A 144,179-nucleotide genomic window follows, 5' to 3' on the forward strand; every position below is an offset into this window, starting at 1 on the left:
ACGCCACTGAGTGAGCAGTGTATTGTGTGGCCGTCACATTCAAAATGACTGAGTGAGTAGAGCAATGAATCTGCATCAAATTTTGCATTAAGCTGGAACATTTCTCTGCGGAAGCTATTTGGATGATTCAGAAGGCCGCAGCTATGGGCAACTGGTGATTGGCAGCTTCATCACGACAATGTGCCCACTAGTGCATCACGTCTGGTGCAGAGTTTTCTGGCAAAACATCAAATCATCCAGATTACTCAGCCCCCCTACAGTCCATATTTGGTTCCCTGCAACTTCTGGCTTTTCTTAAAACTGAAATCACCTTTTTAAAAGAAGAGATTTCATTCCATTCAGACCACCAATGAGATTCAGGAAAATATGACAGGGCAGCTGATGATGATTGGGAGAACTGTGTGAGGTACCAAGGCGCATACTTTGAAGGGAACTGAGGCATTATTGTCCTATGTACAATATTTCTGGTATCTACTTCAATAAATGTCTCTACCTTCCATATCACTGGCTAGATACTTTCTGGACAGACCTTGTATGTTGAAGCAGAGTTTAGCTATAAAGCAAGGATGTGATAGTTAATTTTATGTCAACTTGACTGGGCCAGGTGCCCAGATATTTGGTCAAACATTATTCTGGGTGTTCCTGTAAGGGTATTTTTGAATGAGATTAATATTAAGTCAGTAGACTGAGTAAAGCAGATTGCCCTCCCTAATGTAACAGGCCTCATCCAGTTAACTAAAGGCCTGAATAGGACAAAAATACTGATTGTCCACAGAGCAAGAGAAAATCACTCTTGCCCGACGGCCTTTAAACTGGGACACAGGCTTTTTCCGTCAGATTCAAACTTAAACAACAACTCTCCCTGGGTCGTGAGCCTACTGGCCTTTGGACTTGACTATACCACCATCAACTCTCCTGAGTCTTCAGCTTGCCAACTCATCCTACAGATCTTGAGACTCATCAGTCTCCACAATCACACAAGGTAATTTCTTATGACAAATCTCTTCACATATATACAGAGAAAGGAGGGGGAGAGAATGTGTATGTGTGTAGTGCATACACAAACACCCATTTTATTGGTTCTCTTTTTATGGAGAACCTTAACTGATATAGAGGGGAAGAGTCTGAATGGGCTGGAAGAGTCTTACTAAAGAATAGTGATTATGTACTTGGACACTGGGGTTCAAATTCCAGCTATACAATATATTAGCCATGCTCTTGGTTAGGTTACTTAACCTCTCTAATTCTCTATTCCCTCTTCTGTTTTACCTAAATTCCAGTATATTCCAGTGATGAGCTTATGGCAGTTATTAGATATTGAGTAAATGAATGAATTAAAACAGATACAGAAACCAAAGGCTCAGAGCCATTAAATGATACATATCTAGTTATTAGCTAATAAAAAAATTAACCCTCTATATTAAAGCAGGCACATGTTATTACTTAAAGAAAGTTAAAATTCTCATCAAATTGATATAGTTATTTTATTTAACCAATACTTCATAATGCCAGACATGATGATTCGAAGTACTTCACAATTGCCTAGTGAGTTGGTTATAATTATTGTCTCAATTTTGTCTATGAGATAACTGAGGTATAGAGAGGATACAGAGCTAATAATATTCTTAAAAGACTTACTGAAGGAATACTGTGATACCTTACACAGAACCCTTTTGAGGTTTGCTAATTTGGCTACTATTTTCTCCCTCCCTCTATCCCTAATTGTCGCAGGGTTCTTCCTCCCTTCTTGACCACAGGCCTGTTTCAGAATCAGGTAGGTCTTAAGATGCATTCATGTATAGAGGAGAGCCTATAATTTTGACGCATTAAGGAGCAGGAATGAGGAAGCACCCAGCCTCTGGCTGCTGCGTACTCTCTTCCTTCCTTCCTTCCTACAATGCTGTTCTTTGTAAATTACAAAATGTTATTTAAAATTCTGGGTGTGCAGTCTTATTTTTTTCCTCAATGTAGCAAGCCAGAAACAGAAACAAATATTCCTGGTTCTTTTTCTACAATTCATGAGATATGTCCCTACCTCATAAGCTTCAGGGAACAGGGACAGCCTGAGCAGTTTTGATCTAAAGCAAAGCTTTTGACAAATACTATTAGGTCACTATCTGTAAATGGGGTGGGGGTTCAGGTAAAAGATGAAAGAACTATAAAAAGAATGTGGCAAAAAAAAAGCCACGTGGAAAGCAAACCAAGGAAACAAAACAGTTGATCTGTCAGATTTTATATTCTTGTGTCCAACACTTGTGCCGGAGACTTGTGGCCTCACAGTGTTTTGAAATACTGTCACAGGGTACCAGGCATATCCCAAAGGGGGACCTTGGAGAGGGAAGTTCTGAGCTGGGCTCCTTCTAAACTACTTGCAAATTGATTTTGGAAACATCGTATGATATTTCACAAAAGCTTTTATTATTATTCTTTATGAAGTAGTTATTGATTCAATCATGAATCTTGCACATTACCTGGGAGATACAAGCTAAATATCTTGTATCTAGAGCTATAATACTTTGGGGCATGGTGTACCAGAGGAAGCTTTCAAAGACTGAATTAGTATAGTGTAAATCTCCATCCAGCAGAGCTGGTAATTTTCTCATTACTCATCAAATGAGTTCCTAAGCATTAGTTACTCCACATGTTGGTTCTTTGTAGAAATAACTGATAGGCAGATAAATCATTTCAGAGTAAATTTTTCATCACTCTCCTTCTCCTTGGGATTTAAGGCTTTATAGACCATGAATAACATGAATCTGCTGGTTCTCTATTGGCAAGGATGACTATGGATTTTTTAAGAACAAGCATTGAGAAAACCCTATGTGAAAAATCTCATTATCATATTAAAAATGTATTTAGGGCTATCTGGTCATTTTTAGTAGACATAGTTATCCAATGCTTGTATTTCTCAAATTAGACTGCTACTTTTCCCAGAACAAGATAAAGAATCCCTCAAAGAGCATTATTTTTAACACACGCACAGGAGAATGAAAATGCTGCTGCCACCATGAGATAATCCTTTAGGGCCTGTAGTGGTTTCCGCGATGCTTTGAATCGGCCTCTTTCTTATTACCTGCAGTTTTTAAAGATGTCAGTGTGGAGCATCAGCAGTTGAAAACTCAGAACTCCAAGCCAACCTCCCCTGTGACTGTCACATAGCTCTTGCTTGCAGGATGAGAATACATCACGAAGTAGTTATTTATTTATTTTTAATTCTGGAAAATCCCCCACCTCCTCCATTTCTTCACAAAACTTTCTACTAAATGACTTTCAATCTGAGGGCCATAAAAATGTTTTATTTCTCCCCACTGCAGGCTTACTCGCCTGAAGGTTCCACATGCTAAAAAGGTGGCACATTTTAGGGAAAAAATCCCAACTACAAAGGATGTTGTACTGACTTTGCATTCGTGGCCACGTCTCCCAGCCCACTCCACTTTGCTTTATAATGAAAGTAAGAACCATAACTAGGAGTTTTATTGACAAATAAGTGTCTAAGGACTTTGCAGATTTTGTTCTTTATTGTATAAGAATCTCAAATGTTTAATAAATATTTAAGCAAACAAATTTCAGCAACATGCCTTGCTTTAGGAATCCAGTTTTAATAAAAATTCAAACACTACTTGTTAGTTATTATTGAAAACATTAATATTTCAAAATACCTTTTGGGTCAGGGAATCTTTGATAAACAATGACTTCTACTTACATACTCAATTAAAGGCATCCTTTATTAAATTCTTACAGTTTGCTGGCTCTACCTCCCTCCCCCCTTTACAACTCTGCTTTCCTGGGATTCTTTCTAGTTGTCTCTGCCTTCCCTTTCCCTCCCTCTCTCTCTTTTACTCCCTCCTCTATCCTATAATGTGCACACTATAGTGGCTCAGGCCGGCGAGCACGTGTGTGCGTGTGTGGTGGGAGTGTGTGTGTTGGGGTGGGAAAGGGAGGAGTGCGTTGTTTTCCTGGACCGGAGACAAGGATTTTCCATTGCCTAAAAGAGGCCATCAAGTTTCAACATTGGAAGGCACGACTCCTAATCACATCCTTTCCGGAAAAGTACAAACAGTTCCTCAGCCGAGGTCCCCCACCTCCCACGCGCTTCCCAGCTCGCCCTCCCCTCGGAGAACCCCGCCACAGCCTACCAAACACCTGTGAATCATCCGAAAGGCTGCCACTGCGGAACATTTGCATACCACCCCCCACGCCAGCACCTAAAGCACAACAAAGAAGGGCAATTAGGATTATTGCTTTATGATTATTATTTTTAACCTGTTATAGGACCACGCAGGTAGCCTTTCTTGCCTTCGCCCTGTTTTGAGCATCAGAGGGCCCCCAAGCCAGCCTAGACTTGTACCAGGTTTGCGCACTGAAGGATCCACCAGAATTTCCTAGCCTCCCAGCGCTCCTTGAACCCGCAGCCCTCTGCTTTTCACCCACCCAGGAAGTCTGGGCGGTTTTTTAAGGTGTACGCGCCTCTGTGGACTATGCATAAGAAACTCAACATAAAAGCCCAGGATCGGACTGCAAATTCAACCGAAAACAGCGTCATCTAATTTGCCTTCTGCAAACAAGTCTCAACTCTTAAGCCTTGAACTGCAGCAAACTCACCCTGTCTGGGTTAACTACCCTTCCCCCTCCCCCTCCCCTCCCCCACCCCTCCCCCCACCCCTCTCCCCCTTGATATCGCTCGGCGATTATTGCTCTGACGTACTTTAAAATAACGTGTGAGAGTCTTTCTCTCCACTGACCACATTAATGCCAACTCCAAGCCCTCGATGCTGCTTTGAAAAAAGGACGAAATCACTCATAAAAATAGCAACCAACGTAGCCTGTCCGTATATGGAGCTAGTGAGGGTTGACAGGGATGCCCCTTCAGGCCCTTTTCTTAAAAAAAAAAAAAGAAAGAAAGAAATAGCAGTTGAAATCTGCGCACCCTCATCCCCCGCCTTCTACTCCTCCTCTACCTATCCCCCCCATGACTCAACCAAAGAGTCAACTCACTAGGGGAAATTCTTTAAATATATAATTGAATATATATATCATATACATACATACATATCACACACACGTACACATACATGCATAACACATATCCAAACAATATCAGAAAACCAATCGCGAGTTAAAAGTGTCCGAGACCGGGTGTTAAAATGGAGTTATAAGAATCGTCCCGTTCGGGTGTTTATAAAACACTGAAACACAACGGTTTGCAGTAAAGCGTGCAGAGAGCTGAGTCAAGCGCGGGGCACCTCGCGGCTCCTCTCCTCACACCCCCCGCCTCTGCCCTCCCTCCGCGCTCCCCGAACACACTCCCCCCGCCCCGCCCGGAGGTGGCTATTAAAAGCTGCTGACGTCAAAAGGGACGGCCATCTTTGATGAGGGCAGAGCTCGAGTTGCATTGAAGACGAAACCTTAGCGAGGTCAGGCGCCGTCTTTCCTTCGCTCCCTGCTCGGCGGCTCTTCCACACTTGCAACCTGCAGGGGCCGGACGAACACTACCCTCCGGAGAAGCCAAGGTAAGGAGCCCGCTCCCCGGGTCGTGGAGCGGGCTGGATGGCTGCATACCGGAGGGGACCGCAGCTGGGCAGAGCAAGCGAACTTGGGCAAATCCAAGTATTCGGGCACCCAGGGCGCGGTATTCCGTGTGTGCGCGTTGGCTAGACTCCCGCCTGGGGCTTTATAAAGTGTTTTCGAGGTGAGCTGCTTGGGGAAGGGATGAATGGGGACATTGCAGATGCAGCGATTGGGAGGAAGCGCAAGGATACGTACTGAATTAATAACTTACTCTTTTGAAACAGTCGTGGGATCCTCTCTTCCATTTTGCGATGCAGTCTTCAGAGATGTTTAGGCTGGTCTTTTTTCCTCCGTAGACCAAAATAAACAAACCCTGGCATTCCGACTCTGTCACTACGACCGTTGACGTTAGAGCGCTATTACCCAGGGAAGAATTAGGGAAAAGGCAGGGTGTGGGCGCTGGAGAGGCGAAAAGAGGAGCGGGAGTTCCCGCCCCGGGCAAGCTGAGCTGCAGCAGCCACAGCAGCTTCCAAGCCCCATGGACTTGATTTATGCCGACTGCTCCTCGTCGACTGCGGGGTGGCGGGAGGCGGGCTGGTCGTGCTGGGTGGGAGGGCTCTGTGGAGAGCAGGCGAGGGTGGGCTCGCCTTGGGGGCTGCGGCGGACCGCACTCAGCACCCTGGACAGCAATACCGGGGGACGGCGCCGGCACCCTCGACCTTTCAGCACCGCGGACAGCGGTCCGGCCGCAGTGTTGCCTCTGCGGCAGAGACGTCCGGCCGGGGCTAGACGTTCCAGGGCTGCAGGCCAGATTGCCTGTCTGAGACGCGGGTCTTACAGAGACCCCTAAATGAAGAAGACATAGTAAATTTAAAAAGGTAAGAAAGAAAAAATAAATCCTGCCCACAGGGACTACTTTGCAAGCAATTACCTGCTGTCAGCTCCTCAGCTCCTGCTGAGGAAATTTTATGTTGCCCTCTTCCCCCATTTTTAAGTAAGCAATAAACACATTTTGGGAAAAAATATCTTCACTTATCCTCCCTCTAGATATCAAGGGTTTTGTTTGTTTTTGTTTTTATCACAGAGTAGATCTGTCTATAAATCTTGGGGGGGGGTATATAGAAAGATGCTGGTAAGATCTGTCTATAGGAGAGCTATATCTCCATATATATTTCTATTTGATAACAATATAGGGCCAGTTGAACTAAGCAGAATCAACTTGAAGAATGAACCCCTTTTTCTCTTCCTTCTCCCCATCCTCATACTTAGGCATAAAACCAATCACGCAGCCAAAAAAAAAAAAATTAGGGTATCCTATAGGGGGTCCTATAGGGTATAGAGTTAACCTCTTGGGCCATGGTTTCAGAGTGAGTGAAAGTATGTCCTATGGACATTAGTTATCTCAGGTGATAGTTTCTGATTGTGAGAACATAAGGACTGGCTTTCCTTGGGACAATCCAACTGTGTCCTTCAGGGTTATGTGGTGAAATGACCATAGTATTAGAATGAAATTGGACTCTGACCTGAAGATCCACTGCAATTTCTATTACAGCACTGCGGGATTTTGCTAAGGTGATGATAAATACTTTAACCATTTTCTACTCTGAGACTTGGAGCCTCTGAGTGAATGCAAATCATCAACAGGGATATTTCCAGCTGTTTGCTATAGATAAAATTTGCATAAAAAGACCAGGAGCAAAATTGGACTATTTGAGTAGTTGTTAAATAAGAGTAACAGTGTATTATGTAAGGATACATACAACGCACTAAAGAAATGCTACCGTGATCCCTTGAAAAGCCTCAAAATGAGGTCTTGGATTGTGTTTAGTTAGTTATAACTCCAGCCGTTTATATACTACAGATGCTAAAATTCCCTGTCCAAATAGAGAAGGTATGTTTTTCTCAGCTATTTTTTTCTAGGATTTTTTTTATTTTTATGGAAACCATGTGTTTTCATATAAACATATATTGATTTGTTATTGTATATGGACATAAAATTATTTTCAACAGTAACTGCATGGAATAGTTTCATAACTCTTCAATAGGCAGATAAAATAAACAGCTGTGTTTTAGTGATGGGAGGATGGGAGAAAAGATGGGTAGGAGTTATCAAAAGGCTTTGACTTTATGCTGCATGTCCAGACAGCTCTCTGCGTAGTTGCGTCAAATGAAAAAGCCTAGCGGTACCGGAATTACGTGCTTGGACATTAGTAATTACTGCTGGGTTTGTTTTCTAGTGGAGGACTGGGGTGGGGGTGGTGCGGAGGTAAAAGACTGCAGTGAAGCTGGCAAAGGGCACAGATCTGGGAGGAAGTGGCGACGTGCACAATTATGGAGCTAATTCTAGAATAGCTTACTGAGAAATTGAAGAAAAACATAATTGGAGCATGATTTTACCATTTATGTTATTGATAAGCTTCAGGGAAAAAAACCAAGAGATTTCCTGTTTTAAGTTTTAAATTTTAAAAATTCAGGGCAATACCAAGAGAAGAGGCAGGAGCAGATGGACATAAGAATGAGCCAGGAAACATTCACGCACACACTCCGATGGTACCTGCCTGTTTGTTCATTGGCATTTTTGGCATTACCACCTTGGTACTCAGGATACAAAACAATCTTCTCCTTAACCTCCTCATAGGAAAATCTCCCCCAAATTCATAATTTTATTTTTGTTTTCTTAAACATGCACAACTACACATGCACAAACACAATACAAACTGTCCTTTAATTAGCTTTCCTTAAGACATTCCTAAGCTCTGAGAATTAACCCTGAAGTGATGGTTATCAACCAGAAGATTGATGTTTCTGCCAGTAGCACTTCTTCCCATAGCAACTGGCCTTCGACAGAGCACGTAGGTTTGGATGACTAGTAGAAATGAGAGGTAATTTGAGAAATAAGTTGAGAGAGGAGACATGAAGGATAAAATAGATAAATCTGCTTTTTGGATGATGTGCTATGAATGAACTATTTTTCCCACATTATGGAACTGCTTTACAATGTTATAGAGATAAGGAAATTGGTGTTTACAGCCTCAGTGCTAGATATGTTTCTGCAATGTCATCCCTTGTCAGCAGGGACCAACCTGATAGGAAGATATTGATCAATCAGTGAGCACCAGATACATAAATGAACCCCATGGAGAATATAAAGTCTTATGACTATGTGGTCTTTGATTTCAATACATTTAGCACTCGTAATCTTAATGAAACAATGAATAATAAAAATTAATAAATAATATTATGCAGAATGAAAATGCATTAAAACAGTAGAATAAAAATCATGAGGGAGTATATAATTACTTTCCAAGTAAGTGTGACCAAAACTAAAGAATGTAAATTCTGAGGAGAGTAGACACATATGATTTGAGAGAAGAGGAAGGACTTAAGCTGGCTTTTGGAGATCAGAGAGAGGAGGGAGGTCTGCTAAGTAAAAGTTATAGCATAGGCAGAACTAAAGTTAGGTAAGTCCAAGTTAGGATCATCAGACCCTAAAAGTGCCCATCCATTTGGGTGGAATGTGAAGCTAGTGTAGGGGGATATGCTGGAATGAAGAGTTGAGGCCTTCTGTCATAGGCCTTGAATACCAAACTGAGCACATGGTACTTTATTCTCTAAAGTTGATTTCTGAGCAGAAGCTGATATAGGTCCTTTTTAATATCTAGGAGTTGTTATTGACAAAGTGGATGACATTTGCATTCTTCCAGAAATAGAGGGAAACAATAGGTATCATAAAGGATGATTAATTTTAAAAAAGAATCAGTCCTCACTTAGGCATATTTTAGGATCACTTTTCAGGATACAGATAGATTTATAAGTCCTACCCATAAGTTAATTGTAATTTCAACTTTTTCATTAAAAGCGCATTAGGAATTTGGTGATGCAAGGTACTCAGAAGGTACACTTGAATAATAATTATGCATAACACTCTCTTATACCTTCTGAGCATTCTACATCATCAGATACACTGACTGGATGGATTAAAAATATGCCAGTTTTTCTGTGCATGTTTCAGGCAACATGATACATAGAAGAGCCCTAAGTGGCTAAAACTGAAAAAAAAAAAGTTATGGTAAAATTTTGGAAAACTGAGGTGAAATGGGCATTATATCCTATTTCTTTCCCTACCGCCCTTGCTGGCTTTTGTTAGGGCAAGCTTGAGGTCTGAACTATATCCACTTCCTTTCTCATCTTTTACTCTCACAGCAGAGCTTCAAAATTCAAATGCTGACAGAAATGCTGAACCGAAATAGTCAATGGCTTCCTGTAGATGAAGAAATGGCAATTGCAGACATAAATCTTGTTGCTATTTCAATTCAGGCTCTGAAGTGTCAAGGGACTATTCTCATCTGCTCTTTACCAAAACGCTGGCAGAAGAGACATCCTTAGGTTAACGTTTTTATTTTCAGGCTAACTCCCTGGGGTAAATGTGGAGGTAGTGCCATTTGATGCTGTAGAAGGAGGTCAGACTGATAGGTAGTATACTGAGTGCAGAGGGCTTTCCAAATATCAATTGAGAGAGATGGAGGAGATGTTATATAGCAATGAAGAAGGAGGACATGATGAGTGGAAAAAGAGTTTCTTAAAAATCAGTCTTATAGAAGGAAAGAGACTTAAGAGAAATTTCCAGTGAACTCGGGCCTACAGTATGGACTCTTCAAAATTGCTATTATTGCTGTATGATTGGAACTACTCATTTCTACACAATTTTTTTTACGAGGATCTCAAAGCACTTTACCTGATACAAAAATCTAAGAAGTTTCTGATTTCTAAATGAATGATGCCAACCTTAGTTGTATGAATTTATGTATATATAATATCAGATAATATTTAGGGAGCCATAAATCTGATTTAGAAAAACAAAGATATCCAAAGCTGTGATTAATCAGAATAGGCCTGTGGGGGAGAAGAGAGAGCCCTAATTCTGAAAGTTTTACCTGTACTAGCTCACTAAATATTCATAACAACCTTGCAGCCACAGCACTATTATTATTTTCATTTTATGAATAGGGAAACTGAGGCAGAGAAAAGCTAAACAACTTGCCTAACATCTTAGAGCAGAGCCAGGATTTAAATGTGATCACTCTCACTCCAGAGGCTAAGCTCTTAACTACATATTATGCTACCTCTTGCATCATCCACAATTTTCATATTGGCCAAAGGAGGCACAGAGGATGTACCTAATTTTTTTGCAATATCTTTTTCCCCTCAGTTGGGCAGCAGGGAGTGATGGCAAAGGAGGCTGATCAGGAGTCAGGAGACCTCATTTTAGCTCTGAAGCAACTGCTTGTAATTTCCTGTTTTGGAATCACACCATCTTTAAATAAGTCACTCAACCACTGTTGAACGCATTTTCTTCATCTGTGGAATGACAGAACTGGACTAATGTTTCCCAGTACTCCTACCATTCAGAAGTTCATGATATCAGTGCTGAAAACCATGGGTAAGAGGTCTGGGTCCAGTGACCTGATGGTCTCACCTGGCACTGACTGCCTTAATACTTCATTAGTGACTTACCAGACCCCCTCTCCCATCGTAAGATTAATTACATTCACAGCTTCCCTCTTCTTCAATCTCTCTTTCTCTCTTTTTCCCTCAATAACTGCTTTGCCATCATCTTTCTGAAGCTTTTCTGGTCAGACGTAAGTCCTGTTTTTTCCCCCAAATCCCTGATCTAAGTCATCATGGCTTTGGGAATCTCCCAGCCTTACCAATCAGATTTGGCTGCTGTCTAGCACTGGCTATTTTCCGCAAACTGCCTAAACATTTTTTCATTCTTTTTTCAATTAATTAACTGTTTTTATTCATTTCTAGACCCCCTTTTGATCATCTCCTATAGCTACTTTAAGTCAGAATTAAAGTAGTTTATTAGGCGCTATTTCCTCGCTCCTTTTTCTTCCTCTGTTGCTTTAGGAAAAATGATCTTATAGAATCTGTAAGCTCTTAAGTATATTTTCATATGACCTGAATCACATGACAGTAGCCAGCTTAAAAGCTAATCAAATCTGGAGTATGGAGTGTATGCGGAAAAATAACATTTTAAAACACCTTTAAGGACAAAGGATGAGGAGAGAAGGAAGTTCTAAAGCCTATGATTATCAAAGTTCAGAGGCTAGCAACTGGCGGTATGATATTAATTTAATTCACAGTCACATGTGAATTAATACATTTCTTTCAGAAAAGCCATATTTCTGTTGCTACAACCCCATTTCTACTGCAAACTTTAGTATCTTTCCCAAAATAAATCATGATATTACAATCAGAGATACTAATGTTTTCTTACTGCTGACTCACAGAGGTTAGCCATCACTAGTGATTAACTGATCCTAAGAACAAGTCTGTATCCCCAAAATGGTGGAGGGAAATCCTTTTTAAAGGGGTTTCCTTTAATGTTTCCTTTGAAATGCTTAACAACCATTCTAGGGAAACTCAAAGTGAATTACCGTGCCTGCACTGGGTTCATGCTGAATGACAGCTGCGCTAGCTTTATGGATTGCTCTCTTTGGTCTGGATAAAATACATTTGACCCTCTAAGCTAATTAAAGCTGAGTGCTGAAATAGTGAAGGGGAAACTAAAACAATTCACCTATCTTTTCTTTTGTGTTTGTGTTTTGTTGTTGAACTGATTTGGTTTCTACTACCCAAAGATGCCCAATTCCCATGTCTTAAATTGAGACTTTTTGCACTTTCTGCTGACTCATCTCAACTTGTCTTCCAAGATGGTCCATTTTATACTTGAAGAATAAGGTTATTTTCCTGCTAAAATGGTAGGCTCTGTAAAATGGCCATCTGGTCTCAGCTTCCCCATCACTTCCTATGTCCAAGCTAGTCATAGATTTTGAATTTGGGAGATGACTTTTCAGGTCTGTAGGCTTGAATTAGTGCTTCTGTCCTTTACTGATGACAGCATGTAAGGAAATGAAAGTCTCTTAGGTGTCCTCTGAGGCTGGAGTCACCCTGCTCTCCTACTTCATTCTTATTTTAGAGAATTCTCTCAGTTGAGAGTTGAAAGTCTCGCAAGTTAGACAGAATTCTTTTTCCATGGCAAATCTCACACTGAGTTGCTAATCTCCTTTATTCTATACATCTTTTGTACATTTTCAAAGCATATTGACTGACAAATTACAAGACAGTATTTCTTATATTTCCCTGCAGTTAGTCTGAGGTTGGTCTGATAGCTAGCTATAGGTAAATCACACTGTGACTTCTCCATTGATAAACAGAAAGTAGAGAAAAATACCAATAAGCCTGCTAGAAAAAGAAAAAAACACTGACAAATGATTTCAAGAGACAATAGTGCCATAGAGTGAATTTTTTTCCTTTTAACAGGAAAGTTTATTATAACTTCACTGTAACACTAGAAATAAGGCAGTGTTCCTGATTTAAGCCTGAGGAATTGTTAAATATATCCAGTTTTTCTAATTCCGAGATGACTGTCCTTGTATTTCTCAAACATAAATCATTTATTATTAGAGCACTCTTCATTAATTAATTAATTCAACAAATATTGAGCATCTGCCACATACCAGGAAGACATTATACTGGTTATTGGAGATAGAGGAGTAAATAAAATAGGCATGTTTCTGCCCTCAATGCATTTGCTGGGCATCCCCTTTGGAGGTATTATTATTTTAGAAGACATGCTCCACGTGGGGTCCTTTTTAGTATCTAAGACAGTAATTCAAATTTAAAAAGGATTTGGTTCTCTATCCAAAATATGCAATTTATTGAAGTTTCTACTGAATGGTTAGTATTCACAGATTGCTACATCATAAACAGAATATATATGAAGAAACAGCCTTAGCCATCAAGGAACTTAGTAAACATTTCAGTTAAGCCTTTGTGTAAATATGTCTCTTCACATGACAGTTAACTAGGACTTCATTAAAAATTTCCTCCAATACATGTTTCTATTTCAGTACCGCAGTCTATTGGGACCTCTTCCTATTCAGACCATATCCCACCACTCATAGGGAAAACAGGTCAAGCTTCGAGAAACATGGTGCTTCCTAGACCAGAAAACCTAGTCCAACTCAAATTCATGAGCAAGAACAGGTTAACAGAGAAAGAAGCAGCAGTTTGTTTTGCATGGCAGTACCTTCCAAGCCAATCCACTTCCTACCATTAAACAGGGTTCAAAGATTTAGGATCAGTCCTTCCAATGTTAGTTCCCCCACTTCTTATGAATGAACAATGCTCTCATCTTCCTTGTAAGATTTATCATATTGCTTTGCAATTATGTACTTATGCATTTCTCTTCCCTAATGGATCATGGAAGTCTTTGAGAGTGAGGCCAGTATCTTCACTGTCTTCCAACCCTCAATATCTCTAACAATGCTTGTCACACACCAGGCATACAGGGAATGAATGAGTGATTGGGGATATCAGCTACCACTTTGCAGAGAAAAGAACTCTACCACTGTAATCACTCCTTTTATTGATCAAAAGTTATGATAAGAACAACTCACCTAAATGTTGACATAAGATTCTGTCCCAAGGAATCACTTTGGTTCAACCCAACTAGCTGCCAAATTTTGACAAATAATTTATTTTTCTGACCTACTGCTGAATCAGCTGTGAGTCAGGGGTGAAATGCTAATGAAGAATTAGAAGATACTCCAAAAAAGCATTGCTAAAAGTAGGTTTATATTCAGAGATCATAAACCATTGCCTTTAAGGGATAAGTAAATTTCACATTAAAAACCAAGCTATTTAGCATATATGAAACACACAGTTAAAATTCTTTATTTTTCACTAAGATGTAAAATTATATTTTTGATACATCCATTGAGACATATATGATAGTCACCAGGGTGACAGATGGGTGGCTTAGGCCAACTCTTGCTTTCAGGGTCACATATTTGCTACTTCTCTGTTAGAATTGGTGGCATGGTATGTACAAGCTTTCCATGGTGATTTGGCTTCCTAGAAAGTGTCCTCCAAGCACTTCAGTCTCTAGCTTTGTTTTAAAACATCCAATGCCTCTTGCTTAGGAGAGAAAAACAAACCAGCTATGATATGGTAAATCATTCCCATTTATTTTTTTTAAAAAGTATACTTAACAGTTCCTTTACAGACCTATTTATCCTTAAGAAAAAGCCATCGCCAACTGAACATTGAATTTCTCATTTCTTTTTCCCAGTCCTTCTCTTGAACCAAGTCTAAAACCACTGGTCAGTTATTCTGTACCCTACTTTCTCACCTGAGAATGAAGGTATTACTTAATGACCATGAGAAAAACAATCACTAGTTTGTTGAATACTTGGTGCCCCACTAGACCCTTGGCATACATTATCTCATTTAATTTTCATAGCAACCTTTAAACAGTTGGAATTCTTGTCTTTCTGACTACAAAGTCCATGTTTTTTCCCCACCACCCCATGAGTTTTTCAGTGAGTTGTACATGATCCATTAAGATCTTCTAACAGAAAACATGCTCCTAGCATGTAAAACATGAGATGGCAAAATTCAAAGAACTCAGTCTTCTGGGCGGAACAGTCAGGTCAGATAGGATAGTATGAATGACCAGGAGAAACTAAGTATCCAGACAAGCTCATTGAGCCCTAGATCGAGAGTCAGATTCCTGCATGCTTCACCCATCTTTGCCACTTCAACCACATGACCCTGACCGACTTACATAACCTGGACTGAGCCTCAGTTTTCACATCTGTAAAAAGAAAGCAATAACGGCCATGCATATGTCACATGGTTGTCATGAGACCTAAATGAACTAATGCTAGTGAAGTAGTGTTACCTCCACCATTCTGAGAGAAAAGAAGGGACTGTTGTCATGTTTCATCATCTGCCATTTGCCATGCCACATTTCCAGTGTTCTTTATTGCAGGTTATGTGAGGGCCCTATACTTCATTTTCTCTTTATTTTCTTAAGTTTGCTCTAAGAAACAACAAGTCTTGGTATCACATTACTTTTTTTTCTTGTGCAGCATACATGTTGAAATGGGAAAATGTGTCAATAGTCTGATTTATCTGTTTGAGGGAGGATTTTAAAAATACCTGTGAATAGCATCACTGAAGGTGTCCTTGTGGCTCTCAGGATAACATTTAGAAACCAAAGAGGTTTGGCTATTGTTTAACTAAACTCTGGCCCCCTCTTGCTTAAGGGTTTTTAAGGCCTCTAAGGAGTTCAAAGAGATAATATGCAAAATTTCCTGCTATTCTTTAGCTTAAGAAAAAGAAATTTGTTGTAAGCTATTTAGTTAATCATTATTAAAACTACATCTATTGGCTTTATTTTGTATTCAGCTTTGTGTTAAGGATTTTTGTTGCCAGGCTTAGGTTTCTTATTAAATATTGTGTGTGTGCATGTGTGTTCTTGTACATGCACACAATATGAAGGCAGAGAGGTACAAACACATACTTTCTCACAGCCAGCCTCAGGTACAAGATTCCTAGATGCATCACCTCATTAAAAACCTTTAGCTTTATTTATAAACCAATAAATATAAAACCTGTATCAGATAGCTATATGAACTGGAAAATGTGTGCTCCTAAGCTATGTACAGAATGATTTCCCACTTACAGTTGGAAAAGCTTCCAGAGCAACCCTGTATGCAGCAGTGACCTCAGATTCTTGCTTTTGGGAGATTTCCTGCAAATCCAGGACTACAAGACAAGAGAGCACTTTCAAGCATCTACTATGTGCTAGTTATTATATCACTGTCTATTGTGGTTAGTGTTATATATAATTTGTGCAGCAACCTCCTAAGTGGTGGGTGTTATTTTCCATACTTGACTAGAGATGATACTATTTGGTCAAGGTTCCACCAAAGATCCAAGAAGCTAATTGCCATGACTACCTCCTCTATGAACCAAATGATATATGGACAGGGGTTAGTGATGAAAATATCAGGCTTTTTCTCAAAGTCTGATTGGAAAAAAAATGGTTAGGACCAGCAGTGAGAATCAGCCTACTCTTCCTCCTCCTAATCCTACTCCAAGTCTAGATATTGGGACCCACCAAAGGAGAAAGGGCTGCAGAGATATGTGTAGTCTCACAGAACAGCTAGAACACCTTAGGTCCTACCTCCCTTTCCACCATCCTTCCTGAGGTGCAGTACCTGCCTCAGAACACGTGCAACTTGAAAGAACAGCAAATGTCAGCTTCTGTGGGCAGGCACATTCCAGAGAAAAAAGCCAGGTGGGGGGCTTCCTCATTGCCTATTCTCTTCTCACAGGGCATTTAAGTTGGGGTGGGAGGGGCAGATAAAGGAAGGAGTAAAGGGGATGGTGGAAGCTATCTTCCCGATACTGGTCTTCCCAAAGAGCAGCAGTTCCCATCTTAAGGTACAAGGCAAAAACTGATGAGTCTTTGAAAGGGACAAAATTGTTCCTTATACTTTCACACAGCTAAGAAGAGAGAGAACTTGAGTTTGAATTTAAGATCCCAAGTGCAATACTACTGACCCTCCACAATCAGTGGCACATTATTCTAGGACACATTCTCAAATGTGGTGTTTGAACCCCCAGCATCAGCATCACCCAAGAGTTTGTTAGAAATGCATTTCTCACGCCCTACCCCAACACACCTTCTGAATCTGAAACTCCAGGGATGGGGCCAGAGTGTTCTGTGTTTTCATCACCTCTAGGTGATTCTCACACATGCTGAAGTTCAAGAACCAGCGTCCTAGAGATTTTAGTAGCTCCCTCATGTGTTCACATTGATCTTAAACTGGGTCTGATGAGGATGTGATGTTTCCACTGTTCTTCACCTTACAAAAGCTGTGAGTAGGTACTTGGAGAGAGGAAAGCTGTCCTGGGCCACTGGATGGAAGCCCCTATTCACCTTTCTGAGTTAGTAATAAAGATGCTATTGTTTATCGGAATGAGTTGAAGGATGAAGGAAGTGAGAGTAGAGGGTGGGGGTTTCAGGAGGGGCTCAGGCAGCTCCTTTGTTATGCTTTTTCAAGATTTAAAATCTCACCAAGTGATACAACAACCCTTCTTCCTTTCTAAAGTCCCAGCCTGCAGCCTCTGAAGGATACCAGAGAGGAAAAGTATCCATTGTGTGTTTCTCCTCTGGGCCTCTCAGTAAACTGTCTCAGGTGCAAAGAAAGGGCCTGGACCTTTTCCATTCATCTCTGCAATTTCTTGTTTTCTTCCCTGGATTGGAGCACCAACTGACCTTGATAGCTCATATCACCCTTCTTTTCTGCCTACTTCTCGTGCTGAATCAGATTTGGGTTGCTTGACTAGACCTTCCAAATGGCATTTTTAAAAAATATAAATAAGTAGACCCAGAAATAAATTACTTGCTAAAGCCGCAGGATGAGCATTGCAGCCAGGGCTGCTGACTCACACAGTTCAGTGCTCTCTCTGCTGCCCTGTGCTGCCTTGCCACTTCTGCCTCTGTGTCTTCCAAATTTTCTCTCCAGCACTGGTCCACACTCCAATCAGGAAACCTCTCAGTTTGTCGTTATCCTCAGAAGTCTTTGGCCTCAAATGGTGACCCAATATCTATAAAAGTAGGGTACAAACATTCCTATAATTCTGAGCTGCCAGGCAAAACTTCCTGAGAAAGTTAGCTGTATTGTTTATGTTATCTGTATTGTGTACATGACAAAAACCCCAATATAAGTGGTTTAAGCAAAAATGAAGATTGATTGGCTCAAAAATCTGAATAGTGTTGAACAGACAAGCCAATAGAAGGACGGAGAGGTAGCTGGGATTCAGAAACAACTCAAGCCCAGCGTTGAAACTGCCGAGGCTTTCTCTCTGCCACTTGAACACTATTTCTTTCATCGCACCGACTTCACTTCTCTTGTTAAAAAGTCAGTTCCTCCCTCCACATACCAGAAACATGAACACCCAATTTGTACTTTCAACACCTTTATTATGGAAAAAGGACTGCCAATTGTTGTCCATACCCCATGCTCAAAAATCTCAGAGAAGGACTTTGATTGGTCCAGCTGGGCTGGGTGTCCAGTTTACACCAATAAATACTGGGTGTGGAGTGTTCAGGAAGAGTATATTTTACATGATGGAACCACACAATTCTATTGAGGGAAGGTCCAGTTTCAAAGCAGACATAGTAAGTCATCCTTCTTTTTTTGTTTTAAAAGTTTGGGATGAATAACAAACCATAGGCAAAATGCTGCTTTAGAAAAGGAAACTGACTTGCCCTCAAGAACATAGAAAAACTGAACCAAAGTGAATGATGGGTGTATCACATCTTTCTGGGCTCAGACTTTACTGATTTTGTAGGATGTTCCCTCCTTATTATAATTTATTCATTAATTAAATATTTATTTTCCTCTACTATAAGCTAGGCACTGTTCTAAGCAATGGAAATAAGCAGAGAACAAAATAAAGTCCTGCTATCATAGAGCTTACATTTCAGTGGAAATGACAGACTATACTATAACTAAAATAATGCAGGACAGGGGGATGGAGTGATGACTTCAAGAAGGTAGTGTGCTGATTTAGAGAGGGCCACGGGAGAAGACTTCTCTGAAAAATGGCATTTCAGCAGAAACCAAATCACCTGAAGGCCCAATGATTTTTATTTCCCACTTACTCTATACCTTTATTAGAACTTCAGCACTTGATTTTATCATTTTTCAGCCATAAAAATAAATTGGACCTTGGTATGAATAATATAGATATGCTTTCCCATTATCTTTTCATTTGTCTCTCAGATTTCAAAACCTGGAGCACTTATAGCTTCAGGGTACAGTGAGAGAAAGTGACTCCATGAAATTCAAACAGTCCACAGTGGCAGAAATGAAGGATTCTGGTCTGCTGGTCCAAGTTTTTCCTATTTTGGTTCACTTTGCCTCTTAGTATGACCTTGTCATATGCAAAGATATCCTGATGAGCTGGGGCACTTATGGCCTCTGCAAGGCTGATAAACTAAAGAAATTAGGGCCAAACTAAAGATACTAGAACAGGAATGTTAATTAGTTGGTGTATTTCTCTTTAAGCTTACAACTCATACTTTTAGTTCCTTCTATAGCTATATAGGCTGTGTCCCATGTGTACTTCATAAGAATATATGTGGTCCAGTGGGAGAAAATATGAGTGTAAGCCCTTGCCCCAGCCAGTACTGAATTTGCCAGATATTTTTTTGGACACAATAAAGGGTAGGGAAAGGAATAAGGTAAGGAAGGAGGAAGAAAGGGAGAACCTTCTGCCTCTAAATTCATTGACTAGAGTCCCTCTTTCCATCAGTCACCAAAAAGACCTGAAAGAAAGCTGTCATCTCTGATCCAGTGAGAAGGTAAACATGAAGAGTTGGCATCTGATTGAATGATGGAATGCAAGAAGGCACACAAACCTTAAGAGAGGAAGTGAAACCAAAGATATTGTTAGGCTACAAGATCTTATTTTCTGGACCAGAGAATTCAGGTTCAAGGTCATATTCTCATTCCATTTGCTTTAGTCCCATTTCTCTCTAGCACTTCAGAGGTCTGATTTTGTTTGTTTGTTTTATTTATTTGAGCTTGTTTTCAACTTTCATTTCCTGAATAAAGCTTTTTGCATTATTAAATTAGAAATTAGTCTCCCTCATTAGAGCTTGAGTCTCACATGAGTGTTTCCTTTATGTTTTTTCTCTTCCTAGCTCTACTAACAATTATAACCAAATGGATCAGAGTTGGCCTTTGGGTGAAGCAGAAAAGATGCCTTGATCGTTGTTGAGGTGCCTCTTTTGGATGCAACAAGCTGGTGACTTGAAAAAAAAAAACATGTCTTATATACAGAGACTGAATTTTTATCAGGTCACTTACCAAACAATTGTAATGATTCACCCTTGCATCTGTTTAATGACACTTTTTTTTTCCAATTTGTTTTTCCCACTATGATCTAATTTTTAAACTTTAAGACAGCTCTGGACAGGAAGATGGTAAAGAAACCATAACCATTTTTGCAGATATAAAAACTGGGGCATAAGAAATTTGACTGTCCTGGAAAAGAGTGCCTCCTTATTCAATGGCAGAAGCAGCTCAAGGATGAAAGGTGACCAGATGTCCAATTTTCTTCCTAATTCATGGATAAAAGCATGGCTTCTAGGCTTAATACTATCCACAAACTTGTTTTATTTGGCCAGTGCAAGGGTCTTAAATCTGAATGTTTTAAGGCAGGGTATTTCCTTTCCAGTTTGCCCCAGAGCTTAACACTGTATGTCTTTATGTATGTGGTCTAATCTACACAGTTCTATTATCTTTATAGCCTTTATAGGTATTTGAGTTCATTTCCATTGCCTACCAAAGTGATGGCAATCTTGGTGATCTGCCATAATCAGATATGACTAGAAGTTTTCTGAGTTATTTTGCCACAATTTTTTCCTACAGTTGTCTTCACAAGCTATGTCACTATTTTGAGAGACAGAATTAGGCAAATAAGCACTAAATAGATCAACCAAGTTAATTTTTTAATCTGAATATAATTAACTTTTTAGTTTTTCCACTGATCCTACTGGAAGTTTGGTAAAGACTATGGATTCCTTTTCAGAGTGATATTTTTAATGTGTAAAGTAAAAACATAGGAGTTCATAGGAAACCAATTATATTGAAGTACAGCTATCAAATTTTTTTTAATTTGTGATGTAGTAATATATCATCTTTTTAATTAAAGCATTAAATAACAGTATTTGATGGGGAGTTTAATAACTACCATAATTTCAAAGTGGTGATGAGAATATACAATATTTTGAGATATCTGCAATAATTGTGAAGTGTTACGAAGACCTCTGAGGTTTCTACTGGTAATACATCAGGGTTTGAGTCCTCCTTCAGCCCTCCCGAGGGTCGGGTCGGAGGAAGTCAGTGGGATGGAGGAGAGAGTGCATCCACATGTCATCTCAACAGCAGGAAAAGCTGGGAAACACTGATGCAGGTATTTTTGGTTGTACAACAACTGAATAGTTTGTAGCAACTATTCAAATTTCTTACTGCTCATGGATCTATGGATTAACTAGGTGGTTCTTCAGTCAGTTAGTAGATTGGCTAGGCAGGTCTCCTTGGTCCATGAATGGTGGTTGGTGCTTGCTTTTGGCTGGTATAACAGGGGTGATTAGACCACATGTCTCTCGTCATTCTAAAACAGCAAGACGGGGCAAGCCCCTGTGCATAAGCACATTTTGAGTCCATTTAGGCTACATTTGCTATTGTTCCATTGGCCAAAGTAAGTCACATGGCCGACCACATAGTCAGTGTGGGAGGGACCACCCAAAATTTTTGAATACTGACAGAAGAATTATTACGGCAATTTTTGAAAAAGAGAGAAAGGGAGGGAGGGAGAGAAGGAGGGAGGGAGAGAAGGAAGGAAGGAAGGGGGGAGGGAGAGAGGGAGGAAGGAAGGGCAGAAGAAAAAGGATGAAGTCTTCCAGAGCCTGTGCCAATCTTGGGAGCTTAAGTTGGAGAAAGCCCCTCCACGTACCACAGGGTCAGGACTAGGCACTGGATCTGGGGCAACCTAACTTCCGCTAAGTTCCACAACCCAGGGGACTTAGGCATGGGTTTTTATTACCCTGCCGTCATAGGCCTTCAAATATCTTTTCCAGCCAAACTTGGAACCTGAAGGTTTAAGTTTAAGGTATCCTTGGGTCAAGAGGAACATCTCACTGCATCTCTCCAAGCTAAGCAATCACAGACCCAAATGTCTGGCAAATTCAGGGTAGAGTTAAGGGCAAGTTTTTTTCTTTGAATTTTGAGGGCAAGTAAGCCTTTCTGGATTCAGACTGGGGAAAAAAAGCATTAGCTTCCTATTGTTTTGTGATGATGTTTCTTTATATGAAATTTCACTTGGTCTTGTCTTGGTCGGGGCAAATGTATTTGAAGTTTTTTCTCTGTCCTTCCAGAAATGCCCACTGTTTAAGCAAACCCTGCTTTATCCTCTAATTGCAAGCGCTCCCTGTAATGGCAGAAACAATTCTCTGCCAGCCCTCTGCCCAATGAGCGCTTTGGAAATGGTAACCCAAGGGAGGAGGCAGTGGAAAAAACCCTGAAGGCTTTTCAATTGTGCTGCTGCGTCACGGAAAACAAGCCAGGCACCTGCATTGGGGCCTCACAGCAGGCCCACCAGAGCCTTCGTCTTAGCTATTCCATAGATTAGCAGAGGGTATCTGACTCACCCAGTTGTCTAGTCAGGCACTTCCAAAGGGAATTCTGAGTCCTGGTTGTATATTTTTCTCAACCCACTTCAATATCAGAGTGCAACTATTGATATTGAAGTGCACCTTGAGACCCCTCAAGGTCAAACCCTGTGCAGAATTGTACACTCTGTCACCAGCTTCAGCTTACTGAGCTCCCAAAGCACAGAAAGAAAGAAAGAAAGAAAGAAAGAAAGAAAGAAAGAAAGAAAGAAAGAAAGAAAGAAAGAAAGAAAGAGAGAGAGAGAGAGAGAGAGAGAGAGAGGGAGGGAGGGAGGGAGGGAGGGAGGGAGGGAGGGAGGGAGGAAGGAAGGAAGGAAGGAAGGAAGGAAGGAAGGAAGGAAGGGGAAGAAAGGAGGGAGGGAGGAAGGGAAGCTTCTAAATTCTTTAGTCAGAATACTGTCTTAGGTTGGGTCTTCCCAGAAACAGCCCTGAAAGAATGATGAAAGCACATGTTTTACCTGAGAGATCATCCTAGGAAGCACTGGTAGGGAAGCTAGATGGGATGGGAAGGAAGCCAGTACAGGGAGCGTTAGTGAGCAGGTAACTACCTGCTGGAACTCAGTCCTGAATTGCCTCACTCCAAGGGCAGGGAGTCCAGGCTATTTTTGCACCAACTCCCACCCACTCTTAAGTGGCTAAGAGGTGTAAACTTGTACCCAGCCCTGTGTAAGACCAAGCCTATTCCTGAGACTGGAGAAGTCCCCAATCCCTAAGTGAGTGGTAGGCACTTGCAGTAGAGGCCCTCAAGGTACGGAAAAGGTCAGTGTCAAGGAGATGTAGGTAAAGCTTCAAGAATGGCTGCTACATTTTGCAAACTATCATCTCCAGGTACCCCAAGCATCACAACGGCTGTCTCCAGCTTTGGTGTATTCATATGTCAGCATATGTTCAACACATATTCATTGGGCTCCTGCTGGGTAGTACTTATTCAGCACCCATGTGCCAGGCAATAAGCTAAGGGTTTTGCATAGATCATCTCATTTGATTCCTATGAAAACCTGCAAGATTTTGTTAGTTTCATTATATAGCTGAGAAAACTAAGATGCAGTGAGGTTAAGTAAATTACCTTAAGTCCCTGAGCTTAGAAATGACAGAGATGAGATTCTGATACAGATCCATCATCAAGACTGCTTTCCATCCCCTGTAATTGCCATCCCTGTACCACCATTTCTCCAAAATCTTCCTCTTCTTTTTCTCTTGTCCCTTTATCTGGTGTTCTCAAGTTGGTTCCAGGGAATTAACTTCTGTCCCTTTGGTGTTCCAAACACTCTTTCAGGGCAGTGCGTTGTCCCTCACATCCTCCAGGCCCCTGTACTCTGGACACTGTGACCACTTTCCCCAAGCTCATTACATCTTTGAATCTCTGGGTCCCAACATCCTCCAACTCACACCCACCTGTGATCTCTGCTCCTTCAGCCAGCACCTGTCAGTGGCTTTAGCGGGTCCTGCTGCCTCTGGTTTCCTACTAAAGGAATCAGAAAACCATCTCTTTGTGGCATCTTGTGACTTTAGGACTAATTTCACCTGTGAACCCTAAGCAAATGGAACCCAAGGGTTTGTTTTTAAGCATCAGACCAAAATATGAGTCCAAATTTACTGTTGTTAATGTTTAAAAAATAAAACAGCACAGGGTAAGGACCAAGAGAAGGCATGATTAGTTCCAGCCTGTCAGTGGAAGAGTGGGAGGGAGGGAGGCGGTAGCACACATAGTCTCAGAGGACGCCCCAGCAGTAAACACTGAACTTCAGCTTCCAGGTGGCAAAAACACGTACATAAAAAGGAGTAGGTGGGACACATCACAATGCCGTACAGCTCCATTTTAGAGACAGTACACCTGACTCCAGGGGAATCATACTATCATTTTGAATAAACAGGATCAAAAGAGCATCAGTGCTGGTACCACCACCTCTGAAGCCATTGGTGAGATGCTGATTCTGTCCAGCCCTCCCAGGACAAAACAGAAAATAAAGCTGGAATTGAAAGAACTAAAAGAATGGGCCCATGTCTTTGATGGAAAATGCCCTGGTAAAGCTCAGTGAGTGTGAGTTTTATATCATGGGACCAAATAGACCATTGACAAAATCTTAAGTGTTTTAATGGAGAAAAAAAGAGTAGGGGCCTTCTCTCATTCAGAACTAGTTTTGAATCCCATCCTGGACCCCAGCTCTAGGTGCTTTGATCTATTCAACATGCCACGCCTTCCCTGTGCCCCCATGTGTGGGGCTGCATCCTGGAACCATGCAATGTCATGCTGCAAGGAATGTTGAGAAGCCTCCAACTCAACCCCCTCATGCACAAGTAAGGACACTGTGTGACTTTGTTAAATTAGTCCTTGTCGAGTAGAGCCCCATGCTCTAGCCCACAATGCCCATAAATAGAAGAGAAGAGGGACAGAAGGCAGACAGAAGCCCTGATTTCAGAGAGGAAGCACTGGGAACCCACAGGGGCCTTTCTGGAACCCAGGTGTATTCCCTATCTATTGTTACACAACAATATTATACCAAGTCTTGTGGCTTTAAGCAGCACATATTTATTATCTCCCAATTCCCTTGTGTCATGAGCGTGGGCACAGCATGGCAGAGCTCTGCTCAGGGTCTCACAGGCTGCCCTCCAGGCACCAGCTGGGGCTGCTTTCTCATCTGGAGCCTGAGGTCCATTTCCAAGCTCGTTCAGATTGTTGGCAGAGTTCATCTCCTTGCACTGAAGGACTGAGGGCCATTCTCTGGCTGACTATCAACCAGGGACCACCTTTTGTTCCTTGCCACGTAGCCTCTCTCTTTTTTTTTTTGCAGGAAGTGCCAGGTCCCTCTTGTCAGACCTTTCACCTGATTAGGTCAGGCCCACCCCAGGTAACCGCCCGTTTGATGCCTCAAAATCTACTAACTTACACATTACACACGTAGAATTTCATAACCTTTTCACATAACGTAAACTCAGCACCAAGTAACATCTTTTCATATTTGTAGGTGTTGCCCACCCTGCAGGGGAGGAGATTACACATGGAGCTTGGGTACCAAGGGTGGGAAGCTTGAGAGCCATCTTAGAATTCTGCCACCCACATGGGGAAAGCCAAGTTGTGCTTCCCTCTGCTGCCTGCATGTTCTGGCCCTGGTGGGCACCTGGATCCACAGCACACTGTCAGAAGCCTCCCAAATGACCATTCCCAGCAGCCAGGCCTCCTCCTGAACTGCGTAATTGTGATGTTTGCAGGCCCGCCTGCCAGCCTGAGTTGGAGCCTGCAGGCAGTTTTCTGACCTGATTGCCTCAATCCACAATCATCGTTCAAGAAGAGCTGAGGCCCGCAGAGCCCTGGAAGAGCAGGCAGGGGCCTCTAGGGCATTCAGCTTTCAGTGTTTGCATTTAGTATCCCCAGGAGTGAGGCGAATGGCTTCATCACTGTGTGGAGCCAGCAATCACTGTGGGCTTGGGGGTCCCTGACATGAGCTATAGAAACAAAGCTGGGAAGAAGCTGCCAGGGGTAATGGAGGTGCCCTAAGGCCTCACTGAGCTTTCACAGAGCTGAGCAAGGGAGCTGGGGCTACCCACCAAGCTCAAGGGAGACCAGCGTGGGCTCTGGGGCCATCAGCATCCCGAGCCTTGCCAAAGCTGTGCTGTCTTGAGGCAAAAAGAGCGGCAAAGGCCTTGGCCAGAAAGACAGCGTTTGGGACAACTCGAGAGAACAGGTTGGCAATGGGGAGCAATGAGCAGGCAAGGATGGCATCTTTGTTCTGTGAGTTACAGGCAGCCTGGCAACAGATAAAGGACATCAGGTAGGTTCAACACTGTGGACCCTCATCATGCAGAGTTGGAGCCCATAGCACTCGTTGATTCTCCCTCCTCCTTCTCTCATTCACCATGGATTTATTGAGCATCTATTATATGCTTAGTGCCGCTCTAGGCACTGGAGAAACTTGTTGGCAGGGATTCCTCTTGTGGAGATTACATTTTAGTGGGAGGAGACAGACATCAAACAAACCAACAGACAGACAAGAACAGTATCAGATGAGGATGAGGCTAAGACGGAAATTAAAATAAGGTGAGATGGTAACAAGAGACAGGGGTCAGAGAAGGCCTCTGAGGAGCTGGCAGGCAGGCCCTTGATGAGAAGGGACCAAGGGAGTGTGGTTCGCAGAACCACAGTGGGACAAGATGTTGGGGGGAAGTGGGCGAAAGAAAGGTGGCGTGCAATGAGGCCAAAGGTTAGGGAGGACCAGGTCAGCCATGGCCTGCAGAGTCTGACTTTTGTTTGAAGAGCACGGGGCGGAATGTTTTAAGAAGGGGATTGACGTGATCTACTTTTATCATTTTACAAGGTCACTTGGGATGGTGGTGAAGCAGAAAGAGTGGAAACAGGAGCCCAGTAAGACATAATTGCAGTTCCCAAATTTGGCTATGAATGAAGAAATTCAGACCAGGAGAGATGACATGACTTACTTAGGGGCTCCAGCTAGACACAGGTGGCCAGCAGGTGAGCAGCATCTGGCGAGGCCACGGGAGAACCCTAAGCTGCTGTAAGTCAGGTGCTCTGGTTGCAGCAGAATTCATGTGAAAAGGATTCTGTGAGGAAGTATTCCCAGGTCAGCCTATAAGAATGTGACCATGGCAGGAAGAGGCAGAGGAAAAGCTTGGCAAGGATGTGGTCTCAGCTGGGGCTCAGCCTCAGCCTGATCCCGCAGGGAGCTCCAGAATATAAATTGCATCACGGTTTGTCCTGCCTTGACACAAGGAGGTAGCCCTGTATCAGTCTGTCACCGGCCGGCCTGCAGTGCACAGGCTTGTAAACTCCCCACGCAGCTCAGAGGAGGTGGCCCCTCTCGACCAAGGGCAGGTCTCAGGAGAAGTCACAGGTATAAACTGTGAGCCATAGGAAACTCAGCCTCTGGGGACCTGGTGTACAGTGTACAGTGTAACAGGGGTCTGGGACGGGCACCCCCCGTATCTGTTATAGAAGTCATGACCTTCCTAAGTGAGGGAAGGGGAATGATTAGACTAGTAAATGTCCTGTTGCAAGAAAACGTTGGGCCTAAATTTTTAAAAATAAATTAAATGAGCTAACACGGGAAGCCTGTTACAGGAGGAACCTCTCATTGCCCACAGGTTCTTTTCAAAACACCTTTAAATAGACAGCTCCCACTACACACTGAGAATACGAATTTATTTATGGGTGTTCAATTCACAAAGCTTCTCAGGAATAAATTCATTGCCTGCTGAAAGGTGTCAAAACCCAAGCTCTGCATACTGAATAAAACAAAGCGGAAAAAATGAGTTCATTGCAAGGTGTTCCATTTGCAAGTCAGGAAACTCAAGGCTATGGGAGCAATGAGTTCCGAATTGCTTACAGACTAAGGGAATTTTTAATGTGATAAATACAGAAGTTATTTGGGTTTTTCATCTGATTAGTTGCCTAGTGGTCTTCTTCCCTATTTGGATCAGAGTACCTGAGTCAGGGGAACAAGGAAGTTCAGAAGTGACGTGAACAAACTTGGAGTTTGGGGATTGGATGCTGTTCTCTGCTAATTTCTGAGAAAAAGCTGTAAATTCCCATGAGATTAGGTTAAGTTTCTTTTATGTGCCTGTGTTGACTGTCTCCATTTTGTCACTGTCGTTAGCGACTCCATTTTAGTTTGGTTCTACAAAGGTTACATTTGAATATCCATTTAGCCAATGTAAAAGGAGATTAGGATTAGGTCCACCTAATCGCTGTATTAGAATCCTCCACCAAAGAGATCTAAGTCTGATTCTGAGAGTAAATGTGAGAGTAAGCGTGGCCTTTTGCCAGGAGAGCTGTTCCAGAAAGAACCATTGCCCCTGTCCCCGCCCCCCCACCCCCATCACAGAGAGGGAACCCTAGCTCAGGAGTAGACCACTTGATCGCAGCGGCCTCTTGTGGCTTTCTCAATTGTGTGGCTCTTAAGAATGTAGATCAGTGGTTTCCAAAATTCATCAGCACACCAGAATCCCCTAGGATCTTATACAAATTCCCAAGCCCCGGGTATATCCTAAACCAGTCAAATCACTATTTCTGGGGGCGTTTGTTACTAAAATTTTTATTTTTTAAATAATTTTAGATTTGCATCAAAGTTGCAAAGATGATATACCTTACATCCAAAGACAGTATGCCTCTCATCCCATTTCCCCCATTGTAAACACCGGACCTTATCATGGCACATTTGTCATAACTAGGAAACCAACATTAGTTCATTACTATTAATCAAAGTCCAGATTTCATTTGGATTCCACCAGATTTTCCATTAGTGTTTCTTCCTGTTTCTGGATCCAGTTCAGGTACCACATTTCATTCAGTTGCTATGTATCCCCTGTCTCCTTTGCTCTGTGACGGTTTCTCCATCTTTCCTTTTCATGACCTTGATAGTCTTCAGGAGCTTTGGCTGGGTTCCAGTATAGAATGTCCCCCAATCAGGGTTTGTCTTTTGTTATCCTCATCATAGACTGCGGTGGTGGGCTTTTGGAAAGACGATGGCAAAAGCGAAGTGGCCTTTCTCGTTACCTCGTGTCCGTGGGTAAAGGCAAAGTCACGTGACATCACTGGTGATGTCATAGTTTCCTATTCGCCCAGAATAGTGTTTGCCTCATCTCTCTTCTGTAAAGTTTCTTTTTATTTCCATACTCTCATCTTTGGAGGTGTGTCACTGAGTCTAGCCTACCATCAGTGTGTGTGTGTGCACACGCGCGTGCGCCCGCACGCACGCACGCACACATGCGTAAGGAGATAGTAATTAAGCTCTACTTAGCAGCAAAAATCTGAGGGACACATTTGTATGGTCACCATACCGTCCCAATCTCTTTGCCTTAGTTCCCAGTTACTATTGTGCAAACTTTCTCAAATGATCCAGAACTTCGAATACTCCTCAGATCCCCTGGGTCTGAATGAGCACATCCTGGCTATGTTTCCTTGGGCAGGTTACATGGTCCCTGCTGAGCCTCAGTTTCCTCATCTGAGAAATGGGCATCAATAGAGTACCTATTTCTAAGAGTTATTGCAAAGATTGAATTAGACAATGCCTACCATGTTTTGACGACAGTGCCAGAGAAAAAACATTCTATAAATGTTAACCACCAATAGCAGAAATAATAGCAATAGTAATACCTTCCTTACTCCATCCTTGTATATCAGATATCTACTGCCACAATAGTGCACCTTAATGACATAAAACAGTAAGTTGGAACTTACATTTGAGAGAGACATATTAAACAACTCATTCCACAACATTTATTTATTAAATGAACACTTATTTAGCACTAACTGTATGCAAAGCACTGTTAGTGACTTTCATAAATACTTATTTACTCTTCACTAAAAGCCTATGAGGCAAGGATCTATTATTATCCCAATTCTACTGATGAGAAAACTGAAGCATAGTAGCTTGCCTAAAGGAACACAGCCAGTGAGGTGGCACAGCCAGGATTCAAACCAAGGCAGTCTGAATTCAGAGTCCATGCTCATAACTACTACACTACACCACACCAAGTGTGGCAGGTGTCCAGCGTTGTGATGCTGTTTGAAGGGAGACTTAGCCGGTAAGGGCAGGGAAGCCCAGTAGGACAAACATCTGTGAAATCTTGGGTAAGCTTATACACAGCAAGTTGGGGGCAGATGTAGGGGAAAGAGAACTAGAGTGTCTGGAAAAATTAGGAACCTCTTTGTTTCCCCCAAAAGCCAGAAGATATTAAGTACCCTTGCCATAGGAAGTCTTCTTCTCTCTCACTTTGTTCCTTGTTTTTTCAATTTCTGGACATGCCCTTGGGAAAATTCAGCTTGTCTTTGACTTTAGGGAAACCAGAGGGAGTAGGGCACCTCTTTCAATTACTGGAACCAAAGGTCAGCATAAAAGAATCTGGACTAAATACATTCTCATGCTTTGTCTTTCACACCTAAGAAAAGCAATTTACATTACTTCATTTTTATGTCAGGGGTTAGTAATGCAAAGGAAATTTCTGATTGTGAGAATTTAGATTATATCCAATTATGTTGCATGAGAAAGAATGTTCACTGGGATGTAGGAGTCTGAAATAAATACTTTATCTGACAGTCTGTGTTTCAAAAAGTGCTTCCTTTAGTTTCTCAGCCTGGGTATGTCCTAGCTCCACATTCTTACACCTGAACTCAACTACAAACGTCTTGACAGGAGTGCTATCTCATCCATCTTTTTACATATACACACACTGAAATTCCCACACAGTAGGTGCTCCATATATTTTTAAGTGAACTTATAATTAGACTCATGATAGTGTGTTGTGACTTACTTATTATGTATTTGAAACTGCATCCAAATTTGAAACCTCAAGAACACATGTAAATTATCAGTTGTGTCCTTCCCTTTGTTCCATCTTGTCCTCATATAAAATCATGTTTCTGCTTCCAAACTTGGCAAGGAATAAAAGTATGTTAATTCACATCATGACTGACATTTTAAACATACCTTTACCGACCTCTGAGACTTCAAAGCTCCAACCCAGGTAACAAGTGTCCTGGAGGGTTGGTGTGTTCAGTGAAGCTCACTGGAATTCATCTTCCCCTCGAATATGTTGACTCCACTTCTGTCTGGAACCTGCTGGGAAAACTCAGAATGACAGCAGTTTCACTGGGGATGTATGGTTCTGAGATGATTCTGACCCATTATAATTCAGAGTGTGACACTGAATTTTCCTGGTTTAGGGCAAATGGAAGGATAGTGGGCATATGTGTTCTGTGCACACTTGTATACAGCAGGGGGCGGGGTGGGGTTAGGACATGAAGGAAAGAGATGGAAAGGGCTGACCTATTTAGAGAGAAGCAGAGCAAATTGCACGTGTAAGATTCTCCTTAGCAATGAAGACTGAATGAACACACAGAATGTTGATGTTTGGCTAACACATCTTGTATAGAAGAAAGAAAAGAGGCAAGCCACCTTGACAATGGCAGGTGAGGGGTGGATGTGATTTTGCTACCCGTCATTCCCAGAATCTCCATCAATACGTCAGACATCTGCCACCCACAGAACCTGGGTGAAAACTGCATGCTTTCTGGGAAAACTCACTTTCCAGGCAAGCCTCCTAAACTTTCTATCGAATTGCCACTTTTAAACCATACAGAAGGTTATGGTCCCCTTGAACTCCAGGAAAAGTGGCCCTTTAAGGGGAAAGATAGGTATAGAAGATGAGAATGCATAAATACCCATCACTAACATTCATTCTCTAGGACTGTTCACAACCCCCCAGGTACAATGTCCTTTTTAGGGCTCACGTGGTCAGTCAGACACAGTATTTATGGACCATCCACCATGGCCCAGGCGCTATGCTTATATCTGGTCAAGTTCTAACATAAAGGTGATGGCAGATACTCTGGCCTCAGACCTAGGAAGGAAGTATTTCACCTTCCCATTTCTCAGTTTGTTCATGTGTAAAACAGGGGTGACAATAATAAGGTTGTTGTGGAGATGAGCACACACAGAGAGGTTAGACACTGTCTGTATCCAAAGAGTGAGCTATGTATAAACTATGGTGCTTCTCGGCACTCGAGATGGACTAACTTATCTAATTTAAACCAGTATATTCCAAAAGTTAGAAAAGAACAGGCAATTTCTCAAGGGCTAAGGCATGGCCTTTCTTACTCTGTACATTTTCAGAGAATACAGTTTTGCATCTGGGCTCTCATTAACTGATGGCCATTAGCAGAGTGAAAAAGAGGGACATACCATCAATAATCACTTGGTCAGATCAGTGGGTCCAGCCCTACATCAGTTTTTCTCAGGCTCCTTAAATGAAATGGGGGTAATAACACTTTCTTTTTACCAACTACGTTCTCCTGTCCTGGCCCATGTCTTCAGCATTTCCTTTCAGATCAAGATAGATGTTAAACTGGAAATAAATTTCAGCTTCAGTGGAGGAAAAGACTAAGAATAGAATTGCTGGTTGTTCCTAAGATGACATATGAAAAATTTATATCAAGGCACACTTTTTTCCTTTTGGCCTATTTTCTTTTATTAAAGAATGTGAAGGCAGTACCTTTCATTACCGATGTGCCTTTCAAGCATGCTCATTTCTGCTCTACTTGCTGCCTGCTGCTTACTCATACTGATAGTCCAACTGTCTGTACAATGCTTAACATAAAAGAGTGAAAAGAAATTTCACTCCTGGATGTGGAGAAAAGAATAGGATAATGGCACTGTAGCACCCTTGAGGGTTATCCAGTATATCAGTTAGCTTTTGCTGGGAAACAAACAACCCCCCTTAGTAGCGTCAAATGACTTTCATGTATTAAGCTCTTGATTCTGCAAGTCAGCACTTTGGGCTGAGCTCAGCTGGGTCGTTTTTCCAGTCCTATTTAAGTTCACTCTGTAGTCAGTTGGTGGGTCAGGTGGAAACTAGTTGGTCTAGAGTGACCTTAACTAAGATGACTTATTTCTGTTCCATATTGTCTGTCTCAGGATCAACTAGGTTTGCTTGGATTTGTTTACCTAGTGGTTCCTGAGATTGAAGGAGGGATGGAGAACACCTCAATTCAATCAATTCTGAGCCCATGCCATGAGTAATGAGGTCTAAAAAGTTGTTCTTCCTGATTGATTGCATGCAAATGATCAAACATAGATATATACAGAAGCCAATAAAAGGTATGCTTGGCTCTAAGCATAAAGGCATGGGTGCAGGGAGCCCCATGAGTATCCAAAAATATTCCATAGTCAACCCCAACACCTTGTCTAACTCAGTTAATACCTTCCCTTTTTCAACACAAATCATTTAATAATGTTTCTCCTGGTTATTAAAGCAATTTATGTTAATTGCAAATAGTGTGTAAAGTATAAAAAATAAATAAACAACCATGATCTCATGGTTCAGAGGCAGTAATTATAAATGAGTATTATATATACAGTATAACATTGGCCTTGTTTCTACCTATATCTAAGTAACCAGTAATACCATTTATTGAGCTCTACATGTCAGACCTGCTAACTGCTTTACGTGAATTAACTCATTTAATCCGTACAATAACAACCATTTTTGAGATGAGGAAAATGAGGCACAAATAAGGTAAACATTATACCTGAGATCACTCACCCAGCAAGTAAGTAGTAGGGCCAGCATTAGAAACAGTGCAACCTCACTCCTTAAACTATTCTTAACTATGAGAATTTACTGTCAGTTTTTGTATCCAGTGTTATTCAAACTTTAGTGTTTGTCAGAATCCCCAGAAGACTTATTCAAACAGATTGCTGAGCCTCACCTCCTAATATTATGATTCAGTTGGTCTGGGGTGGGGCCTAAGAATCTGCATTTCTAACAGACCCCCGGGTGCTGCTGATGCTGTTGATCCATGAACCACACTGAGTAGCTCTGTTCACAGCAGCAGTTAGGTATGTATTGTTAATTCTGCTTCACGAATGGAAGAACAGACATTCAAAGAGCTTCATTTAGTAGGCCATGGACACACAGCTGGCCAATTTTGTCTTATATCCCTTTTCCAGTTTACTCTCGTGGAAAATAATGAACACGAATAATTTCCACCTCATTTTACAACCCATGTCTTTCTTCCAGTGAGGCTACAGTGCTTAAGAAGACAGTTCAGAACACAGATGCAGCCTTTCTGAGAGTCAGGCATTACTGTGAGATGCAGAGATTACAGCCATTCATTCCTCATCCATCCATTCATTTATTCATTGCCTTGGTGAGGGGCTCCCACGGGGAAGCCCTTGGATGGGCAGTGTTAGGAGCTCTGCGCCCAACAGCCTCTACATATTGCTCCATAAATGATTGTCCTCATCAAAAAAAGATCTGAAAGAAGAAAATACAGAGATTTTGCCTTTTAAAGCTACAGAAAAGAAGCCTGCTCTTTAAGGCTCCTGTGCTATTTTTAAACAGCGAAGAGCCTGGTAATATATCACTGGGTTTTGTGCAAGGAAAAAGTAAACCTCCTTGCGATCACTAGGCCTCCATGATGATCTGACTAGCTGGAGTGTAGCTTTTGTAGCCACGTACGATTAGCTCACAGCTCTCTAGGTATCTGTCCTTGTTACTCAAAATGCGTCCGAGGACCAATGCAGCTTGATAGGAATGCAGATTCTTAAACCATGCTTCACACCGACTGGATTAGAATCTCTAAGGTTGGAGCTCAAGAATCTGTGTTTTAACAAGACCTCCTGGTGACTTTTACTCCACTAAATTTTTAGAAGCCTGGTCTACTGAGAACTCTGTGGAAGTAATTATTTTGCTTTCCAAGGAGGATCTTGACCCTCTGGGAAGTTTGAAGTCTGCATGTCTCAAACTAGTGACAATCAGGATCATATGGAAAGCTTGTTAAAACATAAATTACTGGGTCTCACCCTCAGAGACTCTAGTTCAGCAGATCTAGGGTGGGGCTTATGACAGGCGCCCTGGGGAAACCTATGGATGCTGCCAGTCCTGAGCCACACTCCAACTAGCCCTCCTTTAGCCTACATTCTTCTTAAAGAAAGCAAAACAAAACACTGACTTCCACTTATAAGACATTTTCAAGATCTCTGAGCCTATAGTTATATTTTAAAATGATAGTTTCATAATTAAGGAATTCATTTTCTTCAGAAAACCACTTACTTTTAAAACTTATTTTACAACCAAAGTCTACAAACTGCTTTGAGAGAGAGTTGGTTTGGGCCCAGGTCATGAAAGAACTAGTTGAGACTAAAAAGGTCGAAGAGTTTGTGATAAGTTTCATGATTTCATGTTCAGGAGACTTTGATCACCTTCCGTCTGCTTAGAGCCAGAGCTCTCGTGTAAACGTTGCATGGGGCTACATTCTGGGTGCATCAGTCAGGCCCACAAACATGACATCTAAACGGGCAAGAGTGGTCTCCAGATTCTCTGTAAAGGGAGCCTTAACGTATTTCTCCAACACTTGCCTCCACTCTTTAGCCTAAGTACTTCACCTCCTTGCCACTGGGGCCAGTGATTAAGTGTGTGAGTACGTGCCTGTGATTTCTCAAATTGCTTATTCAAATTAATTGAGAACATTTTGTCTTAAGTGGTCAAAGGAAGATTGAAACCAAAAACTGCAGGAAATAATTAAGCACCATATATGTGAGTGCTTACTCAAGCTGGAGAACCAAGCATCAAGTTAAACAAAAAATGTTACAAAGGAGTGTAATTTATGATTCTTGTCTTCAGAAATATTTACTCAACATTTCTCTGTACTAGAAACTGGGACCAAAAGGTACCCTGGGAGGACCTGTCATAGGATGAGGTAGAAAGAGGATATACATACATAAAGAGGCCAATGTAGCATGAGGCAAGAAATGCACTAGGACAAGATATTTGAGAGCATACTGGAGTCCAGAGGGGAAGTTGGCCTAGGCCACCAGCCTCCTCCATGAGATGCTATTTGTGCTGAATTTGAAGGCTAGGTGGAAGCTGGTCAGGAAAAAAAGGCAGGGTAGAGTTGAGAGGCGATATTATGGCAACGAAATAACAGGGATTTGGAGGATTACAGTAAAAGTAAGTAAATAAGCAATTTCATCAAGTTTGCTCCTGAGGCAGCAATGATTAATAGGCATGAGATCTGATTCCTTGGAAAATGTTAAATAAACCTGCTGCTACCCCTAAAGAGGAACACATAAATCTATTTGAAGGAGCCATGTTTGCACTTGTGATTAAAGCAATCTAACCTTTTCTGGGTGCCTTTGTCTTTCCATTTTGTTATTCATGAAATCTTTCCTTTTCATCACATTCCTTTGAGGTTCTAGCTTAAGTGAACTTCAAACCCAGAAAAGCTTGTTTGCTTATAATACCTGCCCCTTAGAAAGTGAATTTATGGAAATTTTAGATATTTGTGCAGCTAGAAAAAAAAGGAAATCTCAAGTCTGCAAGAATGGAAACAACAAGAACCTGGAGAGACTCAAGGCACAAATCTGTATGCTCTTGTTTGCACGCACACTCCACAAGTACATGCCAAATGAGAAAGAATAATCACAAACTTTCTTTTAACATGGCTACCATGACCTTCTAGAACTATTTAGAGCTCTGCCATCCTTAGGTGGGTAAGACAGTATGTGCCCTGATTTGCTTTCTGGAAGAGTCTGGGGACATAGGGATATATCAACACATTCTTAGACACACACAAACTCTGTAGTGGCCAAGTTTAATTACCAAAGAGTTAAATCATTATTCTCCTATCAACACATAGAGAGTATTCAAAATTCATTTATGTTGTTAGTGAGGAAGCCAGTAAGCTGATAGAGTTCATTCACAGAATATTTGAAGAACAAAGATTCATATAGACAATCAGGAAAAGAATGTTAAAATAAAGTTCAGTTAAGTATGAAATTGATTAATGTTTTATAAGGCCATAAAACTATAACACTTGTGATTATGTTTTCTACCAAAGAGAATCATTTGCACGTCTAATGGACAAAAATCTTTTGCCAATATTTTATAAAGTAAAATCTAACTTGACAATCTGGTCTCTAATTAAAAATAAATAGTAAAAATTTGGGGGGCAGTGGTGGATATATTTATTACCTTGATGATCATGGTGGTGGTTCCATAATGATGTACATATGACAAAATGTGTCAGATTGTACACTTTAAATATGTTCATTTACTGTATATCAATTATGCCTCAATAAAGCTGATGAGAGAGAAAGGAAAATTAGTAAGCCAAACAAAGCACATTCCTCTAGAAAATTAGATAGTCAGTGGATAAGCCAATCAGACAATGTCCCAATAAGGTATAAAAGGATGCTTTTGCTTTATTTAGTTCCCCGTTTTGGATAATTTTTTTTGACACTAATTAAAACAATTGAATCCAGAATCAAAGAGATTTAGATTTTGGCTACTTGCTAATTGCATAATCTCAGGCAGACTATTTAAATATCCCTAAAGCTCAGATTTTCCATTTGCAAAAAAAAAAGTGAAGGTAACAATAGACTCCTATGTCATAGGCATATTATGAAGATTAAATAAATAATACATGTGGGGTGCTTAGCAAAGCACCTGTTGCATATTATATGAAGAACCTAATATTCAATAAGTGTTAACTGTTCTTCATTTGTTTCTAAGGAAGAAGATAACTAAGGAGACTGAATGAGACAATATGGATAGAAAGACCATAGACCAAGAATGAGGTGCTGAGGATACTAAGAACTGTGTGATCTTGACACAATCTCTTTTCTTCACCTTATCTTTCATTCCTCACCTGTAAACTGTGAGAAGAGTAAATGAGGGCTACAGTGGGATCTAACTTTCAAAGTGGGATTCATTCACCAGGACTGAACCAAATCCTGGTGGAAGTCTGGCCTCTTCACATCCAGAATCCATTCATAAGCTCTTAGGGCTGTATGCCCACCACCCTGTAATTTCATGGTCAGTGACAAAGAGTCTGGAATCTGGCTCTCTGGCTTCAAATTCTAACTCTGCAACCTACTGTCTATGAAACTCTGGGCCATTTACTTAACCCTCTGTGCTCTGGTTTCCCATCTGTGAAAAAGAAATAATAAAGGTACGCATTTCACAGAGTTGGTGGGACTGTTGCAGTGAGTTACCACATACAAAGATCTAAGCATAGCTTTGCAGACACTAAATGCTCAGTGATCAATTTGTTATTGTTAGAGCCTTTGAATGAGTGGCTGAGCAGCCAAGGGTCTTGGACATAGAGCAATGCTGAGTACTGTTGTTAAACTTTGCTGAGTGATGAGGGTTAAAAATATAATCATATATGCAGAACAATTCCTCTTTGGGTGTCATTCAATAGTAACTGTAAAAGTATATTTGAGGTAGTAAGACAAGTTGTCTGATAGCTGCATATAAAGCGTATGACAAAAATATTCTGTGATCAACATGTTAAGACTGGAGAAGAGGTGCTAGTGCCAGCCAGGAGCCTGGCCAGGCAGGTTTCAGGGTGACCTGGCCAGGCCTTCTACCCTGCTGACTGGCAGTGTTCCCTAAGCAGGATGTGCCCTCATGTTCCCACAGAGCCACAGATGGCTTACCACCTGCTTTTGGCAAGATGCCTCCTCTCTAGATCTGGGGTATGCTCAGCCCAGAGCTACAAGAAAATCTATCCCCAGGAGGTTTCTATACAAGGCACTGTGGGTCCCGCATGAGGTCCCCTTGGGTCTCTTTTATCAGCCTACTACGCAGCTTCTGCAGGTTTTGCTGCTAATGGCAGCCTTCGACTCCACCCACACAGAGGGCTGTCTGTGTGTAACAGGCAAGGATTGCCTCACCCACCTGTACAGACAGCCAGAAATGCCTGGGAGTTTGTGTGCCCTTGGCCCAGGCAGTGGCTTTTGACAGTAACTGACTGATATGGAAGGGAGTTCAAAAGCCCAGCTCCCTGGCCTTAAGGTGGGAGATGCTCTAAGGCGTGTTTTACACTTCAGGGCTCCACTCAGGGCAAGGGTGGCTTACTCGGTTTCTTCTCCTACCTGGACCTACTTTCTCCACCCCTTCCCTGGTCTCTGGTCTTCTCAGGAGCATTCCCCAATAATCTCTTGCACACAGATTCTTGGTTCAGGGTTAGCTCCTGGGAGAGGTCAGCCTAGGACCACAACCTTTTCTCTTCATTCTCACGGCCAGGAGAGAAGTGTGTCTCTGCCAAGACCTGGCGGAAACCAAAGGAGAAGTTCCTACAAAGCCAGTGCTTGCTTTGAGCAATTGTCCCCATCTTGAACTACTTGTTTTGTAAGCTCTGTAGGGGCAGGATAAGCAGGACAGGAAGCCCAGGCTCTTGGCAGGGGGTGGAGAAAGGAGCATTCAAAATCCTACAAGGAAAAAACTCATGGCCCCAAGGTGAGGTGTGATTAATCAGGTGTACCTCAAGTCTGGAACATTTTATCGAAGCACTGGGTGGTCCCAAAGCTTCAGGAACTTCTCAAAAAGTAGAGACAGCCTGCTTTGTGTTTCACTGACCTCAGGAAAGTTCCTTCAGCTTTCTTCTCCAGTTCAGCCATAGCGGGGACTGACGCTTCTGCCATTTCTTCATTTGAAGTAAAAAAGGTTTCTGAGACACAATAGGATTCCTCAGCACTGCTGTCTACTAGCTAAGGTACTTGAAATGACATTGAGGCATCACTTCACTAGAAGATGTCAGGGCATCCCAGAGCCTGGCCTGTGAGAAAGGTAAGAAAAAGGCCTGAAAGTTTGCCTACTTGAGTTTGCCAGATTTCAAAGTCCCTTCAAGTGGGCCCTTCAGTGAGTGTAATGACTGTGACCACCAACTGGCCAGGTTGTCAGAAGTCAGGATGGTCTTACATGAACTCACTGGTTCTGGAAAGCACTTAGAGTTTGTAGAGCCATCAAGCGATGCCTGCTCCTCTGAACATGGATGACACCCTTCATTCTTGTTCACCACCTTGAATATGTCCTTCAAATGAGGAGTTAACTTTTTAATCAAGACAGAGGCTGGGCAGGAGAGGGTGAAGTCACGGTAAGCTGTCCCCAGAGGCACAGTAACAGTTTCTCAGACTCAACAAAGCTAATAAAGAATAGTAGTGCTAATGGAGTATAACTCATTAAAAAACTTAGTAGGAGGGAGAACAATTGAGTTCTGTGTTCATTGAAAATGTTTGTTTTCTTGAGCATAATTAAAATTTCTGGCCTCCTTTTCCTTTGTGTAATATGACTTTGATAACTTCGGACTTCATTTAATTATTTTAAATAGGGCAATGAAGCACAGATCAATGAGAGTTTAATTATATATATATATATATATATATATATATATATATATATATATATATATATAAAAATGGATCCCACTCAATTCAGAATTAGTAGTAAGTCTATCTGGGACACTATGTAGAAAAGTCTTCCCTCATAGTAATGCACGGGTAAAACCAATATTATGGAAGGTGAATATTTAAAGCAGAACAGATGGATTTAGGAAGACCTGTTATTGGCAAAGGTGCAAGCTGCTTGAGGACAGATTAAAGCCATCTTAGAGAGAATGAGCTTTGAGCTGTTTTTAACACTTAAGAGTTCTTTAAGTAAGTGAGAGTTAAAACCAGAACTAGGTAGTTCTAAGAAATGATAATGGTTAAAATTGAGACAAGAATATACTCAATATAGTTTGCACAAGAGTGTCAACTTTTTTCATGTGCTTCTGTGAGTCTCTTCACTATTACAAAGTACACTTAATTAACGTACATATTACACTGTAAATTCCTTTAAATCATAAGCTAATGGAGAAGATATAAACTATTTCACAAATGATGTTGAAAAAAGGGACTGTTTGGAAAAAATATCAAATTAGAGTTTTTACTCTTTATATACACTAAAATAAATTTTAGTTGGATTAAAAAGTTAAATTAAAAATGACCTGTGAGCCCTGGCTGGTGCAGCTGAGTGGACTGAGTCCTAGCCTGCAAACCAAAGGGTCCCTGGTTCAATTCCCAGTCAGGGCACATGCCTGGGTTGTGGGCCAGGTCCCCAGTGAGGGGCATGCAAGAGGCAACCACACATTGATGTTTCTCTCCCTCTCTTTGTCTCTTCCTCCCCCTGTTTCTAAAAATAAATAAATTAAATCTTTACAAAAAGTTAAAACAAATGACCAATGAGAAAGACTAAAAAGAAATTTTTAACTGTTCTTGGAATGTACAAATATCTTATAAATAAAAACACTGGGGAAATCATCAATTAAGAAAGTAAACATTTATAAACCTTTGTAGAGAGCATTTTGGTAATATGTCTCAGACGTCTTTAAAACATTTATTTTCTATGACTTGTAAATCCACTTCCATAAATTCATTGTAAAGAAACAATCCAAGATGTAGATAAAGTTTTTGTATAAATATGTTCATTGTAGTCTAACTTATAATGGCAAAAAAGAAAGAGAGAGAATGAGAAAAAAGAGAACAGAATTAAATGTCCATGTATTAGCCAAATAAATCATAATACATTTATATGATCAAACACAATGGTCTTTAAAAATGACATTTGAGCAATGTTTAATGATTAATACAAATTTTAAAATATAATTAATAATAAAAGAAAAACAGTATATCTATATTAATACCATCTCAATTTAAAAATAAATTTATGTGTACACACACAGACATAAATGCACACATATACTGATTCAAAGTAGTACAGTGATTCTCAGTCTTCATACTTATTAGAATCACCTGAAACCAGATGGGGGTGTGTGAGGAAATGGGTGAAGAGCTGAGGGGATTAAAAAGTGCAGATAAGTGGTTACAGAATAGCCATGGGGATGTAAAGTACAATATAGGAAATGGAGGAGTCAAAGAATCTATACACATGACCCATGGACATAACAATGGTGTGGGGATTGCCTGAGGGAGTGGGGGTGCTGGGTGGAGGGGGGCAAAGGAGGAAAAATTGGAACAACTGTAATAGCATAATCAATAAAATATAATTTAAAAAAAAGAATCACCTGAAGAACTTTAAAATATATTGCTGCCTGGGACCAATTCTCAAAGATTCTCATTGATTTGGTCTGGGATGTTGCCTGGGCATCTGGATTTTTTTAAAAGTTTCCCAAGAGACTTTAATGTGCCTCCATCCCCAGATTTGAAAACCATGGGAATGAAGTTTTTTTAAAACTCATCTTCAGTAAGCGCACTAGGAAAAGCATGACTATCCACTCAGCTTTCCAAAGCAAAAGCTCACCTCGTGGCTGTCACCAAATTTCATGGTGTAGTGTCCTAGGAAAAGCTCACCTATTTCTGTTATTAAGGAAAATTATCCAAAACTTGGAAATAGAGCAAAAAGCCTGGATACACGTCTAAGGGATCCATCCAAGCATTACATAATTGTTTTCGTTTTACAGCTGTTCATTTTTTTAATCAGGCTCCAGACTCTGTGAAGTTACATGTTTGTTAACTTGGAGATTTTTGTGTGCTAAAAATTTTAATGTTTCCTGTTTTGTAGAAAAGATAACTATAAAAGTTACAGGGTTAGCTTTTTTTTCTCCCCCAGAATATATTAACCAGCTTTGTATCTACTCTAGCAATCTCATTCCAGCATTATTATATATGAATCTTCTTCGAACCAGCTTAATTATTTGTTGGCTTCCTATATAATGAGTTAAATAAATCTTCGACATGTAGTCACTGTATATTTTTACAAGTCATGTGTTTAACTTTTTGAAATGGTACCTTGAATCTATCCATGATCAGACACATTCAATGATAGAAGTGAACACAGGACATTCAACAATGAGTAGAGATTTATCCAGCATGAACATTTCACTATTTGGCCAGAAAGCTTTCTTCTTTCTGATGTTCTCACTACATGCTCTCTGTGTGGTTTGTAAAGTTCCCCAGGCCCTCTGTGCACAAAGTTTAATACAAAGTGCTTTTTAAATCCACTCCATATTAATGACAGTGAATGCCAAATTGAGTAACTGAAGAAGTCAAATTTATACACTGAGGTTGTTGCAGTCACACTAGTTACTCATCTTAAGCAAGTAGCGATTGCTTGGGTAAATCTAATTTTACAAATCAGTCTTCTATTCCCGTTGACTTACACAATCACTTCAGAGGCACTTTAACATCAATTGAAGCTCTTCTGCCATCAGCTGGGACTCCTGACACATTGCCTAGACTTTTTAATTTTTTTTGTTCTCAGTCTCTTTGTCAATTATTTAATGATCTATAAAATGCTAGGTTGTAGGCTAGGAGCTTTGCTATTTAAGAAACCCTGCAGGGAATTCATTTTTTAGAGCAAACAATTTCCTGTGAGTTTCCCCCCTTAACTACTTAGCAAGTTGGTGTATGGTGATTTGTTTGGAGTGGAATTGTGTTTATAGGTCCTGGTTGCTTCAATGAGAGACCTCACAGAACAGTTATCTAATGCCAAAAATTATCAATTATCTCCATCAAAAGTGGAAAGTAATTTCAGGATGAATGCCAGTGTTGTTTGATATGAGATTAATAGATTAATCTGAGAAATGATGTTAGGTTGGCGTTTTTTGCTTCTCTCACCTCTATGAAGCAGAGTTTTCAAGTGAGTCACCAAGTTCCTGGGAGTTTGTCCACTTAGGAAATATTCTTCTTGTGTCCAAACACAATGGAACCTTTAATATCAAGAAGCAGATGGTGTTGCTTCCCACATAGCAAACCTTTCCCAAAATGGAAAAAAGGGTATAATTAGCTCCATCAAAATTTTCACCTCTATGTCTGCCTGTGGAAGAGATGGATATTGAGGAGACATGTTAAAGGATTTGCCCCAGCCACTCAGGAAATCACAATTCCCATGGCTCCAAAGAGCCCATTCTTATGTGGGGACCTTGGCTTGTTGCATCAACACCATAAACACCTTCACTTCCTTCACAGAGCCAGAGACCTCGGGTTTGGAAAGCAATGTACACCTTGCATGATCCAGTGTCCCTTCTCTTCACTGCATCTCAACACCAGAGGCCACTAGCCATTCCTTGGATATTTCCAAGAACAGGAACTTACTTCATCTAAGGTTTCCCACCCAGACTTGGACAGATCTTGTCAAGGTTCTTTATTGAACCAAGCTCTTGATTTCTTAAAACTTCCTCCCCATGTTGTTGGTTTTGTTCCATGGAGTCTACTGCAAATTGTTCTCTGCCAATTTGGTGATTCTCAGTAATTACTTAGCAGATATCTACAGCCTCTAGAAGTTAAAGTAGGTGACATTTGTAGGTTTCCTCTCCCATGACTTTGAAATTAGGTTTTTTTTTTTAATAAGGAAAAGAAGCTTCAGGATGAATTCTTCCTTCCATGCCATATTTATTACAAATAATAAATTTTTTTATTACACAATCCTAGTTGGACAAACTGTTCTACCAACACAAAGCTATCCCAGCTTTCTGTTCCTTTGGGCACTTGAGGAAGCAACTTACATAAAAGGCTTATCCATTAAATATACAATTATTATAGTGGCAGAATAAAGGTGATCTAGCAGTTGGAGCAGGTAAGAATAGAGATTCTTAAAGTGTGTTCCCTGAATCAGCAGCAGGGGTATCACTTGAGAATTTCTTCAAAATGCAAACTATCAGACCCCACTCCAGAATCACTTACTGCATCAGCAATCTGAGTTTTAACAAGCCCTCCAGGTGAGAATAAGTGGTCAAGAGAATTCCCTAACCATAACAGAACGAAGGGCCAAATTTAAGCCTTAGGCCAATGACCTAGTTCTGGACCAACTATACACACACACACTTACACACACACTCTCACACACAGACCCTTAGTGGTTCACCGAATGAATTTAAGAGGATCATAAAGTTTGTTTTTTTCAAATTTTAATAGTTGTGTGTTTATTTTAATGTATATTGAGAAAACATAACACACAAAAATTCTTACTTTGTAGATAGTATTAGAACGAGGTTAAGTTTGAAACATGAGTTCATTTAAATCAATTTTTTAAATGATTAAGTAAATTAATAATCTAATGTGCATTTATGCCTAAATTGTAAAGAAGGCACAAGAACCCTAGGGTTTTGGATAAACTATTCACAAAGATAACAGGTCTAGGATATGAGAGACCTCGCCTTGGGTATCTTCACCATGAGTGCCTTTCCTAGGAGAACAGAAGTCATGGTTATTGGTATCATTTATCTGCCAACCTGTTCATCATGTCTCCAGAAGAGAGTAAAAAATAACAGAAAATGCCAAAATTCAATTAGTTTAGCAAACTACTCATTCTTTGATAAACCTCATAGAGCTCATATGCCTCCTTTTAATCCAGGAAAGAAGCCCTGACTGATGTGGTTCAGTTGGTTGGGCGTCTTTCACAAAGTGAAGTGTTGCCGGTTCAATTCCCAGTTAGGACACGCGCCTGGGTTGTGGGTTCTGTCCCCAGTCAGGACACCTACAAAAGGCAACCAGGTCAATGTTTCTGTCCCACATCGATGTTTCTCCCCCTCTCTTTCTCCCTCCCTTCCTCTTTCTTTAAAAGTAAAAAAATAAAACCTTTAAAAATAATAATAATTCAGGGAAGAAAACATTCTAAACTAAGACCTATACTCACCAGAAAAGATCAAAGAAGAAACTAGAGTTTTGGTTTGTTAGTGGAGGGATGATATTATTGCAGTTAAATAGAGTAATAGCCTCAAGTTAACAGTAGAAAAAGAGCACTGGCCATATTGGCTCTAGTCGTATTATTTTTATACATTCCAGAAAAATTCAATGAGCACAAACAAGACAAATCCCTCCCAAGTTTTCTGATGTTTGCTGTTTCAAGGAAACCTTAAAATGAGCTCTGGATTAGAAGTTAAATGATTGGGGTTCATGACATCCCCTCCAACAAACTACTCTACATCTCTGAGCTTCCCTTCCTCCTGTGAGGAGGGTGCTCCAATGATACTCAGGTCCTCACCATTCTGTGATATTTTAGCCATGGAGTCTTCAAATCCCATCAAGTTCAGCCAAGAATTCCCATATTCTTTGTCACATATGGAAATACAGGGAATCCCACTCAACCTTTTTTTCCTGATGTAATGTTTGTGGATTCCTTTCAGTACATGGTTTACAGTTATCCATATTTTATTAAATATCGCTCACAAGCCAGTGGAAAGTTGTCTTAGGAGGGGTTCCTTTGAAGCAGACCCTTACGCAAAGATTTGTATGCAAGTGACTTACTAAGGATATGCTCCCAGGAAAAACCAGGAGGGAGGGGGGAAAACAGGAGAGGGAGATGGAGAGGAAGCCAGGCACCAGAGCAATGGCAAATGAGTTCCTAGCTTTGGCATGACTCCAAGAGAACCTTTGGAGTGAATGTTACATCTCAAAGGTGTGTCTCACCTTAAGTCAAAAAAAAAAATTTTGACTTCTGTACTCCTGTGCCAGTCAGCTGCCAGCTATGGGCCTACCCTGGGGAGACTGAGGTTCTCGCAACTCTCAGTGGATTGGATGAAGCAGCTGTAGGATGGTCTTACAAAGAGAATCACAGGTGTAAGTCAGGAGTGAAATAAGCAGAAATGGGATGACCACATGAAACAGTGAGGGAGATATCAGGGGGACTGAGCAAAGTACAACAGAAGCTACTACTGATGGGCGACAAGACTATGTATAAGCCTGGATATATATCAGCTTCCTTCTCACTGTTGACCTGGTCATGTGGGCACAGAAAGCATTTGTTTCAATGAAAATGAGGGTCTTTCTTCTTGGTCTTGGATTCTGTGTGTTCATGCATTCCTGAGTGGAATCATTTTATTTAGCGCATAACAAGACTTGTTTTCATGTGGCCAAGTGTTAGTCCAACATGGATGTCACTTCTCTCCCAGGAACCAGCCAGGTACTTTAGATAGAATACAAACATTTTCATCAGTTTCCTACTAGGCAAGATGGAGGAGGAGACCTGAAAGCAAAAGGCTTCTAGCCAAAGCCCCTACAGCCTATAGGCAGCCATTCCACTCAGACAGCCATTCCACTCCAACAGCCAGCCAGGTGTGGCTGCCCTCTCAGTAAATACTAGCTAAATGTATGAACGGACTACTGTGGTTTGCTCTAACTAGGGTAAATGGGAGGAGGTTTGGTTCTGCCCTTCCCTCTCTGCCGGTCAGCGAGCCTTCCTTGCTTCTGCTCCAAGTAAACAATCAGGAACTGTTGCATAATACAGACCTCAGTGCTACATACCCATTTGGCCATATTTGCAAAATAGACAAAGGAAACATTGGCATTTTTGAAAAGGGGGTATTTAGGCATAATCAGTGTTGGTTGTGGCTGGCTGCCCTGTTGTAATTACAAGATGCCAAAGCTAGCTGCATTGAAATGCCAGGCCACCCCAAACCCAGGTCCCTAAAAAAACAAACTCCAAGCCAAAGCTGCCTGTCAGCTATGCTGTCATCAATCCCAGAATAGCCCAGGGAAGGATCTTTTTGGAGAATTCAGATTTCTCTTCTCAAAAGAAACGAGATCAGGACTGTATCTGCTTATATATCCAAATGTACAGACACATAGTCCCATTTAAGAATGAGATGAGGTGTGGTGGTTTGGAAAATAAATAAATCAAGCTTGAAAGGAATTAGGTTCTAATGGTGGTCGGTGCCTCCCCTCAGGCACACCGAAGGTGATGATGAAACTTCTGTGAGCTGGTTGAAATATCTGTCATTTGAGTTTGTTCTTAAGCCAATTTTCTTACAAAGAATGTATTCATGGTGTTTTTTAACATAATACACTCTATGACATCAAATATTGAGAAGAGCATGGTGGTGACAAAAGAAGGTTGCTACCTCAGATCAAGGTGGCCTCCCAAGTGCTACAGAACCCTGTGCTTGCATGTCTAGATGGCTTTATCATAAGATTATCACTTACCCATCGGATACTTGGGAAGCCCTTCAGTCCTACATGATGCACACAAATCCTCCCATTCTGGGGGCATAAGAAGGACCTGTTGTTGTTTTTGTTGTTGTCATTAGAAATGCAAATTTCAGCCTCATCATCATATATCTCTTCATATATGAAGGCTGAAATGCATATATATCCATAGGTAGGTTGACTGTGTGTATGCATTTTAGTGAGCAATTAAAAAAGTTTTGACACAAGGAGACCTCAGACCATACTGCTGAGAAGCTCTGTTATCAGCACTTGTGATTTATCCATGAACCAGATAATGGGCATAAAATGGATCTAAGGAAGTAAATCAGTCATTCATGAGCCATTTATTTTTCATATTTGAAAGATAATCTTTTGATTCAACCATGAAAGTTATTAAAGCCAATAGCTCCCACTATGAAAATAGAAGGAGGTTGAATTTCATGCATAAGAATGTTCAAAATAGAAGAGCAGAGAGCCAAGTCCAGCCCACACTTTAAAGATCTTATACAACCACAAACAGCAGATTTAAGAAATGGCCATTTTTAACAATAGAAGCATAAATAGAACCTTGCTATCTGTTATCTGCTAAAATTATTCTTTGCTCTGGACCTTAGTTTAGCAGTAAGACATGTATTCTCAGACTCAGAGGAAGAAGAAAATTAGTAGGACAAACTGCAGGGTCTCCAATACTCAAAGTCCTCAGTATTTTCTCCCTTTTGAGCGCTAATGATCTTAAACAATTGGTCTTATCCTTCACAAACTGTTATTTGGGAAAGATGGAAAATCTCCAGGGTGCTTTTTCTGATAAGCATCTTCCTTTGTTTTCTGAATGAAAGACTTTGTCTCATGGAAATCGGCGAATGTGTCCACAGTCAGAGTGCAGGACACTATTGTACAACATTCAGAGCTCATGGCCCATGGAGCTTTCAGTGTGTGCTTGCGAGGCAAATGCTGGTGGCAGTCTGCAGGTTGTGTTGAATGGGCAAAGTGAACTAATGGCTGGCGGTGCAGCAGCAGATGTTATAGGCACAGAGTCAGGGTTTCCAAGGTGGGACACTCAGCCTCTTCCACTGACCAGCTCTGTGATCTTGGTTGGTTATCAGATGAAGTTGTGCTTCATTCTTTTCATGCTTATTATGGAGATAATGTAGTTTAGAGAAGCACTTAAACTTCTGATGCTTGGTGATCTTGTGCAGTAGGTGATCTCACCCAGTAGGTGTGCAGTGGAGCCTAAGCTTCCAGGTGAGGCTAATGCTGCTGACTTGGTTTTGAGTAACAAAGGTTTGGTGTTTTATATAAACCCCCTAATTTTATATAAAGTTCCTTGTTTGATTCCTATCACATGGTGAGTTCTCAATAAATGACTATTATTGTGCATAATATTTTGACAAGAGTTATGTGACATAGACTGTTGGAACAAATGCAGCTGATTTTTCTTAGTTGAGAAAGGCTGCTACAAACCTGGGGTGAATTCTTATTATTCAGAATAGAAAATGCTCCCAATGCACTTGAGGATTCTTCGGGACTTGTCTCAGCAGCTGTCACTGTGCTTCACTATTCCCTTTGAATAGGCACTTTGAGCTTTATAGTTCCATTAACTTCAAGGAGAGATTTATTCAGTGAAAATGAAGTATTAGGCGCATCCTTAGCCACATACCATTACGGTCAGGGAAAGTGATGATTAGCTCCCCTCCAAATATCCAAGTGCTGGCTCTTTTTAGAAGGTAAGGATGAAAACCCAGAGAAAGCAAGTGACTGTCCTACTGTTGGATTCTGAGTCATGAAGCAAATGAGAGCTCCCACAGTGTAGGTGAGTAATACTGGTTTGTTGTTGTTGTTTTGGCTTGTTTTTACGAAGATCGAAGGGATGGGTCTAAGATGTATATTTCTGTTCCTTGAGTTTGACTAAAGTTGAGTAACATAATAATATAGTGAAATGGGGTATATCAATACTAATCTTTAATATTGATAAAAGTTACAACCCACCATGAAAAAGTAGCAATCATGGGCGCATACACACACACACACACACACACACACATATGTATATATACACACACACACATATGTGTGTGTGTGTGTGTGTATATATATAAATATGATGTTGCAGCTACAAAGTGTAAAAAGCAAAAATAGGCTGAAATATAAAAAGAAAGTGACAAAACTACAGTTGTTATGGGAGACTAGAATACACAGAAATCAATAGATCAAGTTGATTCAAGATTTAATTGAACTTGAACAACAGACTCTCCTTTTAAGCCTGATTTGAGGTAGGGAGGTAGCTAGATAGAGTCAAAGACAGAATAGACTTTCTTTTCAAATACATATTAAACATTTTCAGAAATTAGTCATGTGTTAGGGTACAAAGGAAATCTCACCACTTTCAAATAGCAAAAATCATGTGGACCACCTTCACTGACCATAACAAAAATAAAGTTAGAAATTATAAAAAACCATGTATTATTTAAATTTTAAAATTATACATTCAAATAACTCTTGAATTACAGGGAAAATAAAAAATGAAATTTAAAGCTACTTAGAAATAAATAGCAAAAGCCATATTATATTCCAAAACCTATGGGATAGGGCCACAGTAACACAGAGGATAATGTATAGCAGTAAGTATACTGTACCCAAAACAAGAAAAATGCAAAATAAATGAACCTTTTGTTAATTGAAGAAGATATAAAAAAAGAACAACACAACGGTACATCTTAGGAAGAAAACAGAAGTGAAAATAAAAATACAGGCAAGGGGAAAACGAACTGGAGATTAGAAGCATAGATGGAGATGATAAATAATATCAAAAGCTGGGATATACTGAGATTTGCCTGTCAAAACATTCCATGTTGTCTTCCAATATGTAAATGAAATTAAAACTAAAATATTTCTAGTTTTTAATTAAAAGGCAAAATATCCACACGATATGCTTTGAGAAAAATATGCTTTGAAAATGACCCAAATTTCTGGTCTGAGATTCATCTGTGTCAATAGTTACCTCTAACCTTGTTTCCTAATCTACAAAGTGGGACTGGTAATAATATATACACCATATGTCATATGAGGTTTATGTATGTTATTATATGAAAAGCTCTTAAAACAGTGCTCTGCAAAGAGTAAGCCCTTGATAAGTATTGGTATAATTTTTATTAATAATTAAGAAGATTTGTCCTACATAAAAAGTTCCTTTGTTCTTCTTTGGACTTTGTTAAATATAGTGATTCTTTAATAAACTTTTGTCAAATTCTACCACAAGACCAGCAGCATGGACAGGAGGAGAGATCTACCTTGAGAATGCTTTGTTTGAATAGTTAGTGGTGTGGGGAGACATCAATGTGTAGGTTTCAGCTCTCTGTGATAATTCAGCCAATAGGTGTTGAAATATATAGGTTTGTTGGTTTGTTTTATTAATTAAAAGGTGAAACATGGAGAAAAGTACACCTTCCTCAAGACGTTCCTGCCCTGTGGCGCTTGGACTAATGGCCAATGTTCCCAGCAAAGTAGCTATCTAGGTCTACATCCCCGCCGTCTATCAAAAACTCATGCTCCTTAGAGCCACCCTCACCTCTTCCTAGGTCTTGACCTCATATTTGGGTTCAGAGTCTGCATTGAGAAAGCAGTCTTCACCTAATGTATGTAAATGAGTAAGCCTCTTGACAAGGGAGAAAGGGTCATCTCTGGAGTCCATCTGCCCTGTGTCCATTGTGGGTCTCAGATAGATTTGCGTGTCAAATTACCTTTGACATCAAGGAGTAACTGAAGCCTGCTCATTTTATACTACGTACCCCAACATGACAGATTCTCTGAGGATTCTGTGTCTGACACAAACAGTCCAGTGCTGCTTCTGGGGCTGAGAACTGGGGTCTGCTGCTGGTCACGGAAATTAGGAATCTTTGTGAGAGCTGTGTGAGCACCCAAGAACTCTGTGATTAATCACATGGGTTAAATATGATTTACAGTCCTAAAACCCTGTAGAGCTAGTCAATCAAAGGAAAATTCATGTTTATATTTTACTCCTTGCATCATTTCTTGTTTTACAATATGGTCCAAACCCCGTCACAGGAAGCCTCATGAAAAGGGAATTCTGCAGTCAAATATAGACAGAAAATAAAACTGTCTACACATTGTGTCTGTCTATAGGAAATATACAGTGCTTTGTGGATATGAAATACTGATAAGAAATGCTTTAAGGATACCTGTTTAAATTTATTTAGCCTAGGGTTCAGCAAATGTTTTCTGTATAGAACCAGAGAGTAAATATTTTCAGCTTTGAGGGTCATGTTGATGTTTTGTAACCACTCAATTCTGCCATTAGGTACTAGACTTATCAGGATGATCACCTTGTAAGTTATATAAATGTCTGATTACTGTGTTGTACACCTGAAACTAATATATTAGATGTCAACTAATTGACATCTATAATTGAAAAACTAAATCAATAATCCAAAAAAAGAGTCATAGACAATAGAGAAGCCAATGGGCATGTGCATGTTCCAATTAAATTTTATTTATGGACCCTGAAACTGGATTTTGGCATAATTTTTACATGTATGAAGTATTCTTCTTGAGTGTTTTTAAGCATTTAAAAAGGTAAAACTCACCTTTTGCTCATGGCCAGCACAAAAACAGGCAGTGACCTGGATTTGGCCCTTTCCTGGAGCACCCCTAGTTGAGCCCACTGTTTCCCCACTCTAACTGCGGAACCTTGTCCCGACCTCAGCTGGTAACACTTATTAACGTTCCAGGAGATAGAACCTACTATGGATTGGAGCCTCTCAAAGTGCAGCCTGGTACCGGCAGCACCAGCTTCAGTGGAGAGCTTGTTAGAAATGCAGATTTGAACCCCACATCAGAGCAACTGACTAAGAATCTCTGAGAGTGGGGCGTAGCAATCTGTTTTAACAAGGTTTCCAGTAATCCTGATGCCTGTTCACGTTTTAGAAGTACTGCCTAGACCACACGAGGAAAACTGCTAACTTGGGAACATTAAATGCCACCTGGGGGTGTTAGAACAGTTCATTCAGTCATTCATTCAATGAGTCAATTAACATAAATTGAACACCTACTAGGGGTCAGACCCCTAAACATTGGTGACTTAAAATAATTAATAGAATACTGTTGGGCCCTTAATGGACAGGAAATTGTCTTTCATCAGAGCCCCAGGGAATAGTTTTGAGTGGCTCTGCTTCTTATTTCCTCATTTACTCAGCAGGCTTTGCTGGCTGAGGCCACACTCCCAGCTCAGGCAACACACAGGATGTAGGTTTAATGCGCTGATATGAGTGAAGTGTTCGACGTTGCCTAGATAATAAATGCCATCTCACTATTAACATCCTTTCAGCTACCGAAATTACCATTAAGTGCTGTCTCTCAGAATGTTAATATGCTGGGTTTGGGTTCATGGGACAAGTTATCCAATACTAGCATTAGACATCCCAGCAGAGGATCTGTATGTGTTACCCATGCCTGCTGTCCCTCCATTCTTATTAGGAGAGGGGATATTGCTTTTAAAGTTTTGAAAGGCTGTGCATTTGCAATCTGTCAGACTCATCAGCCTTCCTCCAAAATCTTAGATATGCCCCCCACACTTTAGAGCAGAACACAGATGTGGGAGCTTCTGGGAGAACCATGACAACAAGGATATTCACCACATGGCTTCCCTGCCACCTCCCCAGCTGCCCATCAGCCAGCTCCTCATAGGATGCTGTGAGCTTGAAACCAAGGGGCCCAATAGCTGAGAATAGCAACTATGAAAGGAAATTACCAAGGAAACAAATGAGACCAGGGAGCGTGTGAGCAAGTGAGAGCATCCATCAGCAAATAGACCTGGAGGAGTGGGAAATTGCAACAGTATTACAGGTCTGAAAGCACACAGACTCCTGCCTTCTAAAACTCTGACCTATTAAATGGAAAGGTTAGCTGCTTGCTTAGACTGAAGGAAGAAGTTCCACTAAGGAAACTGGCAGCAAAATACAAAGATGGAGAACAGGATGAGAAGGTGTTCTTGTTTGTCACTATGCGGTAATCCCATGAGAGGTGCTCTTTAGGGACTGGAAGCTCAGACACTCTGCTGGTTTCCCTGGCTTCAGGCTTCCATGGGTGCTCAGCATGCCTCCTGCCCAGGAGTTAGTCAAGGAAAGCTAATTAACAAACGTTGGATTTGTTCCACTCTTAGCAAAGGGTATATGCTTATCCAGAATGAGCAAGGCTTTATCAATATTAAGCCCTCACATCCTTACAAACAAGGTATATCCAAGCTTTTTATAACATTCCCCTCAAAAAGCTTATGAGACTGGTACTATTTGCCCTGTTGAGAAAACTGAAGCTCAGAGACAGTGATAAACTTGCCTAGTCATCCAGCATCTGCATGCCAGAGCTCATGGTCCAACTAGGTTTTCTGACATCCAAGCCCTTTTCCACTCTGCTGAGTTCCAGCCCAGAATCTACTCATTGCTTCCATGACTCACCATTTTATTCTGGAGGGTAGATCCCTGTCACTCAGGGAACATGGGAATTGTGCTTCTGCTCATCTTAAGGTTCAGGAGTGACTTGGTATAAATTTATTCCCATTTCTGTTTCCTAGATCCCTAATTTCTAAAGTGGAGACCTGTATTTAAGGAAAACAAACAAAACATTTAAACCTCTACGTGACATTATGCGTACATATACTGGTAGCCAGTGTAGGTGGGCAAAGATTATCAGGCTCTTGGCATGATGCCCCATTGGTATTTTAAATGACTGCCCATAAAACTAACCTATGTTAAGCTTACTATCTTTCTTTTTAATGCCACTGGTAGAATGCAGCCCTGAAGCTTTTTTCTTCTTTTTTACTATGATTTCATATTTGATGTGTCACCCAAGAGTCACTGAGAACAAAAGAACTGTGAAATCTATTACCTCCAAAGAAATTTTACTTTAGGATTCCTCCTACGTAGGAACTCTGAATAGTCTGTGTTACTTCATAAGTGTGATAAATGTGAAATATTCTAATAATATGCACTAAATTAAAATACCAGAGAAATTCAACCTTAGCTGTCAAGAAAACACTGTAGCTAGTTGTGGGCCTGAGAGACGGGGTCATAGACCTGCCCCCTGCAGGCTCACAGTGAGGGCCTGCCTCTGTGAACTTTGGCTCCCTTGCCTCCCAACGGGTATGTTCCTGATTACTTTCATTTTATTTCTGCAAAAAGTGTTTCTCATACAAATTATAATAGCAAGAGTAATAATAAGAAAAAGTAATAATAAAAACATGGTATTGCCCCAAAGCCCTAAATCTAATTTCTTCTCCCAGCTTCAGTTTTTAATGGAAGGGCAAACATAATTGTGTTTTCCAGTTAGGAACTTAGGCTTCTGTGCAATGCCATTATTCCATTTTAAGTTTCCTCAGGCTTTTATTAGTTAGTGGAACACCAGCTCCTATAACAAAACAAACCCTCACATTCCAGCAGTGTAGCCCAATAGGAGTGCATTACCACCTCATATGAAGGCTCAGGTCTTTCTGGCCAACTGTCAAGTTCTTTTCAGGCATGGATTTGGAGGGTCCAAGTTCCTGTGGTGTCAGGGCATGGCCATCCTCCAGGGCCCTATTTTTGCTGGCAAAAGGGGAAAAGAGAGGGTGGTAAAGAGATTCTTCCTTTTGAATTGCTTTAGTCTGGTAGGTACACACAGACTTTTGACTGCAACTCATAAACCATCTCTAGCCATGTGGCACCACCTCCTTGCAATGGGGAATAGAAGTGTAACTCCCAACTGGGCAGCCATTCCCCAGAGACTGTGCCCTAACTTAGAGGGGGAGGGGTGAATTCTGGTGCCTGGCTGGCCATCTCAGCCACAAGACATGCCTTCTACATTTGTGTGACTCACAGAGAAGTTTTTAATCATTATCAAATAGTTATTATCTCGAACTCCTGATGGCTTCTTTAGGGAGGCCTGCTGTGACCCATATGCACCCATGGTATGTCCCCAAATATAATTAGCTTCACACAGAATCATCTAATTTCCTTATTTCTTTCCCTCCTGTCTACCCGATTACACTGTAGTTCTGTGACAGCAATGAATTTTCTTGTCCCATTCATCACCATATTTTTAGTGCCTAACACTATCCTGGCATGTGACAGGTATTCAGGAAATATTTGAAGGAAGGAAGCATAGGAGGAAAAAGGATGGAAAGGAGAAGAAAGGAAGGGATGATGGGGTGGGAGGGGGTGGTTAGCTGTGGAGGTGCCTCAGTCAGGCTACCTATAATTTGTACCAAGGGGATTTCAAGAGAGTAGCCAAAAAATGGGCCGGTCACATCTCAGGACCAAAAACCCATCTCTCTTTGAAGGAATAGTTGCCCAACCCTACATAAGCCCTCTCGGCAATCTCTGTTAGAAATTTTAAAAGACAAACCCTGACCAGTGTGGCTCAGTTGGTTGAGTGTCGTCATCCCACAAAGCGAAAGGTCACCAGTTTGATTCCATCAGGGCACGTGCCTAGGTTGAGGGTTCGGTTTCTGGTTGGAGCATGTATGAGAGGTAACCAATAAATGTTTCTTTCTTGTATTGGTTTCTCTCCCTCTCTTTCTCCCACCCTTACCCTCTCTCTGAAAAATAAACAAAAAATTTAAAAAAAACTGAAAAAGACTAAAGATTTTCTGCCTTTTGCTTCTAAATGCCTCTAAATACAATGGAATACTACTCTGCAACAAGAGAATTAATTATTAAAACATGCTACAACATGAATGAATCTCAAAATAATTATGCTAAGTGAAAGAAGTGAGGAATAACTAGTACATACTGTATCACTCCATTTATATGAAATTTTAGGAAATGAAAACTAACTTTCAGTGACAGAAAGCATATAAGTAGTTGTCTCAGCATGGGGTAAGGTGGTTGGTGGTGATGGATATGTTCATTTTCTTAATTGTGGCCATAGTTCTTTAGGAGTATATGTAAGTCCAAACTTCCCAAATTATATACTTCAAATATGTGAGATTTATTGTATGCCAATTATACTTCAATAAACCTATTAAAAAGAAAAATAAATGTATTTGAGATTAAAAATATCCCAAGTGGAATCACCTCCCTCCATCCCATTCTTCCTAACTTCTTGGGTGGTCTGTGTCTTAAAAGATACTTCATAAGTAGACAGGTATCACGCTCCATGGTAACGCTGGCAAGTATGCATTCATGGTGTCTGTAGGAGAAACAGCATAATTCTTTTGACCCCTCTTTGAGTATGGCTCCCAGCTCAGAAGAGGACTGAATCATGGAGGCAGAGTATGAGCCATTTATATCTTCCATTTATATACACCTACACATACGCATATAAGCAGCTCTTACATGTTAAAATCTGCTTTTTCCCAGGTTCTGTGGCCAAACCCATCACTGACCCCCAAGCCAAGGCGCCCAGCCACCCCCCACCACTACCATGGCCGAAGATGCAGACATGCGCAATGAATTGGAGGAGATGCAGCGGAGGGCCGACCAGCTGGCTGATGAGGTGAGGGATGGAGAAGAAGGGAGCAAAAGATAGGGGAAAAGTGGGAAACATGGGAAAAGGGCTCAATTAAAATTAAAACACACACACACACACACACACACACACACACACACACACACACACAGGAGTATAACTATGATTTCCTCTACCCTTAAGGCCTCTGCAGACAACAATGGGCTAATTATAAGACCTACATACAAATTATTGTCTTAGCCCAAACTCTCAGTTTCTAGAAATCTCGAGGAGCCAAGATCCTCTGAGAAAAGCTATGTCTTTATCCAAAGACAATTAGTAGTGTGCTGGAGCTGGCTCAATTCTGAGAGCTGATTGCTACATTTTCCAGAACTTTGCAACCTGCTTTGTATTAAAATTGAATTATGTAAACTAACAATTAAATAGATGATATTAAAATCCAAGATACTAAACACTCAAAACTCATCAATTCCTAATCGTTTTACCATATTTTACTACTATCTATGCTCTCAAATTTCTTGACATGTTTTTGGTCTGCAGTGTGGAGTTACAATATAATGGTGCATTACCAGGAATCTCTCCAACTTCAGCATCAGTGATACTATATGTACTTAGAAATCAGACAGAGTAAGAGTATGTGTACTGGGGGAATCTGCAAACACTACAAATCAGGGCTGGACTTATTGTTTTGAGGATTTTTCTAGTATTTGAAAACTAAAATTCTCTTCAGTAAAGAAGTCCCTTGTGTCACTGACAAATGAGTAAAGTTTTAACTTAACATCTTCGTTGTTTCACTTTCCCCTTACTGGATAATGTAAATTAAAATACCCACCAGCATTCTTAGCTGTGGGGACATACTTATACCCATACTTAGCTGTGGGGACAGAGGTCAGCACAAATTCACAAAAGCTTTCAGTAAGACCTAATTGGTTATATGGAATTTATAATAAAGAGTATTGTGTACTTTATTACTATTTGTAAATTTTGTGCTATTCATCTTTTATAAACTTAAATCATATATGTATTCATATTTTTTTTCTGGAAAGCCAGATGTTAAACAGGTGTTAAAGAGCAGGCTTCTCACAGCTCTTCCAGGGAAGCTAACATTTTTCATGTTTTGAAGAATCTTGTCCAAATAAGTTTGTCACTTAAAAGCATAGCTTTGAGGAATCTCACTGGTTGTTAGATTCTAGCAGTATGAAAGGAACTAAGAAAAAAGTAACAACACAGCACTGAGAAACCAGACTTCCCATCTCATTTTTTCTTATCTAAGGATGAAGATAATTATTATAACTGTCTCCCATAGGCTAGTTATTTCAAATACGCTTGATTTTTTTCACCCTAAAGTGACAGCTTAGTTTGTATTGATAAGAACTGCTAATTGTGTTTTTAGGAGCTAAGAAATGCAATTTTATATTCACCTCAACTCATAATTATGTTTGTTCTTAAAATTCAATGTTCCTAATCTTGGGTGGTCAGATTAATCCTCTGAGTATTTGGGATTATTTTTCATGCATCTTGCCCATGCAAAATGATCTTTTCCAGATTATTTTGTCTTCTATATCCAGATCAGCTTCATATGCTTTTGATTTTATAAAGATCAGCTTCAGTGTAATTGCTTTAGGGAATCTTGCTAGGTAGTAACCCGATAGGAAAGAGATTGAAAATGAGAAGAAATTTTGTGCTTCAGTTACAAACAGAAAAGAATATGTGATAGTAACTCTTTGTGTTTCTCAAAGGAAGAATGTAGTTCTGTTTTTCCAAGACCTCTGCATCCTGCACTTATGATATTTATGTTTGTTTGTTTTTAATCTTAGTCACTGGAAAGCACCCGTCGTATGCTGCAACTGGTTGAAGAGGTAAGGAGTGATCTAGTTTATGATAAACTAATCCCTTTCACTGATATATTCTTTTCTTAGACCCTACTGCTTTTCCCTGGGCTGTGATCCCATTGATTTCAGGGTTAATGGAGCTTACCCAGAAGCCAGATAGTAAGGAGGATGCTGTATTGAAGTTACCAGGTAGACAAAGCATCCACTCTCCCAGCCCAGGATGTCTTTACAATCTGAGAAGCAGGGAAGGATAGTATTTTGAAGTAAATGCTCCCACAAAATCACAGAAGATTGAATCACTTTAGACAAATCACAGTGATTGTTAATATACAAAGGAGTTATCTACATAAAAGCCTATTGGAGTGATTTTGATACCTCTGAGTTGCATTTAATTTTGACATTCTCTTCTGTCTTTAGCCACATGGGTGACCTTTAAAAATATGTACTGCTATAGGTATAACATTTTCAAAAATTGTTATATTTGGAGTCAGGCACTAAAATTCATGAAATAAGAGAAATAACAAAATTCATAAAATAAGAGGATAATTTTTTAATAAAGGGGAGATATCAAGAACAATAATGTAAACATTAGAAACTCTTTTATATTCCTGACTCTGGATTGAACATCCATTTGCAAGGCATGGTTAATAAATCCCAAACTATTTTTAAGTGGGTAAAATAGGTCAGATAGCAATTATGGAATCAAAGGCCATTTACAATAAAACTCACTGATTCCAATTTGGGAGAGCAGCAGTCAACCAAGAAAAATAAATAGATTAATTGAGCTTGTCCTTTGGGAGAGATGAAGTAGAAAAAGAATGGGGTGGGTTATATTTATCTTAAATGAATGAAATAAGCCTAATAGTTTCTATTCAATGAGATGCTGTTTTAGCTATGGTTTGAAAATGATAATCAATATATAAATTCATGTGTGGCTATCATTTTTAGAGATTTTGGAGGTTCTATAGCAGAATAATTAAATAAGCCATCTTGCGACATGCCACTGTAAACTGCTTATGCAATAACATGAAAGAAAAAAAGATAAATTTTACAAGGTTAAAAGGAAGAGCAGCTGCCTTTCACATTATAGAAGCCAACATCTTTTATTTCTGCAACTTTAGCTTCTCATCTAGGAGTGAAATATGATGGCTAAATGTGAATTACCACAGGAAAAGTAGGGAGAAGTGAGAACTAGGAGCTCCCAGGACACTTGGGGAGGGCAGGGAGGTAGACTTAGTGAAATCTGTTACCACTAAAAAGGACAATTTGAGTCTGTGATGTAGCACAAATTGGTACCCGTAGGAAGGCAGGCCATAAAGGGGCTCTCAGCAGCACAGGAAAAAAGCCTTTGCCCTCTAAATGAAGAGAAATTCTTCTCTGCTCTATCCTGGGAACATCATTCATGCAAAAATACTCAAGGACCAGGAAGAAGGCAGATAATCTAATTCTAGGAGTGCTGGAGAGGCTCTCAGTATAGTCTTATTGTCCCTCAACCTGAGAGCAAGTGAAAGGAACAAACCTTAGTAAATTTCTATGTAAGCTCTGATGTCGCTCTGAAGGGAGCCCAGAAGTCCACAGATGTAATTATCTTGATAGGTCTTTATCATCTTTAACCATAGCCTCCAAGCTCGTCTTATAATTTTTTTTATTTATGTGTATGTACCTGTGAAGTAAATTTCTAAAGTAGCAGAACTATCACCAAGTTGCTTACCTGTGCAATGTCAAAACACTGCCCAGAACGTGGAATGTGGTGGAGCAAATGCATCGAAATGCACCACTTTGGCTCTGGTTGGGTCAAGCAAGGCACATGTCTAGGTTGCGGGTTCAGTCCCCTGTTGGGGCACGTATGGGAGGCCACCAGTCGATGTTTCTCTCTCACATCAGTGTTTCTCTCCCTCTCTCTCTTCTTTTGCCCCCTCAAAATTAAAAAACAAACCCAACAAGCGCCACACCACTTTGAGTGGGCCCCTCACCCATCAGAGTCATTGGGCCATAGACCCATCTTGTTTATGTTTTCTTAAATTGCAGGCATTGTTGGCCACTTTTGAAAAGGGACTGTCCGTTCTAATTTATTATGGGAGGAAAAGAGAGTCTCAAACACTCTATTGATTGAAATAGGATTCTCAAATCATACCTGCTTGTTTCTCCTAAAGTGTTTCTTGATCAGACATGAAGTTGCATCTTAGAACAAGGAACAAAACAAGTGGAAGCTCCCTCCTACCTCTAAAAAGTGAGAGGAGGCTATTAGGCTTTCCCTCCTGAGGAAATTAGGAGCAAGCCATTATTAGAGTAGATTGATCTTTCCTTACTTCCTCCTGGGTTATTTTATTTTTATGGTCAAACACCTCTAATGTCTAGGGCATTGGCTATTCAGATGATATTCTGCTTTTCAATCAAAAAGGAAATTCTCTTTTAAAGAGAACCAGTATTAAATATTCATCAAGGGCAGAAATGATTTGATTTGGAAATCTGAGCATTGAAATACCAGGATTTTGCCCATGATCCCAAAGGACATCACTGCTATATAAGTTGAATTGAGCAGAATTTCTGTTGAAACTCAGTTTCAAAGACAGGAAAGGTTACTACATGCATGAAGTCTCCCGAAGGCAAACAATCTCACTTTTGGTGGAATGTCTGACTTTGTGCGATCTCTCATGGACTGTCAGGTATAACAGTTGTAGGGTAGAGGCTTGTTTTCTAGTAGAAGCCACTGCATCAGCATTTCAAGGATGATGTAAGGTTACAGAGGTCAGTAGGGAAAGTTCAGAAGAGCCTAATGCCATACACAGATTAAAAGTTTAGAAATAACATAACACTTGGTTTGCAGCCTGGAGATAGGTACTATCCCTTTTGATGAATGCATTTCAACAAATGTGTATGGAATATCTAACTATGGGGATAGGAGGGAAGATAAACATTGATTTCATGCAGGAAAACAGCTACAAAAATAGCTCTCCAAATTCAAGGTCATACCTGGCTTATGTGAAAGAGGAGACAACAATCACTTCTGGTGGGAGAGTCATGAATGTATCCTAAAGGAGGAAGTATTTGATTCCAGACAAAAACATTAACTCTGCTAACACTAAATGCAGTCAGTACATGAATGTCTTGGGCTATGAAAACTCAGCCCAGGGAAAAAGCCACACTGCTTCAGGGCAGGCTGGTTCAGAAGCTGGAGTGGTGCCTGCGGGCTCCCCAACATTTCATGACTGTTTTAGCATCTTTTCTTTTTATGACAACTTATCTTTCAAGACACTTTGGCCATGAAAAGAGAATAAGCATTCCAGAGCTATAGGTGTGTTACACCGGCCTTTCTGCTAAATGGAAAACTCAGGCCAGGCAGCTGTTTTCAGACAGGCAGATGTGGGTCTCTTGGAACTCTGGTGGCTGGCGGCTGGCCTCTGCTCATGTCAGCTCAGGTGTGCTGGGCTGGGGGAAGCATCTCAGAATGACAAATGACTTTGAAGTGTTCCACAAACTGGGTTTTAGTTCATCTGCAAGAAAGGACAAATAAAAATAGAGGAAAAAAGAAAGAGATAGAAAAAAAAATCCTTCACATTTCAAATTGCCCTGTTTTTAGGTATAAAATTGTCCCGGCAATCTCAAATAGAAAACAATAATTGAGCCAAGACAAAAATAGAACCACCTCCTCTCACTCTTAACTATTAAAATATAACTCTTTAAGGAAGAGGAGAAAATTATATTCTGCCTCCCCTAAGATTTTGTCCCCATCCCTGCCCTTCTCTATTGTGCATCTGATCGTTTCCCCAAAGAACAATCCAGTTATTTTGATAAAAGCTGTCAGCAAAACAGTGAAGCCAAATGTACATTCTAACATTTATTGAGGACCTACTATGTGCCATGTACTGTGCTGGAAGCTTTCATCATCAAACATATATTAGCTCACGCAATCCTTGTAGCCACCTTTCATTGCTACAGCTGGCCCTTGAATAATGCAGGCATTACGTGTACCCGCCTCCTGCGCTATCAAAAAGTCAAGTATAATTACAACATTTTGATCTCCATTTTACCAAGGAAGAAATGGAAGTACACACTGGTTAAGTAACTTGCTTGACACACACAGGTGCAAATGACAAAGATGAAATTAAAGTCGAGGTCTACCTGATTCCAGAGTGTGAATTCTTATGCACAACATAATTTCCTGTTCACCAGCAACTCCTACAATATTTATTTTCTTTAGATTCCACAGAAACCAGAAGTATCTAAAAGAAATGAAATAAAATAAAAGCAACTCATTCTAAACTGACTGAGATTCCATACAAATTAAGTCCTTTATCTTAATGTACTCCTTCTTGAACCACTACCTCCCATGGAGCTGAACTTGTCAAAGCCTTTCCATTCTCATTAGCTCATTTTATCCTAAGTAATCTGGGAAGAGAAGGGGCAATTTTTATTCCCATGAGAGCTGGGAAAGCAGAGAAATATAACAGGTGATTCTAGAATAACAAAATTGCAAGGAGAAGTCTAGAAATCAGAGTTCCTACTCCCAGATCCTTGCTTCTCCCACCTGATCAAATTGTCTGTCACACTATGAAGCATAGTCAAGAAGCCACACATTTGTCTACCTACCTTTTATCCCTAGTCCCTGGAGCAGAATGGAAGCTCGACAAACAGTGAATGAATGAATGAATGAATGAATGTATGAGCGAGCAAGTGAGTGAATGAAACAACCTAGCAACCACCCAGTCTTATTTGGCATCTCTACCCTTAAGGATGGGAAAACATCCCGAAAGATCAGTTGACTCTTTTCAGTCTCACAAATAATTGCTGGCTGAGCTAAGGGCACAACCCTGATCCCTATTCACTACTTCTGTTCTCCCAAATTGGGGTATACTCTTGCTCCTTTGGATTAGTTCTATGAATCATTCCAGTGTTGATACATTTAGCTCTAAATGGAACAAATGTGAAATTACATTTGCAGAGCTCCATATAAAATAAAGGGTATAACAGCATATCAAAAAAGTATAAACAGATGAGAGCTGGACTGACCCAACTGAAATCACTAACCTATTTCCCACCCACTGTCCCCAACAGGATGGAATAGGGATCTTTTGCACAGCGTGGAGTGGGGTGCTCTGAGGAGAACTTGCTCTGCAGGACCTCTGGGCTCACCAGAACTTGCATTGTCCCATCCATAGGCCTGAATAAGCCATCTGCTTTTTATAATTTCTTATCATGAGCTATGGCTAAAATTTGCGGAAAGGCACAGAGAAATCATTAAAATACAGGCTATAGTGGACAAATGTCCATTTACAACACATTTAAGAAAAAGACTTTGAAATACCTTCTGGGGTCTAGAATCTTGCTGCTCAGTGTGTCCTTGCACCAGCTGCATCAGCACAGGAGAGCTGGTTAGAAATTCAGAATTCCATGCTCTTCCCCAGGGTCAAGGAACCACTGGATCAGAATCCACGTTTAAACAAGATATTAACGTGGGACTCATATGCACGTTAAAGTTTGAGAAACAGTGGTCTAGAAGCTTCTGATAGTAGTGAATAATGTTATTTTTAGTTTGCTTAGATATCCTGCTATAGATGTATTTTCTGAAGGTATTCATTTTATAAATGCCTCTCTAATGCTCAATATAAGCCAGACATCATGCTATCACGTGCCACATATTAATTCATTTAATTCTCATAACAACTCAGTGACCTATTAACTATTATAATATATGATGAATGAGAGAACTGAAGCACAGAGCAATTAAGACATTTTCCTGAGATCTCACAGCTAGAAAAGGAAGTCATGAGGAATTCCAGAGTTGAGTCTGGCTTTAGAACCTGCACTGTCCATCAATCTCCAAGCTACATCCTGATTTCAAAATTAAAGCTGATCCAAATGTGTTCAAAAGTAAGGTAGTCTTTTGTGTCTGGGAGAGTTAACTGGTCACATTCTCTGTAACGGAGAACTATAAAAGGTCACAGAAATCACCTTTAGTATTTTATTTAATTTTTGGAAGCATTATTGGAATTGAATTGTTGAAATGCTGTTTTAAAAAAAAATACCCTCTGTTGACCTTCACTAAATATCTCTTTCTTAGTTTAACATAAGTCAGTGGAAAATAAATGGAGCTATGAGAGATATCTTATTTTAGAATTTATTGTAGGGGACACAGGAGCTTTCCTTGAAAAACAATTAATTCAAACTGTAAGCAATACCATTTTATTAATTATTTATACTTATTAACAGTTACCTTGTGAAACAGGTAACTTCCTGTTTCCATTGAGAACTATAATAAAGACTCTAATAAAGCTTGTGAGTGAATTATTTCATAATATTATTGTGCAGAATTTTATATTTCAGAATAAAGAAATTTAGATTTCACCTGAAATAAAATTATATTTATTTTAGATTATTCTGAAATTCTCATTTTATGAAAATAATCTTTATTTCTCATCTGCCAACCACTCTTCTGAATCTCACAGAAGAATGAGTTTCCTTCTGAGCTGTGTTTCTCAGCCTTTGTGAAGCAATCTTTTCCTTTGATAAATCTAAAAATCTTACCTCCACCCTAAGATTCTTACAGATCTTCCTCATGTGGCATTCCTCCTCAATTTACTGATGGAGGCTTTCTGATTTTTGATGCCAGAGAAGAGAATTTATTTTAGAAGATTTTGTAAGATTAGCTTTCTGTGGTTGGCATTATGAAAATGTAGGTGTTTTTATTTTCCATATATAAAGTCATGGTATAATATTAAGTATACATATTCCAATTCTATGCCAAGCCCTATCTGCAACTCTATCTGTAGAGACTGAGGTACATCCCCCTCTTCTAACCTGAGAATCCCTGATAGAGTAAGTCCACAGGTGACCCATTCCTCTGAGTCCCTCCTGAGCCCTTAATACTCTTGCTATGTTTCCCCCCACTTTTTCTTGGGTCCTTCTTCATTTTCCATTTCTAATAGAGCTAATTATCCCCTTACTGATTTTTCTTTCTCTCTTTTCTCTCTAACTCTTTTTCAACTTTGCTACCATTCTTGGAATATAGAGTAAAGATGCTGGTATCAGGACTTTGGTTATGTTGGATGAACAAGGAGGTAAGTTGAGATTTCTTCAGTAAGAACAATTTTTCATCTAAATAAAGTGCATAAAAATACATGCAGACACAGGGAGCCATTTTGACATGTACTAAAGACATGTATGAGTGTGAGGATTCTAGAGTTTTAATCATCTTGCCTTTTTTTCTTTTTTCCACTGAAAAGATTAGTAAAAGCAAATGTATGAAGATGTTGAGGCTGTCATGATTAAATGAATGATACTAGCCTCCCTGTTATATATGGTGGGGTGACAGAATTTTGAAAGTAATATTTATTATTTGGTTAGTTTTTAAATGATAGTATTTTAGACTGTGTGAGAATTCTCTTTTATCCCTTATTCCCAATCTTTCCCATACATTTGATTTTCTTCTAAAAATTGTTAGAATGAAAGAATAGGATATATATCGTGTTGTTCATTTCTTTTGACCATCCTAATTTGGTAGCTGGCTGTTTTGATTTCCAAGTTATTATGGGGATGCCTTAAATAACTGCATGCTATTTTTAACATGTTATATGCAAAGGGAGATCATTAAAAAATGGGAAATTGATCCAATTGAAATATTAGACCTGTTTTTAAAATTATGGAGACTCTAGAAGGAATGAAAATCAGAGGGCCAACATTTTAGTATAGCATCTCCAAGGTGGAATCAAGAAGGATAGAACAAAATTTTTTCTTTGTCTCAATACAGGTAGTCATATAGTGATGATTTATTTAATTTTAGCCACAAGTTAGTTACCTGATTTCATTCTGAATTCTTATAGTAATAACAGATTTTTGAGAAAATGTCTTTATTCATATTTTATGAAAGCATTAGAAAATTCTTCAGAATCATGAAAACGTTTTATAACATCAAAGATAAAAATATAAAACTCACAACTTATTCACAAATTGTTAAATAAGCTATTTTGAGATTCCATAATCAAACTTTGAGTAAGTTGTTATGAATGTTTTATATTTTTATCTTTGTTTATGGTGTACCATAAACAACTCTAAGCATAAACCTCAAGCTGGAAAAACATTTGCCATGCAAATAAGACATATAAAGCATTTTTCTAAAATCAGAGAGCCTTTGCATATCATCAAAGAAAAGGGCAAAAAACTAAAATAAAAATGGATATAAGTTATAAATAATCAGTTTACAAATAGACATATGAAACCATGCTTCAACCAACAACAATAACATACCACTCTTTAGCAGACTTACACAAATTTTTAAAATTTATAATCACCAATCCTGTGAATATGTTCAGAAAACACAACTCTCATTCTACAGATGGGCACTGTAGGCTGATAATAAATGTTTGAAAAGCAATTTAATATTTTCAAATTCTGAAATGCAACCATCTTTGACCAAGACACTCCACTTTTAGAATTGTATGCTGCAGACATACATTGACAATTATATAAAGAAAAACGTACATATCTCACCTGTAATCAAGTAAAACTGGAAACAGCCTAAATGTCTATCAGTGAAGAGATCAGCCAAATGAATTATGCTATAAAAAATATCCTACAACCATTTATTATAGGGCAGAGGACAGGCAGAGACTAGAGAAAAGTGTATTATTGGGGTCCTCTGGGAAGCAAATGCTGAGAATCAGTTAAAAGTGCATCAGTTTTATTAGGGAAATGTCTGTGATAAGTTGAGAGGAAAGGGAGGAGTAGGCAGGGAAAGCTTTTGGACTGTGAGGTGGATCTGACACAAGATGAGAAGGAGGAAGGATTGGGTAAGAAGGGTATCAAATGCTGTATTGCTCTGAGAACATCTCAGCCAGACCAATGGGAGCCGAGGAGAACACCCAAAGAACAGCCCCGTGTTGGGCAGGAATGCTTCATCTCTGGCAATACCACTGTGCCCAGCCATTGGCTAAAAGCACCCTGGGGAGAGCACGATCCCATATAAATGCTGTGGTCGATCCCATAGGCGCAGCAGTTGGAGGTGTCAGTTGAATACACTCCTCCCATCAGGGTCCCTTTCGAAGGGACCTCTGAGAGGCGAACCCTCACAGCTGTCATGGAAGGACTTAGGTTTCTATATTATTTATTTGTATTCAAATTTTTTAATAAATATACACCCTTCAATCAATAAAATAAATTGAAATCAATTGAATATCAACCCCGAAGCTTTCCCCAATTTTTAAAATACAAATTGTCAAAATGTATATGCAAATAAGTGGAGTCGTACTTTGAGGAAACTACCATGGCTGCGGCAGTCTTCAGAACTCCCCGAATAATTTTGCTATAATTGTCAGATTTGCCGGCTTGATCTCTGTAACGGTGTTCCAGACTTTGACACTCAGAATGCGGCAGAACATCCTTTGTTTGTTTTTAAATTAAGCAGCAGATGCCCATATAGAAGAGTAGTACCTCATTCCCAGAGCTAAGTTGATATGTATACATTCAGATAATTTAGCAGTTCCACCTTATTAATTCTTTTAGTTAATAAGTTATATGTGAAGGAAGTGAAAAAAGGAGGATTGCAATATGAGGAAAGATTGGGCAAAAATTTAGGAAAATGTCTTTTAACCCCCTAACTGTAAAGCATTGACATAAAATCATGAAAAGTATTACATACACATCTGAGATCAAAAAGAGAGAAAGTGAAGAACATGCTTTCTTGAATTACAAAGTTCATTCTACTTCGGTGAAAAAACTCTAGAGAAAGAATTTGCCAAAATTGTCATACAAATGCAAAAATATATTATTCTTAGCGCAAATGATTCCCAGAAACATCCACATACTATTCTCTGAGGAGCAAAACCGAATAGCAGATTTTCCTCACAAGATAGTTAATGTTCTCAGCTAAAACATTTCAATTGTGGCCACACCACAGTTACTGATGAATTGCTCAGTGAATCTACTTCACACATTCTATTTATACTATAATAGAAGATGAGGACCTTTTAAAATGACAGTCGAGCATAAGTCAACAACTATCTTCACTGCCATCATAAATGCATTGTAATTCTGCATATACTGTGTTTAGTTGTTTAGATCAGTAACTGCTTTAAAATTTCTCTCCAGTTATGTCCTAGTACTTCTGTCTATTCCTGAACACCAAAGGTGTTGACCGTTTCATTCTGCAGCTGCACAGGAGTCTCAGGAAACAGCTGTCCTCCTAAAGAACAATTCCGGGTTGTCCAGCTAAATGATTGCACTCAGAAATTCCTTACTGGATTCTTGTTTTACACCCAGGTATCAGGGGACACCAAGGAGCACTGAGCATGACAGACACCTTGAAATGTACTGAGTCCTGGGACTTTTCTTGTCTCCAAGAGAATCACCATGAAACAACCTTAGTTAACACTAACGTGTGATGACTTAACCTTTCACTTACTTATTTCTTGTTCTTTTTGTTGGTCTTTGTTGGCTTATATGTTTGTTTTGATGCTAAAGCTGCAGCTCTTAGGAAAAATCTCATGGGATCAACTCTAAACTAAACAGTAAAATCATTGACCTCTACCTGGAAGAGTAAAGGCAAAGTCAAGCTTCATCCAGAGAGCTTGCTGACTTTCTTAAAAGGTGCATGGCACTACAAAGCAGCATTTGTCAAAAACCTCCCTCTTGCTAAAAGTTCACTCACTAATACGCTGTCAATGACTAAAGTTGCAACTGTTCAATATGGTAGCCACATGTGGTTATTTAAGTTTATTTGAATGAATTTTCACATGTTCATCAATGCCAAGAAAAATGAACATCGTATGGGCAGCATTCATTTTATAGCTGGATGTACTCATGAAGGCTTGCACACTGGCCGATAATATTGATATTTTGCTATTTTTCTACTATTTGTTTTTATCAGGTTGAGGACTCTAAGGGCTCCATGATGCCTTACTTAAGTAAGATTAGTAGAACAGACATCTGAACTTAGCTCTCTGAGCCTCCTGCCATTGGTGGATCTGTCACAAACATCCAGTCATCCCAACGTGGTAGAAGAAAGTTCAAGCTCTTGCCCCAACGTGTAGTATCATCTAGTGGAATACCTCTTCTGACCCAAAATGTATTCTCCCCTAGCTCCAGAAATACAGAGAAATGAGCCAGAAAGCAAACTGAGGGAAAGAAGGAGCAGTCAGGCCTAGATACTTCATAATGTCAGTCTCCAAGAAGCTGCTGTACACCTCAGAATGAAATGAGGATATCAGTTATTTTCAAACATTTCCTGAGAAATGTCTTCATAGAAATTATTGTTGTGCTAGGAAGTCCCAATATGCTTAATATAGCCACAAACATAACTCAATACATCCTAAAAATTAACATTATTATTAGAATATCTGTGAGAAAATGATTCAACAATATTTTTTTTAATTAAGCATTTAACTTACCATTTATATATAAAGACACATTCAACCAGCATTGGTAGCTGTAAAATAATTTCCTGAATCAACTTTTCTGAAAGAGCTTTAGAACACTCTCTTAGCTGTGACCTTACTGAGCAAGCCAGAGACCATGGCAGAACCTAGCGCTCAGAATATGGATTTGGACCTGCTTGTTTTTATCTTTTAATTTGAATTATTTCATTCAGAAGTCCAATTCTTGTGAACCAATTTTTCTGTTACTTCCTAATCCCTTGAAACACAGTTAGTGGGACCCCTGAAATATAGTCAAAGAGTTAATATTTTGATCAAAAATATAAACTCAAGAGAAACTCTTCAGGAAGAGCAAATACCTGAATATATACATATCCCCAGGCCAGAATCTATGTGTATTTCAGCCGTCATTAGTTGAGTCAAACGGGCTTTCTTCCCTCTGAGCCTGGACATTCCTTCAATCTCATCTCAAACCAGAACTCCAGGAAGCCATTAGCAACTATTCAATTGAGATTTGGCACCTTATTTTTGCCTGTAGTTAACATGGTTCTTTTCATTATGTTGATTGATTCCTCCCACCAATCTCTTCATTTGATAGTTAATTTGATCTACAAACTAATTTATTCCATTTTTTTAAAGGAAACTAGAATGAAGTCTTTAAAAAAGCATGAAATCTTCTGGGATGTAAAGAATTGCCATTTATTTACTTATTTGTTTGTCTGTTTATAGCTTTTTTCCAGGATTGTCTTAAAGACCTTACTTACTATACCTGCATTTATTCAGCAAAAGGTCACCAGTACTACACTGTTATTTCCTCAAGCTATCCAGTGTTGGATGAACATTGAAATTTTGTTTTCACTGGTCATTTGAAAAGCATAGCAAAAACGGCAGATTCCTAATAAGCTGAATTCTGTTCTTCAGCCTCAGAAAATAGAAAACAATAAGCTCTTGTTTTCCAAACATACAGTCTCCCCAATTTGGGTCACTAGTGAAACTTTGTTTTTCAGAATGATAATTTCACTGTACCATTTAATGTGAAATTGTTTTTAAGTGATTATTTATGCCCATAGACTGGAAATGTATTTGTCAGTTTTATTCTAATCATGCCCTTACTCCCAGAAGTATAGACATGCATGCATGAAAGTATAGATGAAAAGAGGAATGGAAGTGTAATTATGTTTTGTAATTAGACAACCAAGATATCCCATTGCTGCTTTCCTTTAATGGTTTTAAAAGCTATTTTAAAAATCCTTTCATTGAATTTGTAGTTTACTCAACTTGGTGACGCAACTTTTGAAAAATTAATCAAGTTAGTGCATGTAACTCTAGCAACCTAGAAGTGTAATTCACTTTTATGGCTATCGATCTATGTCTTCAATACACTAAGGTCAGCTTTGCCGGCAGCGATGATTCAGTATTATTCTAAGTTCCGATTCATTGCTCCTCCTCCAGAGACTCATGCAGTTATTTTCCCTGCTTTCTCCTTGTGGCTGGGATCTAACATCCCCCCAACCCCCTACCCCGCCCCTCCCGCCACCACCATGGTAGGGAATGGGAGATCAGGGGACAGAGAAGTGAAACGCCTTCTAAAGCTTTCATACCAAATAAGTCATACGATGAAGGATGAACTGAAATGTTCCAGTCCTTGTAATATTGTGTGCTGATGTTGCTGTTTTTACAACTTCTATGAATTAAGTATTCAAAACCAAGAACTACCCATGGGCTACTTTTGGCTAGATGGCCATTTGCTAATTATCACTTTAGTAGTTGTTACCCTCCCTGCCATTCCTACTCTTACTTGGTTGAAGATGCTTAAAAACCAAGATAGAGACATTTTTAAGGTTGAAGCAAATACTTTGTCTAGTAGCACTAGATCTGAACGCTTATCACACAAACTAACGCCTTGTTTTTCATTCACTTGCGTTTCCCTGGCGTCTGAGCAAGTGAATCTGCTGTGCTTTTTTCCTGGACACTCAGAATCCAACAGGCTTACATACCGCATCCCATCATGTCTGAATTGCAAACAATTTTGAACATCATTTTTGTTCATTTCCTTCTCCCCCTGACCTCATAGGGCAGCAGAAGCGGTCTACAGCAATGCATCCTCAGACAATGCATTGTAATCTCTCTCTTTATCTTTCAAATTCCGTTTCACATAGTCATTTCTCATGTTCTGTTGGAAACCCCCAAAAAATTCATTCCACACTGTCATCCCTTTGTCCTAACCAGAACAACTCGATCGTGTCGAAGAAGGCATGAACCATATCAACCAAGACATGAAGGAGGCCGAGAAAAATTTAAAAGATTTAGGGAAATGCTGTGGCCTTTTCATATGTCCTTGTAACAAGTAGGTACTGGGTACCAGCTCTAATCTGTGGCGTCCAGTTTTCTTTCTTTCTTTCTTTTTTTTTTTTTTCTTTTTTAATGTCAAAGTGAATGTCTGAAGTTTTGTCTTTTTTTTCTTTGTCCTTTTCCATCTGCTTCATTCTGTGGGGATAAAATACTTGTGTTTAATCAGAACAACTGGAACGCATTGAGGAAGGGATGGACCAAATCAATAAGGACATGAAAGAAGCAGAAAAGAATTTGACGGACCTAGGAAAATTCTGCGGGCTTTGTGTGTGTCCCTGTAACAAGTAGGTGCTGCCTGCCTGCCTGAAGCTTTGGTTTCCTAAGGCCCATCTCCAAGCCTTGATAAGCTCATTCCTGCCAGGCACAAAGACAGGATGAGCATGTGGCATGCAGAACAGATCAATACCGTCTACAACGCATTCATCTCATAGCATAGATGATATTAGTGGGAGTTACTGTTGATGCATTAAAAATCAGGCATACTACAGTGAAAGCTTCACTGTCAGCAACTTTTATTGATGAACGTTTCAACATTTTCCAGAAAGTGTACTTTGAGACACCGACTAGCCTCCAGAAAGAGGCACCCAATGAATTTTATTTTCTCCCATCCCTAAAAACCAAAATTGCAGATTTAGAAAAGATTAGGGGTGAGTTTAGAAGATGAGAAGCACGTATATCAAGGTTTGATTTTTCAGAAGCAAACAAGACAGGGAATTTGGCCCAGGTAAGCATTCTGTGAGTTAGAGTCCCTAACAGTGATTCACCCTTTCAACTGCCCACCAGTTGCCAAACCTGATCTGCAATTAAACAAGAGATGCCATAGCCATACCCAAGGCAGAGGCAAGGAGTCCTTCAGCAAGAAGTGCTCAAGCCTTACCCAAATTGGACCCATCCTTCTCAAATTCTCCCCCTTGGAAGATCTATCTGTACACTGGCCAAAATGTTGAAATGTGTAGATTTTGCATGTACAACATCACAAAACATTAAACTGTTCTCAAGGTTCTGCAACGCTTTTTGGAATGTAGCAGAAATGTGACATGTGGTTATAAAGGTTTGCAACAGAAGGAACCTGAAAATGAGGGTTCTGGAAGATAATTTCATTTGACTAGCAGCGGAATAAAATGCATGAGCGGATCGTCCAACATGCATTTGGAAAATTAAACCCATTACATGACCTCCCTTACCCCTCCCACTTCCCTTTAAACAGAAACCTCTTTCCCCAAAGCCCTCCTGATCTTAGCCTTTAGAATAGAAATTGATGTGATTTCTAGCTGATTGTGTGACCATTTACATCCTTTAAACTTTGAGGCTGATTTAAAATATCCCACTTCCTGTTTAGGAGGGGGAGGGGCTCAATTTACAAATAAATTTAAAACTTCTTTTTAAAAAGAATGATCTACAGTAAAGCCTGATTAACTGGAAATCTAGCTAACTGAAACCGTTGATTGTACTTATATTTTTGCTCCCTTCCTCTTTCGGCAAAAAGAGACAAATGAACAAAGGGGGAAAAATTAACATCAGGGATTGAAAATGGGCAATCTGGGTAGCTTGGATTCTTTCACTCAGTCTTCACTCTATAACTCCACATCTAAGAGAACCAAACAATTAGAGTTGATCTTTAGAGGAAAGGTCATTAAACACATCAAGAGAAACCATAACCAAGAAGAGATTTGATCACATTTACCACCCTAACACTAAGGGAAGAAAGTGGCTCAAGGATTTAACTGATAATCATCACTCACGCTCAAACAAAATTTTCCTCTGTGGCTCACTTTTAATTAAGAAAGTCACATAATTCACTAAAATAACTCATTTCAAAGCATTCCAGTTAGTCAAGATTTTACTGTATATCCTTCAGTGGCTATTTGCCACCAGGTGAGATTTCTACCTGTTTTGTGATGAATTCTGAAAGATACATTTTCCCCGTTCATCAACTGTGTGTGGAGAAAGAATGGAGGTAGGGCCCCTTAGGATGGATTCTAATGTTTGGATGAAATGATGACCCTTATGAATTCCACATACTAGTTGGCACAGATTTCTTACTCCACAGGAGACCCTATCTGAGCTTCAAAGCTTGACCAAAGTGTTCCCTTTGTGTGTAAATAATGCTGTAAAAACCATGTGTCACAATGCAGTGTCTGGTGGTGCCCTGGACTCTCTGAGGGCTTCGCCCTGTCTCGGCATGTTTCGAAGGATTATGATAGATGTACGGCAGTTATGTGAGTCTATGTGCAGCATTGTGAGTGCAGTGATTCGCCTTCTTTCAGAAACGCAAACTTTCCTACCCCCTTGACTTTGCCAAAGATGGTATACCAGATATTTACATAGCAGAAAACATCACCAGGTCCATGTAACTTTTTTTAATGTGAGGTAGGAGGGGATAGGGAGTTGGGGAACAACAGCAAAAACAAGAAAACAAAAACAAACAAACAAAAAAAAAAACAAAGCCAGATACTGAGCTCTATTAAATTAGTTTTTGCATCCTGTCCAACTAAGTGGACCCATGGTTCTTTAGTCCTTTAGCACGGTAAATTATGACTGCTCTAAGGACTCTGGCTTTATATACTAGATTGTGAGAGTTACTGCAATTCTATCTGTGCAGTTTTCCAATTTGTCTCCAGGGTTGTTTGTTCCCCAATTAAGTTTTATATTAGAACCAGTTTTAATAGATAGCTTTGGTTGTCTAGTTAAAGTAAAAAAAAAAAAAAAGGAGAGGGATAAACGTCTTTGATAGAAATTGTGAAAATGGGTCCAAAGGAAGTGTTTTGGTTTTGGACTAAAAGGTGTGTGGTTTCTACTATGCAAAGAACGTAACAACATCTTTGATTGCCTCAAATTACAACACACCCACTAAAATATGCTGCACATATTTCTATTGGGCACAACAGGTATGCCTGGATTTTAAGTTTCTCTCCAAGGCAGCTCAGTAAAATATGGCCCATGAAGACCACACCAGTTCCAGACCACTCCCCTCGGGCCACATCCAGGATAGCTTGAAGTAGGAGTTTGTACTCACTCCCACCCTGCCCTTGAGCCCAACAAAGAAGCAATTGAAACTGCGTTTCAAATCCTCATGAAGGCTATTACTGTCCTGCTAGTGCCTTTTTCAAGAATGGTCAACTTCTGGAGTAGTTTGGCTTAAATGAGAATGCTTCATTTTCTACTCATGCCTGTAGCTGGTGCATGAAGATTATGTAGAGGGGTTTTCCTTTTTTGGTGCTAGATGGCTTGTTCTCTCTTCTATTTTCCTGCATTCATTTCACCATGCCTCTTTTACTTTTTGTCTCTGTGGACAAAGGTTTGTACATCAACTATGGATGTATGGTGACTGTTTGGAAGTACCGATATATTATCTAATTCAGATCATACTAGAGGCAACTCAGAGACCATCATCCTTGGCCAACCACCAGTCCTTTATGTCCTTCATGCAGAGTTGGAATGGTTAGTTCCACACATGCATTGGGGGAAAAGATTCAACAGGGAATTCTTCATGATGGTGTGTAAAAACTCGGTCAAGTATGTTTTCTTGATGACAGTGTGTTGCTGTGGTGTGATGTACACACTTTACTTGGCAGTCTTGTTTTGTGTCTGTCTGCCAGTACGTTTTCCTGTGTGTTTTGTGTCTCAAAGTATAACCATGTCACTGAAATAGAACTCAATGTCCTCTAGCCACCTTAATCCTTGTCTTAAATCTAACTAAACCACAAAAACATACCAAAACAAGAACAAACTGTGGGAAAAGTTTACAGTCTTGACAATTGCAGTTCACTCAATTGGAAATGAAATGCTGAGTAGCTGAGGCATGGTGGTGGCCAACTCTTTGGGTCCATATTATGATATATCGGTATTCTCTAACGCCTCAAATTAAAAATCATTTGCTTGGTTCGGTTCTTGCTTGAAGAGAAAACCATTGCTGTGAGCTTGATGCTCTACCCCCTTGCCTTTGTTACTCACCCTCTTTTTTGCATAGGCTTAAATCAAGTGATGCTTACAAAAAAGCCTGGGGCAATAATCAGGATGGAGTGGTAGCCAGCCAGCCTGCTCGTGTGGTGGACGAACGGGAGCAGATGGCCATCAGTGGTGGCTTCATTCGCAGGTGAGCCTTGTGCAGCCAACACTGTAGCAGTTGTCTATTTTTGCATAACAGACAACCCCAAACTGAGTGGTTCTTAAAACAACACCCATTTTATTACTTATGGATCTGTCGGTTAGTGGGACAGTTCTTCTGACAGCCTCTCCTGGGCTCATTCATTACAGGCAACTGGGTGTGAAATGATCCAAAATGGCCTCACTTATTTGGGTACTGTCAGCATTTGCTGGGATTGGCAGGGGCTGCAACAGAGTGCCTCTCTTCTTGTCATGTTTCCTCCAGCAGGATAGCTCAGGCTTCTTACAGGGTAGTAGAATCATTCCATGGGGTAGGCTCCAATTCATAAGCACTTTTCAAGCTTTTGCTTGTGTCATGTTTGCCAAAGCCTCATCAGACAGAGCAAGTCACATGATCACATCCAGGCTCAATGCAGCAGCAGACAGGCATCTCGTTCCATGAGGTTAATTCCATGAAGAGAACTGTTAAAGAGATTGTTTACTGAGGTATGGACAAGGTTAATAACAAGCAATGGTAAAGCATTTATGGTTTAGCAATAGCAGGAAGAGTTCTGAAGGGACAGGGGAGAGCCGTTTTCACAACCCTAGGGCGAGGGCTGTGGGCAGGGACTAAAGGTAGAGAAATGCAGCCACTGACAAAACTATTAACATCAGGAAATGAGAAAGGCAATAGATGCCCCAGCTCCTTACTCCTCTTGCCCTCCAGTCTCTCGTTGGCCATCTGCCAAAGTCCTTTGGAAGTCAGAGGTGAGAAAACCTGGGTGATACAGCTGTGGAGAGATCAGAGAACAAATCTGGAGGTACAAATAGAGAATAATGAGCACACCTGGCTTCTTATTAATCATTTCCTTTGCAATCTGGAAGCAAAAGCCAAGTTAAATATCTATTTTTTAAAAATCTCAAGTTACACAGATCTGTTAATTCAGAACTCAGGTTTCAGGAGACTAGAAAATAGTAACAAATATCTGTTGTTGAAAAGAAAAAAAAACGATCCCTTTTTATAGGCCACTACACCAGGACTCATCAGTGACTAGGGTAGTCGTACAGCTGTCTATAACCAGTCCACTAATGTTGCCAACCAATAATGCAGATTCAAATGACAGGTGACTGTCACTCAGGTATGAGGTCTACATATCTACCTAGAGCTTCATAGATGGCAATTTTATGCCTGTTTCTGTCTACTCTCAGGGAAACTAAACCAGGGGATCTCAATCCTGCCCACATATTAGAATAACTGGAAGAATGTTTGTTTTGTTTTGTTTTGTTTTAATACATGGGCATGGACCTAAACCACACCAACTGAATCAGAATCCCTAGGAGTGGGACCCAGACACCTGCAGTTGTTAAAGCTCCTCAGGTGATTCTAATATTGCAACCAAGGCTGAGAACCATCAAATAAATAGTATGCCTTAGCTGTTGACAATCATTTAAATAAGCTTTTCTTCTACATTAAAAAAAAAAAAAGCTAGGAAATTCCCCTCTAATTTTCTCTGGACAGGGCTGCTTTAAAAAGCTTAGCAGGCTAGTTTGCATTAGGAGTTACCATGAGGGAAGGATTTTAACCCCTCTGAACGTTTTTAGCCCATCACCATCTGTAGTGGGAAAATGTCATTTAGCCAGGACATTCTGGAGTAAGTGTAAGTACCTACTGTTTGCAATAAAGAGTTACTGTCTTTTTAACTTTCAAGCTGGTTATAGAAAAAAAATATGGCAAGATGGTAAGGCACTTTGAAAACCAACTCCTTTCTTCCCACTCAAACTGGAACAAAACATTTTATCACATTTTTTCCCCTGACATAACCCATTTACAATGCCACCAAAACCCCATAGCATTGACATCTAAGCAAATAAAAATCATCTTAAACAAGGAACTCCCTTTGGAGTTCTTGGGAGCAAGCAGGATTAGAAGGCAGATTGAAATCATCATTACTCTTCCCTTTGACATTGGTCCCCAATAGGAGAGAAGTGAGCAGAGACATGCTCTGCCTTAGCACAATGGCTTTTTCTTTCATTCTGAATTTGGCTCTTGGAGATTTTAGTTGACAATTCAGAAAGAAAAATATAGTTTCTAACCAGTTCCATTTTCATTCTCTGACCTGAAATCCTCCCAACTAAAGTAATTTTATTCTTAAAAAGTGAGAACTGGGATAAACATTTGAAGGGAGAAAATGATACACTGGCAGAAGTGAAAAGAGGTAAATTAATTAATCTATTTAATAATAGAAATTCTTTAAAAATAGAAATTCAAGGGTTCAAAAGTGCATTTTAAAGTTACTTTCTAATAAAATAAAGGAAAACAAATAATTATTTCCTCATGTATACAAGCTAAATATTGTCCTCATATTGAATGGAGTTTTCAAATGGATAAGATTGATACCTAGAGGTCTATGGATTGTTTCCTAAGTTTTGGGTCCTTGTATTTAAGTTTTTTCTCAGCCTCTATCCATCAAAAATTGCTGTTTGGTTCCCAGGGTAACAAATGATGCCCGAGAAAATGAAATGGATGAAAACCTGGAGCAGGTGAGCGGCATCATTGGAAACCTCCGTCACATGGCCCTGGATATGGGCAATGAGATCGATACACAGAATCGCCAGATCGACAGGATCATGGAGAAGGTGAGCACATGGCAGTCAGCACATTTCCATTGTTCGCTACTTCTTCTGAAGTAATCACTGAGAAAGTGTGAAGGGCATTATGCAACCTTCAGACCATGGCAGTGGATTCAGGCACACTGGTAGGTAGAAAATTTCATCTACTCTGAGATAAAAATTCAGCAACAGGTAAGTAAATAGAGGTAGAATTTAATCTAGCAGATATTCCTCAGGGACACCTCTATTTCAGGCATTGTGCTAGACATCACAGAACTTATAAAGATGAGAAAGATACTGTCCCTGCTGCCCAGAAACTCTCAGCCAAGAGGAGGCTCTGAGCTTCCAGATGAATTTATTACCGCAGAAAATGCAATTCACTGATACAACCACACATGAAATGCTAAGTAGGTTACAGGAGGAAAGATTTTAAGGGTTGAGGGTAGGAAAATCTCAGGAAAAAAAGACTTGAATTTGAACTGAGTCTTAAAGGATGGTTAGGAGCTTGTCAAGTGGATATGATTTAGAAATAAAATCAGGAAATGGAGAAAAGAATAATTATTTTAGTTTAACCAGAAGGTGAATATAAGCTTTGATTTGTATAAATGCCAAAGCTTTAATGCTAGTTCAAAGAGGCTCAGATTCCATTTCTGGTCCAATAATACACATATCCAGATTTCAAAGTCAGGACCATAGTGTGACATGGTTGAGTTCACACAAGAGCACCAGATGTGACTCTAAAACTCAGACCATAATGTCACCAAGAGGCATAAGGAAGAGTGGCGAGAATAGAATGGGGAAGGGAGGGTTTGGGAGCTTGAGATTAGAAGGGAAGAGAAAAAAACACTGGAAAGATTTTATAAAAAGATTTGGCACATGAAACCCTAATATTCCACATCATGCAAATCTGACACAGCGTCTATGTCCTTGCATTCCATCCCCTCACCAATCAGTAGAGTCTTGATTGTTACTTAAATATCTGAAAATGTCCAAATGACAAAAGGAAAAAATTAGGATGCATTATAGGTTTAATGATAGCTGTGCATCTATAATGAATTCTGGTTGACTAATCTTATAATGTGTGAGTTTATTCCCTGGGAGATATTAAAGTTTAGAGCCTGACATCCTGAATCTCCTTTTAACAGTTTATTCTACTTTGGTGAACAAAGAAGGATGTTTTTGAGAGCTCTTGAATCATAAGGCTAAATACTCAGTTTCTTGGTACCCAAGCGGTCTCCACTGACTTGGAAATGGAATAAACAGACAAAAAAGGAATACTTTGTCCTGTTATATTCTATGGCCTCCATATGAAAAATATCAGACCACATATTTTACCTGATCAAATATGAGCTACACAAATGTCCGTGTTTGTTAGCAAAATGCTTGTGCTTTGCTTACTTTTATAAGTCATACTGTTCTTACCATTGTTTAGAGCTTTGATATTCTAAAGCTTTTAATGCTGAGCAAATCAATAGAGTTTAGAATGATACAGAGAGTTTTAAAAAGCACTGGAGCCAACACAAACTGACCTAACCCATTATGGCCTAGAAAAATCAACTAAGAAATAATTGCTGAACTACCTTCCAACAGAAAAATGATTTGAAAAAACAAGTAGTCATTTTCTATTAATGGACCCAATTTACTCAAAGATGTTGGGAGATAATGTATCTGTAACTCAATTAGAGTTCTGGAGGAGAAATTTTACTAAGAGAGAGGGGTCAACCTTTATTGATGGAGTTGGACTTTAAGCAAGAAAAATTGTTCCTGGAAAGGCAAGTGGCACTTTAATTCTGCCACTTTACAATTCTAGCTGTCTTCTTTAGGGAAAACATTTCATTCTGGGCCCAAATTACTACAAGGACAAAGACATATCCAGCTATATGGTTTAATCAAGAGTCAAATGGGAAACAGCCATTATGGCTGGTGTCATTCCTTGAATGCTGAATTGCTTAAGGAGTGGGAAGAGGTCTCATTACCTTTGAATAACTAGCTTTTTCTCCCCCGGTAATTACAATCTGGACATGATTTAGTCAGAGCCCATTGCAACCCAGCATTGCCCTCAAATGATGCATGATATGTGAGTTTCATAATTAACAGACCTTCACCTTCTTACCTATGTTCTCACTTTTGATCACAAGAAATGGTGTGCAAAGGTCTCCCATATACCTAATATTAAATCAAAATCACACAGTAGGAGTGGAGAGAATTTTCTGATGTTTCTCTCATATTCTGTCATGACCCCAACAACAGCCTTCTTCTAATTCCATCTAATTTTAAAAACCTTGCTTTCTAATTCAGATATTTATATATACAGGGATGGGCAAAAGTTGGTTTACTGTTGTTTGTGTGGACAATAATATAATAATTAATAAATAATACAAGAATAAAATGTTTTGCATACTCATAACTGTAACTCTACTTTTGCCCACCCCTCATATATATATTCTAAGGTTAAAAAGGTACTATTCTTTCATAAAACTAAAATGGGGCAAATTTATATCGGATATCTTATAGGAACTATTGCTAAGGAAATAACTTAGTGATGTTCAAACTTCAATTTATCTTTGTCAGTGATAGATACCAACACACAGTGACTTAGTGAGGCTGAAGCTTTAGCAATCCTCATATTCTCCTATCAACAAGGAAATGTGGCATTTGAAAACTAAGATTTAAGTCCCAACAGGGTTTTACTGCACCGGCTTCATGACCTGGTTTTCTCATCTGAAAGATAATAAGAGAATATAGTTCAAACCTGGGATCAGAACTGGCTGCTGTGTTGGATAGTGAGCCTCTACTTCTGGAAGTCTGAGCTGTGGCCTAAAAGCTACCTGCCATGGTCTGGATTTGAGATTTACATCATGTTCAGAAGGACAGGCTAAATGGCCCCTTCTGACTCTCTTACTGACTTTCCAGTGGGCATCTTGGCTTTCCCACAAGGACAAACCATAAAGCATATCTTGGGTATGCCAGCAAGTTCAGGATCCTTGAAATAAAAATATGAAAAGTGGGATGAGATGCATTCCAAAAATACAGTTCTAAAGCATATAAATAGAATAAACACAGGAGCATTCTCCAAATACCAGGAAGAGATCTAAAAGGAGATTATTTCAGGACTTCTTTTCTAAAAAATACTACTTCTGTTATACCAATAATAAAGATGTGGCACCCCTGTGTCAGATATTGTATGGGTTGGAATTTTGATATGCTTCAGAAAGAATTTAGGTGAAAAATCACAGATGCTCATTGAACACAGGTCTGTTTCAGCTCCTCCCAAATCCTTTGAAGATATCCAGAGTAATCTCATGCTCTACTTTAAAATATCCTCTTGCTCCTCCATGTGAAGCTCACTAGTGCATTCTCAATGCAGGAGGTCCTAGAGCATTCACCTCCAGAAATGTCATTCATGTTGAAATGGATAAGTTGTTTTTTTTTTTCATTTGAGGTTTTCTCAGTCTGGGAAAATAGCATAATTCAATTGGCAGAAACATTTCATATTGTTCTAAGCCCATAATTTTTCTTTGCACCAACATGTCATTATTTCTGATAGGATTTGTAGCTAAAGAAGGAAGATTTAAAAGCCCAAAAAAATTGCCCTGGCCAGTGTGTCTCAATTGGTTGGAGCATCATTGTCCCATAACCAAAAGTCGTGGGTTCAATTACCGGTCAGGGCACATACCCAGGAAGAGAGTTTGATCCCTGGGGCTCATACACAATCAATGTTTCTCTCTCACATTGATGTTTCTCTCTCTCTCTCTCTCTCTCTCTCTCTCCCTCCCTCTCTTAAAAGCAATGAAAAAAAATGTCCTAGGGTGAGGATAAAATAAAAAAGCCAAGTAAAATTGGAGAAAATATAATTTTCCAAATTAGGAACCCAAGATCAAAAATATGAGCCTATAGCTCAAAACAAGCAAGGAAATTTAATGCGCTCTCTGACTTGTTTTGAAAGTCAAATCTTGATAATCCAAACAGATGGTAAGAATCTATTGCCAGATAATTTAGAGTTATGAATAATCTAGAAATATTTCTATTTCCACTTGGCAAACCTCTATTTAAATATGGGTAACCCTAGGATCCTGGGAATTCACAATTAAACTGAATAAAGAAGACCCAACTTGATAGAGATTGGAGTGCACCAAGCACAGTAGTAGATGCAAAACCAATAATCATTTAATAAATACTGGTTGATAGATAAACAGTTCAGTTTTCCTAGAATGTTTATCTTTGCCTCTACTTGCTGACTTATATGTTTCTCAGTGATATTATGAACAGTATATTTTCTGGGGTTTAAAGGTCTATCTTAGCAGCAGCCCTGGGTATCATGCTGTCTATACAACAAAAGGTACCTCAAGCATTGAGAATATCATTCAAGGCATGAAAATATGGTAAATGTGCTCATGTTAAAAAACAAGTCAGTTATGAAACTCATAGGAGTGAGCCTTCAGAAATGGGGCTGTAAAATTACTAAACATCCCCAAATCAGAAGCACAATTTTCACCTAATAATAATCGTAAAATAAGATATATTTAACACTTAATTTCTGGAAAACAATATTCTAAGCACAGTATGTGTATAAATGTATTTCCTCCTTATAGCAAATCTAAGAAGTAAAGTGGTTAACATAATGACTAGCAGTGTAGACTCTGACTCTGGGTTTCTTGTCTTCTGAATCTGGTGTCCCAATTTACTAGTACTATGACTTTAGACAAATTGCCTAAATCCTCTCTTCTAGGTTTTCTCTCTTGGAAATGGGAGCTAATAACAGTACCTCATAGTTGATGTCTATCTCGCTGTTACCAAAACATAGTAGACACTCATGCTTATTAGCAGTACCGTTTATTGCCCCTAGGTTATAGATGAGACAGCCCCCATGATGTTAAGTAATTTACTCTACTTAACACTACTAAAAGTAACACAACTAATAAGTTATCCATGATTTGAGCCCAACTATACAAGTGGCAATCATTCAACACAATGCAACAGATGTAACAGCCTACCATAGGAGTCACTGGGTATCATTTTAGGAGAGAAAGATAAATTATATAACTCTGGCCTCAAAAGGACTCTCTCTGATGGGGAAAACAGTCATGAGAACTAAGATCAAATTTCTATGATCATGTCTACGTATAGTCGGAACACAAAGAAGAGATGGTCAATTCTGATTGGTGAAGTTTCAAGGTGCCTTCATCTAAAAGGGTGTATTTGAACTAGACCCACAGGGATGAGTGAAATGTTAATGTGTAACCTGGATTCTGTTTTCTTTCCCCTTTCCTAGGCTGATTCCAACAAAACCAGAATTGATGAGGCCAACCAACGTGCAACAAAGATGCTGGGGAGTGGTTAAATGTGCTCACCTGTGTTCTCTTCGAAATGCTGTCAAGCAAGACAGCACCTTCATGCTTTTCTCATGGTATTACCTAGTAGGTCTGCACACATACACACATCAGTCCACCTCCATTGTGAATGTTGTCTTCTGTCGTCCATCAGTTTCCCAAAAATATTATGTCTTTTGTTCTTTCTGGGTCTCTTTCTTTCCAAAGGTTGTATATAGTAATCATTTGGTGGCTCTAACTCCCTACGTAAGATGTCGTGATTTTCATTTTTCTTTTTCTCTCCTCAGTGGCGTTTGCTGAATGACAACAATTTAGGAATGCTCAATGTGCTGTTGATTCTTTCAATCACAGTATTGTTCTTGTAAAACTGTGACATTCCACAGAGCTACTGCCACGGTCCTTTCTTTGGGTGTCAGGCTCTGAAACTCTCAAAATTTGCTGTCTTTGGTTCCTCATGGCTGTCATCTATGATTTCATGATTAGACAACGTGGAATTACATAACAGGCATTGCACTAAAAGTGATGTGATTTATGCATTTATGCATGAGAACTAAATAGATTTTTAGATTCCTACTTAAACAAAATCTTTCCATGACAGTAGCATACTGATGAGAAAAAACACACACACACGCAACAACAGCAACAACAAAACAAACAACAAAGCATGCTCAGTATTGAGATACTGTCAAGATTAAGTTATACCAGCAAAACTGCAGTAGTGTCACTTTCTTTCTGTCAATATATAGACTTATTAATCATAATCATCCTTTTTTTTAAAAAGAATTTTACAAAAATATGAATTTGACACACTCACCATTTAATCATTTCCAGCAAAATAAATGTTTGGCTGAAACTATGTCAAATGGATGTAACATAGGGCTTGTTTGCTGCTTTTGAAGGTTGTGTTTTGGAGAAAGCAATCTTGCTGTGAAACAGTGTGGAGATGTAAATTTTATAAGGCTGACTCTTACTAATCACCATTTTCCCTGTGGTTTGTTATCAGTTCAATTCTCTGTTGCTTAATCTAGAGCTATGCACACCAAATTGCTGAGATGTTTAGTAGCTGATAAAGAAACCTTTAAAAAATAATATAAATGAATGAAATATAGATAAACTGTGAGATAAATATCATTACAGCATGTAATATTAAATTCCTCCTGTCTCCTCTGTCAGTTTGTGAAGTGATTGACATTTTGTAGCTAGTTTAAAATTATTAAAAATTATAGACACCAGATGTCTGCTTTAACTTCTTCATGGACCCCATCTGATTTTGCACACACACAAGAAGGGAAAGCCTGGCCACTCTGTCCCATTGCCCTTAAGAAGCCAATTCTGTGTGTTGAGTATACTGTATGGAAAAAACAAAGATGCCTCTTAATTAGACACAATTCCAGTGGCAGTTGAAACTTGGCTTGATTTTTTACAATCTGTTTCATAAATACTTGTGTGTAGATTCAGTGTTGACTCTGGGGATATATATAGTTTTCCTGAAGATATGGGAAAAAGTCTGTGGTGCTCAGACTTGGCCCTAAATAGATTAAGGTATGTCAGTTGTCAATTGACCGTTACTCTTCCTTCCTCTCCCCAATATATCACCACCAAAATTGAGTCCTCTGCAACCATTGCCACTGCTGCACCAACTTTTTAACAACTTTTTGACATATCATACAAATCACCTATTTAAAGTATATAATTCAATGGTTTTTAGAATATTCAGAGTTGTGCAGTCTAATTTTAGAATATTGTCACCCCCCAAAAAACCCTGATATCTATTAACAGTTGCTCCCATCCCGCTATCCCCAACCGTAGGCAACCACTAATTTATGTTATGTCTCTATATATTTGCCTGCTTTGAACATATCATATGAATGGAATTAGATGTCATGTAATCCTTTGTGACTGGTTTCTTTTATTTAGCATAATGTTTTCAAGGTTCATCCATGTTGTAACATATAACACAGCTTCATTCTTTTTTATGGCCAAATAATATATGGAAAACATATTGTGTTGTGTTTATCCATTCATCCATTGATGGACATTGGAATTGTTTTCACTTTTTGGCTGTTATGAGTTATGCTTGTATGAACACATGTATAAGATTTTGTGTGGACATGTGTTTTCAATTCTGTTAAAATCACTATTTTTCCACCATCATTGCCTCCACCACCAACACTTCTACCACCATCACCTTCACCCTTACCTGTACCCCTTCTACCTCCACCATAACAACGTCCTCAACTACCTTCACCTTCACCTTCCTGGTGCACCTGCCACCCCTCCTCCATCTTAACTAGCACCTTCACCGTTATCACTGCTACCTTCCCAATCACCTTTTTCACCTCCATTACCATTGCCTTCACCACCATTGCCTCCACCCCTGACTTCTCTACCACATTCACCAGCTACCACCATTACCGCCATCACCTCCCTCACCTCTACCACTTCCTCTGCCTCTCCTGTCCCATAATACAATGCAGATTAATTTATTCGGGATGCTCTGGTTGGCTGCAGATAATTTTACCAGCAGCTCTGAAGATTTCATGAGAACAGTTAAGAGGTGAAAACAGTGAGGACAAACTCATCATTCTCAGTAAACGTTTGTAGTTCTTTACCTTCTTTCCAAGCCTCACAACAGGTTCTAGAGATATACGAGATGCTCAGGGAGGTTAATAATAACACATCTATTCCTTACAGAAGATGCTAAGAGACATAAAAAGTGAATAAATATACTACATACATCAAAGCTGCTAAGGGGGCAGTGTATGGGCCATGTTAGAAAACTGTTCCAAATTCCATCTGTTCTCAGTCAGGTGAGTGAGTGTGTCTCCACATTGTCTGAGCAATTAAAACCCCACACTGGGTACATGAAAGGTAAGATGTGGGCACTTTGCTTTCAGGTCCATCACATAGTTCACTCTGAAGCATATTTTTTTGATAATTGAGTTTATTAAACCTCAGCTCTAATGCAATCAACTCCTTTTGGCTAAAGGAGAACATACTCCCTGGGGATGAATCTGCTCTGGGTCATGTGCCAACTCAGGAAGTACATTAGAAATATAATGATTGTGGTAAGGAGAAACACTGTAAAGGCTCAATCTTCTGCCTCCTTCTCCCATGACCCTTCTACAAAAGACTGGCCAGACAGAAGGTAATAGGCGCCCCTGGGTCCTAGCAACAGAGTCCTTTCCTTTGTCTGCCTATTTCTAGTTTCTGTTATCCTTCCTCCACATCCTCCCCCAACATCTGATTTGACCAACTTTCCTCAATGTTTGTGTCACTGCTTTGTCATCAAATTGAAGATTGCACCAGAAATTGAGAAAGGGAAAAAAATTCATACTTTGTTATCATCCAGTAGATGCCAGGTCCTCTGTTAAGTCCCTTATTTATGTAGACTCATTAAACCCTCTTAAAAACTCTGCAAAATAAGCATTATTAGCCCATTTTTCAGAGGAAGAAAAGAATAGTTTATTTAAACAAGATCTCCCAGCTAGTAAGTGATGTAGGCAAGACTCAAACCAGATGTGTGTGTGTGACTCCAAAGCTAGAGAGAGGCCTGGCAAATAAGTTCAGGATGGTGCCTCCCTCAATTCATCCAGAAACTCCAGGAGATATTTGGCTTCACAAAGAAAAGCAAAGATAATGTACTGGACTTCTTAGCAGGAGATCTTGGTGAACCTGCCTTTCATCATTTATTTATTCATTTGTAAAATATTTACTGGACTTCTATGCCAGGTCCTAAGTATTGAGAGCAGAGCAGAGAGCGGGAGAAGAAGAAAATTCCCTGCATTCACTGAACTTAACACTCAAGCTGGGGAGATAAACCAACAAGTAAAGTATAAAGTATATCAGATAGTGTCACAGAGAAATGCAAAACAGCGATGGGGTAAAGAGTGCAGGAGATAGGAAAGAGAATGTTTTTTAAAAAGGGTGATAGGGCCCTGACTGGTGTGGTTCAATGGGTTGGGTGTCGCCCCATGAACCAAAAAGTCACCAGTTCAGTTCTCAATTGGAGCCTATGCCTGGGCTGTGGGGTTGGTCCCCAGCTGGGGGTGTGCAGGAAACAACCCATCGATGCTTCTCTTGTACATTGGGGTTTCCTTCCCTCTCTTTGTCCCTCCCTTCCCCCTCTCTAAAAAGAAATAAAATATTTTTAAAAAGTAAAAATAAAATATAATAATATAGAATGATGGGGGAAGACCTCACAAATAAGGTAAGTTTAAACAGAGAATTCAAGTTTTAGAATAACTGAAATATGTCCAGGGTAAACCCATTTGGGAAGGACGGGCCAAGAATGATGAAATAAATGTGCAAAACTACCTATATCTTTTCACTTTGTAACCCTGAGCCCTTCCTCTGCAACTCAGTCAGAACTAGTTTAAAGTGTTTCCCTATTGTTCAGAAGAGACTTGCAAAATCCTTGGCCCAAACAAGGAGGCAATTCAGAGGATGAAACTGTGCAAGGGATGATTATCAAGCCAAATTTTCTTTGAAGAGTTGAAAGTATTAATTTTATGGTCTAAAGTTTAGGAATTCTAGCTCTACATGATCTTTGTACAATCATCAACTTAGTAATTTACCTTCAAGTAAGTTAGTCACATACCTTAGGTTCTCCATCTAGGTTTTACAAAGAAGTCAAATCAATCTTCTACAATGTTGGAGGCTTTGGGAAACAAGAAAACTAAAGAAAAGTAAACTATTAACAAGTCATTTAACCATAGTGCCCATGGCTGTTTCCAGAATAAGTATCTAACATCCCAGAGTTCAGTCCCAGGCAGGATGCCCCCAGCTGATGCTCCCCACCCACCCTTACATCCTTAGCTCCTCTAGGCTCTTGTCATAGGGGGTTTACTGCTTTGAGTTCATGATCCTCTTTCCTCAAACTCAGAAAAATGTGGCCCATAATCCTTCTACAGGACGCTGCTGGTGTGCTGTCTACACCCTCTAAGTAATTATCTCTACTTACAAAAAGCTGTTGTAGTAAAGAATCCTGTAATTCTCTGCCTTGGGGGAGGGAGCACAAAAAATGCTAAAGTTTTAATGTCCCTGGAAGCAGTTCTCAACCAGGATGGATGGGGATGGGTGAATAGATACCCAGTTTCCTTGGACCTGGGTTGGAAGAGCTCTAAGTGTGTGTGTTCTACATTATCTCTCAGAGATCCACCCACAGAATCAATCCTAGTTCTTCACATGATAACTTGCCTGATGATTATCACTCTTTCTTGACCACCTTTTCTTCTCTATCTCTTTCCCATCTCACTATTTGTGTTTCCTAGAATCTCTTCTCGAATAAACTACTTGCCCCAAATCCTTGTTTCAGAGTCTGCTTTTGGGGAAGCCTTACCTTAGGTAATACTTTCTCATGAGATACATGCCAGCTTCTGAGCATCTCCCCCAAAACACTACCATAGAGAAATGTGCTGCCTTCCACCTACTTCCAAGCATTCTTTGGACCCATCCACTGTCAATGAAACGCCTGTTAATTCCTATCACCTGCTTTTAAAAACTGGCGCTCTAGCTCTGGCTAGGTAGCTGAGTTGGTTAGAGCATTGTCCTTATATGCCAAGGTTGCAGGTTTGATCCCTGGTCAGAGCACATACAAGAAGCAACCAATGAATGCTTAAAGAAGTGGAACAACATATCAATGTCTGTCTCTCTCTCAAAAATCAATACATAATTTAAAAAATAAAAAGTGGTATTCATTAGTGGTGATCAAGGAGCTGCATGCAAAGCAATACCTACTATTGCCTTAGCACATTATTTTTCATCTATGAAATCCAATTTCTGCATCCATGTACCACCACACCCTCCCCTAACAAGAATTGGAGGGAAAAAAATTTACAGTTCAAGGCAATTTGCTGCCTCCCTCACAGTTATAAATTAAAGGGTATCATTCAGGTGCTAAGGAAAGAGAATTCAACCAGGAATCTTCAGACTTTCCTAAGGCTTCGTCTATATATGTCAAAGCAAAAGGGATATAATGATGCTTGCCTTGCCTATTTCACTGGATGGTTAAGAATATCAACTAATGTTCATCAAATGCCTTGTAAATCTTATGTGCCACAAACATGACAATTAAAGTGAAAGAAAGCATGACCCAACAATTCCATTTCTAGGAGTGTGTGTGTGTGTGTGTGTGTGTGTGTGTGTATACAGAGAGAGAGAGAAAGAAAGAAACACTAATTCAAAAGAATATATGTATCCCTGTGTTCATTGAAGTGTTATTTACAACAGCCAAGATTTGGAAGCAGCCCAAGGGCCTATCCATAGATGAGTGAGTAAAGAAGTTGTGGTACATGTATACAAAGGAATACTACTTGGTCATAAAAAAAGAAGGAAATCTTACCCTATGAGGCAGCATGGATGGACCTGGAGAGCATTATTCTAAGTCAAATAAGCCAGTTTGAGAAAGATGTACCATATGATTTCATTCATATGTGGAATGTAATGAACAAAATAAAGAAACAAAATAGAAACAGACTGATAGATACAGAAAACAGACCGGCAGCTATCAGAGCGGGGGTTGCGGCGCTGAGTGAAAAAAGTGAAGTAATTAAGAAAAGAAAACCTCATAGACACAGACAACAATATGGTGATTACCAGAGGGAAAAGGAGGTGGGGGGAGGTAGAAGAAGGTAAAGGGGAGATAAATGGTGATGGAAGGAGACTTGACTTGTGGTGGTAAACACAAAATATACAGATGATGTATTGTAGAATTGTACACCTGAAACCCATATAATTTTATTAACCAATGTCACCTCAGTAAATTCAATTAAATAATTAATTAAGTGAAAGGAAACACAATCAACACCATCAGAGACCGAAACAGGTCTCCTTTGCCACTTCTAATTAGAGAATTATTTCATTGCATATAAATATGCACAATTTATGCACAGAACTTCATCTTGAGTTTAAGTGAATATATGCCTACATCAAATAAGTTTCAGTCCCTTATTAATTCTACAAATCAACTATCCAAGTATCTCCATGTATCAAGTTGTAGCAGTTGATGTGCTAAATTTTTCACTATTACAATTCAGTCTCTCTGACCTTTATCCAAATGTCATGAAAGTCAAGGATATTAACACTGTTCCTGTTGTTGATCATATCTAAAATAGGAATTATTCTCTAGATATTGTTGTGAGAACTAAATGAGTTGTAAAACTCTACAGTTGTATCCTAATATTACTATTGTTATCACTTTTGCCAATATTGTTAATGGTAATAAGGCAAACCAGGCAAATGATTCAAGAAGTATGGCGGAAGGCTGTGAAACTTCTGTAACAGTTAGCTACAGCTATGAAACAAACCACCCCAAAACATGGTGACTTATAACAATGAATGTTTATTTAGCTTGCAATTCTGCAGTTTGGTATTTTGAGCTAGGCTTGGTTGGCAGTTCTTCTGGTCTTTGCAGAACTTCTCGCATTACATAGTCAACTGCACATCAGCTGGGCGGCTTAGCCCATGGGAGTTGGCCAGCTATTGGCTAATACCCCTTACTTCTTCTCTTTATGATCTCTCATTCTCCAGTGGTCCTACCAAGATTTATTTTCACAGTAGAGTTAGAAAAACTCCAAGAAAGAGAGTGGAAGCATGCAAAATTTCTTCTAAGCTCACTGCTTTTACCACATTATATTGGCCAAAACAAATGACAATACTAGTTCAGACTCAAGAGATAGGGAAATTCTCTCCATCTCTATGGGTAAAAGCTTCAAAGTCATACCATAAAGGGTGTGGATACAAAGAGGAGTGAATAATATGACTCTACTTACAATCTGTTGCCAATGGAAGTGGAACTCTTTCACAGGATCACAAGAAAAGCATTTCATGGACACACTCATGGGAGACTGTGGTGTGGCAAGATTTATTTGGGTGGAAATAGAAGGCTGTCCCTCTGAGTTCTGTGTCTGCCCTGCCATGGAAAAAGTCCAACCATGTCTTCAACATAGCCAAAACAAAAACCAGTGTCCACAGTTTCTGTTTCATGTTAAAACTTAGTCCTTTGGAGCCCACAGGAGACTGCTAAGCAGTCTCAGTCCCCATCCAGGTAGCTTAGCACTGTTTCCAGCTGCACTTCTATATTCAGGCTCCCACCTGGAGCCTACATTTGTAGTCCCTGGGTGCTATACCCAAATGGTCACTATGGACAGAACCCACGAAGGAACGGGGCAATGCATATTTCCAAGAATGAGAGAAAGAGAGAGCTTCTTTGTTAAGCTGGGTTATACTATCTTGGGCTTAGGATGGACCAGGTATTATTATTTTTCAAAATAATCAATCAATTTCCCAAGCTTTCACAGGCTTCATTGATCCAGCCCCTAGCCAATCGATATCTCTTTCCTAGGTTAGACTGACAAGACTCTATGGTCAAGCACCTGTCCCTATACCATTTTGACTTCTATTGCACATATGCTTACCTCCCTCTGTTCCTCACCAACAATCCAGTACTGAAGTGGGGAAGGGAGGGGTGTTAATCCTTGGCAGGGCAATGTGATTCCCCTCGAGTGTGTGAAGTTGTAGCTTCCTGGCTGATCAAGCAGTTTTATGCTTCCTGGTTGATTATGCTCAACAATGTCTGTTTCCTTTGCTTCCTTTCTTTATTAATAACTAGCTAACTATCTATCATAATCTACAACCTCAAAGAGACCTATGGAATTCTCTGTGTCCTTGTGGGGGAAAAAAAGGTAAGGGTGAACTCTCTGTGTGTCTTAGTGTGGACACATGTTAACATTCTTCCATTTTAGTAGTTCAAAAGAAAAACTGTAGGGCTCAGCTGGCCAGCATCCCAAGAGACAATATGAGAAGCATGAGCAGAGTGATTTCAGGACTGAGGACTGCTGACAGGATGAGGCAGCCTGTCCATAAGATTGACCTTAATCTTGAAATAGTAAAGCAAATCTCTCCTATTCAAAGCAATAGGGTTTCAGTACCATCATTAACCCCAAAACAACAGAACTTGAAAAAAATCATTTCAAAATGTTCAATGTAGAACTAGATCCTCAACCAGCACTTGTCAAATACCCTTATTCTAGAAACTTCTGTAGTTTTTCCTCACCATATTTTATTTGTTGCTGTTTTGTGGGAATTTACCCTGAAATTTCAGGGAGTGAGTGGTGGTGGGTGGGGGGGGGCTTTCTTTTATTTTCTTTTCCTTCCAGTCTTTTCTGTACAAAAATGTACCATTCTCTTAGCTAAAAGTATAAAAAAGACTCATTACTCAGGATGAAAAAGAAATTATGTGTGTCAGAGACAGCTTAAGTATACACAAGATATATCTTGGGTATCTGGGGGAGTAGGGGTGTGGGAGGTGACTGCTGTCTTCCAAGGCACTGTCTTACTTCTGTAAGGGAACCGTGACAACCGCCAGTTTAGGAAAGATGAGGCAAGTGCTAATGGTGTATGTTTTTAATCTTTCAGAGGCTGTGGAGATAGAAAGCCCTGGAGACCTAAACTCATACCGCTATCTGTTATAAAAGGCAAAACTCCAAACTAGGCCAAACAGATTCTCTAAGGGACTAGAGCTTTTATACCTCTCCACTAAAAGTCCACTTTGTTTTCCATACATATTGATTTGAACGTGACAATGGCCTATTTGAATTTCTGCCCACTGAACTTTCATTTATGCACCTTAAATTCAAATAGTCTGCTTAGTTCAAGATATCCAAACTATCTCAACATAATTTTATTCCAGAGCAATGATTTTACCGCCAGGGGCTGAATTAGGATGTGTTACAGGCTGACTCTCAGAGAACAAAGCCTGAGGTAAAGGCATAAATCTAAGTACTTTATCTGGAAGTGTGATTCCAGGGAACGGAAAAAAAGGATGGGAGAGTAAAATGGAGAAGGAAGGAGAGCCAATGCAAGAATGTATTATGGAATTACTCAATGCTACAGGCATCTGAGTGTTTGAATCCCATGGAACAGCTGAGAATCCTTATCAAGTGCACATTAGGACCATCTCCCGGACCAAGAAATGAATATTTACCCAACCACTTCCGTGTTCCTTTGGTTAAAGGTACCAACAGGGCAGGGTGCTACCTCTCTGTACTTCTAGGTTGTGTGCATGAATTTCAAAGGGTTTGTTTTCAAGGATGTCCTGTGTGAGTGGATCAAAGAAGCCCAGGGCATAAGTGAGAGGTGGGCACTGTCTGTTTGTATTTATGTAAGGCTGCATGAAACCGGTTGCCACTGCTGTGGCTAGAAACAAAGACAGGGACACAGGAACTTGAAGGTATGTTTAAGAAGCATCTGATGTGCACTGCATGCAGTTGTGCAGGTTGCATACTGCTCAAATCTAGAAGGCGCTGTACACATCTAACAGTAATTTCCTGTTCCATACATAAGATCTCAACTGACATTTTGTTTGAAAGAGCTTTCACAGCTAAAGAAGAAAATACAAAAATACAAAAAAATTAAGTCTTTAAAAGCCACTGTTTTAAAATCATTTGAAGGACCCATGGAAAGGACAAACTGCAGAATAGATGGGAAAAATAAGTTCTAAATATCGGTAGCTGATCAAAGGTTTTGGATGACAGAAGAATTTAATAAGGAATTTTTTGTTTTTGTTTCTGAGTTCTGAAGACTCAGAGGTTAAGAGTCAGAAACATTAGCATGAGGAGGAATATAAGAAAAAGAGGCACCAAAGAAGGTAGGATTGAAAAGTTCTGGCAAAATGATAACTCAGAAGAGAAAGAGGGGCAGAGAATTACATAGTTAAAAGGGAACAAGAAAAAATATGAAAGGCAACTTTTAAATAATAATAGTACTCAAAGGATTGGAAGACAGAGGCTAATTTGGACTCACTTCCCTGTTGCCACTTTCAGGCTATTTCTCTTTCAGCTTCCTAATGAAATTGCATTCCTTGATTCTCCTCTCTGCCTTGATTCTCATGGCTGTCATCGTGGTGACCTTGATTGCAAGTGTCTACACCACAAAGTGACTCTCATCCTCAGTCTCAACCCATCCAGCATTGCCCCAAAGTCCAGAGAACTTAAACTCATTCTCTGATCAAAAATTTCACACTTCCATTCTCTTATGTTCTTAAGTCTCTGTACATGTCCTTCAAACTTATCTAAACTTCTAGTTGCTTCTCTTAAGTTTTTTCTCAGCAAGTCCAACTTACCAATGTCACCAAGAGCCATGGTACACACACACCCTCCACTCCCATGTCAACATCTTAATTTTTCTGTCCTTCGACCCTGGATTATAAACCTCAAACTCTAGATGAATGCAGTCATCTGCCTGACCCCCCTTGCCTGGGGTTCTTGGGACCACAGGGTATATTCATGCAAATACCTGAGCCAGAGTCAGTAAAGAGCAGTGGTCCCATAGGTGCTCTCAATCCCAGTAGGTGGAAGTGTAAATTGATACAACCACTTTTGAAAAATAATTTGGCAATATCTAGGAAAGCTAAACATATGCATACACTATGATTCATCAGTTCCATTTCTAGTTGTCTATCCACAGAAATGTGTACTTTTTTTCACCAAAAGATATGTACTAGAATGCTCATAGCAGAAGTACTCATAATAGCCCCAGCTGGAATTTACACAAATGACCACTGACAATAGAATGAAGAAATCTCCTAGGGTTGTTTACACATGGGATTCTTACAACAATGAGAATGAGGACATCACACCTACATGCTGAAGCAACATGCATAAACCTTACTAATTCAGTGTAGAATTAAAGAAGCCAAATACGAAGGAGAACGTATTGTGTGATTCAATGTACAGGTTCCAGCAGAAGTAATGCTATTGGTCATGGTTGGTAGTGCACGTGAATGTCTTGCATGAGATGGACAGCAATTTGAACATTTCGCCTAAAATGTCATATAGTGTGCTTGAGAGAGACGTTGTTATGTTAAAGAATTATATGTTTATGATTTTGTAATAAAATATTTTTATGTAAAAAAAGGGGGGAGGGTGTTATTTGTGCCGGACCCTGTATGTGAAGTTTGAAAACAAGTAAATTAATCCATAGTGTTAGGAGTTAGGATAGTGATTATCTTTGAGGTGAAGGGTTAAGGACTTAACCAAGACACAAGGGAAGTTTCTGTTGCATTGGTAATGTCCTGTTTCTTGATATGAGTGCTGGCTACATGGGTATATTCAGTGCGTGAAAATTCACGGACCTATATAATATGGTATATGTGCACTTTTCTGGATATATGTTATACCTCAACAATAAGCTTTGAAACAGTTTTAAAAAGACAACAAAATACATTTCCTAACTTTTCATTGGGTTCTCCCTTCAGCTCTAGAGGCATTTTAAATATTAAAAAAAAAAAAATCTCCTCCCATGTTTTTCCTTCCCTCTGTTGGTAAGACTTTACCTTATATTTTAAGGGAAAACTAAAGTTGTCAGCAGGAGCATACTTCATACAATTCCATCCTAGTGTGAAAAAGTGCTTCCTGAAGTAGAGTGAAGTGGCATTCTGCAATTATTAGGCACAAATCATTTGTACAGTGTTGAGCAAGCTCTCATGGGTGACCATGACACTGGAAAAGCTCTGGACAGAAGGGAAAATTCAAAGACATACTAGAGGCAAGATGCTGTCTGCTTGAAGTGAAGCTAAGGCTGCACAGAACTATCTACTTATCTATAGCTGAAGTCAAACCTGAAGCCAAGAGACCATGAATGGTTCTTCTGCAACAAAATAGTTAATAACAATTCTTGTCTATGTTTTCTTACCCACTCTATGCAATATGTCTCTCACCCTTCTTGACTTTTGAGTCAATTCTTGCTCAGGTCGGCATGAAACCCTCATAGTTTCTGGGTATAAAGCAAACCAACCATTTTTTTTAATCCTCCATGCTCCTGCATCTCTGGGATATTTGATACTGTTAACCTTCAACTTCAAAATCCCTTTCTTGTTTTATATGAAATCACTTTCCTCTGAGCTTCCTCTTACTCTCTGTCTTTTCTTTCCTAGTCTCCTTTGCTTTCTCTTCTTCTGTCCATCTTATATGTGTTGGTGTTTCCCTGATGTAGTAAATTTGATTTGCTTCTCACTCTACATAAACCCAATCTTGCCTATACTAGCTTCAGCCACTGCCTCCATGTGGATACCCAAAACGAGATGCCTGCTATAGAGTCCTCTTCTGAGGCCCCAAACCACATTTCTGCCTGCCTATTAAACACCTCCCTCCAGCTCACCCACAGGCACCCACTCATCATGACCCACATGGCAATCCTCAGCACCACCCCTGTCAAAGCTCTCCTGCCTCACTGCAGAAGCCAGGTATCACCCTTTCACCAAATTCGTTGCCAAGCCTTGTCTTCACCACCTCTTATTATTTCCCTCCTCTGCCCCCTTCTTTCCTGTGGCCAAATCTGGAAGAGCACATATTTAAGAGTAGTCTCCCCAATTCCTGCCTGGGTTGACACTACTCCCAGAGTGAGTTTAAAAAACCATCAACCTGATCATGTGATGCTTCTTCAATCCTTTAGTAGTTGCCTTTAAGATAAAGACCAAACTTTTTGGCAGGACATAGGAAGTTGTCCATGAGTCAGGGGCTGCCAACAATTGGAACCCATCCATTACTATTGCACCCTAGTATACTAAGGCACTTGCAGTTATCCGAAAAAGATATGCCCCCCCACCCCAACTTCAGCCTCCACCCCACTCTGTTAAACATCTGCTCATCTTTTTATATGCTGAGGTAGTGGCAGCATAGCTGGGATATCTCTGCTCCATCTTTCTCATCCTTGAAGGCAAGGATTTTGTCTCCTACTTGGTGTTGAATTGTTAAATCTAGGAGCACAATGAGATAGCTAGTTAATATTGTACATATTACAGAAAGTACTAAACTGATGTCAATGGTATCCCCTACTCTTCCCAACGTCTTTCTTCTAATACCTAAGAGAGCAGAATATCCTCTCACCCATCCTCTTAAGTCTTATTTTTCACTATTATATGCTATTATTTTTTCACTATTCCAATGATCATGAGGTACCAAGCTTCTTACGACCTCTCAGCAGAACTTCCAAATACCAGGTGATATTTTATCTAACAGGGTAACAATGATTTTGTTTGCTGCCTCTGGAGCTATTTGAAGGAAAGCCACTCTGGTGGTATAAAATATATCTGCAAATTCTTCGACATGCCCTCCAATAGGTGAAGCCTCATTCTCTTTCCCTTAAGTGTGGGCTTAGAGACTCACTTCTAAGAGTAGAGTAAGGCAGAAGTGAGAGTGTGTAACTTCTCAGACTACATTATCAAAAGCCTTGTGTTTCTTTCTTTTTTCCTCTTGGATCTCTTGCTCTGGGAGAAGCCAACTGCCAAGTCGTAACGGTACTCGAGCAATCCTACAGAGAGGTCTATGTGACAAAAAACTGAGGCCTCCAGCCAATGGGCATATGAATAAGACGTTTGGGAAACAGATCTTCAGACCCTTCTGAAGAATGCAGTGGCCCAACCTCCACTTTGTCTCAACTCCATGAGAGACCCAGAGGCAGAATGTGTTTCCCCTGTGTCCTGATTCTTAGCAACTTTTTGAGGTAATAAATGCTTGTTCTTTTAAGCTGCTAAGCTTTGGGATAGCTTTCTAAGCAGCAATAAATAATTAATTCAGCTAATTGTTAATAAATTGTTCAGCCTCCCCAAAAGTCCAGGTTTCATAATTACAACATTACAGTGGCTTCTTAACAGAATAAAGGGGAGAAAGTATAACATCACCCCTGCCTTGGAATCCCTCTAGGTAGTGTTTAAAAAGGAAAAAATAGAATGTACTCTTGAAACTTATATAATCTTATTGATTAATGTTACCCCAGTAAATTTAATAAAATAATAACAATAATTTTTTTAGAAGACAAATTAATTATCTACCTTCCTTGGAGGCTAATAGAAAACTGTCAGGCTTTAGGAGGGACTATTAAACTTGGCTGAAAATGTTGTCCTGGAAGTCTGAGTTGGGAAGTAAGTTTGCAGAAGAAGAATTTTAAAGCTCTAGCATCATCCTGTTGACTAAAGCCAATCCCCAGTTTTCCAGTTCCATGTTTAGCTGTTACCTCCTCAGAGCAACCAGATTTCTAGAACACTAACGCCACCCCCAGATTATTGAACTGTCACTTGCTCTGTGTTCCTTGGTATGGCCCTGAGCAATAAAACACTGCAGGCCAACTCCTGTTCTAGCCCTAAGGCAATAATGAGGGAAATCATGTGGCTCCTAAAAATAATGAAAAAAAAGGAGCAGCGTTTCAGGTTGTGAGTCACCGTTGTTTGGGAGGCAGGAGAAGGAGAATATAAAAAGAGCTGAGCAGAAAATAAACATAGGCCCTGCAGACACAAAGCTGAAAGGAGCACCCCAGGCCTGAGCTCTCAGAAAGTTTCCGGGCTGGATGAGCTGGAGGGCTTGACAGGGGAGAAGCCTGCACGTAGCTGGCCCAGCCAAAGGAGCTGCCGCCCACTCCTACACCATAGGTTTTGGTCAGAGATGTGAGCCTTCACAGGCCCCCAAATCTCCCCTTTAGCCACTGAATGGCAGCATCTCCTTCCTCTACGTGGCAAGGAACAAATACTCACCAAGAAGCCATTTTGTATTTCGCATTGTGCCAAACCCAGGGAATGCAAAAATGAATAACGCCTGTGAGGATTTTGAATTTAACATGGAGATTGACCTACTAATGGTCATACAAAAGAATGGGGAAAAGCAATGAGAGAGGAGCTGTGGGAGACAGAAGAGGAGTGTCTACTCTGACTGGAACCTGGAGATGGTGGGAGGACATCTAGGAGGCCAGCCGGAGGAGGTGGCATGTGAGCTGCAAACATAGGAATCACCTTGATGAAGTATGTGTTATACGAGGAGGGGGGCAGGTAATTCCAGAAAGAAGTAATATCATAATTGTATTAGTTGTCTATAGCTGCTGTAAGAAATTACCACAAGTGTGTGGCTTAAAACAATAGAATTTTATTCTGTCAGTGTTCTAAAGGTTAAAAGTCTGAAATCAAGCTGTTGAAAGACCCTGCTCCCAATGCAGGCTCTAGAGGAGAATCTGTTCTTTCCTCTTTCAGCTGCTGGTGGCTGCCAGCTTTTGTTGGCTTGTGGCCAAGTCAATTTCTGCCTCTATCTTCCCAGCACCTTCCCTTCTGTGTGTCAACTCTCCCTCTGCTTCTGTCTTATAAAACACTTGTGACTGCATCCAGGACCCACCTGGGTAATCTGGGATACTATCTCTATCTTCAGATCCTGAACAATCACATCTGCAAAGACCCTTTTTCCTTTCAAAGTAAGATTAGCAGTTTCCAGGAGGTAGGACCAGTATCTCTGGGTGGCCATTATTCAGTGTACTTCAGCAACCTGAGCTGTGGACATGCAAAAATGCTTGTGAGCCGACACTGCAGCATTCCTCAAGCCTAAGGAGCAGTGAGAGATGAGGTAGCAAATACCTGAGCATAAGGAATTTTACAGACCCAAACAGGGCAACAGGGCACCGTTAATGATTTTATGTGACAGTGAAGTGGTAAGACTCTCCTTACTGGAGATTCCTCCCGAATGCAGTGTAGAGTAGGGTAGGAGGGAGCTAGACTAGAGGCAGGCCACTCAGTCACACATTGGCTAAGTTATAGGTGTGTGACCACAGAGAGAAAATGCCCGGGTTCTCCCGCAGCCAGCAGTTCATATTTCATCATCATCACTGTGGGCTTTGAAACAGAGAAGTTAAGGTTCTAGAAGGACCTCACAAATAGCTAGAACCTAGAATATGTGGGCAATTCCTGCTTAGTAAATAAAACAAGAAAAATGTGTTTTACAAAGATTGTGGGAATCCAAGTGGAAATGGGAGAAAGTCAGGAATCCACTGAACCGGTACAGAGGGGCCCGGTGACCTCGCAAGGTCCTACTGAGAGTGCCAGTGTCAATGGGAGGTACCTCAATCCTCCAAAGGCAATCCACCATCAATGACTGCCTGATATTGGGGTATAAAAGGCAGCCCCCAACTCAAGGTAGAAGAGTTTTAGCTGCCCTTCAAGCTCAGGCTGAGGCTCCCTAGGCTGAGGCTATCTTTGAGACCACATCCTTATTTCCCTTCTGCCCTGCCTTCTTCTGCTTTCTCACCCTGTCACAGGTTCCTCCCAAGACTCCTCCCTAAATAAATCACTTACACAGGAATCCTCATTTTGGGCTCACCTCTAAGGAACCAACCTCAGGCAGCCTCCCTTTATGATGATGTGGCTCTTAAGACCGTCTTGGCCAAGTAACAGATCAGCAAGCAGAAGGTCAAATCGATCATCAATCAGTTCTGGGCGAATGTTAGTTCTACACCTGCTAAAATGTGGGTAGAAGGTTTTTATTAAAATTAATATTTCAATAAGTAGATGCCAAAAATCCTACCATCTGCACCGAGTGCTGTTTATCCCCCGCCCCGCCCCCAGAACTGGTTTCTAATTAAAGACTATTTCTTTGGCACTTATCTCACTCTTCCTCACACTGAAAATTTATGTTCTTGCAACACATGAGTAGTTTTCACAAACTAAATTTTTAAGTCGTCCTGAATGAGGCCCCCAATATTGTGTTTATTTTTCTCCCATAATACCTGTCACAATAACTGACATTCGGTAAGGGTTTAATAAAGACTTAAAGTTCACATTCTCCTGAGTTTGTGTGGACTTCAGAGGTCACCGAGCACTTCGCACATCTGAAATGTGGTCCATGGACTGGTAGCATGAGCATCGCCTGAGATCTTGTTAGAAATGCAGAATTTCAGCTCTCAGCCCAGTGAGAATCTCGGGGGTGGGGTCTGGGTATCTGCATGACGAGGCATTCGGTTGATTTTGTGGGCACTACCTTTTGAGAACCACTGACACATGTCCTCTCATTCAACTGTTGGGAGAAGGACTGGTTGGAGAGAGGATCAGCAACAGAAAGCCACCGGCCGATAGATGCAATAGCAACAAGAATGGAAGCCACTGCCAAACAATCACCTCTGCCTGTTCACATCCCCCAGGAGTACCAGGTCAGGCCGGCGCTGCCCCACGCCTCCATGGAGAACTCGGACACTAAGTTCTACATTGGCTGGCTTCAGCAAACTAGCTCCCTCAGTCTCTGTTCCCTCATCACTGAAATGGGAACAATCTCAGTACTAGGTCTCATTGGCTAAATAAATTATGGTACATCTGTACAAAGGAATACTATGCCACCTTAGGGATGAGGTAGGCCTATATCTGAGGCTATAAAAACACATTCTATTTATATTTTTATGTAATGCAAGATTCTGAAGAGTAAATTGTGTGTGTGTGTGCGTGTGCATGCGTGTGTGGTTACAAATAAAAGTCTCATTACAAGTGGTACCTCGGTACTTGTTGTTTATTCATTCCAGAACTCGTGAGGAGTACCAAAACCGATGAGAACCGAATACATTATTCCCATTAGAAATAACTCACGAAAGTTCCCCAGAACTTTCACATTTTACTGGGCTAATATTAAATAATGAGGTTGTTTTGTAATTCAGAACCTTAAAACTAAACAGACACGGATAAAGAAAAAAGCAATTACATAAAAAGAAAATAAAAGTTCACTTTACCTGTACTAAGAGGAGTTCCTGGCATAACGGAAAGGTGGTGAGGTGGAGGAGGAGGAGCAAGAGGACGAGAGGGGTTAATTGTTGGAAGAGGAGTCCTCTTCCAAGACAATTTCAGGTGATTTCTCAGTAGTTTCTTCTGTTTCTTGTCTGTTGGCTTCTCTGAACACTATTGGAGACTCAGATTTAGGGAGTTTCACTTAAAACCTATCAAGAGAAACTTGTTTCCGTCTTTGTTTCAAAATGTTTCTAAAGCATGACATTGTGTGTTCGTTAAACAGGCCCACATCTTGGCTGCTAGAACTTTGCCTGGGTGATACTTTTCACAAAGTTTTGAACTTCAGCCCATTTACCACATATTTCTTTTATCAGTGCAGTAGACTTTATCCCTTCCCTCCTCCTCACCTAAAGAAATTTCCTCAGCCACTGTCTGTTGCTGCTCCCTTTGAAGTTCATGCAGCTCCTCAGTGCTGGGCTCTGCGCTGTGCTCCTCCACTAACTCTTCCACATCTTCATCATTGACCGCCATGCCCGTGGACTTGCCCAGAGACATACTGTGCTCGACTATCGGGCTACCAGGATCATCCTCAAAGCCCTTAGAGTCCCTTGGAGTTACAGCCTCTGGCCACAATTTCTTCCAGGCAGAGTTCTTGGTCTTTTGAGGGACTTCACGTGAGGCCTCATCTATGAGAGTAACACAGAGGAGGATATTAAAATGGTCCTTCCAGAACTCTCTGAATGTCAACTGTGCATCTGAGGTGACTTCAAAACATCTCTGGAAAAGGACCTTCTTATAGAGTTTTTGGAAGCTGAAAATGACCGGCTAGTCCATGGGCTGGAGCGGAAGGGTTGCGTTAGAGGCAAGGACTTCACGGCTGTGCAGTTAAACTCCTCCAGGCAGTCGTTCTCCAGGCGTAGAGGGTGAGCAGGAGCATCGTCCATTAATTAACAAAGCCCTTGGAGGCAGTTTGTTTTCCTGAAAATATTTTTTCACACTAGAGCTAAAAACTTCATTCACCCACTCTGTAAAAAATGGCCTCATCACCTAAGCCTTAGTATTGGCCCTCCACATCACACTTAACTTGCTTTTTATCACATTCTTTCTCTTGAAAACTCACAGGTTTTCACTGTGATACATTGGTAGAGGCATAAGCTTTAAATCCCCACTAACGCTTTCACACAACAACAGAGTTAGCCTGTCCTTCATTGGCTTGTGCCCTGGCAATGGCATCTCTTCTTGAGTGTTGGAGGTTCTGCTAGGCATTTTCTGCCAGAACACACCAGTCTCATCACAGTTAAATGCTTGTCGGGGGAGAACCCTCAGCTTGTACATACTCGTTAAACTCAGTAACAAGTTTTCAGTAGCTTCTTCGTTGGCACTGACTGCTTCTCCATGCCTCACCATGCTATGAATGCCAGTTCTCTTTTTAAATTTATCAAACCATCCATGACTGGCTTTAAATACCTCAGGGCTCTCACCACTTGTTCCAGGTTTGTCTTTTAACAAATCAATATGCAATTGCCTAGTTTTTTGCAAATTATTGCCTCAGAAATGTTGTTACCCACTATTTTTCATTAACCCAGATGTAAAGCAATTTTTCATCCTCTTCCAATGTCTGCGAATGTTGCTTGCTCACAGATTTTACATCTTTAGAAACACTTGCTGCTTTAATCTCTTCCTTACTTCTCACTACAGTTGAAACTGTCGTTCTTCGCATCTTGAACAGAAGAATGTTATCAGTCATGCCTACACCAGTCTCATACTTAGCTATGACCTCTTTTTTTCTTTTTGATCATGGCTCTTATTAACTGCCTTTTAGACTTAATGGTATCACTCCTAACCTTTTTGTGACCATGAATAGCACTTAAAATGCACTAAAGTACAAGACAGTAATGACGAATATGTGGGGGATCTTCATTGTTCGTGAGCTACCGTGAGACTGACACCCTGACCTCAGTTTCATCATGAGAGAGGGGCATTGAGAGGTGAGCAAGCAATAACTGCTGAGCCCTTTCTCTCGTGGGGCAGCGGCGTGACTCATACGAGTTTTAGCAAGTGTAATGAGTCCTGAGCAAGCGCCAAGGGCTGAAACATTTTTTTCTCATCAAAATGCAATGAGTACAGGGTTTGATGAGTTCTGAAGCTGAGGAGTACTGAGGTATGACAATAAATGTATGTACACTATACACATAAGTATATATTGCATATATGTGTTCCACATATGCATTACATATGTATGTAAAGTTAAAGGAATCATTACCATATACCCACAAATACTACATGTATAGTGAATGTGTGTGTGTATAAAAGAGTCCTCTAGTTTTAACCGATCAGTGAAAATGGTAAAATCAAGATCTTGCCCATGAAGAACTTATATTCTAAGTAGGAAGGCAGCCAACAAAGAAGTAAATGACTAAAAAGAATAATTATTGATTATGATTCATATTTTGAAACAGGTCATCAAAATGGTCTAATTGCAACTTGGGAAGGGGTATATTAGATAGAGCACAGAGAGGATCTCCAGAAAGAGGTGATGTTTAAGCAGAAACTTACAGAGGACACAGAGCTGGTGATGAGCTTCGCTGAGAAAAGGGCTTTCCAGGAAGAGGGTGTGGCACCGGCAAAGGCTCTGAGATGGGGACTGGCTTGGTTTATTTGAGGACAAAAAAGATCAGACCAGTGGAATGGGAGTCTAGTAAGAAGATGAGAACATTTTACAAGTTCGGGTGAAAAAGAAAGCACAGCATGCGAACACTGAGGTCTGGTTCTTTTGATAGGTTCTCCTTGCTCCTAGAATAAAGTCCAATATGTTAACTTTGGACTTTATTCTAGGAGCAAGGAGAACCTATCAAAAGGCTTAATCCAAGGGACTGATATTATCTCATTTATGTTTGTAAAGGTTTCTTGGCTATTTAATGAAAACATATTTGCAGAGAAGTGTAGGGAAAGCAGGGTCCCCATCTAAAAGACCATTGCAAAATCCAGATGAAACATTGCATAGATGGTTTGGACTAGGAGGTGGCTGTGGAGATGGAGAAAAGCGGATGAACTTGAGAATTACCTTGGAAGTAAAAACCAGAATTGGACGATGGACTGAAAGGTAAAGGATTGGTAAGGGAATCAGTTGGCTGTTGGTTGATCTAGACCAGCAATTTTCAACTGGTGTGCCACAAGAATTTTTAAAACATGCAATACCTGACAATTTAGTCAGGGACACTGACCTCTTTTTCCTTAGATCGTCAAATTAAAAAAAAAAAATGACAACAGCCAACACAGCAATAGCCAATAACCTTTCAATGTGAATGAATCAAAATTAGACCTGTCTTTGCCCTGGCCAGATGCTCAATTGTTCAGAGTGTTGCCCTGCACACCAAAATGTTGTGGGTTCCATTCCTAGTGGGGGTATGGGAGGAAAGCAACCGATCAATGTTTCTTTCTCACATCAATGTTTCTCTCTCTCTCCCTCTCTCTTTAAAATCAATAAACATGTCCTCAGGTGAGGATTTTTAAACAATGTTTCTTAAAAAACATTATATCTATTTTTTTTTCAGATCAATGAAAGACATATGTTTTTTGGTGTGCCACAGAATTGTAGTAATTAGTTTGAGTGCCATGAGATGAAAAAGTTTCGAAAACACACTGATCTAGACTACTTTTACAAGGGACAAATGGAATTACTCGGTTTTGCTCTCTATGTCACTCATTCTCCAATAGGTAACTTGGACACACACTCATAGAGACAGGACATACAAGCCACAATGGAAATGAGGAGCTCTTTCTTCAGCCTCGGCTTAAGTCACATCTGTTAATATCCCATTGGCCAAAGCAAATACCATGGATTAAATCAGGATCAAAGTGCAGGGAAATGGGCTCAACCTCTTGATGGTGGAAGCTGTAAAGACACATGTCAAAGGGCATGGGCACAGGAAGAGCTGAAAAATGGGAAGACAGTGCTTTTCAAAGGACTAACAGTTCTTCATTAACAGCCAGGGACAGGAGACAACTAAGGTTAATATAGCTGTGAAATATTGAAAATAGCAAGTGCCTATCATTGCCAGTGAAATCAGTAAGATTAGGAAGCCAAAAAGTAAAGTGGTAAATAAATGTTAAGACTATGACTGTCTTAGGGCCTTAGAGTATGACAATATTAGGGATTCTCTGCTCTCTGGCCAGCTTTGTTTTATAGCATTGAAGCAGACATTGCAGGGTAGCAGGAGATGGGCTGGCACACAATTCTATTCTCCCTTTAGTTTAATTATAAGTGCTTCTCAGGTGTTAGTTACCTGGTGCCTTCCTCGAGTGGGATTCTCCTGGACCCTGCAAACAGATATGATGCCCTCAGAAGACCATAGTACTTTCTGTACAGGAAGCAGGGTTTCTGTGACTATCCTCAGACAATCCATTCTAAGAGTCAGGTGGAGGGAGGTGATGGTGGTGGTGGTCATGGTGTATTTTCACTCTGGCTTTTTTTGGTCTTTGGTTTTTGGTTTCCCCCCGACCCAGGACATAAATCGTGGGGAATGATGCTATCATTCCTTAATGACATCAGTCATAATTTTTAACCTTACTGGGACAAGAAGAGATATGTATGTCTCCAATTTCCAGAAACATAAATAACAAGGAAACAAGATGTTGAAACAAACAAGAGCTTTCCACAGAAGGCCTGCAGATGTTACATACTTCTCTCCATCACTGTAGATCTGTGGCCTGCCTTTGGAAAGGTCAGGAAGCCCTGGGGCACCGTACTCAAAAACAGGAGATAAAAGCCAGGGTCTGGGGAGCACATCTGCTTCCTTGAAGAAGAAAATATTATAAAATAGTAATGTCAGGGCTCCACGCACTGCAATTTCCCAAGGGTCTCTGAGTTAACTCAACCAACATGTCCTCTTACATGTGAACTAAGAATCATGATGAGGACGGGGCAGTTAGCGGTGTTGGCATGTGGTACAAATGAAAAATTACCATCTGTGCCTCTGCTAAAAAGTGATGATGCATAGGTGTGACTTTTTTAATGCTCCATCTGGGTATAATCAATTTGCCTCTTTAAAATAAAAAACATCCATATTTGATATATATCCTTTCTTAAAATGCTCTCCGTCTATCCTTCGTTATTTCTGTAGGATTTATTTCATGAGAAGCATGACATGAAACATTCAAGCTAAGAGCAAAGTTATCTGGGGGATGACTGCAGTGTTTTTGTTTCTCTGGCTAACTTGTTCTTTATTTTCTTGTCATTTAACAACACTTCCCATATGCAAAATTTCCTTTCGCTCGCCTGAAGAAATGCCCTGACTAGGTAACTGAATAGGCAGCAGAAGGAGAATGTCAGTCTGTTATCTACACACAGGAGGAAAACAAGACATGAATTTGCCAGAGGAGCCAGTTCTCACATTTCCAAACCAAGAAAAGCTGCAATTAATTTTCTTTCCTAAAAACCATGTTGGTTCTAAATAACATCCTGAGAATAATAAGGAAAGTAATTAGAAGCACAACTTGAATTCAGAGTGACTTGCTTCTGAAACATTAAAAACATAAGAGGGAACAAAAATATGTGGAGGGGACTATTACATGCCTGTCTCCAGATACAATTACAGATTTGAAATCTGTTGTTACCTTACCACGGCAATCTTCATACTGAATTTTCCAAAGTTGAATTTTTGTCATTCTATTCCTTTGGGGGAGCCCTTTAACTACTGCTTTTCTTGAATCCATATCATGTCTTTTTCCTCAATATTTGATGCTCCTTCAGACACATGCTATGAGCTCACTTCCCCAGATCAAGAACAACAGCAAAGACCAGGGGGAATTTGGCCATGCTTTCAGCAAAAGCACTTAGATGTGTACTTTTTGGATGATGGAAACTAACTATTGAACATAACTCCAAAGGGTCAGTGCCAACTTTGAAAGTAGAAATTTGGCCTCTTGTTCTATTCAATTTCATTTAAGTAAATAAAACTTACTTAAGTATCTGTTGTGTGCTGGGACCTCAGGAAACACAAAGATAGAATAAACCATATTGTCAAGAAGTTTACAATGTGGAAGGAGAATCAGAACCAGATAACTAGAAAGCACTTCTCAATGTGTGGTCCCCCGGCCAGCAGCATCAGCATCACCTGGGACTTAGAAACACAGATTCTCACACCCCACCCCACATCTTCAGAATCAGAATGTCTGGGAGTTGAGTTTAGGAATCTGTATTTTCATAATTCTTCCAGATGATTATGATGTTCCCTAAAATTTGAGAACCACCGCTGTAAAGCAATAGAGCACAAGTACAATAAGAGAGAGACAAAGTGTTCAGAGTAAAGGGAAAATCACATCTTTTTTGGAAGGAGGACTTTGAGGAATGACAGAATAGCTGTGAAGTTTTTAAAGTTACTAAGGTATTGAAGTGTAGGGAGTGGTGTAGGAAGAAGACATTGTGGGTGAGTGAAACATGAGCCAAGTAACAGAATTAAGAAAGCAAATGGAAGAGTCCAGATTGCTTAGCATGGGAGAAGATGGCGATGAGGATTACAAAACAGGCTGGGGTCTCAAGAACCAGGCTAAGGACTGTGTTCTCTAACCCAATAGCAATGACAAGCCACTGAGGTTTTTAATCAGAGAAGTACCAAGATTAGAGCAGTGTTTTTGGAAGATTTATGTCAGGGTTTCCATAGAATAACTACAAGTAGGAAGGTGCCCAGGAGGTGGGAAAACAACTGAGTGGATGATTGCAGTAGTTTCGAGAAGTGATAATGTAAACTTTACCTGAGGAGTTTGCAGGGAAAATATAAAAATGAGGGAATTAATTTGAGAAAATTTGAAGGATTAGATCAATAGGATTCAGCAATTGATTCAATATTAGGAGGAGAAGAATGAAGAGAATCAAAACCTTGATTAAAACAAGAGATTAGGCATGTCATGAACCAAAAACTAAGACAATCAGGAGGAAGAGCTGGTTTTGGAAGGGTTTTATTTTGGGCATGTTTGACATTCTGTAGTATGGTGCATCATGACATTGAAAATGCAAGCTTAGAGGTTATAACAATAATACCTGTAATATTTTGACCACCTAGGTTATGCATGGCTAAGCACATGAGCTGGGCGCCTGATGTATATTATATCATGTAAACTTTACACTGACTTTATGAGAAGGCATTATTATATCCATTTTTATTATTTAAATTAGATTCCATTGTACATAATGGAGAATCTATAATAACAATGGCTTAAGCACACAGGGTTTATTCTAGCATGTAGAAGAAATCAGGAGACAAGCATGGCAGAACAGATATGGCAGCTTCAATGAAGTCACCAGGGGGCCAAGTTCCTTCTAATGTCCTGCTTCACCATGCTCCCCTGGGGAATTCCATCCTCAGGTGTACTTCATTAGTCAAGGCTGCCATTGATGCTCCAGCTATCAGGGAGGTAGTGGCTGAAAATGTGGGAAGGGATGCGTGTTGAGAGGATGAATGTAAAGAATGGGAGGTTGGAAGAAAAAATTTTGGAGAATGACTGTAGGGAGAATGACTGAGAGGATGCATAGAAAAGAGAGAAGCACCATGTAAACAAAAGGCAAGAAAACGGGGCTTCCAAATAGAAGAACAAGTGGGCAGGTGGTGGTCAGTCAGAGAAGGTGAGGTCCTTGGTGACCTTCCAAAGAGCAGCATCATACCAGCATTCTATGGCAGATCTTAGAGTTAAAAAAAAATTAGGTGGTAGAGCACTGGAGCAACAATTTCTCTTCCATAAAGTTTGGTGCTACAGGGAAAGAGAGCAATCGTGGCAGTGACTAAGCTGAGCAGTGCTGAGGTAATGTTTTCATTGATTAGAAGACCTGAATACAATTTCCCTGTATGATGTCAGGTCTCTCAGGGACTAGATGGAAATTGCTGGAGTGTGTGAGTCAGATAACGAAGTACTTCTTCCATGAGCAGCAGCTCCAATTCAATTCCTCCCAGGGAAAGTGAAGCAAGTGTTGGCTGATATTGTATCATAATAAAGGGCTGATGTTACATGTTTTAAAGATTGTCTGATAAGGTTAATTAATTTATTTTTGTTTTTCCCACCAAAAGCTGGGTAGAAACTCATGTAGCTCTCACTGGGGTTCTTGAAGAAAAATGAAATCGCAGAAGATGAAATACTGCCATTTATGACAACATAGATGGACCCTGAGAATATTATGCTAAGGGAAATAAGTCAGTCAGAAAGAAGATAAGAACCATATGATTTCACTCATATGTGAGAAATAAAACTAAAACTCATAAACAGAGAGGCAACAGTATGGTGGTAACCAGAGGGAAGGGGGTGGAAGGTGGCAGAGGGTAAAGAGGGCCAAGTATATGGCGGCAGAAGATGATTTGACTTTGGATGGTGGGCACACAATGCAATAAACATTGTGTGTCATAGAATTGTACACTTGAAACCTCTATGACCTTATTAACTAATGTTGCCCCAATACATTTAATTTTCTTTTCAAAAAGTGAAGCTTTTCTTTATTAGCCTTCTGCACTCCCCCAAGGTCAGAGAAGGCTCTCTGGGTGCTTTGCAAGTCTGCAGAAACTGGATTATCAGGCCTGAGGCTCCAGTTCAGCAAAAATAAGTATCAGGTTACGACACTGTTTTTACAGCTGACTGAGGCTTTGGTGCAGTGGATATTTCCTTCTACAACTAGAAATAAAGAGAGAAGTTGCTGGCAGGACAGAGTACAGTGTTTGCATCATTTCTTTATGAAGCCATTTTCTCCCATCAAGGAGTGGGTTCCCAAAGGAATTTTCCCTCAGCAAATGTCTGGTGCTTGCTTCTTCAGTGCTTACCATGTGTGACTGTTTTGAAGGCTGTTAAAAATGAAGACAGATAGTTGGACCCATTCTCTTAGTACTTTTCATTCCTTCCTCCTACCTTTCCACCCCCACTTTTATCTCCCACACTGGGCGCCCTTGTACTACAAAATTATGAAAGAATGGAAGAGACTAGAAACACAGCATGCTTTGCAATTCTAATTTTCTAACCTGAAACTAGTAAGCCATAAAATTCTCGATACTAAAATCTTCCTGAAGCAAATCCAAATCTTCTGACTTTAAAATAGCAACACATCTTTTACCAGTTTAGCTACTTTGAGGTACATTTTTATGCACATGTATACTTGTTGAAATTAAATGCATTTTTTTTCTTTTTTTTTTTTCTGGAGAGATAGCAATTTTGAGAGGGGCACTTGCTTTCTACCTTTTAAATTAAAGAATAAATCTGATTGCCCAGGGTGAATACCTAACTGTGAGTTTTCTGTATAGATTGATAAGGCCTGACCCTACATGGGAAACTGGGAACACATAGGAAATGGAATTTCCTACCTGAACCTACCTTTTACTATACCAGTGGTGTCACAGGTCTGTCTTAAATTCCTCTACCATCTCAGCACCACCAAAACAAACCTTAAGATGAAGTTTTTTAGGCAAATAGTTTATTTAGAAAATGATTACAGGAAACGCTGGTAGAAGAATGGGGAAGTCAGCTGAGAGAGAATACAGCCAACAAAGGATGTCTTACTGAGAAGTTGCCACTGTGGGCAACGGGTGCTTGATGTTGCTGGGGACCTCTGGGGGTCTGCAGAACATGCACAGAGATGTCCTACCTAAGGGCTAGGAAAGCTTGGGCATTTATCAACCAGCTCTTGTTGGTCATTGCTTGACATTCCTGTCCAGAGATGTCATTTCTACCCAATTTCTCTAATGGTGCAACGTGACTCTAATTGAAATCCCAGCAACTATTCTGTAGATGTCAAAGAACTGATTCTAGTGTGTATATCAAAAGCAGAAGACCTAGAATATCTAATACAATACTGAAAAGAAGTACAGAGTTGGAGAATTTAAACTACACAATTTCGGGATTCACTACAGAGCTACAATAATCAAAACAGCATAATGTTAGCAAAAAAAAAAAAAAAAAAAAAGTAGGCACATAGATTAATGGAACAGAAAATAGAGAATCCAGAAATGGTCCCACATAAGTGTTACTCAGTTTATTTTTGACCAAAACTCAAAGGCAATTCAATGGAGAAAGGACAACTTTTTCAATAAATGGTGCTAGAACATAGATCATACGTTTTCACAAAAATTACCTCATTCATTTCACAAAAATTAACTCAGAATGAATCATAAACCTATATGTAAAGTGCAAAACTATAAAATTTAGACTATAGAAGAAAATCTATATGACTTTGGGTTGAGACATGAGTTTCTGGATGCAATACCAAAAGCACAATCTAGGAAAGGAAAATGATATGCTGGATGTTATTAAAACTTAAAACTTCTGCTCTGTTAAAGATGCTGTTAATAAAACAAAAGACAGAATGGGAGAAAATTATTGCAAAACACATATCTGATAAAAGACTTGTATCCAAAGTATACAAAAAAAACTTAAAACTCAACAATAAGAAAAAATATAGCTAAAAAATAAAAATATTGCCAAAATTGATTTTAAAAGTACAGTTAGAGCACTAGCTAGAAGACTCAGTTGGCTGGAACTTCATCCTATACATCAAAAAGTTTGCAGGCTTGATTCCCAGTTAGGGCACATGCCTAGGTTGTGGGTTCAATCCCCAGTCAAGTCGTGTATAGGAGGCAGCTGATCGATATTTCTTATATCCATCTTTCTCTGTCTTTCTGTCTCTCTGTCTCTCTCATTTCCTCTCTCTCTCTAAAATCAATTTAAAAATCCTTGGGTGGAAATTTAAAAAACAAACAAACTGCAGGTAGAGTGTGATCTGATTTTGTAAATAATAATCACAACAAATAAATACAAAAAAAAATAATGTTTTAGTAGTCTTTATTTTCTCTTTTTTCAAAAGAAGTTTTTAACCATAAACATTTCCCTTCTGAGCTCTGCTTTTTAAAACTTGAGCAAAAGGGATTACACTCTGGGTGAAGGAATTGCAAGAGATTGAAAGTCAGATAAAGTGCAAGTTCTCTAAAAGGGAAGGGGTGAACAGTGAACTGGAGGGCCCATGCCCCACAGTACCCTTAGGCAGTGTAAAACCTCAGAGCCTCCCACCCAGGGCAGGGCCCTCAGTGCTCCGCTGGGCCCTGAACTGCTGGAGATTAGACAGCGATGAAGGCTGTCCTGCTGAGTCGAAGATCAAAGGTTTCCCCGCTTTCTTAGCAGTACATAAATCTCCAATTTTTCTCCTAGATCCCAAGGAAGAACAGGACCTCCAATACTTACAAGCATCTCCCGACAATCTGACAGGATGAAAGTCAGAGAAAGACAATTTTATTTGAAGAAAATACAGAAGTATGACATTTCCTACAAATTGAGTTTATGTATATGAAGTCACACATGCTTGGTTCATATCAGTGGGAAAACAAATGTAAGGTTATATGCCAAACATGATTATAGTTGGTGACCTCTGAGTATGGGATTATAACTGATTTCTATTTTCTCTTTATTTAGCTGTGCTCTTTGGTTTCCATACAATGAGAATGAATTACCTATGGAAAAATAGGGAGGGAAAGATTGGGCAATGCAATATAAAGGCCTAGGTTCTAGACCCATGCAGACCTGTGTTTGAATAACCAGTGCTTCTACTCATTGGCTGTGTGCTCCTGAGAAAATTATTTCCATTTCCAAGCTTTGTGTCTTCACCTATAAGGACTACATCAACTTTATAGAGTTATCATAGAGATTAGAATTAATCTACATAGAGAGTGCAGAATAATTTCCCATATAACTGCCCACATAAATACTTATGATAATTGTACACTTTAGACTGGTGAAATTTATAATATGTAAATTCAATATAGTTGTCAAAAACCCACAAAAACAATTATGTTCCTCCTTTAGATCAACTATGGAAATAGCTAACCCAGACACCCTGGAGAATATTTATAAGGTTGGCATCTGTCCATCATTGATATCTTTAAAGACAAAAATAAAAGCCTTGCTTTCTTCAAGCTTATTCTATAATGCTAACTCTGAAACTCCAAAAAGTTCAACACTCTAACAATTCTTTCTTCTAAGAAGTACTTTTAAAAAAATCCATAATACAGGTTATCAATTAGAGGTGCTGGCTGTGTTTCTTGGTGGATTGGCCAGACATCACTGAATCCCTGGACACCTGACATTCTTCTGCTACTAAAATGTAAAGAATAGACCTTGTTTTGGTAGGAATTATGTCCTCCAGAATTTAAATTTTAACCTTCAGTACCTAAGAATGTGACTGTACTTGGAGATAAGGTCTTTTAAAAGTAATTAAATTAAAATAGAATCATTATAGTGGGCCCTTGAGCCAATGCGACTGATGTCTTTATAAGAAGAAGCAATTAGGACACAAACAGCAGAGAGGAAGGACCCTGTAAAGACACAAGGGGAAGATGGCCCTCCGCAAACTTGGCGCGAGGCCTTGGAAAACCACTGCTGCCCACATCTGGGTCTCAGACTTCTAGGCTCCAGAATTATGAGAAAACAAATTTCTGTTGCTTAAGTCATCCAATCTGGGGTACTTTGTTATAGCAGCCCTAGAAAACTAATACAGCCCTTTTACCTGTTTGAATTTTGGGACTGTTGGGAGGAATCTAGCTGATGTTTTTAAAAAGCTTAGAAATCCTTTTTTACAAGTCTAAAAAAATCATTATCATTCATGGTTTACCTGCTTAAAATTATGATGTGGCAGCTATTTACATTCCAAGGTATATAACAAAGACATTTATTGTTTAATTTGAAATAAAGTGTGGCATGGAGGAACATTTCAAATTACAAGTTTTTATGAAAGCCTTCTCCATTCCCTTTGATGGGTAAAGGAGACAACATTTGCTTCCTTTATCAGGGCATCACGCTGACAGGTGGACTGGAAGGAGAGAAAACCCAAAGAAGCTGAGATTTTTTATAAAAACAAAGAGAGAAATGATAAAGCATGGAGAAGAGATAGCACAACTGAAGACACCTGAAGCGTAAGTGAAAGAGGGCAGATTCCAGAACAGCCATTTAGGAGTGGAAGTCTGGGGCGGAGGGAGGGATGTGTAAGAAGATTGCTAAGAGGAGCTGCTGGATGAAATGCAATGTAGTGTCTCCTAATTCTTCCATAAAAAATTGTCACTAATACTTTCACTTTACTTTCCAAGGCTTTTGATTCAAGGCTTCAAGATTCCTGATGTTCCAAAATGTTGAAAAGCTTGTGAAATGAAAACAGTGTAGCTTAAAAGACGGCTCAGTCTATTTAGTATGTTTCTTTTAAAAATTTTCCACAATGTGAAACATAAATATACTGTAAAGACAATGATTAAGCAAAGGGTATTTTGTAAACTTTACTTTTCCTTGCATTTGATTTCTCCAGTTTATAAGTATCTGCTGTTATTCAGTCCATCTGTTGTCTATTTTGATTGCTTTTGGCAAACAGATGCAGGAAGCAAACACTATTGCCTTTTCTGTTTTATATAACCTTAAAAATACAAACATAATATTAAGGTTTTTTTGAAGGAAAAAATTGCAAAGGACTGGAACACACCAAAAATATTATTAAATGTTTCCATGGGCATTGCGTAGCACACCCTTCCAAGTTATCTGATTCTAGGGGGTATTTATACCTTTTATTGTATTGATATTGTATATAAATCTGTAGGTTGTAGATAATGGAAAGAGATGCAAATAATTCTTATCCACAAATATGCAAATGAATTTGAGGAAGGTTTGATTAATTTCCCTCCCTCTCTGTGGAAGAAGACATTATAGCACCCATTAAACAAATTCAAATGTATTATGACATTCCAGATAGCCAACATATGTGTACCGTCTTTGGATTCTCCTTTGAACTGTTTGTAACATCTTACTGGTTACCTTTTTAATTAATGAGTTAAACAAAATCTTTGATATGTGCCCATTTTGTATATGCCTGAGAGTCATGAGCTTACTTATTCTAAAAAATTATCCTTTAATATTTTCCCAAAATTATCTTTAAGCTTCTAAGAGTCCAGCTGAATTTTAGTCTTACCTGAGCTTCAACTGGACACATAAAGGGAGTTACCTTTTTGGAGTGAGGAATAGCAGGGGATGAGTGTGGGATAACATAGCTGAACCGAGCTCTCTGTATTTCAGTTGAGAGTCTCAGCTGCGTACATGTCCAGTGAGTCCGGGGGAACTGAGTTATAATCTGCATGATATTTTTATCTGACATTCAGTTTGACTTTGAAGTATCATGGAACAGAAAAAAAACCCCTATGAACTCATGAAACAATATTCTTCAGCTCAGTACTACATCATTGAGTCTCATGTGAAAGAAAATCCATTTCATTTTGCCGCTGCCTACTGATTGGCATGAACGCAGCTGACCTTTAAAGATTCTGCCTCCCTTGAGAGCAGGAAGAGTCATTGCAGTGAGTCAAAGAGGAAAACAGGAGTGGGCATTCTCAAATTCCCCTGAGGATTGTTTGGGGGTGGGTATATTTAATGAATGGTTGCGGCTTACACTGAAAAGTTATTTAACTTTGTTGCATTTTTATGTATGAAAGTAAAGGTAACATTAGAGAAGTATGCTGACAGCTTCCAGTAGAAAAAGTTCCTGCCATCTTAAGATAAATGTTGCCAGAAAATAGAAAACGATGCCAGAGGTTTACTCTGTGCACATTATCCTATCAGAATGTGAAACACATGTCATATGCTTTGGTAAGAGAGGCCAAAAATATTTTTTTCTATTCTTCTAGGTTCTACGGGGTCCTCTGTAACAAAAAAACAGATGAACAAGAAAAAAAGAAACATATTTATTAACATGTATGTCTAATTTACACATGGGAGAAACTCAGGGATTAGTAACTCACAAAGGTGCCTATATCTTGGGCCTAAACACAATCTTCAGCTAAAACAAAGGAAGAAGGGTGTGAGGCAGAGAAAGGCGTTGGAGGTGGGAGCACCTGGGGAGTTATATAAAGGTGACCAGGAGAAGCAGGTAAAGAAAAAAAGGTTTAGTGTGTAGACTTAAGTCTGTGCCTTCTCTATTGACAAGACTAGTGATTTAGAGTGACCCTTTTATATCTGGTGTAGAGAGGGAGACATCTTTACAAATGGAGATTTTATTCATAAATGTAAATTCCCCTTAGGAAATGGCAATTTATATTCTGTTTTTAGAACTTCTCCTGTGTCTGCTATTTCTCAAAATAATCAGCTCTATGTAATAGCTATGCTAAAGAGGTGTATATTGGAGTGGCATATTATAGTCTCCTATACTTTCTACTATTGTCATACTTCATCAAGCCACATTCTGGTTATTTAGTTTAAATGTCTGCTCCGTCCAAGGCACCTATGTCCTCTTTATTATATTTATGTGGTTTTTTAACTTGTCTTTAGCTCTAGATTAGGTAACTTTAGAATCTTGAGTTGCATTTTGAAGTCAAAGAGAACACTTTTTCCTTACCCTTCTTATTTATAAATGTGAAGGACAGAAACATGGGATTTAATATAGGTAAATGTCTTAACAATCAGAATAACTTTCAAAGTGTTTAACATAATATAATTCTCACATAAAATTATAATGAGCAGAAATCAAAGTTTTATTAAAGACCTTAATGAGGGAAGCAGCAGGGTGACAATGTTGGTTCAAAACAAGACTCAAGGAACTGAAATTATATAGTCAATAAATAAAAGGAAGAATGCTGGAAGAATAAATCACGAAAGAAAGAAAGGAAGAATAAATCATGAAGTTAGATACAAAATTGGTTATTTTCCTACCAACAGTAAGACAATAACCTTTGGGCTTAAGACCCTTAGAGTTAAGAAGATGCACATCTAAGGGGGTGTGCTCCCAAGAGGGAGAGTGTGCCCTGGGGCTTTTGTCTTGAAGGTTTTAAGGGCTGGGAATTTAGGGGTGGTCTTAGGGAAAGATCTCAATAAAATAGTCTTCAGTCTTGTGGCTCAGTAGATTGAGCAGGGCCTGAGAATTTTAAGGTTGCCGGTTTGATTCCTAGTCAGGGCACATGCCTGGGTTGTGGGCCGTCCGCAGTTGGGATATTGCAAAAGCCGTTTAGGCAACTGATCGATGTAAGTCTCCCTCTCTTTCTCCCTCCCTTCCTCTCTCTCTATACATAAATAAAATCTTTAAAAACATAAAGTAATATAAACTATTCGTCAGCATTTTGCTGGTGGCCAAAATGATATTTATTTCCTTAACTTCTTCATTTGTCCTGGGTGTGGTTGGCACAAAGGACACTAATTGGATTTCTGCACTGTATCTCCCGGAGTAGGGTGATTAAGCTATTTACCCTTTGGTTGGTGAGAAGTGTAAGCCATTTACTCTTTGATGTCCTTGGTTAGGAAACGTAGGAGTTTGTAATTTACTAGATGGCTGTAAATGGCCTAGCCATTTAACTACCTGTCTCAGTTTTCCTATTCCACTTGTCCTACATTACTAGCTTGTTGTATTACCAGTTTCCAATAAAGGAGCATTTGACTTTACAGAGTTGTAAATTGTCTGAACCCTAATCAATAGTGTGGGGGCTGAAAAATATTAATACTTTTTCTCCCAACTTCTAAATTCTTCTTGCTGGGTTAATAACCAGATTAACAGAATAACAGGAGAAAAATCAAAGTTTAATACATGCATGTAGGGAATTCATATAAACGTGATAAATCCATGAAAATTCCAAACACAGTGAGGCAACTTAATTATGTAAGACATTTTTGTGAAACTGGAAAAGTTGGCAGTCATCCTGCCTGTCACTACCAGAACCAATAAGTAGAGACAGGAGCGAATCTTTACGGGCACTTTTTCAGATGCCAGCAGTCTGAGAAGATCGCAGGTTACCGTACCCTCAAAAACAACCTCATCTCAAGCTGACTTTTTATAAGGAGAAAAAAAAGGTAAGTAAGGGGTTTGGAAAAAAGGTTAATTGGATAAGAGTTGCAGTTTGGTGGTAATTTTCCTAGTACTTCTTTAACTGTTCATCAACAATTCTTTTTCTGCAACACAAACATTCCCTCCTGGGAGCACAATAGCTCAGAGAGCATCCCCATTGTCACTTGCAGACCTCCCGGGGCACAAAGGTTGAATTGCTTGTTGATCTCCTGGTCATGCATTCCAGTGCCTGGAATAATAGCTTTCCACCTGCATAAATCACTTAAGCCTATCAACAATGACTAGAGCTAAAATCTTTAACCTTTGAGTTCCCCTATCATTCAGGCAAAGGAGAAAAGGGGAGGGAATGGGGTATTAAATTTCAGAAGTGCAAATGGATAATTTATAGGTAGTTGAGGAAGAGCTGAACACACATGGAAGGAAAGTTCTTGCTACGTGACTCAGAAACAATGAGACGTAGAGGGTATCTAGCTAAAAGGCACTTGCCTGAAGCTCTCTTTTTTTACTGTATTTAATTTAAATTAGGCTAAACCACCCATCCTAAACCCTGCTTCCTGAAGCAGCTTTCTCTGTCTGAATCTTGGGCAGGAAAGTGGGCAGGATCAATTGTTCTTCCTGAGTCTTTTGGTTTCTAATAAATAGCTTAAAATCAATATCCCTCAAAACAGCTTCAGGGTGGCATAATTTTGGTAGTAAATTAATTCTTCAGTAGTAAACAGTAAATCAAATAAACTTGAATATTAAGTGACTCTAGGGCAAGGGTCAGCAGACGATAGCAGGCCTAACTCACCACGCGTTTTTGTAAATAAGTTATGGGAACACTGCCACAGTTATTTGCTTGTGTATTCTAGATGGCTGCTTTCACCGCAGAGCTGAATCATTGTGACAGAGACTGGATTGTCCACGCAAGCATAAATAATCACTTTTGAGCCCTTTACAGAAAATAAAAAACAAAAGCATGCCAACCTTTGACCTAGGAACAGGAAATTGAAATGAAGATGATGCAATCTTTTTCCCCCTTCCTTTCAAGTTTTGGATAATATTTTTTCTTTGCCATAATATTAGCAAAGAAACATGAGAATGAAATAAAAAGTTTCTTCAGGGAAAAGGCACATTAGAATTTAAATACATGACTGAGTATAAAACGCATACATGACTGAATACTATGGGCAGTACACTCTGCATGATTCAGTCAGCTTGACAGCATGATTGATTCTCAGAATCTCTTTCAGAATTGTTGTGTTGACATAAGAAATGTCTAAATCTATAAGAATGTTTATGAGTTTATTTGAGCCTAACTGAGGACAATTGCCAGGAAGCAAAATCTCAACAGATTGAGAAAATGCTCCAGAAAATGGCCGTTTTGCCTCTTATTTTAAACATTACAGTCAAAGGAGGAGATGTAAGGTGGGTTACATGAAGTTCATTGGTCATAGATTAGAGAAGTGGAGGAAAGCAAACTGGGGGAATTCTCTGGGATTGAATAAAAAGTAATACAAAATAGACAACATACTTCTTGTACATTTCTGGCTACAGAATAGTTAACAGTTGATAATCAACATGATAACAGTAACAACTACAGTTTCTGTGGGTTTCTGCTCTAGTGCAGTGATTGTGCCCTGAGGGGGTCTGGAGAAAGGAAATTACTCTGACATTCCAAAGATTTGTTTCCTTAGATGCAAAAAGACAATAGACAAGCTCACTTAAGGTAAAACCATTGTTAAGGAAGATACTGTCCTAGGACATGACTACCTGCCATGACTTGCTTTTAGTTAGAAAGTTTTAATTTCAGATCATCCTGTGTTGTTACTTTAGTTCTCTGAGTTTGTAAGACCACCAGCCAGGCCTCCCCTGAGCTTATCAGGTTTAGTATGTGGTCCTGTTGTAGGCAGCTGAACAGGCATGAGCAGAGCAAAGACAGTGGGCCGGATATGAAAAGTTACCAGAGCAGAAAGCTCCAGGTACCTACCAATGAACAGTTGAAGGGTGGAACCTCACACTCAGGATGACCTTTCCTTCCCTAAAATATCACTAGTCATGCAATTTAGACCCCCTGACCTTCCATATCACTGCTCATTTTGTTCAGACTCTTAGCTGACCTTTTCTGCCCTAGCATGTCCCTAGTCATGTGGTAGACCCCCTTAGAAGAGGAACGAGGGGACCAGAAAATGAACTCCTAAAACTCCCATACAAACGATTGCACAACCATTCCCTTAAGCATTAAGCCCTCAGGACAATGAGGTTCTGACCCACATCAAATGATCTTAGTAACAAAGCCTTGGGTCTATTGACTACAGATACAGAGTTTTGGTCAAATTATAGATAACATCTAGGCCTTAGTTGTGTTTCATTTCCAGGCCCAGAAAAGCAGCAAAATCAGACAAAGTGACTCCATGGTTGACATCAGGACCAGCTGCATTGACTAATGACCCCTGCCTTGGCACCAATTAATCAGTGGAGACCATGACCCTAAAAAGACACACTTAGAAATCTGATGAATATTCTATTGAGATCCCCCCCTGGATCTTCCATGAAACTCTTGCCCTTAAAAGCTTTCAGGACAGAAGACCCAGGGTGGCTCTCCCTGAAGCATGCCTAGCTATTCCCCTCACCTTCCCTCAGGCGCATATACCCTCACTTTCTTTCTCCTAAGTTACAAGGGCCCTTCTTTTTCCTCTGTAACTTGTTTCCTGAGTCCACACAGCTCAGATGGTTCACTTTCATGGCTCACTTCTTCTATCTATGTGACTTTTTAAATAAACTTTTGCTTGTATTCAAATCTTGACTCTGAATTCTTTCTTAGCCAGAACTCAAGTACTGAGGTTGCTGAACCAAGGTCCAATTGTTACCAAAAAGTTTGGGTTCTTATCTCCTGATATAAAAGAATTTAGACCAGGGACACTGAAAAAAGCCAAGCAGATTTATTGAGGCTCTGCAGAGGGCAAGAACACTGAGATAGATTCTTGAGTTTTGTGCCCAGAATATCAAGTTTAGGGGTTTTTATTCCTTGGGAATGTGGACATTGCTGGGGTTAACCAATCAGGGTATAAGCTTTTCTTTTTTTGGAATGCTGATGTCCTGATAAATGTTAGCCATGTGAGTGATTCTGGGATTTTGCGGCACTTATTATGGGAAGCAGGAAGGGACATGCTTGGCTTTAGATCTGAAAAACAAACTTAAAAGGGGTCGAGTTAGTTTCTGGACCATTGTTTTATAGCTATGTATTGATAATTGCCATAGTTCTGGCAGGGCTTAACTCAATGGAGCAATTTGTTCCAGCAGGGCTTGACTTGATGGAGCAATTTGAGAGAACATTTTTTTTCACCTGTTTCACAATTGCCAGTAACACCTGGTTTTGTTTCACCATTAACAGCCCCTTTTTCACCCGCAGATTACATATATTGAAAACCAAGAAATATGAAGTACTTTATTTCTAAGAAAAAAGTTCTTGGCCCATTTAAGTACTCAGCATTCCAAATAATTCATTTCCTTTTAATTAAAAAAACCCCCAAAACTCAGGTATTAAGACCGCCGATATTCTGGTATTTCCTTTCAGGAATTTGCTACGTATGGCTCACATCAGGGGATTGCACTTTAAGAAAAAGTAGCTTATGAATTTACCTTGGTAACCTTATATACAAAAGTAGATGAATAAATATACACAACTAATTATTGTTTGGGAATAGTATTGGACCAAGGGTTTTAGGTATCAGTCTAGACTAATCCAGTTTACATTGCCTCTTTAGAGGTTATTCCTCCTACAATCACAAATCACAATCAGGGTGAATCGTAGATATTTGAAAGATATTGTACATTCTCTGGTTCCCATCTGTGAACCAGGTATAGGCAAAATGCCATCCTAAACCCAATTCAAAGAAGTAAATATTGACGAAATTTATCTAGGTTTCAGGGCTGAGTTTCAGCAAGTACTCACAATTTGTTAAAATATTAGGATATTTAAGTACCAATGGGTAACGAGCCAAGGCTATGAGCCCTTTAGATAGATTCTAGGTTACCCCAGTCATCCTAGCCCTTTCCCACCATGAAGCCTCAGAAACAGCTACCCAAGGGTTAACATTGGCATGAAATGGGGACCTAGTATTCAGTCAAGATTTTATGAGGGTTGACTGGTGATTAAACCGTATTGTACACTAAATATTTTACATTTTACCCCTTGTGTTGTATTTTTCACATTACAAAAATATTCACTTAACTTTTCAGTTAAGTCCCTTCCTATACCCACCAGCCATATTACAAAATTAATGCAAATCTCTTTTTAAAATAGCAGGGGGAAATTACAAGGAAAAACAGAAGGAACAAGCCTAGAAAAACAGAAGAACATATCTTAACTCTACATCCAATGCTATCTGAGTTAGAAAAGTTTGAGAAAACTAACAAGGGCTGCAGACAGAATCAAGACAAGACTGAGTATTGAAAGACTGTGCAGCCTAGTCTAGTGAAAACTGGGGCATTTGTATAACAGTTGACAGAGAAGGTTTCTGTCTGGAGAAAAATAACAATAGAAAACAAGAAAAGGGAGCTTTAGGGAAAAAACTTCTGATTTTATACTTCTGCTCAATACAACTTGTGTGCCCAGAAAAACTCATCCATTTTGATTTTTAGCTTTCCCCAGTGATTTCATGCTATACTTGCACACACTGAAGATCAGACGCTGTATGTCCCTATGTCTTTTAATAGTTCAGTACATTCCAGCCCAGCTTAATAGCCAACCTCTCCATCTCTTTCCCCAAGGCCTTCACTGTCCTCTGGAGGCCCCTGACAGTTGGTGTATAAATGTCCTAGTTCCTTTGGCCCTCAGGTAGGAGAACCCTGAAGTATTCTACATCAGCCTTTAGCATTTTCCCAGCAGAATGAAGTTCCCAACATTTATAATAACAGGTGCTGGCTCAGTAAGAAACCTATCACTGGCTTCTTTCTCTTCCCTGTCTCACAAAATACCCAACTTGTATTTCCTTCAACCCTTAAATAATATCAAAACCATCACTTTCCAAATTCTTCTCGAATCCTTGTCTCAGGACCTGTTTTCTAGGAGAACCCAAAATAAAACACAGTAAGTGCTCAAGAAATAGTCACTCACTCATTCAAGCCTTTCAAGTATTTCTGCTCTTTGGCATTTATTGAGATTTTTTATTATGCCTTACTTTTTTTAATGTGGTCAATTTTTATGAATATTTCACTGGCAGAAAGACTGCATATGCTCTATTTTTAGGGTATGGTTTGATATATATATATATATATGTATATTTTTCAAGCAATATTATTTAGACTTTCCACTTATCCTTGTATTTTTCATCCACTCAAACTATTACAGACCAAAGAGTTGATTTGCCACTCTCTACTACCGGAGTGGTTCTTCTTTTCATATGTTCTATATTTTCTGCTTTATGATTTTTGTTGCTGTTATTTGATATTTATATAGTCATAACATATTTTTTATGTGCATTGTACCCTTCAAAACCATAAAATGCCCACTGCTTCCACTAATTTTTGTGCTCAATTATACCTTTTCTACTATAATCATAATTCCTATTTTTTTTTTTTTTGGTAGATATATCTTTTCCTGGTAGAGTTTGTTGTCCCTATTTTTTACAATCCCAAATCATTTTGGTGTGTCTCATATATGACAGAGAGTTTGTATTTACTTTACAATTTAAACTAATCTAAATTTCTTTTAACATGTAGGTTAAATCCATTTATATTTATTGAGATGACATATACATTTGGTTTTGATTCTCTCATATTGGGTCACATTGCCTGTTTTAATGTATTTTAAAGACTTTCTTTGTGTAGTCTATTTCCTTTAATTTTCTCTCTGTGTAGTAGTTCTGAGTTCTAGAAAGGTGTGCAATTCTGTCCTGATGATTACCCTTATTAATTCATTTAGTCGGAGCATAAGAGTCTTATACTACAAGAAATACTAAAAACAGTGTTTCCTCTTTCTTCCCCATTTCATTTCTCTTCTCTACCACACAACTTAAATCAATAATATTACCTTTCTATTATTTAAAAATGTGTTTATGTCTATTACTTGATTAGTCAGCATTTAATGACATCCTTTAAATCAGAGCTATTGTAGATGAGACAATCAGCATATCTCTTTGAACTCTTACCTTCTTCACCCCCAATTTTATAAGCTGTAACATTTCTGTATTGCCCATAGGTTGCTTCAGGGTGAGCCCATTAGCTTCAGCAAGTGTATGACAATGCTTTCTGGGATCCACTATTTTCTGAACTCTTTAATCTCTTGCTTTTCATTTTCCCTTTTCTCAGCTGCTGCTCCCTCTCTGTTGCTTTATTTATTTTACAGTCTGTGAATCATAGTCTCCTACTTTCACAAAAGATGTAATCTCTGAGGCTGGTGTTTCATTCTCCTTGATGGTTTTGCACAGTTTCCCGGAGCTGAAGAAGGAAGAGGCTTACTTATGCAGACTTTCTTATACTGGAAGTCCCTGGGTCTGTGTTTCTGCTGGGGTTTTTTTCCCTCCTGATCCTGTCGCCCTTACCCTTGCACATTTAAGACTAAGCTTTGTAAAAAACTAAAGGAATGATTCTAATCATAAGAATTGTAGATGTCTTAACAAAACAATAAAGGAATTATTGGAGGGGTGACCTTTTCCAGCACCTCTTGAGGTACAGAAGTAGATATCTCTCTACTCTGGTTACACAATTCTCTAGGTCTAAACCATTTTCTAGTTGTTTCATATCTTGTATGTAGGGGCTAAAATATATATATTACTAATTTTCTTCCCATCTTCTAAATTCTTCTAGGCTGGGTTAATACCCCATTTAACAAAGCCAGATCACCAGGAGAAAAATCAAAGCTTAGTATATGCTCATGGGAATTTCACATAGGCATGATAATTCCATGAAAATACCAAAGACAGAAGGGCAACATTGGGTATATAAGAAATTTTTGAACAAAGGAGAAAAGGAGGGGGACAGGATATTAGATTTCATAAGTGAGAATAGGCAATTAAGGAAGAGCTGAATGCACATGGAAGGAAAGTGCTTTGTAAGTGACAGAAACAATGGAATGCAGGCAGTAACTAGCTAACAGGCCCCTGCTTAAGAACCCTCTAGTTACTATACTTAATTCAAATTAGGCTAAAGTGAACATCCTTAAATCTCCTTCATGATGTAGGATTCTCTGTCTGAACCTTATGAGTAGAAAAGGGAGGGAGGGTCAAAGGTTCTTTCTGAGTCTTTTGTTTTTTTAAAAAACACTTGAAATCAATATGTCAAAAAGCAGCTTCAAGGTGGCAAATTTTGATCCCTCCAGGTAATAACCATTTTCCTTTCAACTCAGTTTTACAAGTCTAATGTCACAGAATCAGAGATCATTAGCAATGAGAGTGATGCTGAAGTTTATGTTCTTGAAGGAATTTCAATCATCATCATTTTTTTCTTGAAAGAAAAATGTCTTGTGCTTATCCTTAATATACAAAGATTTTAAGAATTTGGATATAATGGTAACTCTCAGGATAAAGATGATAGTCAGTAAACATTTTCACTTTGATTACTCCAGGTAAGTTAATAAGATTGTAAAGTACTGCTTGTCTATAAAGTTAAGGAACTGAGGAGGACACAACCTATTGATTAGCTTACTTCTGCTCATTGCTTAATTCCTCCTCCTTTCTGAAATATTTCTGAATCCTTATAAAACTGTAACAGGAATCTGATTACAGTTGATTAGTAAGAAAATTCAAGTCACCATCTACTATAGGCCAGAGAGTCTGACTTTCAGCATGGTCTTAGTGATCAACTTTACCAAACACTGTAGGATACCCCAAAAGAAAAGGCTTTTCGTGACTTGATATTCCCAGGGAGAAGAATCTGGTACAATCTGGTAAAACAGAACAAAAAGGTAGCTCACGTGTTCAGATTCCAGCTCCTCCACTTATGAACCCTCAGGTGCCCATCTATAAATGATAAAGAAAATTATACCTACTTCATACAATTGGTGTAAAGACTGAATAAGATGATGCATGTAATGTCAACATAACAAATATTCAAACCCTGAAGAGAATTTTTGTGAATTTATTTGAGCCAAATTGACAGCAATTGCTGGGAGCAAAATCTCAATGGATTGAGAAAATGCTTCGGAAAATGGCAGTTTTGCACCTTACTTTATACATTACAATCCAAAGAAAAGATGTGAGTTACACAAAGTCCACAAAATCTCCACCCCTCCTATTCATCTGGATGAAGGTGACTTCTTTAATTTCTTGGTTGTTGGACTTCCATACAGCTCAGTTTTCTGATGATTCTGGTTGACAGTTGTTTTGTAGTTTAGTTGTAATTTTTGCCATGGTTGTGTGAGGAGATGAGCCATGTTTACCTACTCCTCCGTCTTGAACATCCAATTCTTTCTTTTGTTGCCTTGGACTTCAAATAGGGAACTTTGGGGAGGGGCAGATAGTTGTTTGCCTGGTGGAGCATGTGTAGTTTTCTCATGATCTGAAGTGGTATGTCTTGTTTTTGCTCCCAAATATTATTGGGCACACTAGTGTCCTGCATTTCTCACATTGTTTTGTAGTTGTTTTTTGCATATATCTCTCCCATCTCAATTTCAAAATATTCGAAGGCAAAGATCCTACATTTTTTCTTCAAATCTATGATACCTATTTTATTAGTTATTTCTTGCTGCATAACATATTACCCCCCAAATTTAGCAGCTTTATTATGTCTTGTAACTGCAATTTCATTTTCTTTTGTGAAAATAGCTTATTGGAAGATCAAATTGCTTCCAAAACCCCATAAAAACAAAAAGAAATATACACAGAAGCATGTGAGGTGATGGGGGCAGGAGGGTGGCCTTCAGAACTTCGGCAGACTGCCCGCGTTGGCCCAGGCAGCAGGGGCCAGTCCCGGAGCTGCTTGGTCTGCCGTTCTGGGACTAGGAAGGGCAGATCTTGAGTGGCAAAGGGGTGGAACACAGACTTCATCACCAAGGAAGCGGCAGGCACCTTGAGTCCCTTTAAATGTAGGGATAAATCACTTCAGATGACCTTTTTTCCCATCAAAGGCTGGGGGCTAGAGGTTAGGGACCACTGAGGGAAAGAGGGTGCTGGTGGAGACGAACCAGGCAGTGTCTTCTCGCATGGTGATAGCCGTACACTGGGCAGGGGACGACGGAGATGAAGGCAGGAACCCGTGGAGTTGAGCAAACGAGAAAAGCTTGGGCGAAGTAAAAGGAAATGTCCAGGGATGGGATCTAGATAAGAAGCAAGAGGCTAGAAATTGCAGCAGTGGCCACCACGCAGACTGGGTGTGGGAGCCGGGCACAAGGGAATGACGGGAAGAGGGAGGAGGCGAGTCTCAGAGGTAGAGAGAAGATGGTCTTTTGCCCAGGTCCATCCACCACTGCGTGTATGGGAAGAATAACACACTACTTTTCAATTTTTTTTATCAGAGTTTCTCCAGAAGTAGCTTAACTGGGTGGTTCTGGCTCAGGATCTCTCATGAGATTGCAGTCAATCTGTTTGCTGGGGCTGCAGTCATCATTTTTTATATTCTTGGCTTTGTTCAGTATAGTAATGTTGCCAGTAGAAACAGGATTCTTTCATGGTAACGTAGGAAATTCATTTCAAGGATACACACAAAGGAGGAGGGACAGTATTGTGGCAAGAATTATTGGAGCAAAACAAAGGAAAGGCTCAGGCAATGACTAATCCTTGACTAGGTCTTGGTACAAAAGAAGCCCAAACCCTGCAAAAGGAGCATCTTGCTGCAAAAGAAGCCCAAGACCTGGGTTCTCAGGTCCATGCTTGTCCTCACCAAGTCTGGGAGAACCAGGGTCTAGAGATGCTATGCTATTCCCTGGTCATTGGCATCTGAAGCTCCAGCAGTCCAGCCCAGTTTCTGCCGCCCTCTGGCTCCTAGTCAACAAGGCTGCTACACCCAGACCTGCACAGCAGCTATAAAGAGAGAGCATGCAAGTGAATATATGAACCTCAGGCCTTTATTAAGCTTTGATTATATTATCTAAGCCTTGGGAAAGAGCAGGCTTCTTTTCCGAGCTAACCAATCTGTTTCCTGGCTCCTTGTGAGCTTGTGCTGGGCCCTCCCCCTATCCAAACCCTTTCTTGGATTAATTGGGGATTCCATGTCCCTAATCCTCTCTGATCTTTTCCCCAGATTTCCCCAGGTTAGATGCCTCCCCTTTATGGTCACCATTGTGTCTCCTACTGCACATATGCCCAGCAAAGGAATTTTTCCCTTTGCTGGTTCTTCCTTCCCTCAGTAATCTATTGAAAGGGACTGGATGTCCCCTGGGGAGATTGGAAAATCTATCTTTCTTCCTGCCTGCTGCCCAGGAATTAAATCTCCTTTGGGGGAGAAGGTGGCTGTCCCCTGGTGTATCTGAATCTGTAACTTTCAGACTTAATCAGGTTTAGGCTTAGCCAGTTTCGTTCTCTTCTCTTTTGTTAATATGTAACTAGCTGAGTGACTACACAGCTATTTATAATATTCAACAGATTCTCTTTCTTTTTTTCTTTTGAGTTTAGATTCAATATGTGACAGAAATTCCAGCATCAATTTTAAAAATTGAAAAGCCCCTCAAATTATACCTAACAACATTTGTATCCCTTTCAAACAATTTAACACAATTTGAGGCCTGGAAAAAGGCCAGTGACAGAAGTTGGTTTGGAGTCAGAGGACATGTCGTATGAAAAATAATGTACCATTAAACTCAAGAATTATATTAAACTCAGGTGCACAGAAACACACACACAATACATGAGGCATTCAGGGATTTAGGAAACTGAGGGAACAAAGATTCCTATTTCACACTGACCCATTGACCATGGGGCTCACTCCCAATGAGCAGAATGTCAGATGCAAACTTAAAAGGGGGTGTGTGTGTGTGTGTGTGTGTGTGTGTGTGTGTGTTCTAAAATGTAAGAACATGATCTGATTCATCCATATGCACCAAATTATTATTTCTATAGGATTTGATTTCTCACCTTAAGCTTTGTCTTTCTAATGTTTTAGAGCTTTGTTCTGCTGGCTGATTGATGCTAACCCAGCAGGACTCAGAATTGTTGCAGTATTAGAGCACTTGGAAACCAAAATGCTTTTACCAGAATGTGCTAAAATAATGGTATGATTTCCTTCAATCATACAAACAATACTTTAGCACAAAATTATATGTTTGGTTTTTTAAGTTTATATTGATTGAGATCATTAAATTTAATTAAATTCATATAGTGTAAAAGGCAAGAGAATATCACGATCACAAGTATACAATTTCAAATACACATACACGCACACACACAAGCTTTTGAACCAAACCTATCCCTTAATAGTGGTTTGTTACATGCTCATTGGTCTAGTGTATTGGCTAGTCCTCTCAAGTAGATAATCAATGACACCTGTCAAAATTTAAGAAACATTCTATTTTAAAAAGCAGTGTAGAAAAAAGAATTTTAGAAAAATTTCCTTCATTTATTTTTTTTCCATACTGCATACTGCTCTATTTTAGCAGAATCACTGTGCCTATTTACAGAAAGTCAGTGTTCCATCCCAGCTAAGGGGACGATCTCAATCTATCCCATTAGCCAAATAGAAATCTGGAGATCATAAAATCCTGAATGTATTCCTTCTTTTATCCTGTTTTAAAAAATCATAACTTTTATTGGAAATCTAGGGCTTGCATTCTCCATGAGGAGTAAGTTCTGCCTGAGTTGCTATGCAATCTTCATTCTCTGAGTGATGTCTTTACCAGTTTCTTACCTCTGCATTTGGGTCTGACATAGGTACATACACATACACATTTTGGTTAAGAATGAAGGAGTTTCAAATAAGTCAATTTCTCTGATCAGAATATTGCTAGAATGTAAGCATTGTGCGTGCAGGGATCTCTATGTTGCTCTATGATGGTTTTGATCTATTTATTGATGTTTTCCTAAAGAAATACCTGGCACATAGTACATGCTCAATCAATAATTGTTGAATGGTTTTATGGTTGAAGCCATGTTTTATGTTTTATTAGTTTTTGTTACATGTTTTGTTTTATTTTAATATCTCTGCATTTGTTTTCTAGGGCTGCCATAACAAATTACCACAAACTTTGTCACTAAAATTTCATAGGTCAGATCTAAAATCAAGGTGTTGGCAGGGCTGTACCCCCTCAAATGGTCTAGAGGAGAATGTGACTTGTCTCTTTCAGTTTCTGATGGCTTCCTATCTTCCCAGTTTGTGGCGGCATAACTCTAATATCTGTCTCCATCTTCATGTGGATGACCCCTGTGTCTACTTCTTTTCCTCTTCTTATAAATACATTTATTATTATTATTATCATTGTTATTTATTATTATTAGAGAAGGGAAAAGAGGGAGAGAAATATCGATGCAGGAGAGAAACATCTATCAATTGCATATCACATGTGCTCCGACCGGGGACAGAACTTGAAACCTAGGCATGTGCCCTGAACAAGAATCAAACCTGTGACCTTTTAGTTTACAGGATGATACTCCAACTAACTGAGCCATACCAGCCAAGGTAAGGACAGTTGGCATTGACTTGGGGCTCACCCTGTTAACCCAGAATTATCTTGAGACCCTTCATTTAATTAAATCTATAAAGACCCTTTTTGCAGATAAGGTCACATTCAGGGATAGGGGGCTGGGTAAGACCATGGATATATTGAATATGTCTTGGTGGCCTCAATCCAACCTCATACAACTTCTGGTCACCAATCTTAAGTTTCTATTTATTCAATATACATTTTTGTTTAAGAGTCTATCATGAGCCAGGAACCAAATGGTGAGAATGTAAACATCAGTATAATAAAGCCATGTGTCTTCTTCAGCCAAATAATAGTTATCAAAAGCTTTTATTCTAAATACCTCAGATTTAGAATAAAATAAAAGTGAATTTTATTCAAAATAAAACACATTTCAAACTCACATGAATGATATCTTATCAACTTTGAAGTCTCTTCATGTTAATTTTTCCATAAATTCTAATGAACGCTCTTCACTGATGTTAAGTTTCAATTGCTATACCATTCATCATTTTAAATGCTATTAGTTCAAGGTCATCTCTTTCAGAAAATTCCATGATGTAAAACAGTTTTAATTAGTTCCAACATATTTTGTTTCACAGCAAATCAGGGTTGAGCAGGAGCATTTAATTCTGCGAGAAGCCATTTACTGTTGTGTCATTTTGTCTTTAAGCTGCTGCCGTCGGTATCCCTCTGGCTGAAGTTAACAGTATATTGTCTTCACCATTTCATTTCACCAAGTGGTTTCCTTGGAGAGTAGAGCCTGCAAAAATGTAGGCAGTTTATTTGGGAAATAATCTAAGGAAGGAGAAATGTGGGACAGAGGAGGTAAAGGGACCAAAATTCTGCCACCCTAAAGCTGCTTCTTGCTATATTGATTTTAAGCTATTTATTAGGAAACAAAGAACACAGGAACTTGGACCCTCTCCCGTTTCCTGCCCAAGAGGTTCAGACAGAGTAACCTGCTTCAGGGAGAAGATCTAGGATATTTGCTTTAGACTAATTTGAATTAAGCATGTTAAGACAAGGGGCCAAAAGAACCCACAGGTGAGCAAAAGAGGTGTCCAATATACCATTATTTTCCCACCGCCCAGTGGATTATCTTACCTTATGAGACTTGTCAGACTGAGGAGCAGTATAACATTATGTGTCACTTCACTGGACTTGGACACCAAGAAACCAGTCCTCTCTGATCTTGGAGAATTCACTCTCTGTGTTCCAATCTCTTAATTTGCATAAAAGAATAATGATAACCACACTTACCTCGTGGGTTTACTGCGAAGATGAGCTGAGGTAATATAAAGAAAGTGCTTAGCCCTGTGGCACGTACATTCTGACACAATTTTCTGACACTAGCTGGATATCCAACAATTTAATTCAATTCTGACTCTACCTACCCAGAGTTAGCACAGACCCCACAGGTTAATGACGGAGTCCCAAAAGACTCCCCCTCACTTCAGATGCCAGCTCCAAGTCCCGGGTGTCCCAAAGCCACCCACACTGTAACAGCGGAAAATTTTAACAGTGGGGTACTGTAACCCACCCCATCATTCTTTTGACATTGTTTCTGTAAATTCTAGCTCTGACTAATATGTTGTTTGTAGATAAACAGCATGTTTGTATAAGAATCCTGGGACCTAACTTCAAAAGACACAGACTCCCACCTTCAAGCATCCTAGCTCTGGGACATTTGCTGACCTTCAACTGTGGAGCCAGAATGGCATAAAGCCAGGATGGCCTGAAGCCAGAATGACTAAACAAAAATGACACAAACCAGACCATCACTTGCCTAATTGGAATAGACTCTGCAAGTAGAAAACTTCTCAACCCACTCCCTTGATTTCTTTGTTCTGCTTCTCCTCTCCCTCGTTATAAAAACTTCTGCCTGCACTGAGGTGTTGAGATAAGCTGTGAGACACGAGTCCCCCATCTTCCCAGGGAGATGGATTTTGAGACACGAGTCCCCCATCTTCCCAAGGAGATGGGCTTTGAGACAAAAGTCTCCCATTTTCCAGGCAGCCAGGACCTGAATAAACCACTTTTCCTTACATCAGCACCTGACTCAAGCATTGGCTTTCAAAGCAGCAGGCAGTTGGACCTGCATTTGGTTATACTTTTACCCAGCAAACTACAAATTTTCAGGATTTCTCACCCACTCTCAGGTTTGATAATTTACTAGAACTATTCATAGAACTCAAGAAAACACTGTACTTACAATTACCATTTTTATTAGAAAGGATAGCAATCAATGAACATCTAGATGAAGAGACATACAAGGTGCAAGGTCTGGAAGGGTCCTGAGTGTAAGACCTTCTGTCCCTATGGAGTTGGGGCTCACCGCTCTGCCAGTTTATTGAATTCACTGACCAGGAAGCTAAGCCAGATAGTTCCGTGGTAGGCAGTCAAACAGACGTGAGCAGAGCAAGGACAATAGGACAGTTGCAGAAGGTCACCATGGTAGAAAGCCCCAGTTACCTAGCATCAGAAAGAACTGGAAAAACAAGAACCTCACACCCAGGGTGATCTTTTCTCCCCTGGCATATTACTAGTCACATGGTTTTAGACCTCCTTAGAGGAAGAACAAGGGGTAGGAGAATAGCTTCATATGACCCCATACAAGCCCCTGAACTGCCATTGCTTTAAGCATTATGTCCTAGAGATAACATTTAGGCCTCAGTTGTGTTTCAGCTCCAGGCCCAGAAAAGCAGCAAAACCAGACAAAGTGACGCCATGTTGACATCAAGACCAGCTACACTGACTAATGAACCCCTGCCCTAGTGCCAACCAATCAGTAGAGTCCATGACCCTGAAAGGTCACACCGGAAAAGCTAATGAATATTCTATAGAGCTCTTTCCCTGAGACCTCCCCAAGTCCCCACCCTTAAAAACTAATAAGACAGGGGACCCAAATAGCCAAAGCGAGAAAACTAGAAAGCAAGGAAGCAAGAGAACACAGCAGTATCATTCCCTAACCCCTTCCTCAACCATATTTTCCTTGACTCTTTCTCCTAAGCTCCAAGGGCCTTTCTTTTGCCTCTCCAACTTGTTTCCTAAGTTTAGTTTTTTATGGCTCACTTCTACCTCTGAATTTCTAAATACACTTTCTTGTTTAGTTTGAATCCTAGCTGTGAATTTTTTCTTAACCAGAACTCAAGTACCAAGGTTGCTGAACTAAGACCTGGTCTAACACCTGGTGCTGTTTTTCTGCCAACAGTTTAGAGTTTTTATTGATGTTTCATTGTGTATATTTCATTGATTAAATAATTAGCCACTTGATTAACCCGCATCTCCAGCCTCTAGCCTTTCCTCAGTGTGGGGTACGGGTCTGAAATTTCCAGCCCCCATCCTAAAGCTATCTAAGAGTCCTATCTTAAGTCATTTAATTAGCATAAATTCAGGCATTTTAGAAGGAGGCTTAATATAAATAGCAAAAAGTACCCTTTTCACTAAGGAAGTTCCAAGTGTTTCATAAGCTCTGTGCCAGGAACTGTGAACAAAAATCAAATGATTTTTTGTTTTGTTTTGTTTTGTTTTAAGTATACTACAGCACGATATATAGGAAGTTCTCATTGAACATTGGTGATAATTATTCTACCATCATCACCACCACCCCCATAAATTCTCTCTGTTAACTTTCCAATTAATAAAAGTAAATCTCAGGCCCTGGCTGATTTGGCTCAGTTGATTGGAGTTTTGACCCATAAACCAAAAGGTTGTGGATACAATTCTCAGCCAGAGCACATGCCTGGGTTGCAGGTTTGGTCCCTGGTTGGGATGACTACAGAAGGTAACCAAGTGACGTTTATCTCTCTCATTGATGTTCCTCTCCCTCCCTTTCTCCCTCCCTTAACCTCTCTCTAAAATCAGTAAGGATGTTCTCAGGTGAAGATTAAAAATAAAGTAAATCTTAAATTTAAAAACTATATATTTGGAGTAAAAGATTTAGGTACAGTTAAAGAAATACCAGACCATTTCATTTCTTTTGGCAAAATATAGAAAGCATATGTTTAAAAAAAAAATACAAGCACTCATTTCTGAAGGGACTCCTCAATGAAGGCAATGGACAGAGTAGGGTGAGGTTATCTAGAAGTACAGTCAACAGTTTTTGTTCCCAAGAAGTTAAATTCTAGGTGGGGAGAAGTGATACTAGCATAAAACTAAACAGTATACAAGATAACTACAGGGTCAAGAGAGCTAGCAAAGTAAATATTGCAAAGCAATTCTTGCACAAATTAATAAATGTATTTTACAAACAATAAATGTCAAGTCTGAGAGATTAAGGAAGTATTTAGAGCAAATTTCAATACCAGAGTTGGTAGAATTTAAGCCTTTTTGGAAAAGAGGGGAGGACTTTGAATAGGCAGGAGAGCTGGAGCTAAAAGCATGAGACGAGAGAGAGAAAATGCATCCTAACTATTGTTGAGACAGAATGATATTTTAGGTTTAAAATGAGAAATACAAATCTAATGTTAGCAATATCAGGTTTATAAAGGGTCTCCTGTTTATTTATGGCCTTTTCACTATGAGAGGCTTATATAGATATGTTGGGGAGTTTATTGTATCAAAGGAGGAGAAGATGTTAAGGCCAGCTATAGAAAGAGAATGTATAAAGTCAATGAATACATGGGAATGTATTCAGGTCAGCAAGACTTTATGGAGAAGTAAATAAAATGTGGACGAGAAAAGTTTGAATTATTTATATTCTTGAAATCATATAAAGCAAATTAGCCAAGAACACAGTTGAAATGTGACTTAATGGGGCAGAGAGTCCCACAGAGCCTGAGCATAACCCCCTGGGGTTGCCTTGGTGAGGACTGCCCTCCCACATCTGCTAATAAGAAAGAATGCAACCAATTGAAGTGAACAGTAATTAGAAGTGGAACGAGCAGTGATCTCCATAGCTCCCCTTGAGGAGGAGGTTTAGGTTACAACGGCTGAAGGTGATAGGAAAACACTCTTAAGTTACTTATAGAAGGGTTAAATTGAATCTGTTTGAGAGCTTTTGGGTCCAAGTGATATTTCTCTCCCTGACCTTGGTCAATGTCAGTCAGTAATAAATCAAATGATGACAAATACCCACGTGGCCTTGCTTATTGTCCTATCAGCAGTGCTACGTAGAAGAAACTTTCAGCTGAGAAATGACAAGCTTATTCCTTTCTTGAGAAGTCTGGCTTAGGTTCACAGCAACTGCAGCAACCCAGGCCCCTAACTTGGGCCTGCCCTGAGACAGTACTGGCAATAGCACAAAAGTCAATATGAAGAGATATCATTTCATTTGAACTTCACATCTCCAAAAGGTGAGAATAGGATTTTTTGTTTCTTTTCTGCAGATGACAAAACTGAGCTCCAGAAAGATTAAACAATTTTAATAGTGGTATGTCTTCTGAAAACTAAAGCGTATCGGTGCTCTGACTATAAGAAGCAATACTGTGAACTTTTTATGAATTAACATGTTTCTATATCATGCATGAATACTTTCCATGATACAGTTGCTGAGTCTGTTTTCTGTGTTTAGTATATTTAGAACTTGAACAAAGAGGCCCAAATCATCCCTCAGGAAGCCCAGTATACATTTTGTACCCTCAAATATTTTATTTTGCTTTGTTTGATCAATAGTTTATTTATGATTTTGAATTTAATAAAACATAACTTTTCTTCACAGACAATGGGAATCCTAAATAAACAATAGTAATTTTTATTGGCAGAAATTCAATAAAGGAATATAGTGTATGAAATTTTTACATGAGGAATCAAATTTCATAATATTCTGAGAATCTGTATAAAACAAAAACAAATCCAGAGCCAAATACAAAGTGTTTTGCCATAACTCATATAGTCTGTACTTGAATATCATCCTAATAAAGGCAGCCCTGATATAGAAAAAGTGTTGCTAATAGTTTAAATGGCAAATTTGCATCTGAATCTTGTTTCTACTTCTTCCAACCATGTAATGATAGCTACTGAACTTTAGTTTCATCTTGAATAAAATGAGAATAATAATAACTTATCTTTTTAGGATATTGCCAAAATTATGCCAAATATGACATCACATTCTCCAATGAGTTGCCATTCCCTGGCCCCCATCACCATAACCAGCAATATCTCATGATACATAATGGGGTGATTACTGGGGGAGGGGCTCTCTATCTTAATAATAATACAGTAGTAATCCTTACATATTTTATACTTTTATTATTTTTATAAAATTTACACTTGATTCATTTAAGTTTATTTCCCAGAACTAGACATAACTTTTCAATGTGTTTTGGAAAGGCCTTTATTTTGGACACTAAGTTAGTGATATTCATTTCATTGCAAAGCACAGCATAAAGGTTTTTAAAAACTATATGTGGTTATATAGCATTTTATGCTTCCACTTTACAAAGAAGTAGATTCCTGTGGTCAACATGAAATAGAACCAGAGAATTGTAGAAACTTGAAAAACAAACAGGTTTGAAGGAATTAGCTTGGCTGAAGAATAATACACTCTGGTAGGACTAATCCCAAAACACTTATAATCTCTAGAGCCCCACATGACCATCCAAAACATTCCTTTTAGAATAATGTAAATGCATAAAGAGCCTCAGGGACTAGGGATCAAATAATTTGGCATATATTGTAATCTAGATGATATGTGTAGCTCTTGAGTTAAAGAGTTAAAAAGAAAAGTAAAAAAATCCAGCCTACAAGACTATAGTTGAGGAAAAAGTATTTGTCTCAACTTTATTCCAGAAAGGCTGTTCTTGAACTGAAATGTAGAGAAGAATAAAGGTATTCATTAAATTAAGATATTTATTAATATTTACGATCTTTGACATTTAATTTGCTTCTGTCTTTTTTGCCAGGACAATTATCTTTTTGTTGAAAATGATGGAACAACATTTCTATAGCCCAATAGGAGTTACGATTGTGTAAAAGGACCTGCCTCAATGGTTTTCAAATTCTTCAGGGGACAAATCTGAAAATCATAATGTTATTTCTGAGATATCATGAAAAACTAATACGATGAGTTCTGTCCAGAAAAAGTCCAACTATTGTTAATCTAACAAGAACAGGGTTTTCAAGATAGTAAAGGAGTGAATGAGAGTCACAATGACATCCTCCCAGGCCAATCTGGAATTAAAATTAAATTGTGGAGAAGTCACTCAGAACAAACAACTCAACAATAGTGAGAGAGAAGTCTTATGACCTCAGACAGACAGAAGAATCAGCTTTAGCACAATCTGACTGATAGGAAGTGTGGTGGAGACTCAAGAAGACAGGTAGGATGCCTGCAGGTGGCAGCACCAGAGGGATATTTAAATGGCCATTAGAATCCCCCTGAAAAGAGTGGGATCTAAACCATTAACAGGGATCCCCAGCCTACAGCACCAGAGCCCAAAAAGTACACAGATAACAGCCAGGTGCAAAAAGCAGCAGAGCTGCTCTCTGCCAGAGACAGGCAGCCCTTTAAAGCAAAGAGCCCTTTAAAGGAACAATGGATAAATTTTTATTTGCAGTCACTTACCCTGGTCTCCAGCAAAGGGAGGGGCAGAGTGGGTTAGAGATGCCTGAGGAGACACTGGGGAAGGAGGCTTTGGGGTGAGAGCTGAGGGAGTAGCTGGTGGAATCCCAGTGCTGACTCATCTCGTATATGGCAGCAGCCACCTTGCTCAGGTAGACCACTCCCCTGAGTGGCAGCACTGTGAGTGGAAACAATAACCCCACCCCCAGGAGGGACTCTGTCCTGGCCCTGTGGTGCCTAAGCCTGACTGCTGAGTGCAGCGTGACTAGATTAACAGCTGAAGGAGACAGCACAGACAGTAGATTCCTGGAAGTCTCAAACAGAATGCCTAAGGTCAGATGGGGTCTACATCTGACATCATCAGAGGCATATCCAAAAAGAAAAAACAGCTGTAAATACTAGAGGCTACCAAGATGAAATCCACTGTGCTCTTCTCCATGATTTGTGATATTTTCTTTACTATATAGTTGTTTAACCTCCGTTTCAGGTCCATCAAGTTGATGCATATTAAGTCATTAGATTTTTATGCTAATAGTTTATTTCTCTCCTTTCTTATAATAGTCTTAATCTCTTTACAAACTTCTTAATACTGGTTCATTTGCTGTTGATAGTGGGATTGCAGGGGAGAGTTATTTTTCCGGGTGCAGGTTTGTTTCCTGGGCTTTGTGATTTTGTTCTGGTAGCATCAGCACAAAAACACAGAAGACACGGTGGGCAGGGTGACTTTCACTCAATCAGATAGACAGTAGGACCAACCAAAGAATGACCAAACAACAACCAAAGCCCAATTAGTACCAGACAGCCAACATAAATGGCATAAAAGGCATGCAAAGAGCGTCAAGATCAGGAGACTACACCACTGAATCTCACAGGTCTCCTACCATAGAAGTTTACACCACAGAGTCAGGAAATCAAGACAAATCAATTTAGGAAGCAAAAGCAAAAAAGAAGAGTCTCACAAATAATAGGAAGGAAAAAAAAATCCCTTCCTCGGTTGAAAGAGAAGGATGGGTCCCCAGAAAGAGATCTAAATGAAATAGAGGCAGGTAAGCTATCAGATATAGAGTTCAAAACAATGGTTATAAGGAACTCAGTGAGCTCAGTGAAGTCAGAGAAAATTACCAAAAACTACAGGGAAACTATGAGGAACTTATTGCAAACTATATCAGCATGAAAAAGAACATAGAAACTATCAACAAGAGGCAAGAGGAAATGAAGGATAAAATTTATGAATTGAAGAACACAGTAAAAGGAATCAAAAGCATGCTAGATGTACCAGAGGATCGAATCAATGAGCTGGAGGAAAAGGTAGAAAAAAGCTCCCAGAAAGAGAAAGAAAATGAAAAAAGACTCATAAAGAATGAAGAGGCATTTAGGGATATGCAGGACAACCTGAAATGTAATAGTATCCATATAAGAGGGACACCAGAAGAGGAGGAAGGGATAGAGAACCTGTTGGAAAAAGTAATGATGGAAAGCAAGTCCAGGTAGCACAGAGTGTCCCATTCAAGAGGAACCCAATGAGACCCACTCCAAGACATCATCGTTAAAATGGCAAATATCAAAGACAAACAGAAAATCCTAAAAGCAGCAAGGGAGAAACAGGTAGTAACATACAAGGGAGCCCTGGTATGGCTAGCAGCTGATTTCTAAACAGAAACACTACAAGCAAGAAGGGAATGGCAAGAAATATTCCAAGGAGTGAAAAGCAAAGGCCTGAAACCAAGACTGCTCTACCCAGCAAGGCTCTCAATTAAAATGGAAGGTGAAAAGGGTTTCCCAGACAAAAGAGGCTAAAAGAATACACCTCCACCAAACCAGCACTGCAAGATATGCTAAAGGGACTGCTTTAAGAAGATGAAGAAAAAGAGTGAGAAAGAGAGGAACACGGGTACAAAGAGAAAAAATAAATAAGTACCTATCAATAATAACTTCAAGTGTAAATGGATTAAATACCCCCATTAAAAGACAAAGGATAGCTGAATGGATAAGAAAATGACTCCCACATATGCTGCCTACAAGAGACCCACCTCAGAACAAAGGACCTACACAGAATGAAAATAAAGAGATGGAAAAAAATATTCCAAGCAAATGGACAGGGAAAAAAAAATCTGGGGTAGCAAGACTTATATCAGACAACATAGATATCAAAACAAAGGCCATAAAAAGATACCCAGAAGGACACTTCATAATATTCAAAGGAAGAATCCATCAAGAAGACATAAACATTGTAAACGTATATGCACCCAACATAGGAGCACCCAAATATATAAGGAAAATCTTGGAGGACCTCAAGAAAGATATAGACAGCAACACACTGATAGGGGATTTTAACACCCCACTCTCAAAAATGGTTAGATCTTCCAAACAAAACATCAACAAGGAGATTGTGGAATTGAAAAATGCAGTAGATCAAATGGATTTAACTTATATATATAGAACCTTTCATCCCAAAGAAGCAAAATACACATTCTTTTCAAATGCACATGGAATATCTTAAAAGATCAACCACATGATAGGACACAGAACAAGCCTCAACAAATTCAGGAAAATCGAAATCATAACAAGCATTTTCTCAGACAACAGGGCATGAAACTAGAAACAAACCTCAAGGAAAAAAATTCAAAAGCATTCAAAGTCTTGGAGGCTAAATAGCATGCTATGAAACAAAGAATGGGTCAGTAATGAGATCAAAGAAGAAATCAAAAAGTTTCTGGAAACAAATGAAAACAAAAACACAACATTCCAAAACCAATGGGTCATAGCAAAGGCAGCCCTGAAAGGGAAGTTCATAGCAACACAGGCCTACCTAAAAAAGATAGAAGCATTTCAAAGAAACAACCTAACCCTACAACTACAAGAAGTGGAGAAACAACAACAAAGCCAACAACAAAGTCCAGAGTAAGTAGAAGGAAGGAAATAATCGAGATCAGAGCAGAATTGAATGACATAGAAACTTTTTTTTTTTTCAATACTTTGTCAGGGTTCTTAGGGACTAAGTATTGTACATAGAAATCTACAATGAAAATTAATGCTTAAAAACATTCTACAAATCACTTGAATTGTATGTAATAATTTTCTGTTTTTTTAATGTCTTCACATTTTTATTTTTTTTTAAATTTTATTTAAATTTATTTTTTCAAATACATTTGTCTCTGCCTCCCCCCCACAACTTTCCCTTGCCCCCTCCCTCCTTCCATCCCTCAGCTCTTCCCATTTGGTTTTGTCCATGAGTTCTTGCTATATGTTCCTTGACTTTCCCCTTCCCTTCCCTTTCCCTGCCCACCCCTCCTTCCTTCCCTCTTGTCTCTGTTGATTTCTTTTCCTTTCAGGGTTGCTGGTCATATTTTCCTTGCATCTTTGCATTGTTGGTTAGGTTCCGCTTATATCATATGGTATTTGTCTTTCGCCCCCTGGCTTATTTCGCTTAGCATAATGCTATCCAGTTCCATCCATGCTGTCGCGAAGTTTAGTAGTTCTTTTTTCCTTTCTGCTGCATAGTATTCCATTGTGTATATGTACCAAACTTTTTGATCCAATCATCTATTGATGGACACTTAGGTTGCTTCCAACACTTGGCTATTGTAAATTGTGCTGCTATGAACATTGGGGTGCATAGGTTCTTTTGTATTGGCGTTTTGGTGTTCTTAGGGTATAGTCCCAGCAGGGGAATCACTGGATCAAAAGGCAGTTCCATTTTCAGCTTTTTGAGGAAACTCCACATCGCCTTCCACAGTCTGCACCAGTCTGCATTCCCACCAACAGTGTACTAGGGTTCCCTTTTCTCCACAGCCTCACCAGCACCTGTTGTTTGTGGATCTGTTTATGATGGCCATTCTGACCAGTGTGAGGTGGTCCCTCATGGTGGTTTTGATCTGCCTTTCTCTGATGGCTAGTGATGCTGAACATCCTTTTAAATGCCTCTGGGCCCTCTGTATCTCCT

At 39.6% G+C, this 144,179-nt stretch overlaps 1 protein-coding gene across 1 annotated transcript; it reads left to right on the plus strand.

Moving 5' to 3' along the window:
* Window positions 1–5,373: 5,373 nt before the first annotated feature.
* SNAP25 (synaptosome associated protein 25) lies at window positions 5,374–86,101 on the plus strand. The gene is made up of 8 exons (XM_054574050.1): window positions 5,374–5,510; window positions 57,183–57,318; window positions 59,109–59,150; window positions 66,133–66,181; window positions 73,008–73,125; window positions 76,812–76,937; window positions 79,420–79,564; window positions 84,810–86,101. Exons 2-8 carry the CDS (start codon window positions 57,247–57,249, stop codon window positions 84,876–84,878), a joined length of 621 nt encoding a protein of 206 aa, XP_054430025.1. The 5' UTR covers window positions 5,374–5,510; window positions 57,183–57,246; the 3' UTR covers window positions 84,879–86,101.
* Window positions 86,102–144,179: the final 58,078 nt, after the last annotated feature.

Source organism: Pteronotus mesoamericanus, unplaced genomic scaffold, assembly GCF_021234165.1.
Source record: "Pteronotus mesoamericanus isolate MK-2021 breed Mesoamerican mustached bat unplaced genomic scaffold, CSHL_Meso_final contig_25, whole genome shotgun sequence".
Classification (NCBI taxonomy): Eukaryota; Metazoa; Chordata; class Mammalia; order Chiroptera; family Mormoopidae; genus Pteronotus; species Pteronotus mesoamericanus.

What these genes read in the sequence shown, in the direction of transcription:
- SNAP25 (XM_054574050.1), top strand. Translation starts at nt 57,247, where the DNA reads ATGGCCGAAGATGCAGACATGCGCAATGAATTGGAGGAGATGCAGCGG. An exon ending in CCGACCAGCTGGCTGATGAG is followed by an intron (nt 57,319 to 59,108) that starts GTGAGGGATGGA and finishes TTTTAATCTTAG; the next exon opens with TCACTGGAAAGCACCCGTCG. An exon ending in TATGTTGGATGAACAAGGAG is followed by an intron (nt 66,182 to 73,007) that starts GTAAGTTGAGAT and finishes GTGTTTAATCAG; the next exon opens with AACAACTGGAACGCATTGAG.